The sequence below is a fragment of the Microtus oregoni genome, unplaced genomic scaffold (assembly GCF_018167655.1).
Source record: "Microtus oregoni isolate MIOR12 unplaced genomic scaffold, Mior012 000037F_ref0000500, whole genome shotgun sequence".
Lineage (NCBI taxonomy): Eukaryota > Metazoa > Chordata > Mammalia > Rodentia > Cricetidae > Microtus > Microtus oregoni.
In genome coordinates, this window is record NW_024543096.1 from 16,293,596 (window position 1) to 16,437,774 (window position 144,179).

Sequence of the window (144,179 nt, forward strand, 5' to 3'; positions counted from 1 at the left end):
ATTGAAGAATAAAAGTGATTTTCTCAATACAGTTGAAGAACAGTTAATGTAAAGGCATAAATACAATCCTGCTGCGGTCATGGTCGCAGACAGTTTTTATGTAAACTTAATAAAAAGAATAAGAGCTCTTAGCTTGGAATGTTTTAATGAAATGCCACTCAACCTGAAACAGGTGATTCAGAAGTGTTGTCAGTCACTTTAGACTGAAGAGAAATAACAAGAAATAGCTTTAAGATATCAAGTAATTTGCACTAACACGCTACACTTGAATGCCTCACCTTTGAACAGCTGACAATCTCCTTTGTTTGTTTAAACAAACTATATATGTATGCACTATACTTGATCACTTCACGAACCCGCACAACCTGGTGGTCTTGGCCACCTTGAGTCTTGATTCTCTCTTCCCATGTGAGATCTCTTGCCAAGACAGCTTATGAGAACTTCACAAATTATAATAAAGGAAGCCACCTACATGGACATCAATACTGACAGATCCAGGTCTTCTCATTTTCACCTGAGATATACTCAGGCGCAATTGAAAAGTAAATTAAAGATTGAATCGATTTCCTGAAAGAGAAGTTTGGCTTTATTTTACACATATGTTATGAGAACAGACGTATGAACGCCGTTTAAAAAACTCATTATCTAATGGTAATGTTTGATTATACAAATAGTTAATGTGCAAAGAATTGACATTTTCACAAGTTTCAGCCCCAGTACCATCTAAACTCATCTTCCATGCTCTATTTCATGTTCTCTTGAACAACCTTGAGGTTTCAGGAATTCATGCCTATAAGCACTGGCTTTTAGTTTTAGAGGTTGTTCTTCAAATCTTTCTTGTAACTTTACAAATGTTTTGGAATGTCCGTGAGTCTACAGACATTCTATTCAATCCTAGAATTTTCTTTGCTTATCTGTTTCCTAATTTCATCACTTTTCTTAACTACTACTTCCTATGTTTCTTCTGCTGGTAGAAAATAAATATAAAGTTGGTCTTTTGAAACTCAAAGGCCTTTGACTTTTTTTTCTGGAAAGCACCTAAGAAAAGTACAGAGGAGGTATTATTTTTATTTTATTTTACTTATTATTTTAGGTAGGGTCTTATCATGTAGCCCTGGTTGACCTGGAACTTGCTATGCAGACCAGGCTGGTCTTGAACTCACTAATGGTCAGCCTGCCTCTGCCTTCTGAGTACTAGGACTAAAGCTGTGTGGAAGTTTGAAAAGTTGCAGCAATGGCCCAGTTCTACATCTCTAACAGTGAGGGATGTTTTAAAAGTTCTACAATTGGATGGCTATGGAGAATAGACAATAGTGAAAATGGCTAAAACAATAAATCTTGTAAGCAGTGTATATTTTACCACCATAAAAATAAAGATTAGTTTAAATAAGAAATCTGGGACCTGATATAAGAAGTTGCTTCACCCCACAAAGAAAGCAGGTTCAGCACAGAAAGGGTGCAAGTATATATGGCTGAGCAAGGAAGAAAACCGGGCATTTTCTCCAGTTCATTGGAACAAATGCTTCCGTTGTTACTTGCCACTGGGATTCATTCAAGTACCAATTATCAAAGGAAGTCACAAAAGACAATTTTAAAGTCAGATATAATCAATTAACTGTTCTTTCCCACAGACCCCAGTCTCTCCTCTCTCTCTCTCTCTCTCTCTCTCTCTTTCTCTCTCTCTCTCCCTCCTTCCCTCCCTCCTTCCTTCTCTCCCTCCCTCCCTCCCTCCCTCCCCCTCTCTTCTCTCTCTCTCCCCTAACCAAACATCTTTTCCCCAGGTTACATTGTTTGAACTACACACGCATGAGCATGTCATTTATCTGCATGAGTGTTGGTAAAGATGGGACTGAGAAAGAAGTGAAAATAACACCATCTTAAGCACTAATGAATTTTAAGCAGTTGAATTTTTAAAAGTAAACTCTAAGTCATACTTTGGGGCCTACTTTCCCACTTTTTAATAGCTTTCTAAAAAAACCCCAACCTTGAAATGCATGCAATTAGAAACATGCAACAGGGAGGCTAGGCTTAGTCACAGAACTATTTCAATGCAAGCTGCTTCTATTTTTGGTGTCCTACAGAGAAATAGAATCAGAATGTTCTAACCTCTGCTCATTCTGTAGGTGAGAATATTAAACTGACTGTTTGAAGAAAAAAAACTGGGAAAGTCAGCTCTGTATCATGTTTTAGTTACTGGGTGATTATTCTACTATGATGCAGGTGCTGTAGAACATAAGGATATACAATTCATTTTACGCTCATAATTGGATCCACATCTTGCTCTACAGAGTGCCATGGGTGTGGCCTATCTGTCTCATCTGGACATGGTTTCCTCACGTTGTCATTTCAGCTGTGACTGGCTTTGTGTCCCATCTGCATGAGCCTTAAAGCTCTCCAGGATCTGTTACAGCAGTGCTGCATGAAGTTAGGAATTATCAGAACTAAATGATAATTCTCCCATCCGATGCCTGAATTCCTTTAAGAAGATATGCATCCTCAAAATCAATAGTCACTGTGGTTATTGCTAGATCATATAGCATTAGGAATAAGAAAACTAATAAGTCAGGGCTAAATTACTGCTTCTTTATCTGTGAAAGACTTATAAGATGGAGAGTTAAATGAATTGACCTATATAAACACGCCTAGCAGGGTGCTAGAAAAATAAAGAGCACTCAAAATGGTTATATTTAAATCCACTTGTATCATAGTCTTGCTTGAGTATCTAGCCCCACTTCATGTCACAGGATATTTGCATCTTCGTTGTCACAAAGTTAAAGTTGGGGTGGCTAAAGTGTCCTTGTTCTAATAGCATCATGAAGAACCAATCGACAACTTCTTAAATGAAGGAAAAATGATGATACTTCTGTCGTATACTAGAGTCCTGTGGTGATAGGGCTGTAGCTATGTCAAGATGAGTTTACATAAATATCTACCTGTTCATTTTATGCCCACACTCACTCTGTTGCTTAATGTTCAATTCCAATCTACAAACAGAACAAGAATTCTAGACTCTTTGGATAGCATGAATAAGTTACCTTCACAAATCCAATCTAGACTCTTTGGATAGCCTGGAAACATTACCTTCAGAAACCCAAGTTTCTTCCGCTCCACTCACACCTTTTGACTGACTAGTCGCCAAAGAGAAGGAAAAACAACAAACACTGACATCTACATTAGCCCACGTGCCTATTTCATAATTCATAAATAGAAAAACTCCACTTTTCTCTGGTGAGGTTGCATTATACTAGGCATTACAATCTTTGGGGCTATGTTTGCAAAAGTTCTTAAAGATTTCTAATTCTCTGGTTATGATTATCTTTAAAGCAATCTGGCTATACGCAGTTTTGTTGAAGATAAATTAATTCAGTTTATGAATACGTGACCTAAATTTCTTTAAGGTAATTAGCAGCTCTGGTCTACCTGAAAGATACAGTTATCAGGAGCGGGTAACTTAGTATCAGCGTGTTTCTAATATCGATGTTATTTAAAGCCATATATTAAGAGTCATAAGCATCTGTAGTGACAGAAGAGACATGCAGCAAAGTACTGGAAAACTGGAATAGAATTAATTGGTTTTGGTCTACCCACTTCAAATTAGAAATAGCAACAGAAAAAAAATTAAACACTAAATGTATTCGTTAGGCAGGATCAGCAATCATGCTGCCCACACATGATCTGCAAGTAATTTGTAAATAAGAAAATTCATCACCTGGAGAATAATAAACCCTAGTTTTATGGCCCCAAAGACTAGACAAGTAAAAACCACTAATGATTGCACAGCATAAACACAGGGGCAAAAATGGACATTGGTGACCAAGTAAGGGTAACAAGGAGCCTCTTTTTTGTTATTATTAAAGTGGAGTAAAGACGCGCAGCGCGCATCTGCAGGTTTTCCTGAAGTGTTAGCACTGTTCAAAACAGGGTCACTTAAAGGCATGGGAAAGTGTTACTACCAAGTACGGAGGGCAAAAGTCGTTGTCTAGAAAGAGTCAGCATTTTGCCAAAGGATTGGTGTAAAAAAGAAAACCTCCCTACCATAGCTACCTTGATATTAATTAATTTTTCTAATTGTATACTAGAAACAATTACTAATAAATGACAATCTGAAGCAATTTTAGCTTGTCATCATCAGATGATATGACTTGATCTATGAAGAGATTCCCCAACACATTATTTATTGAGAGAATAAATATTAAATGGTACTTTAAGTTTTGCTCTATTTTGGAGGGACCTTTGATGTGGAACACTACATTTTTACTTGTAAACTGTGGTTATGTAACACACTTTAATGCTGAAATCAAGCAAAGGCACTCAACTCTACTCCATCCAGTTGAGAATTTCCTTTTTATTGCCAGCTAAAAATTCAAAAGTAAAAGGTTTAAAATTCTGTTGGGCTGTTTCTTTAAAATACAGAGATTCATCTGCCTGGTTTAAGAAGGGGAAACATACAGCCAATTTTGCAAAGAGCTTAAAGAACTAGGAAATCTAAGTTTCTCTATTTGATTGTGTCTATAGGGTGGGGTGTTTGTGCACCTAAGTGTGCAGATGTCTGAGGAGTTCGGAGGCATTGGTGCCTCTGGAGCTGGAGTCACAGGTAGTGAGCTGCTGCATATGAGTTCTAGAGACAAATCCCAGTCCTCCAAAAAACAGTACTCTTGTAATATGAGGAGCAGGCCTGCTTTTTGTCCCCACCATCCAGCTAGCTTACACCCAAAATAACCACAAAGAAATTGTATTAATTCAAATTACTGCCTGGCCCATTAGCTCTAGCCTCTTATTGGCTAACTCTCACATCTTGATTAAACCATTTCTATTAAATCTGTGTATCACCACATGACTGTGGCTTACCGGCAAGATTCTAACCTACGTCCAACTCAGGCCTGAGATGCATGGCGTCAGCCACACTGCCCTTCTTCCCAGCATTCTGTTGTGTCTACTCCGCCTATCTAAGGGCTGCCCTATCAAAAGGCCAAGGCAGTCTCTTTATTCAACCAATGAAAGCAACACACAAACAAAAGAACCTCCTACACCATACTCTTAACTGTTGAACCATCTCACCAGCCTCAGTTCTTACTTTTGTCATCACCCACTCCCGCCCCAAGACAGGGTTTCTCTGTGTAGTCTTGGCTGTCCTGGAACTCACTCTGTAGCTCAGGCTGGCCTCAAACTCACAGAGACTCCTGCCTCTGCCTCCCAAATGCAGCTGCCAACGTTTAGTTTGGAGAGTATCTGCAAAGTATCTGGGCTGCAGTCTTGTGTACTATCAAGAACACACAATGTCAGCTGTGTGAAACCACACACAGCACGGCATGGCTGTAGTAGAGGTTCACCCAGCTTTAGTTTCTTCATTCACTGACCCCTTCACCAGCTCAAATAAAAAAGGCTAGAAGAAAAAAATCACCCCTGGAGGCAAATATCTTAGATGGGATACGATTAGACAACGGGGGACCCAAGATGTTCTGAGCAGGATCGGAAAAGGAGAGTGACAGATACAAAATGACAGAGAAAGCAAGGAGGCACACCAGCAAGGAGCAGGAAACTGGAGTTAGCATGCAATATTGATGTAGAAGTCAAGGTAGAGAGGAAGAAATAAAAAGAACATGAGAATGGCATTTAGGTTATGTAAGAAATCATCTCTAGAAGATGTATTTTATGATGGACAATAGGGAACCACAGAATTTTCGTGAGGAAAAAAGAACCTCCCAGGTAGGTTAGTTTTCTACCTTAATTTATCATCAGTTTGACTCTGAAAACGTCGTGACGTGAGTCTTTCTTAGGAAGAAAACAAAAGTTAAAGGCTAAAGTTCTTCATGTCTGTATATGACCAGAGAGCTTGAAGGGAAATCTAAAGATCTTTTTTTTTCTTTTTAGACACATGGTTCAATATTTATTCACAGTGTTTTCCTTCACTTTACTCATTTCTTCCAGTTAAAATTTCTATATAAAATGATACAAATCTCCCAATTCATTAGTCATTATGCCTGAATATGGCCCTAGACATAGGAAAATAACAAAACAGAAGAGAAAACCCCATTTTGTGTAAGATTTTTCTAACTGGAAGGCTTCCCGTTAGCAGGGGGCTGTTTCTTATCTTGGTGAATTCCCTGAAGCTTGCCCACACGCCTTAACAAAGTCATCATTAAACTGTCTTCTAATGGCATCTTTTGAATATGTGTGTTTCCTGCTATGATTTTAATTGATACAAGGCCCCTAGTCAGAGTTCTAGGAAGAATTTTATTAAAAAGGAAGCTATCCTAAACAAATAAGAATAGGCATACTTTTTATATAAAATCATATATTTTACTTTTCACAACTCTGAAGTGTTAGAAATTGCTGTATTTAAAATGAAAATAAATTTATTTATAGCTTTTATTTTCTTGAAACAAGATTTACCCATGTTGGTAAGACGGCCTTAAACTGCTGTACTCAAATGATCCTCTTGTTTCCACTCCTCATAGCTGGCACTCTAGGCCTTTTTATAACTATTATTATTATAGTTTTTTATAAAACTATTATGATGATGACATGTCATTAAAATAAATAAAAACCTCCCCTTTGCCTCTCTCCTCACCTATAACGTAAAATCATAAAAGTTTCTAATTAAAAATTAGATGTAATAGAAAGCTGTACTTGATGAGGAAGATGGAGAAAATCTTGAGATGCGAGAAGAGGGAATTCATAGCCACTGTGGTAAGACTGTATGGTCAAGGAGTTCCTCCCTTCCAAAAGAAGTCCTTGTCCTGATCCCAAGAATCTGAACAAATTACCTCTTATTGCAAATGGGACTTTCCAGACTTGACTGAGTTTGAGTTTTTGACCTAATAATATCCTGGATTATGTCAGAGGACGGAGACTGGAGAGAGTGCAGTTTGACAAAGAAGCATATGGGAGTGATATGGCCATAGCCAAAAATGGCTGACCATGTCAAGGGATGAAGCAGTGAAGGAATAGACTGTCTCTTGGGGCATCCAGAGAGAATTAATCCTTCCAATACCTTGATCTTAGCCCAAAGAACTCATTTTAGATGCTATCACTCTTAATAAGAGAAGAAATTTTTGGAGCTTTTAGTCACTGCTTGTGGAAATTTGTTAATGCAGAAGTGAGAAATTAGTACAGATGCCAAGGCTAAAAGGTAAACCAAATAGGACAGGAAATGAGAGTTCTAATTTCCTTGTGGAAATAAAAGACCTGAACCAAACTCTTCCAAAGACAGGAGCAGGAAGTGAAGCCATGCCTTTAAAAAGTGCATCTGAATTGCAATCCCGTCTGAACCATGTATATTTACACAATCTGAATTCACACAAGTGGAGCAGATGCCATAAAGAAATGGCGCTTGCATAGATGTAGGATTAAAAACCAAAGAGAAAATCAGTAAACAAAAGATAGTTATGGTAAAATTAAGAATTGTAGGGGGCTGGAGAGATGACTCAGTGATTAACAGCACTGGCTGCTCTTCCAGAGACCCTGGGTTCAGCTCCCAGCACCCACATAACAATTTACAACTGGCTGTGACTTCATTTTCAGAAGATACACCACTCTCTTCAGGCCTCTGTGGGCATCTAAGTAAAACACCCATACACATAAAATTCAAATGAAAGATTTTAAAAAAGAAGCTTGGGTTTTAAAGAATTTAAACTTTATAATTAGAAGGATGAAAACAGGAGAGCATTGTTTAATTTCCACGTGTTTGTGGGCTTTCTGGAATTAGTGTTGCTGCTGAATTCTAATTTTAAGCAATGGTGATCCTATAAACTACCGGGCGGTGGTGGCATATGCCTTTAATCCCAGCACTCAGGAGGCAGAGGCAGGTGTATCTCTGTGAATTTGAGGCCAGCCTGGTCTATAAGAGCTAGTTCCAGAACAGGCACCAAAGCTACAGAGAAAACTTGTCAAAAAATAAAAAAAAGATACTGGGGTTACTTCAATGTTTTTTGTATTTGTTGAAGGTTGTTTTGTTACCTAGTATGTGGTCAATTTTTGAGAAGGTTCCATGAGGTGCTGAGACATGAGGAGAGTGGGAGGGAGGGGAGCAGAGAAAAATGTATAGCTCAATAAAGTCATTTTTAAAAAGAGGGGGAAAAAGGATAAAAACATGTAATTATAAAAAGGAGATTAAGAAGTTGCTACAGAGCCTGCACAGGTCTGCATGGGGTCTGAGAGGTGAAAGGAGAAGTGGACACATTGCCCCCATCCCAAACACAGAAGCTATCTCCAGTTGATAGCCTCTTGCAAATAAAAATTTAGTTTGCTCCAAGGAAGTCTCACTGGGGAAACAAACTTCTCAAGGGTGGGAGAGATACCCACCCGCAGATGGCCAAAGTAAATGACCTCAACGGCATCCTTGAAGACTCATAATGTTGTATCAGGGTTTTTATTTTTTATCTTATTTTTTATTTTTATTTTATTTTTATAGACTTTAACACAATGCATTGGTTCCATTTAAATTTCAAAGTATCTTTTCATATGGTGTCACCAGAGAAGCAATTACACAATATATACATACATATATATGTATATATATACATTTATATATATAACATAACTAGCATTAAAACACCAGCAAGACCTTTGCATTCTCATCTCATAAGCTTATTTCATAGCCAGGCATGGTGGTGCACACCTTTTATCCCAGCAGTCGGGAAGTAGAGACAGATCAATCCCTGCACTGGAAGCTAGCCTGTTCTACAGAGCAAGTTCTAGGAAAGGCAGGGCTATACAAAGAAACTCTGACTCAAAAATCAAATAAAAAAATTATTTCACTCAAATACGCATGTTTCATTCTGAGTTGTATATTAACACTATCTTAAAACATTTTAATTAGAATGATAAAAGTATAATTGTTCTTATGTAGTATTAATGACCTAATTATGCTCTGAAACATAAAATATAAAGTTATCTATAAGAAAAATGACCTTCCCTTCATTGAGGTTTTTTTTGTTGTTGTTGTTGCTTTTGTAGTCTCAGAATTACTATTGTCAAACATTTTCAGTAAATTACTGGCATTTATTTTAAGATTCATCATAGATCTGCAATGAATTTTTTGTCATTTCTGTGAGCAAACATTAACTTCTCTCCAGAAATAGGCCCAGGTTCCCACAACTCTTAGAACATCTATATATGACACCAATATTTTAATGTGTGAAGTGTTACAGAATATTGGTACACTGTATGAAGATGTGTTGCTGTGTGTGTGATTGGTTCAATAAAAAATTTAATGGCCAATAGCTAGCTAGGCAAGAGTGATAGACAGGACTTCCAGGCAGAGGGAGGAAGATAAGAATTTAGGTGCTTGAATTATGCTAGTTAGACGCCAATGAGACATGGAATGAGGAAGTCAGACATACAGAATGAAAGAAAAGTAAAAAGTGACATGGTAAAATGTAGATTAATAGAAACAGGTTAATTGAAGGTATAAGAGCTGGTGGGGAAAGCCTAAGCAAGGGCAGAGATTTTATAATTAATTCTAGGTCTCCACGTCATTATTTGGGAGCTGGCTGGCAAGACAAAGTCCCCTTATAGTTTAGGTTACTGCTTTGTTTATTAAATTCACAACAATTATACTTAAAAATACAAATAGAGGAAACTAATATGAAGGTTAGAAAAGATTTATGATGAGCTAGTCTAAATACCAAAGAAGTAGAAGCAACTGTGCTCTCATTTTTTAGAACCAATTAATATCACCTGACAAGGACAATTTTGTCTAAAACACCTCGTTAAAGGCTAAGAACACTTTTGGAGTTTTGCTAGAGCACCGTTTTCGGACACTTAGCACATTGTTACTTAACCCTCATGCTGATAAGTTGTAATCAACCTTTCCTTTGTGGGAAATAATAACAAGGAGACATATTATTAATTATGAAAGCTTGGCCTTAGTTTAGACTTTTCCCCAAAGTTTCTTATAACTTAACCTGTTTTTATTAATCTCCATTCTGCCATGTGATTACGTCTCCTTTGTAACACGTCTGACTTCTTCAGTGTATGGCTGTCATCCCTCAAGCTTCTAGATTCATCATGAGTTCCTCCCTCTCTACAGAAATCCTGCCTATTCTCTTCTGTAGGCAAAACAGCTATTGGCCATTCAGCTCTTTATTAAACCAATCACAGTGACATATCTTCACGCAATGTAAATGAATATTCCACACAATAAGTAGATCGAGGTTGTCTTATAAAAGTTCTGAGATTTATGGAAGTCTTGCTTAATGAAACATTAATGTTTTTTACTTCAGATAGGAACTAAATTTCAGTTTGAGGATTTTGTGAAATTAAGAAAAGGACATTTCTATTGCAATTGTTAATAAGGTAAGGTCTGCCGGGTGGTGGTGGCTCACGCCTTTGATCCCAGCACTCTGAGAGGCAGAGACAGGCATAGATCTCTGTGAGTTCGAGGCCATCCTGGTCTACAAGAGCTAATTCTAGGGCAGTCTCCAAAGCCACAGAGAAACCCTGTCTCAAAAAACCAAATAAATAAATAAATATAAAAAATAAAAAAAGAAGGTAAGGTCAAGTGAGCAGTTCTATTCATATGGAAACAAAAAAAGAAAGGGACACAAAAGGGAAATGGGGTTGAATAATATTAAAGCATGCTGTGCACATGGATAAAAAGATCACAAAAAAACCCATTGTTTCACACAAGTTTCATATGGAAATCAAAAATTAGAAAAAGAGAAAAAGAAATGTCAATCACATTTTTTTTTTTTGTATCCTGGAGTAGAAACCAGTTCATGGGCAGCAAAAATGATTCAGTGGTTCGAGCACTGGCCATGAAGATCTGATAACCTCAGTTCAGTCTTCTGAATATAGAAGGTGGGGGGGAGTGAGCCAGCTTCCAAAAATTGTCCTCTGACTTCTACATGCTTGTCATGGCATGTTCTCTCTCTCTCTCTCTCTCTCTCTCTCTCTCTCCCTCCCTCTCTCTCTCTCTCTCTCTCTCTCTCTCTCTCTCAGTTCTTTTAGCCCCTTTTCTTTCTTTCTTTCTTTTTCTTACTTAGAGAAGGTCTCACCATGTAGTCTAGGCTGGCCTTGAACTTGATGTGTAGTGCAGACTGGCCTCAAGCTCAGAATCTTCCTGCTTCAGCTCCTGAACACTGAGATTGCAATTATATTGTGCTAGCATTAAAAAAAAAACTTAAAAGATGATTATTTTGCCAAGATGGCAAGCATATCCCAATACTCAAGAGGCAGAGGCATTAGGGTAATGAGTTCAAGGCCAATGAAAAGAAAATTATATATTACAAGACAGATAGACTTTAAAAACATTGCAGTGAGGAGTACATGCCATACAACACCACTTTAAACTCTAAAACAGACCACACATGCACACAAACATGTTCACATGTATTTCGCTGACGGAATATCAGTTGCCTCGGTGGTTCATAGTGAATTTAAGTACAATTCACTGTGCAGGAGCATAGAAGAATTTTTTGAGTTGTTATTAGTGTTCTATATATTTATTGTGGTAGTGTTTTGTCAAAATTCATCATACGGTATACTGAAAATGGGTTCAGCTTACTTAAATCATGTTTGTTTTTTAATGCTTTTAGAATCTTCAAACATATAACTCTTATTGTCTCTTGTTCTCTCTCTCATTTCTTTCTCTCTCTCTCTCTCTCTCTCTCTCTCTCTCACATTTCTCTCTCCCTCTCTCTCCCTCCCCCCCTCCCCACTCTCTCTTTAGTTTTTCAAGACAGGGTTTCTCTGTGGCTTTTGGAGCCTGTCCTGGAACTAGCTCTTGTAGACCAGGCTGTCCTCGAACTCATAGAGATCTACCTGTCTCTGCCTTCCAAGTGCTGGGATTAAAGGCGTGCGCCACCACCGCCCGGCCTCCCTCTCATTTCTACCCCCACACTGCATCCTACATATTGGAGTGGGGAGGGATCCGTCAATATCAATTGTGTGATCCTATCCTACAACCTTATTGATAAACCTTGGTTTACTTATCTACATTTCATTGAAACTTTAAGTTTTCACAAAGCCGAAAATATGCCCTGACCACAGTAGAAAATAAAATTTAACATCAAATACAAAATGTATTTATCTGACTCCTCCATCCATCCTGCCACAAAGAAGACTTGAGAAGATACAGAACACTTAAAACCAAGAAAAAATTTCACTGAAATAATAAATTCTTTAAAAACATCAGCAAAACCTGGATTGCTACATATCTAATAGGAATACTAGGCACCAGCACCGTCATCTAGCAGGTTACATCCAATGCAGTTTTAAGAACACTGTTGCATAAAGAATTATATTTAATATGCTTCCTAAAACTTATAAGTTGCCAAGAGTTCACATCACTAAATGTGTAGTGTACACTGTGTCTTGGTGGAAAGGAACTTCTGTTTATTTGCTAGTCTCTGAACTCGGTCAGTCTAGTGACTGGATGCATGGATAGGTTATTACCAGCCCTACACTCATGTTCAAAGCCTTCAAATGCAGTGGCACACTGCCTTTATAATAAATCCCTTTCCTCTTTCTAAGAAGCTCAGCAGACAGCTGCTATCAAATACAAGGTCTGATGGTGTGCCTAATAAGTTATAATAGTAAAATTTTCATTAACTCAGCTTTACAATTGGGAATGATAAAAAAGGACTGCTGCCATTTAATTTTTAAGAACTGTTTGGGAATAATTTAAGAAATACTTTCTGTTCAAAATTCAAAATTGGTTTTAATTGTTATACCTAATTATAGGTTTTTTTAGTCATGCAGTTTGTATTATAAATAAATATAGATCCAGCACAAGGAAAAGAAAAAATAGGAAAATATTTACATTTTAAAGTACAGTGAATTAATTTAATGTACAAAGCCAATAGAATAATTGTTACTTTTGCCAGATGGTATTTTACATTTTGATAAAAAGATATATTCTTAATCATATATGTCAAGGAAAAGCGACCATATGTTGCTAAACACTTCCAATTTGTCATTTACTTTAAAAGGCACTTACTGATATTGCCATGATTTTTTGATGATGTGGTATAAGTATTCTTGATGTCAATTAAATTTAATCTTTCCAAGTAATTTTTTTAGTTCTCTTCAACTGTTTGAGCAAACAATTCAATAAAGAATTGTCTTAACATCTTCTAAAAAAAGAGACATTCTATAGGTGACAATTCAAGTTACTAGTGGGTAAGACTTTCTCTGCTTACAAGAGCCTCTGGAACTTTATTTCTTGTGTTCTAGGAAAACAAGCAGAATGTACAGAGTAACTTAAATGATTCATATTTACTTGCCTTACATGGAGGAACCTAGGATAGTCTAAAGATTATTTTTTAAAAGTGGTGATTATATTACAAAATAATTTTCCAACTTATAAAAAGATTTTTATTGAAAAAGGTGTTACAGATGACACAGAAAATAACACTTAACCTACCTGAAGCAGCATTAGGCACCTGGTATTAGGAAATTATTAAAGCAAACCTTATCTGGGCCTTCTTCCCTTGTCATCCTTTTCCCCTGTCTTTTCTCATCCTATAGGACTCTATGTAAAGTTTCTTTGGGGAGTAGGGTATTAGCTACATGTACATGCAAGTTTCTGCTGTCTGTGTATATATAAACTCCAGGAATTTTCATTGTTTTATGGCTCAATCACTGTCTATTTTTCAGTTGATGGATATTTGATTAATTTTCTATTACTTGCTACTATGAGCTTCTGTGGATGCTCTAAGTGTCCGCTATTGCATCTCATCAAAAGGGCTTATGAATACACCTACAATTAAAACTGATAGATTGAAATATATGTATGAATTGTATTATCATAAATATATTAATATTTATTATAAATGTATAAATATATTACGAACATATAAATATATTAATATTTATTGTATATATGCATGTTTATAAACATATAATATTATATAAATATTATATTATACATATAATATAACACATATATATGTGCCAGGCCTCCTTAGCTTTATTCTCCAAGGAAAGGCGAGAGTGCTATCTGTTCATTCCACAGCCCCACAATGCAGGACACTCACAGGCGATAGTGAGTCAAGTCAAAGCAGGAACTCAGTTTATTACTGTGAGTGTCAGCTAATATAGGTTAAGTGACATCGTTTGATGTGGGTGTACCTCCAGCCAATGAGAGACAGTCAAGCCCTCCCTCTGGCTGGAGGGGTGTCTACCTAGATTTTGCTGTCTCATCCTTACTCGGTAGCTTTGAGTCTATCCTTCAAACTCGAGCCACGCTTTTCTCTGTCCTATAGGCCTCGAGGTACAGGCCCTGAGATAATTTTGGCCCAACATATATGTACATATATCTGTGGTGGTCTGAATAAAAATGGTCCTCATAGACCTATAGGCATTGGCACTATTAGGAGGTATGGCATTGTTGAGGTAGTCATGGCCGTATTGGAGGAAATATGTCACTGAAGGCAGGGTTTTGAGGTCCCAGAAGCTTAAGCCAGGTCTAGTGGCTCAATTTTTCCTCCTGATGCCTGTAAATCAAGATATAAAACTCTCATTTCCTTCTCCAGAACCACGTCTGCCTGTGTGCTTCCATGCTTCCCATCATGATGATAATGCACTAAACCTCTGAAACTGTAAGCCAGCCCCATTTAAATGTTTTCTTTTATAAGAGTTGCCATGATCAGCTGGGTGGTGGTGGCACATGCCTTTAATCCCAGCACTCGGTAGGTAGAGGCAGGAGGATCTCTGTGAGTTTGAGGCCAGCCTGGTCTACAAGAGCTAGTTCCAGGGCAGGCAACAAAGTGACACAGAGAAACCCTATCTCAAAACAACAACAATAAAAAAAAAAGAGTTGTGGTCATGTTGTCTCTTTACAACAATAGAAACCCTAACCAAGACAATATATAATATACTAGTATATATTATCAATATATAGTTTTAGCAGATATATCAAATTTATGCTGAGAAAAGCCTGTTATTAAAATATTTTAAATTCCATATTCTGTATGTTTTTGAAGCGCTTGAAGGTTACCTATCTAAAATATAGGTCTGTATTACCTTGAAAACCTAACTAACATGACTATAAGTTTGATAGATATGGGTGACTATTAGTCTGTATTTCTTTATTATCTTAAATAGCTTTTAAGGACTAAAACTTCATATTGCATAATTAAGCAAGCTGTATAGTTATGAGCTGTATAGGTAATACCTTAAGCAAAAATAGAAATAGATGTGCAGTATAAGAACAATAACCTTAAATTTGTATCAATATACAAAAATCCTTTAATCAAGAATAGTAACATACATACAGTGCAACAAAATTAACTTTAAATTTATATCATTATACCAAAATCCATGCCAATGCAAAATATCTGAGATTAATAATTGTCATTTTATCCTATATTCTTATATTTACCTAAATATAACAAACATTTATAACCCACCAAATAACCAAGATCATCCATACCCCTCAACTCTTGGGGATGTAGACACTGTTTTTTTTTTCCAAACTGCTTTCTGTTGGTTGTGGATGAAGCATCTTTAGGTTCCCTGCTAAAATTTTTATTTATTTATTTATTTTTGGTTTTTCGAGACAGGGTTTCTCTGTGGTTTTGGAGCCTGTCCTAGAACTGTCTTGTAGACCAGGCTGGTCTCGAACTCACAGAGATCCGCCTGCCTCTGCCTCTGCCTCCCGAGTGCTGGGATTAAAGGCATGCGCCACCACCGCCCGGCTAAAATTTTTAGATAATGACCAAGTTCTTGGAGGACCAGTGGTAACTTTTGTTGATAGATATCACCTGTCAAGTTTTAGGAGTCTCCCTTGAACAAAGCTGGTCCATCTTAGACTGGAACAAATGCACAACCTCTTGTTTCCTCCATGGCTGCTGGTGTCTCTCTTGACTCTGCCCTTCTTTCCCTGTATTCAGTATGCAGTTTTTTGTCTTACTCCTACCTTTTGGGATCAGGGATATTTAAAACAATTGAAAATTAAACATGGGCAAATTTCAGTACTCACTGGAATTCCCTCCCAATACTATACTATATGTTTTTCTGTTTCATTTTTTTCATTCACATCTTCATATTCTTTACTATATTTCTAAATCCCCATGCATGTACCCTGGCAGGAGGTATTTTTGTCGAGGCTGGTCCCTGACATATATGTTTGGTCAAAAGTGAGACCCTAGCCACCTGACACCCCTATATCCAAGAAGTCTGGGATGTTTGGGTGAAAGCATCAGCCCAGCCCTTGGCATTTGTCCTTGGAGTACCAATGGAGCAGGAATAGAGCAAGAAGCTCCATTTCAAGCCCCCTCCCCTGGGAGTTGTCTTGGTCCGGATTCCACCTCTTGGAAAGCCCACCAAGTGCTGACTCCTCCCCAGGGAGGGTCAGGACGACTCCCAGAGGCTATTTAGGCTGCTGCCCAGAAAAGGAACATGTATTTTCGGGTTCTGCGTGGTCTCCCCCATCTCTTTCTTCCCCTCGCCATGCCTTCCCATGCCATCTGGGAGCACTGCAGTAAACATGGGCATCTTTTATTCAGTCTAATTTGGTCTGATTGGAATTATTTGCGTCGGTGGAGAGACTTGTCTTAAGACTTATTCCTGATATATGGAGGTCTCCACTGAGGGAGTCTGTTTTTTCCATGGGCCCAGCACATGTGCCGGAAAATGCCCTTCTTGCACACTCTCCACCAGGCGAAGACTGGCTTTTGTCTCAGAGTTTCCCTTTTTTTTTTTTTTTTTTTTTTTTTTTTTTTTTTTTTTTGCTTTATGTCCATAGGGCTATAGGACCATTCATGTTTACTTTTGTTGATTAGCTGAGGTGAAAACCGCATGACCAGAGACATATGTCACTCATTTTTTACGACCCCATTTTGACTCAAGAGTTGTCCCAGTGGATGCACTGTGACAGACTTGAGTCCCACAACTGAGACTTTTAAATGAGTTCTTGCAATTCAAAGCTGCTTCCTTAAATGTTCTAGGGCGGCCTTTTGCAAAAATTCCTTTTAAATTGGGACTATCTAACACCTAAAGTACAAGCAAACAAGCAACCAAGGCTCCAAAAGCCCATGGTTTCTAAATGCGTGCCAGGAAAACACAGACACGTGGGTAACCTCCATTTTGACCTCTCCACCATCTTGGGTAAGAGTACCCACATGTGCTAGTATTCTTTGACTTATTAAAATATGCCTTTTAATCTTCTTACATTTACTAGCATTGGTAAACTGTAACTAATTGGATAAAATACAGGTCTAAATTTAGCTTATATGCCCAGTTTAAAATAACAGGTAATGGTACCCAATTCTCAAGTGCCTTCACGGATCAGAGAGTATGGCATTTAACAAAAGAGCGTCTAACACAGAGACACGCCAGCTCCCACAGCATTCTATAGCTCCTCCAAGAAGATGCATGGTTGCAAAAGACCTTCTGCCTCCAGGCTTGCCTTTGGGTTTGGAAAAGCCACCCACACAACAAAAAGCAGTGTTTCACCCCTTCAGCTGGATGCCACCCAGGTATCTATCTTCTCATTCTGCCAAGACAGGTAGACTAAATTCTCACACACACACAGAAAAATCTTTGGGCCTCTTGTACTCAGCAGTTAACGGCAAGCACTGCTTCTAGGCTGATGGCTTCCAAGAACTAAGGAGTGACTAAGGATTGCCTGCATAGCTAAAAAAGCTGTCTCAGTTTTGCTTATTTATCCCTTCCAGAACTGTCTAATGGCATTTGATGACCTAAGGTACTGGTAGCTCATTAATTCATTTATTAAGTTTCCTGCTAAAAAATACAGACAGATGTGTGCCTCTTTCACAGGCTTCATAGTTCAAGATTAACAGGTTTTAGGTGTATCTTAAAAAATCCAGAGTTCCCAGTTCCCTTTAATTGTCTTCTAAAATGTACATAAGTTCTGCTGTTGTATCAAAAATCAGGTCTGGTGAAAAAAAAAAAGAACTAAGAACCTCCAGAGCCTATTTTAACCCCACCTACTTTCAAGCATATTTTACAGGTCACCCCCGCTGTCTGGGCCAAGACCAACTTACAAAACATTCTCCAGACAATGCCAACACCTGCACCAGCTCCTGGGACTTCACCATTGGTAACAACTGTGACGGAGGAGGGTCCCCCAAATTCCTCCCCCCCTTTGTCTAACCACAATAAAAGCCCTCAGTTCATGCTGTTTGAGGTCTGTCCTGCTCAGCTGCTGTTTCAGATGGACAGAGAGGCCAGAGTTAACTTGCAATAAAGACTCTTTGCTTTTGCATCAGATTAGGTTTCTTGGTGGTCTTTTGGGGGTCTGGACTTCGGGCACAACAATTCCCATGGGCATACTTACATACACATAAATAAAAATAATAAAAATAAAAGTTTAAAAACTTTATCGTAGCACTATAGAAGCTTATATATACATAATAGTATGTATATATACACACATAATAATATGTATACATATATATACATATATATATATATATATATATATATATATATATATCAAGAGGTTTAATGGAGTTACCACACAATGGCGGGGCAGTACCCCAATTTGACACCACATGTTAGTAAATAAAAACCCAGAACCAGCAATTTGCTACCTCATTTTGAGTTGTTGGCCAATAGAGTCAACCCCCAAGCTTATAGGTTATTGCTGATACTCTGGGCCATGCCCCAGGACCTGATGGTCTGATACTATTGCTGACTCAAAGAACACAGAGAAACCAAGCTGGTGCTTACCTGGAAGCTCCATCCCTATTGGCTAACTTTCATGGTGTTGGGAGGTGCAATGCATGACACCAGAGGAGAAAAATAATCGTCTGTCTTACCCAGCTCTGAACCTTGCAAACTCCAAATACAATTGGCCCGATAAGACATGCCCACTGACGCAATAGGGGCACAAATGTCATGAGAGTCACCCACACCTTCTGACTGTATCTAAGGTCTGCTCCAGGAGATGGAACCAGTATCTAGCACTGTTAAAGGGGCCAAGACCTGTGGCTAGACAGGCCATAGGCCTTAAGAAAGAACTCAACACTGTTATTCTGCTAAATGGACATCGTATTAAAATTACTCCCAGTAACATTTCTACACCAGTAGATCAGAACATATCTTACCTCTCACCAGAGAATCTTCTTGTGTAGATGCCAGTTAACACAGGTCTCTCAGTGGGTCAATGTGCAGAGAATAGGAGACCGTTGAGTGCTCAGCCCTAAGTCAAACATTCATATCCCACTCCTTCCTCCAAGGCTCAGGGATCTTTTTAGAAGACGTATGAACTAGAGGCGGTGGATAACATCAAGGAAACAGTATTTTCTAGACACAGCTGGGCAGTTGCATGTATGAACTCACAGGGATGAGACAGCATGTAGAAGATCTAAGCAAGCTCAAGCCATACAGACTCCAGCATCGAGGTGAGATGGTAGGTACCAAATCCCACCATTAGCTAAGGAGCTATTAATAGCCGCAGGGAGAGCGGGAAGAGTCAGTTCTCTTTATTCTCTTTAATTATATGATCCTTGTAGGTTCAGCCACAATCTCAGGACTAGTTGGAACAACACCAACTAGACTAGATGGGGAAGAGTGGCTCCAAGTTGGGTCAGAAGAGGGGGAAAGTTTGAGATGGGGATGAGTTGGGCCAGTGAATATATTTCAACTATGTTTAAACATTTTATATGTATGTCAGTATATGCTGTGTGCACAGTGTTCCCTGGTGGACAGAAGAGGTCACTGGGTCCTCTGGAGGTGGAGTTACAAGCAGCTGTGTGTGAGCGGCTCATTGTGGATGCTGGAAAATGAACTAGGATCTTAGCTGCTGAGCCAGTTCTCCAGCCCCTGAAATATCTATTATTTTCAGACAGGGGCTTTCTATGTCGACCAGGTCTTTTAATTTTTTTGTTTTTAGATTTATTTTAAATTGTGTGTGTGTGTGTGTGTGTGTGTGTGTGTGTGTGTGAGAGAGAGAGAGAGAGAGAGAGAGAGAGAGAATATGAATATGTGAATTTGTACCATGGCTGGGGCACTCAAAGGTCAGAGAGGCCAAATCTTTGGAACTGGACTTTCAAGCTGTTCTGGGCAGCCCATCCTGGGTGCTGGAAAACGAACTCGGCTCCTCTTCCGCTGTAGCGCAAACTGTTAATCACTGAGTTATCTCTCCAAGCCCAGTAACTCTTCATTCTTAGTCTTTCTTTCTTGTGAGTTTCACAATTCCGTAATCTGTTCTCTTCCTTCATCCAATAGTTCCCCCGTGATATTTGATTTACGAATACATTGTCTTTTTTGTCGTTGTTATGAATCTCAGGATATTTGAGAAAGTGAGAGCATTCCATATACACGGTGAGAGACCTAAATGGAGATGATGCGCTAGAAACTGTCAATATCTCTTTATCTCTTGGGTAACATTGCTTTTTGAGTATCCAACACAGAGCAAAGTTGAAAAGGTCGTTTATTGTTAATTAGTAATTTTTTTCAATACTGTAAACAGCTGAACTTAAAGAGGCAGGAAGACGGGAAAACGTCAATTTCCTGGAGATCTCTAATCCTTTTTAGGCAGTGAAGGCAAGAAGGGGTAAACTGAGACACGGAATCGGCCTGTTTATCGCAGCCTTGGCTTCTCGAAGTGACCACTGTAAGTTTAATTCAAGTTTTTACTTTTTGAGGAGGGCCGCGATAGCGAAGGACAGAGCCAAGGAGACAACAGCAAAGAGCAGAACCAAGGAGAGGCAGAGCCCCTTAAAGCAAAAGCCACCAAAGTTTCCAAATCCGGGAGAGAGAGGCGTGAAATCAGCTTGGCGCCCTGAGAAAAACAGGAGGGCGGAGCGGCCCGCCCGACTTCCGCCTCCCGGGGCCTGGGCGAGCGGCGGCCGGCGCGTGCGCCGTGCGCCCCCTCCCCCAGCCCGCTCCTCTCCCCGGCGGTCTCCAATTGGCGGTGCGGGAAAGGAAGCCGAAGGGGAGCCGGGAACCCGGAAGTACTCGTCGGCAGAGGCCTGGGCGACTCTTTTGAATGGAATCGGGCTGATTCATCGCCGGTTCTCGGAGCCAGGTCCTTGTTGAGTGTGAGGCGCTGCTCTCGTCGCCGGGTTGCCGCAAAGCCAGGTAGGGTGCAGACCGCGACCTCCCTGCTGGCGGCCTCAGCCGAACCCCGAGGCGGGCCCGGGAAGATCCGGGAGCCAGCCGCGCTAGGCCGCCGCAAGCCCCGGGCTTTCCTGAGTCACGTTGCCCGGCCAGGTTGCCCTTGGAGTCCGGGGCCTGATGGGAAGCACCGGCCTCTTGGTCTTCTCTTCCTATATCTCCGGCTCTCTGGCAGAGTCCGGTTTGGATGTCACCTCCTTGCAAACATTTCTGCGTCTCTCTAGCTTGGGAGCCTTTTCCCCATCAAGTAGCAGAACCCTGTTTATGGCCTGTTTGTGTTCGTCTTCAGCCCTCCCGTGTTGAAAAACTTGTATACAGTCTGAGGAAGCAAAGGAGAGAGGGTGGGCTGAACTGGTTTCAAGAGTGCATATTTTCTTCATCGTTTGTACTTTAGGTTTAAAAACCTTCAGAGAGGAATTGCTTTTAATCCTGAATATTTTTAAAATAAAGTTTGGTTAGTCCTGCTGTGCCATTGCTTGCAGTATTTGCTCCATTTGGGTGCTGGTCTGTGGGTTGGTTACAATTCTTTTTTTTTGAGTAAAGTAGAAACCAACTACCGCTGCTGTGGCTTATTGGAACTCTGTTTTTCTGTGAATCGAGCTCATTGTCAAAAGAATAACTTCAACATTTCAAAAGTCTTAGGAAATTTTGTGATCGTTTGTTTACTTATTAATTTTTTTTGGAGACAAAGTCTCTATATTTCTGTTTGATCTAGAACTAATTACGTACACCACGCTGGCCTGCCTCAGTTTCCCAAATGCTGCAATTACAGGCTTGTAGTCCCTCCCACCTCAGCACAGAGTGAAAAATGATTGGAACTGAAATGACAACCAAGTTCCATTTCGTGGTGAACAGTTTTAATCCCAGCCCTCTGGAAGCAGAGGCAAGTTTATCTTTTTGAGTTCAAGGCCAGCCTGGACAAACTGAGTTCCTGGTCATCAGGGCTGGCTGGATACACAGTGAGGCCCCGTCTCACGACAGAAAAATAAAAACCCAAACATTAATAAACATTTGCCATAAAGGCTTTAGAATTAGCAAAGAAATACAGTTCTAGTGTGATCACCCCCAGCGCTCGGAGGAAAAGGTGGGGGAATGGGGAAGTTTGGGGCATCCTTGTTTGTGTAAACTGGTTACAGGCAGTCCAGGATAAAGGGAAAGACCTTGTTCTGTAACTTCAGATAAAAGTATATGTGGTGTTTTTTTTTTTTTTTTTTTTGTGGTGGTGTTTTGTTGTTGTTGTTTGTTTTTGAAATGGCGTCTCCCCACACAACCCAGGCTAACCTCTAACGGCTGTGATCCCCTGCCTCAGCCTCCCCAGTGCTGACATTGTAGGACTGTGCCTCAACACCGAGCCCTTGTCCTGCTGCAAGCACAGTGTAAGTAAAGCAACAAGACAAGCGCCTCCCTATGTTGACAAGGGAAGGTGCGCCAGTTTCAGGGAAGATAACTACTAAGGGTGGCCTTGCCTGTTAGCTCACAAAGTGGTTCATTTTTAATGTTTGAATTGCACAATTTGGTGCCTAGAGAGATAGCTCAGTGTTAAGAGTATACAGCAGTGCACACATTAATCCCAGCGCTCAGGAGGAGGCAGAGGCAAGTAGATCTCTGAGTTAGAGGCCAGACTGGTCTACAGAACGAGTTCTAAGACAATCAAGGCTACACAGAGAAACCTTCCCTCAACAAAACAAAACAACCCCCAAAAAAGACCACTTACTACAATTGCAGAGGACCCAGGTTATGTTTCCAGCACCATATCCAGTGGCTCACAGCAGATTGTAACTCTAGCTCTGCAGGTGTCTCCAGGCATCTGTCTGTACAGATGTGCAGATACCCACCCACCTACACGGACGGAATTAAAAATAATACAAATAAATTATGTGGCTTAAACAAAGTGCACAGGTCGTGTATGTACAGATATTAAGGTGTACAGTGGTTCATAATTAACTATAGGTATAATTGGTTGAAAACTGAAAGTTGTCTTGAATTTGTCTAAAATAAAATTAAATCTTGTCAAAAGAAAAAATTTTGAAGTCATGATCTTTTATTTTAGTCTCACCTATTGGATTTGTGACATCCATCCCAGCCTCACCTCCTGAGACCTTTGGTAATAATGCATTGCTATTCTAGTTAAAAAGCTGGATTTTGACCACAGTGACTGGATTCATCGTCTTTTTAGACTTGCCATATAACCCTTACATTAGTATAGTACATAGATTCAGAATCACTCATTTGAAAGTCAGAAAGAAGCAGCAGTTGTGCCTTTTTGGTTTTCATATTCCAGCAGTGTTTTGATATTCAGGGTCTGCCTGCGAACGCCATGCCTGCGTAATGAGGTACGCACGCCATGTCTGCTTCTGATACCTTGTTATCCTCATCTGTCAGGTGAAAGCATTGGGTTGAATGATCTTTATCAGTTTTAAGAGAGCTGTGGCGGTGAAAGCATTTATTGGGTTCCCAGGATATTCCTTCCAGGCTCTGTTTTAGACACTTTTGCTCTATTGTGACAGCAGACTTGGCAAGGTTACATATTTTGTAGATGAACTTTAGTCTCTAATTCTAGAAGAAAGTAACTTGTTCTACATAATATAGCAGGTAGATGGTGAGATCTGGATTCAGATGTAAGTTGATTGGTTCTAGAGCCGTTCTTAACTCTGTATTTTCCTATTGCATATTTAAATTTTGAGTGCACAAGGTAGTACTTTGCAAATGTTTTGTTTAAAAGTTTTAATTAGTGATGTTGCAGTAGATAGCTATATTTCTTCTAAGACTAAATTCTTAGTCTTCTCAGTGGGGACTCGAGTGGAATCTTGTTTTCTAACTTTTAAAATGTTCGTTCTCTGAAAGAAAGAGAAAGAGACAGACAGACAGGGCTGGAGGAGGGGAGAAAGAATCTGGACAGCCTGCAGCATTCAGTCCACTGACTGCCAAGAATCCCACGACTGTAGACCATGTGGGTTTGGTGCTCACACTAATCATCAGGCTAGGCAGCTTGCAAGCTCTTTCCTGTAGAGCCACCTTGCTGGTGGCTCCCAATCTTCCTTTAAAGTTTGTAGTTGCAATGAGTACTCAGGGGTAGGATTGCTGCAGGTTTGCCACCAGCTTGGTCTGTAGCAAGGTTCAGACCAGCCAGGGCCACATGTTGAGACCCTGAATTGAAAATCGAAAGGTGGAAAAATTCTATTTAAAGAATTAAATTTAATTCTTACTCTTTCTGATTCTGATTCTACTGGAACAAAGTAAGGAAGAAGTTCCTACTTCCATGGATTGGAGAAAAGAGAATTGAAGCTGTAGAAATCTAGTGAGATCACAGATCTGAAGTAGTTCGAAAGGATTTCCTATTAGTTTGAGAATGTTTGTTTACAGGGAGTGGGAAGTGAAGCAGTGAGGTAGGAGATGACGATAAGCCTGAGTGATGAGACACTGTGGTTTTGTATGAAGGATATGTGTTTTTGGTATGAGTGATGAGACACTGTGGTTTTGTATGAAGGATATGTGTTTTTGGTATGTTAGGGTCCTTAGGAAAAGTTAGGTTGAAAACTCAAAATTAATGCAACTGTGAAGGTCCTGCTTTTTAGATAGTCATTGTTTCTACAGAACCTGTAAGAACTTGAGAACTGATTTAAAGTTAACATGTACATGCTCTAAAATTACTGCATTTTAGTCCTGACACTGCCCCGAGAGCTTAAGTGGTGAGTCACATTTCAAGTAGATGCTTGTTTTGTACACTTTCCTATAAGGGTTCTAGATGTCACTGTGTGTATGTGTGTTATACATGTATGCGAAACACTTCATGTGGTAATAAACGTGTTAAGCAAAGTTATCATTACAGCACTTGTTCTTGTACGGGAGTCAGGTTTGGCCCCCAGCTCCCACATGGCGGCTCACAGCCATTTGTAACTCTAGCTCTAGGGGATCTGGGGCACCAGGCATTTATGTGGTGCACATACATGTGTTCAGGCAAAACACTCACACACATAAAAATAAAGTAAATTGAAGAAAATATCAAAGTGAGTCTCTTATGAGTGGGCTCTTAAATCCTCAGTTTTTTGACATGTGTAAGCTTAGTTTAGATCTATAAACCTTTTACATTGCTTCTATTTCTGAGAATTGAAGGTGTTTTCTTTTAGCCAGGTGTGGTGGTGGCTCACACCTTTAATCCCAGCACTTGGGAGGTAGGTACTGGTGGATCTCTGTCAGTTCGAGACCAGCCCAGTCTTCAGTGTGAGTTCAAGGACAGTTGGGGCTACACAGAGAAACCCCATCTCCAAGACCAAAACAAAACAAAAGAATTCTTTTTTTATGTTATGGTGCATAGTTTATCTTTTGAACCTCTTTGCTGAATTCTGAAAATTTGTTCCTGTCTCCCATGTGATGAATTCATTTCTGAGACATACTTGGTGTTCTGAGGTCCACTAAGTGGCTTCAGAGTGAGAAAGAAGCTGCTCTAGGATGGTGAGTGCTGATGCTAAAGCCATTTTGTGTAGCGGGTAGCATCCCTAGCCTATTACATGCCTGCGATCGTGTTGAATGTGTTTCTGTGTGCACTGACTTCTTCTAAATGGCTCTGAGAACCAGATGTTCTCTTTTTGTGGATGAGGACGTTGCAGAGGAGGGATGCACTGCTAATGAGTATTAGAGCCAGTTTGCGTTTCTGATGCAGGATGATAGCACATAACCCCCATATACTAAGAAAGGTAGTCATCGTTTATCTCATCCTGTGGACTGTTTTATTTCTTGCACTTTTAGATCATCTTGGTAATAACTTAAAGATAGAAAATAAAGGGATGGCGAAAATTATATTCGAGATGTTAATAAGGTGTGATTTAGTGGATATAAGTGATTATTCTGTATTTTTCTGATTTTGAAAGTATAGGTAGCTCAGATGGGCAGCATCCTTTGGATGTACCTAGCCTGTCTGTCTCTGTGAAGATTAGTTTGATAGGAGCTAGGTATAGTTCAGTCATAGAATGCTTGGAAGAAGCTCTAGGTTCAATCCTCAGGGCTGCCAAAAATCCCAAAGTGTAAGTACACGTTTAGTAGGACTGTGAGTGTGACACAGTAAAATTGTGACTTGACTGTTTTTGATGTGTAGTTCTGCAGTGTTTAGTTTATTCTCTTTGTTGAATCATTGTATCACTACCTCCCATTTCCAGAGCTTTTCATTTTCCCATTTGTAATACTTTTAAAAACATTGACAGCTCATGATTTTGTTGAATGGAGGAGAGCCATCATATTTGCCTCAATTGTAAAACATTTTATTTTTAGATTTATAAATACCAATTAGAATTGACAAATGGAATTACATGAAATTAAAAGGCTTCTGTACAGAAAAAAAACTTATCAGCAGAGTGAACAGACAGCCTGCAGAATGGGAGAAAATCTTTGCCAGATATACTTCTGACAGGGGGTTAATATCTAGAATATATAAAGAACCACAAAAATTAAACTCTAAAACTTTAACAACCTCCCACCCCATACCCACAAACATTGTATACACACAAAATAAATCTTTGTGAAGAAAACAGCAGCCAGTCAGTAATAAGTTGAACAGAGTTCTCAAAAGAAGAAACACAAATGAGCAGTAGCTATTTTAAAAGGTTTTCAGCATTTTAGCCACCAGGGAAACAACGAAGTAAAACTACTCTAAAATCCCATCTCATCTCGGGCTGAATGACTATTAGAACCATAGAATCCCTGATGAATGCGGGAGAGGAAGCTCTGCTGACAGTAGCAGGGAAATGGAACTGGTCTCACTGTCCACCAGCACGTGAATGGACCATGGAAAGGTGGTCCATACAGTAGAATTTTATTAAATTGTAAAGAAAAATGAAATTGTGAAATTTGCATGAAAATGAATGAAACTGGAAATTAGGACATTAAATAAGGTCACTCACCCACGTTCATAAAGACAAATACCACACGTTCTGTCTCATATGTTGATCCTAGTCTAATTTTTATAAATGTGTATTTGTGGGAGATTGGATAAAGATCAGGAAGGTAGATGAAGTCTATCCAATGGGGGAAATGGAGCTTTAAGAAAGGAACAGGGAAGGCAATAGGACAAATGTAACGGGAGGGTGGGAAGGGAGTGCTGGGACAGGAATGGTGTCTGTGGGGAGGGGCTGGAGACTGGAAAGGTGTGATGGGAGTGGTGGGGGAACCAGCAAAGTCAAGCATGATGAAAATGCTTATGTTTCAGTTTTCTTGATTTCCTCTAATAAACTTACTGTATTTTTCATATAAGTGGAATCACATGATGTCCCTATTGCTGTTATAACTTCCCTCCCCGTTAAAAAAATTTAGGGGAGAAAGGAATTATTTTTAATTTTCAAATTCAGATTGTAGTCCATCATCACTTTGGAGAAGTCAGGGTTGGAGTTTGAAGCACGTAGTCCCTTGACACCAACAGTTAGTAACAGAAATGAGTGTGTACCTAGTACTCAGCTAGCTTTCTCTATTTTTGCCCAGTCTAGGACCCCAAACCAGAGAATGGTATTGCCCGGTTTCTGGCTATGTTTTTCCATATAAATTAAGGCAATTAAGACAGGCTAAACGGTCCCCCCCCCCATATGTGCCCTTAGGCCAACCTGATCTAGGTAATCTTTTATTGAGACTCTTCTCAGCTCAGAGCCATTCTAGGTTATGTCAGCTGGAAGTTAAAACCATTACTCATGTTAGGCCTGGTTCACCCCTCTCTCCCTTTTCTCCTCCCTCCCTCCCTCCCTCCCTCCTTCCTCCCTTCCTCCTCTCCCCCTTCATTCATTTCTTCTTGTGCTAGGGATTGAGCGCAGCTTTTACACCAAGGCAAGCACTCAGTGGCTGGGCTTGTTGTAGGAGCTGTGGGCTGCGTTCCTGCTGCCCCAGCTCCTGGTCGCCTGGCTAGCTTATGCCCCGAAATAACAACACACAAACTGTATTCTTTTAAACACCGCTTGGCCCATTAACTCTAGCCCTTACTGGCTAATTCTCATATCCCGGTCAACCCATCTCTAATAATCTGTGTAGCATCAGTCTTACCTGGAAAGATTCAGCATATCTGACCTGGCAGCTTGCTTCATGGCGTCCGCCCGGGAGAGGGGAGCATGGCCTCTGAGCTCCTTCCTCTTGCTCCCAGCATTCTGTTCTGTTTACTCCTCCCACCTATGTTTTAATCTATGAGGCCAAGCAGTTTGTTTATTACTTAACCAATGACCTTCCTCCATCATTTCCCCTTTTTCTGTTTAAACAAAAAGGAAAGGCTTTAACTTTAACATAGCAAAATTACATATAACAAAACAATTATCAAATAAAAATTACAATAATCTTTATCATAACTAAGGAAAACTATAACTATAACTAACTATTCTTCAACTCCATCAAAGACTCCAGAAAGATACAATATTACCTAAGCAAACAAGAAATAAGCAACTTCCAAACGTGTTTTTAGGTTCAGCCAGGTAGTAAAATGTGTCTACTTTGTTTCTTTTAATAGCCAAGTAGTATTTCATGCATTCTATTGTATATGTATATGATAGAATTTGTTTATTCACTGTGTGATAGGCATGTGGACTACTGCCACATTTTTTGGTATCATGAATAGTAATGCTGTACACATGAATGTACGTGTCTTATTTTAAAGATATGTTTTAAATTTTTGTGGCATATATCTAGGAATAGAATTGGTGGGCTGTATGGTAAATAATTCTGTGTTTAAATTTTTGAACAACTGCCACATTGTTTACAGAACTCCTTGGTTTTTAAGTTTGAAAAAATTTACTTAGGATAGTGTTATCTCAAAATTCATAACTTCAGATTTTGTTTATAGCAGTGCTTTTCAATTGTGAGTGATTTTGCCCTACTGAGGGACATTTAACAGTGTTTGGAGATTTTTTTATTGTCAATGTGTTAGTCATTTCTGCTAACATATAATGTGTAGGGGTCAAGGATAATTCTAACACTCTGTAATACATTAGACAGCCCCCACGGCAAAATTCAAGGTTTTGGATGTTATTAGTACCAAAGTTAATACTCTGATTTTTGACTGAGTTTTACTGTCAGCAGAGATAAGAGTGCCTGCTGCTTTGCATTCACTTGGGATCTGCAAAAAGAATGAAACTTTTGCCAGGCAGTGGTGGCACACACATTTAATTCATTCCAACACTTGGGAGTCAGAGGCAGGCAGATCTCTGTGAGGTCAAGGCCAGCCGGGTCTACAGAGTTAGTTCCAGAACAGCCAGGACTGTTACAGAGAGAAACCTGGTTTTGGAAAACCAACCAACCAAACAAACAAAAACAGTGAAACATTTCTCTCTCAGTGTTTATCCCTTGATTGTGGGTGGAAAATGTAAACTTGTAAATTTTGAAGTGTGTTCAGAGAGGGAAGTAAATATATATTTAGTGTTTCTGGCCTTTTGTTTTCTTGTGGTTTTTGACAGGGTCTTATTGTGGAACTTGGACTGGTTTCAAACTCAGGGTCTTCTGCATATTTTTGAAAGCAAAATCAATGCTTTTGTCAACATGGTAGGAATTAAAGGATAATATTGTTGCTATAATTTATTTCCCTCTGCATTTTATACAGTTCTTAATGCTTTACATTTTTTTATTTTATCATAGTTGTGAATAATTAACGGGTGAACTAATTGCAAGAATTGTGGAAGTCGTTTTCAAGATAAATAATACTAGTAGAGTCTTTTATGAACAAGATTCAAAATTTGTATTGAACCTCTATGCAGATTATATAATAAAGTGATTCTTACTCTTTTTAAAATTATAAGTAAATACTATTTTTTGAGAGACCTCAAGGAATACTGAGAGCTATAAAATACCAGTCCTCAGAGTCAGTGGCAAAAGTAGAATACATACACACAATGTAACAGTGATCTCTATGCCCAGCAACTGCATGGGTGGTAAATATATCTGTGCTCTCTAGAAATAATTGTTAAAAATCAGTGTTAGAGCTATGATGTGCGAGTGTTTGTCTAGCATGGGTGAGGTCCTGTCCAGTCCCTAGCACTGGGGGGATGTTGACTTCTTTTTTTTTTTTTTTTTTTTTTTTTGGTTTTTCGAGACAGGGTTTCTCTGTGGCTTTGGAGCCTGTCCTGGAACTCGCTCTGTAGACCAGGCTGGTCTCGAACTCATAGAGATCCCCCTGCCTCTGCCTCCCGAGTGCTGGGATTAAAGGCGTGCGCCACCACCGCCCGGCGGGTTGTTGACTTCTATTTCATTTGCAGAACTTTGCTTATTTTAAAGATTCTTTTAGGGGAGATAAAAAAAAAAATAGCCTCAGTTCTCAATTCAGTACCTTTCTTTTTTAGGAGAGAGAGAGAGAGAAAAAAAACTACTTGTGAAAAATTATACCTGCCAAAATTCGCAAGAATTGGAGTTAATAAGGAACTTGCCAAATTCAACCAATTGAAGCCCAACACTGTAAGAGTGATAGTCACTGAACAGGTAAGGTTTAAGAGTGTATTTTACCTTGAACTGTTGTTTTAGGATCTGATAGATGCTATGTAAATGTATTATCTTTAACAGAAATCAAATTATGAATATGTGTGATAACCAGATTTTAGGAAGTTGTATGATTTAGAATATTTATCAATATATTTCATTTCCAAATGTTATTATTTTTGTAAAATGTGTTCATCTTAAGTGTTTTAATTTGTTAAATATCTTTTCTTGTTTGCTGAGACATCTAGTTTTGTGAAAAACACAAATTTGACCTGCCAGATTTTTCTTTCCCTCTGCTCCCCACATCGCTCATGTATATTCACAGCATCTGGAGTCTGTGTAATATCATTAGAAACAGCACAGCGAAAGTAGATAAACTAACACAGCTGGGAATCGACTTTGGCCTAGAGTGAATCAATGTGTATGTACTCTGAAATGTATGTTGCCACCCCCATTGGTTCTTTAGCTTTGTGAGATTGAAGTGGTCCAAAAATTTTTTTTCTTTAGAATTAGATTGTAGAGAAAATATCCTTATTATTTTAAGATACACAAGACTGTTTAAAAAGGATTGTACTGAATCACTATTTGAGTTGAGGAACTTGATAGAGATGATATTTGTAATTATAATTAGGCAGATAAGTATGGTTGTGAAGATTAGATTTTGCCTGAAATACCAAATTTTCTTGTCTTTTCATTTATACAGATGAATTTATCTGTTGTGAATCTCACAGACATGTGTGAAAGAAAAAGACAAAAAAATCTGCGGTTCTGTTTTTATACCATTTTAAAGTAGTAGAACTGTTCTGTACTGTTAGCAGCCAGAATCCCATTTGCCTGGAGTCGTAGAGACTGGAATGGGGCTACCAGGCATTGCATGTGGCTTTTTAATGTAGGTGATGGTCTCATCAGCCAGTGTCCCGGCGTTGTCGTTTGTGTGCCTTTCTGTGTGCAGATTTGACCAAGTTTATGTTGTTGTGATTGTTAAATATTAGCAGGACTGAATTGTTACCAACTGGTTCAACAAACATAATTGGGCAGAATTGTGATGATTTAAGTATGTTATTGGGGTTTAGTTTGCAATAGTTCTAATTGATAAAGCTTGAACAAAAACTAATCTCTTTAACACTTAGTTTATATTATAATTTGTGTTAATCTAAGTATGCACTTAGTAAGAAGATGAATATAAGGCACAGTTGTAGTTTTTAAGTAAAAATACAGTTGCTTTGTTTTCATTTTTGGACTTAGTTACCTTCCTATCCTTGAATAATTTGGTTCTTTATTCTGTATGCAAGGCCATGTAAGTACAACTACCATTTCTTTCCTCTTTCTTTTGTGAGCTTCTTGTGCTTTTGAGTATTTTCTTTAGTTATTCCAGATGCTGAAGATAAACTCATATCCCAAAGTTGTAATAATTAACTCAGAAATTGGGATTGAGAATAGCAGCCATGAAGGAATGTGTATCTCTACATCTGAAATAAGTGTATCTGCGTGGGTTCTAGAACACTATCTTAATGCATTTAATGTTTACTCTCTAGTATTTTCTTTTAATATAATGAGTTCACTTTTAAAAAGCCTTTGATGCTAATTCAGAGATCCATACTCTACTCACAGTGTCTTTCACATGTAGTTTGATGATAACTGACAAGCTGTAAGTTAATTAGCGCAGCACTTACTAATGAGGATGTTAAAATTTAATTTAAAAGTGTAGATTTTTATTTGTACACTCCAAGCAAATTGAAGGAAATTCAATCATACATATGATAAGTATTCCAGGCACTTCCCCCCCATCCAGGTACTTTATTAGATAACAATAAGAAAATATAATTAACTTAAGGATAGCAAAGTTTTGAAAGTATGCTAAGATTGCTTGTCTTTAAAACTGGGGATAACCCAAAACCAAAGCAGTGAAATAAGGTCTGTTAATTAGCATGGAAGACAGCTTCTTGAATTAATATGTGGTGTTAATTAACAGGAAGTCTGATGTTGTGTTGTAATTACCACCAATATTTTTGACATACTGAGTGACTGAAGGTGAATTGTATAGATAGCAATTGAGTAAACACTTTTTTGCTTAGGAACGTTTTCCTTTGTTTCTGTTTTCTAGAAATATGGACAGACTTCTTAGACTTGGAGGAGGTATGCCTGGACTGGGCCAGGTTAGTATGCAAGACTGTTTCTTAGTGTGTAAGCCACAAGCCTTTATGTACTTGTCCAACAGAGCACCTTGACTGAATCGCAGCACCAAGTAACACTTGAAACATTTTTATCCTTTTCTCCTGGTAATGCGAATTTTGTTCTTGTTCAGTTGTTTGGTTTAAAATGTTGGGATATGTGAGCTTATAAAGTTGTCTTTTCAAAAAATAAAAGCTTAAAACATGTTATTTTTAAGTTTATAACACAAATTTTTTAATGTTACACATGAAAATATAGCATGGCTTACTTTTTAGTGGATCAGAAAATGAATCCATTGACTCAGTCTGTAGTCTTAACTTTAGACTTAACTTTAGTAGTTATATACATGGGTGAGCTGATAATAGCTACTTTTTACCATTAGTGTTTCCTTTGATGTTTTTATGCTTTCTTTTATACTGTTAATTAAAATTAAATGCTCTTTCAGTTGTTTTTGTATCGTTTATTTTGTTGAGGATACTGGGTGGCTGGTTTCTGGAAGGGTCTCTGTTGGAAGGTCTTCTGTTTGCCTCCAGCTAAAGAGGTATTCTCTTTTGTTGCATCGAGGCTCACTCAACGCCCAGGCCTCACATGTGCTCAGCAAGTGCTCTGCCTCTGCTCGCCGCCCAGCACTTTCCCTCTAGGTTCTGATTATATTTCTCGTTATCTGTTCCCTTAATTAACAAAAGGTTATTAGATATCATTTTCTTTCGCAACTTTAGTCTCTTAGTTCCCAGTTTTCTCTCATTTCTATTCATACTATTAGTATGCTGTCTTCTTTCATTCAAATAAAGAAGAAACACAGTTTTGAGACTTAATAAATTATTTGTGTGTGTTTTTTAAAAGCACCTTACATAATCTTGATTAGGCCTGTCATGGTTTGTTATTGATAAATACTTTAAAAAGTGCCATATTTTGTGATTCTCTTATTGTATGCTGAAGCAGACTAAAATTTCATTTGTTTTTGTTAGTTTTGAACATTTTTTATACTTTATTGTTAGCCAGTTTCATTATGAGACTTCGTTTTCTTTATCTATGTAAATTCACTCTCTGTCATGGAGATACTACAAATTTATGTGCAAATTATAAGGCATTGCCTTAGCAGAATTCTTAACTGAAGTTGAATCATATCTGGTTACCAAAATAACTTTCCTTAATTATTAGATGTGTTATTTATTCATATTATAAATCTGCTCTGAAAATTGCTATACATGAAATAATGGCCACAGCTTGAGTTAATATTGTTTCACAGTCATCTCTGTAAACCTTTGGAGAATGTGTGTGCTCTCTTTTGTTTCTGATTTTATTAGCTAACCTCAGGGTCCTCAGTTTGTAAATTTGTTGGAACTTCAATATGTCTTACTTAGCAACCTACTATTTCATGTATTTCCTCTCTCTGGTTAGGGGGCAGGCTCTCAGAAGAATAATGTGGAGGAATTCTTCTTGTGGTATCTCTTTTTTTTCAAATACTAGGTGATCTATTTTTTTCTCTCTTAAATTTTATTTTACTCTTGTTTACTTCCTCTTGGGAATGTTGCAGAACAGTTCAAAGTAAAACCAGGAGTTACCATCAGATTACAAGTTCTGGGCTTTTTTTCCTTAACCATATTGCCATGACTTTAGAGGCTGGCTGCAGTGCAGATGTTTCCAAGTTTGACCCACTAACTATGGATTTATAGTCCTCTGGACCCTCTCAGCTTTGATAATTTCTACTGTTCTTATTAGAGTTTTGTTGTCAAGGGTACAGATGAAGAAAATAAGACAACAAAATGCAGGACTTCTGTGTCTTATGTAATCAGCATGTGTTACTGCTCCACGTGCTTCAATGGGCCCGAAGTAAAGTATTTTTTGAAATCTCAGTATCTGTGCTGGTTGATTAAGCCATTGACCAAAACTGAGCCTAATCTTCAGCTCCTTTCTCTTCATCAAAATGGGTCACCCTTAGTGTTCTAGTTAGGGTTTCCATTGCTGTGGAGAGAAACAGCGCCTATGGCAACTCCTCACTTACAGTCAGAGATTTAGTCCATTATCGTCATGGCAGCAAGCAAGGCAGAGTGTGCAGGCAGATATTGTGCTGGAAGGAGCTAAGAGTTCTTACATCTTGCTCCCGCAGGCAACAGGAAGCGATCTTTCTCACTGGATGTAGCTTGAGCACTTATGAGACCTCAGAGCCTCCACAGTGATACATTTTCTCCAACAAGACCACACCTACTCTATAAAGCCACACCTTCAAAGAGTGCCTCTCCCTTTTGGGGGCCATTTTCTTTCAAAACACCACAGGCTCTTAAAGTCTTTCTGACTCCCTGTCTACATAACTCACTCCCTGACCCTTGAGGGAGGGGTTTGATCAAAACATCCCATTTAGGAGTGAGTACTCCAAAACCTCCTTCTTTTTCTGTGTTAATTCCCATCTACTGCAAGAAGCTTCTCTGGTGTGGGTTGAGTAGTGCATAGATTTATGCATGTAGCAGTATGTCACTAGGAGTCATTTTATTGCTATTTTCCTTTCATATAGGCTTATGACCTATATCTAGTCTCAGGTTCTTGACTCAGGTTTAGCGTTGTTAGTTATGAAATCTGTCTCATGACCTGGTTTAAGTCCAAGCAATAAGTGGTTGGTTATTCCTGTACATTTGTGCCACTATTGCACCAGTATATCCTGCAGGACCGTCATTGTTGTAGAATGCAGAGTTGATACCTGGATGACTCCCTATGTCTTCCAGTAGTATACAGACTCCTAGTACCATGAATGCTAGTCAGTGGGGTGAAGCTTCTGGTTAGGCACCAAGCTCTCTTTCTTTAATTGTATAAGTATTGTCTGCAGTAGGACCTTACCTTCAGATTGCAGAGAGCAACCAATAGACTTGACAGTAGCTTGTGATGTTTGGGGGTTTCCATGACCCTCTGAGTTTTACTCAGTTGCATACAATGTCTTGGTGGGACATTATTGCCTTTATTATTTGGTGACTCCATTTAGATTTTTCTCATATGTGTATATGAGTAAGCTTCTACAGTAATAGGTGTTTCAGATGGCCTTTAGTATTAATTGTCCCTCCCCAATATCTCATGAGTTTCTCAGATTCTCCTCCCTGTTTAATTCTCCTGTTCTAGTTTTCCCTTTGTCTTGGCATAACAATCTGCTAGTCCTTTATATATAACCTCTGTGGTTATTAGGACTGTAATACAAATGTTGAAAGTTAGCATCCACATATAAGAGAAAACCTTCAATATTTGTCCTTTTGGGTCTGGGTTACCTCACTCAGGATGATTGTGTCTCCCTGCAACCATTTACGTGCAACTTTTGTCATTCATTTTCATTATCTGTTCATTAGTTGCTGAATGTCTATGCTGCTTCCAATTTGTGGTTATTATGAATAGAGCAGCAGTGAGCATGGATGAGCAAGTGTCTCTGTGACAGCATATAGAGTCCTTTGGGCATATGCCCAAAGGGTGTAGCTGGATCTTAAGGTATATTGATTCGCAGCTTCCTGAGGAGCTACCACACTGACTTCCATATTAGCTGTACAAATTTGCACTCCCACCAGCAATGAGTAAGTGTTCCCCTTTCCCTGCGGTCTCACCACCATGTACTGTCATTTATTTTATTGATTTTGGCCGTTCTAACTGCAGTTAGATGAAATCTCAAAGTAGTTTTAATTTGCATTTCCCTGATGGCTGAAGAAGTCGAGAATTTAAAAAAGTGTTTCTCAGTCATCTGTGTTTCATCATATGAGAATTTTCTGTTCTCTATTCTATTTTTAACGGAGTTATTTGTTTTCTTGATGTTCATTTTCCTTTATGTATTCTAGATATAGAATTGATGAAGATCTTTTCTCATTCTGTAGGCTGCTGCTTTGCCTGAATGTTGGTATCCTTTCCTGTAAAGAAGCTTCTCAGCTTCATGAGGTCCCATTTATTAGTTATTGTTCTTAGTGCCTGAGCTGTTAGTTTCTTTCCTCTGGCAGTGAGTTCAATACTATTTCTCACATTCTGTTCTAAACATAATCAGCTTCAGGAATATTGTTGTTATATTGAGGTCCTTGATCTATTTGGAGTTTTTTGCAGGGTGAGAGATAATGGATTATTTTCTTTCTTCTGCATAAACCAGTTTGACTTACACCATTTGTTGAAGGTGCTGTCCAGAAATAGACCCATGTGTTCTGAGAACTTGGTTTATAATATAGGTGGCATTACTGGTGAAGCGGAAGGCCTAGTCAGTAAATGCTGTTGAATTAAGTGGCTTTCAGTATTTGGGAAAATGAAAATTGTATCCCATCCTTATGTACGCACAAAATATTTATCAGATAGGTTGAATCATCTACGTAGGAAATCAAACTTTATAGTTTTGGACAGTGTCCTTTTTGGGTGGCTATTGTCATTCCAAACCAAAGTAGACATTATTAGGCATCGGGAATTGGAACATTTGCACCTTGACAAAGAACATGAAATGGTGTAGCTATCATGGAAAACAGTGTGGTAAGTTTTTGGAAGATTAAAGATAGAATTTATTATGATACAGCAGTCCTATTTCTGAGTGTAGGACCAAAGAGTTGACAGCAAGACTACAACATATTTGAATATCAGTATTTAAAGCAAACATATATAGCAACCAAAAGTTGGAAACAACCCAAACGTCCTCTAACAGTTGAATGGGGTGTGGCGTATATTCATTTGTACCACGGAATCTAATTCAGCCTGAAAGGAATGCACTTCTGCCATATGCTATAAGGTTAGTATACTTAGAACTGGCCTGGAACTTCTTGTCATGTAGACCAGTTGTGCCTCAGATTTATGTAAATCCACCTTCCTCTGCCTTCTGAGCACTGGGATCAAAGATGTGTGCCACCATGGCTGCTAAACACATTTTAAATGAAGAAAGGCCAGACCCAAAAGGCCATTTTTTTTTTTAAAGAAAGTTTTGTATCCTTACACTGTTAGGATAGAGCGGCACAACTTAAGAGATTACAAGTTGACTGCTCCAGGATAGTATTCCTGATTTTTTACTTACTTACTTACTTTTTTATTTTTAAGGCAGGGTTTCTCTTTGTATCATTGATTGTCCTGGAACTTAATATAGACCAGGGAGGCCTGCTTCCTGTGTGCTGTGACTAAAAATGTGCGCCACCAGAACTAGAGTCAGCCTTATTACTCATTTTTTTTGGGAAAGACAGACTTAACACTTAATTCTAGCAGTAGAGGAAAAAGAAAAAAAATTACTGCACATTTAGTGGAATGGCATCATTAAGACAAACAAATGAGAAAAAGAACTCATTTAATAAGGTGCTTGTAATGGCCGACAAGAACATGAAAAAATACTTAGCATTACTAAATCAGAGAAATGACAAAAACCACATTAGTTTTGTGGTTTTCTTAAATGAAATCGGTGACTCAGGTTGGTCTGGAACTCATTATCCTCCTGCTTCTGTGTCTTTTGTCCTGGGATTTCAATCATATATCATCATCTATGGTGGTTTGAATGAGACTTATAAGCTCATAAGTTTGAATGCTTGGTCCCCAGTTGGTGAAACTGCTTGGGGAAGATAAGGAGGTGTGGCCTTGTTTGAGGAGGTGTGCCACAGAGGAAGTTTCAAAAACCCATGCCATTTCTAGTTAGCGCTCGTTTTCTGTCTGTCTGGCTGTCTTTTTCTCTACTAGTGGTTGTCTTCATGTAAGCTCTCAGTTACTGCTCCATTGCCCATCCTGCCGGCCCTCTTCCATGCCTACATTCATGATGATCATGGACACTAACCCTCTGGAGTCATGAGCCTTCAAATTAAATGTTTTCTTTTATAAACTGTTTGAGTCATGGTGTTTTGTCACAGCAATAGAAAAAGTAACCACAATATCCCTAGCAGCTGGGAGACAGAGGCAGACAGGTTTCTGAGTTTGATGTTAGCCTAGTTTATAGAGCAAGTTCCAGGACAACCAAGGACAGCTAAGGCTATACAGAGAAACCCTGTCTTGAGAGGAGAAAATACCAAAAACAAACAAACAAACAAACAAACAAAAAAACAAACCAAAAACAACCCTAAGACAAAATAAATATAACAACACTAAAATGTTAAATCACATTAAATGGCCTCTTTTTTATTTCCTTTTTTAAATTATTTGTTTGTTTGTTTGTTTATTTTTGAGGCAGGATCTCACCATGTGACTCTGATTGGCTTGGTACTTATTATGTAGACACCAGCGTGGCCTCAAATCTGAGATCTGCCTGCCTCTGCCTTTCCATGTAACTATGATGCCTGACTAGAGTTAGTGTTCTGAAAGAGCTGTGGAGATGGAATGTAGGTGAGTAAGGGTGGAGGTAGAGGCAGGTCCTGTGGGGTTGTTAGCTGTTGTCTTCTCCTTTGTCGGCTAGATGTGCTGTGACACAGCGGCCTGCGCCAGCATAGTTTAGTGAGTAAGGTTAATGTTTGTAGCTGTCACATTTGAACCCAAAGTTTTAATTCTGCTCTCAGGACTAGTGTAGCATCCTGAGATAGACATTTCTAAAGGCTTTCTATGAGTTTCTTTTGTTTATATTGTTTCTACTGATTGATAGGTTTTCATCCAGATAAGGGCCTCTGTTTACCTTTTTTGAAAACTTTGATTTTAGTATCTGATGTGATTCCCCCATACACTTACAAAGGGCTTTATCAGATTAGGTACATTCAGGATTTTATGTCTATAGACTAAAAAGAACCTTACTAAATACTGTTAGATTAACTTGCCTTTTTCCTTCCCGATAAGCAGAAAAAAGTCAAGCTATTTTGATAGTTTTACTTCTTTGCCTGACTACAAATAATAGTGATTTTACTACAGAAACAAAGCAAAAATATGTGATGCCTTTGTTGTTTTCAAAACTAATTCCTGGGCTGGAGAGATGGCTCAGAGGTTAAGAGCACTGACTGTTCTTCCAGAGGTCCTGAGTTCAATTCCCAGCAACCACATGGTGGCTCACAGCCATCTATAATGAGATCTGGTGCCCTCTTCTGGCATGCAAGCATACATGGAAGGAATGTTGTATACATAATAAATAAAATTTAAAAAAAAACTAATTCCTTAGTTTCCAGTAATTCCCCTGATTGGATGTAGTGTGGAAGGAGAAAGGTCCGGTCAGAGGGGAACTCCAGGAGCATTGTCTTTCTAGTTACCGCAGTGTGACTCTGAAGACACCAAACTATGGAAATGGGCTGCTCTTGAGGGTGCTCAAAAATAATTGTAGTTAATTTGTTTCATTTGGTTTGGTTTGGTTTGGTTTCAGTTTTTTTGTTTTGTTTTGTTTTTGTTTTAAGACAGGGTTTTTCTGTGTAACAGCTTTGGCTATCCTGGAACTAGCTCTTGCAGATCAGGTTGCCCAGAACTCAAAGAGATCCGCCTGCCTCTGCATCCGAGTGCACCACCACCTGGCCAATCTGTGCTGTTTTTTATGAATGTTCTAGATGTGAGGTTTTTGAATTGTGGATACTAAATTTCAGTTTTGACATGAAGTTATAACAGTCGATTTGTTTGAGTTCTTTGGAATGTAAGAGAAGTGGTGATATATTTTTATTTATACTGAAACTGTTCTCAAGATTATCAGATTCTGATGAGATAAAATTATAATTATGAGGAAGAGTGAAATGATGGATCTGTATATCTGGTTATCTTTTTATGAGATGGAAGACAAAAGATACCTATGTTTGATACAGGAATCTCAGACATTGTGGTATAATCTTAATAGTCCACATTTTTGGGAGGTGTTATGATCTTAAAAATCCAAGTTGTGTTTCCTTCCTCTTCTTCCATATTGTTTTATTTATGTTTATTTATGTTTATGCTACATGGGTCTCATCATGTAGCGTAGGCTGTACAAAAGTCTCCCCCTAAGCCTTTTAAGTGCTGTGATTACAGGCACCTACTACCATGTTTTTCCATGTGTTTTGCTGTTGAACCTATTACTGGCACACATTGGGCTTTCTATCTTAAATTAGCATATTGAATTTATACATTTTTATTTCTTTTTATCATTAAGATTGTTCTGTATTCGTCATACCCACCTAAAAGTTGGTCATGCAGGATTGGAATTGTCCTTCACCTCACACCTTCATGTTCATGTGGGATATCGTCTAGGTTGAGTGCTCCGAAAGCATGCCATCCAGCAGAGCATTGGTCTTCACAGGCTCCTTTCAGCATTACATTGTTAAACGCTACCAGTGATTTCACAAGCTTTTCCTTCTACAAGAGAGAATGCTTGTAGAAAGAGTGAGCTGAGCCATTAGGGACAGTAAGGAGTAAATGAATGCTTATGATAACCTTCCTTTTCTCTCATTCTTGTCTTTATATTTACCCCTAAGAACATGCTTGCCTAGGGTGCACCCTTCCCCTCCCCCCATTAATTAGTTCTTTATGTATTGGAAGCATTAGAGCTTGAATAGTTGAAAGGAAAATGCATATATAAAAGAAATCTGACAGGAAGATTGGAGAGAATGTTTGGTGGTAAGGGTTTTTCCTGCTTCAGGAGGACCCCAGTTTTACCAGCACTCTTACTAGGTATGATTGACTTCTGTTCCAAGGGACCCCACACTCTCCTAGCCCTCTTGCTCACCTGAGCATACCTCGAGAGTACGTGAACTTGCTCAAATAGGAAAAGAAGCATGGTAGGGTTAGGGTGTAGCTCAGTGATGGAGCACTTCCCAGACAGCGGAGTTCCCTGGGCTTGACCACTGGCACTGCCGAAAGACTAGATAGTAAGGCGACAAAATCCAGTTGCTGATAGGGGCCTCTTTCTATTTGAAGACAAGCAAATTTTTTGTTTCTGCTCCCATTATGTAACTGTCACTCTTGGGAGTTGGATTTGCTTTAGTATGAGCCTCTTGCCCGTTTCTGATCACCATTACTTCCCTCCTTGCAGATTCTGCCTACTGTATACATTTCCTATTTCCTACTTCCTATTTTAGCAGGGGCCTTTGAATATTTTATTGCTGCTTTGCTGCAGTACTCTAATTAGAGGCTCTCAGTTTGATCTACTATAAAAATGGTAGTCACATAGGAAGACTATCAGGTACTTGGAATTGTGAGTCATTGCTCATGGAATTTAGAGCAAGTGTGTGGGTCCTGAAAGAGAATCTGCTTAAATGTTGAACATTGTGTCAAGATTCCTATCTCTGTTGAACACTGTGTCAAGATTCCTATCTAGTACTTAATAGAAATGGGTCAGGTGAATACAGGGCTAGTAGGTGTTCTGATGTGAGATTTTTATATGCTCAGTCTTCCCACTCATTTGTCATAATAACCTTGCAAGGGTAGGGATAATTATTCCCATACTATGGTTTGAGTCATATATGAATAGGAAATGTAACTAGAGGTCTTTCAGATGCCATAGCCTGTATAGTTAATATTTCCTCAGGTAGATAAACTATATTGTTATTACTGCCTATATGCTTCAAAAGTTAATAAAATCAAAGCACTCATAATGTGGGTGAAGAGTGATATACTTGTTTTTTTTTTTATATAACTTTTAGAAAACACAGAGAGTTTGAAAGGGTTGTTCTTGGACTCAGTGGTTAAGAGCAACTGCTCTTATAGTTTAGTTCCCCATACCCACATCAGATTGCTTGAAACCACCTGTAACTCCAGTTTAGGGGGTTCCATTGCCTCCGGCCTTCCCGGGCACTTCAACTCACATGTACATACCCTCACACGTACACATAACTAAAATAATGCACATAAGTCCTAAGAATAGAAAAGAGAGGTTGTTCGTCATTCTGATATGAAATACTTGATCCATGTATTGGAAATTTAAGCAATGAGAATATTTTTTAGTTTATTTCCTGTGATAATGTGTATCTGGGCTTGTTGATACAGGTTGAGGTTACAAATAGTACAACTTCTATAATAAGGTTTGCATTTCTGATTCTTATACAACCTTTTTTTTTTGTTACTCACAAATGGGTTATTACTCTAAACTAATTGTCAAATTATGTTGTTTTCCTAAAAAATTCTTCTGGGAAAGAAGCCTCTCATGTTAGTACAATGACCGTTAGGTTATACCTTGACTTGTACAGTGGAAAAAAGGCACCGGGAGCTGGTTTATTTGAATAATAGACTTGCCAATTAGCCATCAAGTGCCTCCATCTGTGAAACTGCTGATCAGATGGGTTGGCTGGGCTGTTTCCAGACTAGGGCATCATAAATGGCACTTGAAAACTGTCACTTTCATGACGAGGTTTCAAGTATTGCATGGCTTGGTGCTGTGGAACCTTTTTTCCTTTTGCAGCACCATGTTTTTTTAGAACATACTGATCCCACTTACGAATTCTGTGGCATCCAGAGAACTTGGGAGACCTGCCACCGATGTAAAGTTCTACTTAATCTGTTGCTCTGGCCTGTGCTGTTTTTAAACCACAGTGCTAACAGCTTCTTTCGTGGCCTTCACAGTCATGGTGGTTGGTGATCTGACTGGCGCAGTCAGGCAGTGCTCACTGCCTGTTGGCCATGGAGCTGGCACACTGGCAAGACTCTTTGTACTTTCCCATCAATAAAAGCTCATTTTCAAATGTCTCCTTTATAGAAGTGTATAGTAGCCTAAGGCCACATAAGTGTTGAGATTTCTCATGTAGTACTTGTGTGAAATGACTTACTTTGGCATTTGTTCTTTACATTTTGTAAGGATTTAAATCACTTATTGGTAACTTACATCTTAAAATTTATTCAATAACTTAGAAACATAATTTCTATAAATAAAAAATTCCTTTCTCACTGTTGTGTATCTCTATGACTTGGCCTTCTACATTGTAGGATGCTTTCCTTGGGTTGATTCTTTAGGTGCCTGTGAAATGTTTAGACATTAGAGTCTGAGTGACAGTCCTGTGTGGAGTGCGGCTTGTGCTGCTAGGCTTTGCTTTTCCTAAGAAGGCCACATCTCTAGATATTGAGTAAGCTTCCTGGTCTCTAGTTTGTGTAGGAAAGAGAGAGTATATTTATGTGGGAACAGTTGAAGGTCTCTGGAGCTGGGTAAGTTCTAAATAAGTACTAAAATCCATAGAGGCAAGAGCTGGAGAATGTAGTGTCAGCTTGTAGGTGATTTGGGTTTAATTTTTTTTTATTCTCCCAAAGTAGATTTTTCATATATTGCATCATCTCCAGGCCTTTAACTCCTGCGTGCAGACAGTTTCCAGGAGAGAAAATTAGCTCTTGTATAAGTACTGCGTGCTAACCGATTGCGCCACTGGAGCATCAGTGAACTCCTGTAGTGTGGTGTCTTGGGTTGCGTTTTCTTTTTTGTTTTGGAAAGTTTGGGTGGTATTCCTTCTCCTCTGTAAAAAAAAAAAAAAAAAAAAATGCTTAGTACTAAATAGATAAACATTAACTGGCTAGTAGATTTCTCTTAGTAGGTGAAGAAATCAAGACATTGTAACAAGTAACTTTAGTATAACTTTGAAAAAATAGTACATTTGAAAAAATGGCTTTTAACTGAAAGACTGTTGCTTTTCTGTGCACTTCTGTAGTGAATAAATCAAAGTATAGAAAAGGAGAAGAGAATTAGATGCAGTTGTGTGACCTGTGATTTTCTTTGCCGGGTAGCATGTTGCCATGTGCCTTTGAACTCTGTCACTGCAGCACTTCCTGAGCATTTTCTTCTGCACTCCTCAGAAGTAGGAACTCTGTGATATTTTCATCACATCCCAAGCAATAGTTTGAATAAATGTATGTTTAATGATATGCAGGTAATGGCTGACAATATTTCTAGAAGTACCAAGAAGGTGGTTTTTGTTTCTTAATTTCTGTTAAGCCTGAGAACTTCTCAGCCTTTTGTGCTTCTACTTAGCATAAATCAGGAAGTTTGTGTTGTATGAGAAACAAGCAAGGTGTTTTTATATAGGCAAATAATTAAATTTTAAATATATCTATATTAAATATATATTTTGCAGAATGCAGAAGTTATATTTTTTTAATTCTGCATGTCCCTACCACCCTGCTCCCTTCTCTAGAAACAGTTGTTACCTTCAAGATCCTGCCTGTCAATTGTGTCTGATGGCGTTTTCTTCAGGTGTATGAAATGGAAAAGAAGGTAGAAATATATAGAAATAATGTGTTGTAGCTTTTAGCCACATATGGCTAGCAAGTCTTTGAAGTATAACTGATAATGACTAAAAATTAAATATTTATTTAACTTTAATATATTTAAATAGCTTCTTGAGACAATGGTTACTGTATTGGACAGTGTATTACACATTTATAGTCAACCCTGAGGATTATTCCATTCCTTTTCTGTCTCTAAAGCTCCCTACCTGATGCTGGTGAATGGACTCAGGGCTTTGTGAATGTTAGGCACGCACTGAACCCGGAGCTAGGTCTTCAGCTCTACAGCTTGTTTTTAACTCAGCCTTGCTCTTTTGGAGTGTGAGGTGTTTAGCCAGGCCTCTCTTGGTAAACTCTTGTTTCCTATCTCATTTCAGGTGTTTCTGTCCTTTGTTTTACAGACGGATTTGTAATAAGCTCCTCTTTGAGGTACACATGCATTCCTCCAGAAGCTAAATTTCTAGGATGGATGGTTGTGTTTACTCAGAATAAGTTAGCGTGGTCTGGTAAACATAGCACAAGCTTTGGATCTGAGATGAGGCTTTACATGAACTAACTTTGAGTCTAAACTTCTTTTATCACAGGTATTGTTAGCTGCTTTTCTGTTGCTGTGTTAAGGCACTATGAGCAAGGCAATTTATGAAAGGAAGGTTTTTGTTTGTGCCTGTGAGTCCTAGGGATAAGCAGCATAGCACATACGATATCTGGAGCAGAGCATCTCAAACAGGAAGCAAAGAGAACAAACTGGGGACGGTACCAGGCTCAAAGCCTGCCCCGAGTGACCATAACTCCTGCAACACAGTCACACCTCCCAAGCTCCCAAAATACTGCCACCAACTGGATCCTAAATATTCAAGTGCCCACCACATCAGGCCATCTCATTAAAATGACCACAGATGCAGTAAGTCGCATCTGCCTTGCAGTATGTAATGGACCACAGATGCAGTAAGTTGTATCTGCTTCGCAGTATGTAATGGACCACAGATGCAGTAAGTCGTATCTGCTTTGCAGTATGTAATGGACCACAGATGCAGTAAGTCGTATCTGCTTTTCAGTATGTAATGGACCACAGATGCAGTAAGTCGTATCTGCTTTGCAGTGTGTAATGGACCTGTCAGATGGTGCTAGAGGTTCAAGTGAGAGGTGGTAATGATCACATTGCTGTTACTCTATTGACAACAGGAACATAAAACAAGCCCAGAGGCCTGTGAGAAGGTTGAATGTGCTGGAACCTTTGGGATGGGTTTAGTTAACTCACTAGATTGTAAATGTGGCCTGTCACTCCACCCTTTACTTACTTGAGCTCCCTGAATTTCGTGTGGCCTCTTGTAAACTATGCTCATGTTGCAGTTTGTGTATCAGCTGGCAGAACTGTTCATATCATGTTGTCAGTGGTGCTGTGTCAGTCAGTAGATAATTTAGGCAGAGTCACTGTCTGAATGCAGAATTGAATGGATTTGAATAGCATTTGGTTTATCAGTAGAACACAAAACGATGAAAAAGTTTTTGGTTTGTGCTGGCACACGCTGGAAGACAAAAGCAGGCCAATCTATGAGTTCAAGGACAGCCCTGTTTTGGGGGGCGGGGGAGGAAAGGAAAGGCTTATGATATTTAGACTAAGCAGTTTTTGGTTCTAAAATTTCTATGAGTTTGGATATAGTTTGTCTCTTTAGTATTTACAACGACTTTTGCTTATTTGAAACAAAACCCTTAGAATTATATTTGAGCCAGGCAGCAGAGGCAAGTGGGTATTAGTGAGTTTGAGGCCAGCCTGGTCTATGGAGTGAGTTCCAGGACAGCCAGGACTGTTACACAGAGAAATCCTGTCTCGAAAAACCAAATAAATAAATAAATAAATGTGTGTGTATACATGTATATACATATATATATATATATTAAAAATTTATAACTTGGTGCCTTGGTCACAGGAGAGCTTATAGTAAAAGTATCTTGTCAACGTTTAGCACTGTCATTTGAATGTTTAAGCTTTAGAAATAACTTATTCAGGGTGGTGAGTGACTCATCGGATAAAGGCATTTGCTGCCCAGTCTGCTGGCCTGAGTTTGGTCACTGAGATCATATGATAAGAGAGAACCTGTTCCCACATGTGTCCTCTGACTGCGTGTATGTCATGACATGTGTATCTGTGAAGAAATAAAGAGCTAGAACGTATTCAAATTACATTTTTATTGAAATGTTTGTTTGAAATCAGTAACCTAAAGTTTTCCAAGAATCCACATTAAGAATCAGTTTCAGATATGCTCTGTATTTGTATGAGCAAGAGGGAAATGTGTTCTGTTTGTTTTCCTATCTTTTTTAGCCTCTACCTAAAAAGCATATTTGTGTATTAAACTCAGTTCAGAGAAAAACAAAGTATCGAACTTTTATATCTGAATTTAGTACATATTTCTTAAGTGTACATGTTATATTGAAATTAGATTTGCTATTTTTTGGTAGACGCCAGTAATCTTAAGTATTAAAGGTTTATTGTTAGAAGTAGTAGGAGGAATAGCACTTATGTGCCAGGCTCTATACCAAATGTATTCCATATGTTATCCCATTTAATCCTTACATTAACCAGTACCATGTGGTATGATTAGCACCATTCACAAAAAAAGTGAGTCTTAGTTTTAAGCAATAAAGATGCAACCTCAGATGTAGGCTTTCTGATTCTAAAATACTTACACACTATTGGTATCTCGTTGATATTTTAGTTTGGGAAGAAATTTTTCAGATTGCTGCCAGGTGTTGTTGTCTTCTGTACTATACCTGAGTGTTAGGTAGGGTTAGCAGTGTAAATTGTCATTCACAGATGCCACTGCAGTTGACTTTGAACCACAGTAATGTGCTTTTCAGAGTGAATTTGCTGGTTATTAGGGTGCACACATTTAGATCAAGCACGTGACAGGCAAAGGCAGAAAGATCTCTGAGTTTGAGACCAGCCTGGTCTAGTATCTCTAGACCTGTAGCTTATACAAGTTATTTGTCTGCCTTTATTTCCTCATATTTGCATTTGATTTAGTTAAAAGGCTAAGAAGTAGTATTTCCTGTGTTTAAAACAAAGGATAATCAGTACTCTTCAGGGACATGTATGGGTCTCTGGAGAATAAATTAAATCTCCTGAGAGTGGATTAGTTAACCACCAAACTGAGTTGTTTTAAATAAGCCAGCATAGGACCTCCTCTGGGCATCTTTAATGCGTGGATTCTCCACACATTAGCTTGTTGGCTGCTCTTGCACACCCTGCCATCATGTAAATGCCACTTACTATAAGGTATTCACCAAACCAGAGCAGATACTGGTGCCCTGTGCTTAGAGCTCTACAGCTTATGTTAAATACATCTGTTTTCTTTATAAGCCTCCTAACTTCAAGTATTTGTTACAGCAAGGGGATGGGGACGGGAGATGGGGGGGGCACAATATAATCAAAATGACTGTTGAACAGTGGCTGACAATTTAAAAAATGTGATGTATGTACATAATGTAGCATCATCCAATAGTAGGAAAAGCTGGAACAGTAGGGTAGACCTAGAGAACATTGTTATGTGAAATAAACCTGGCACAGAAACACAAATAACGTGATTTTACATACATGTAGATAATAGTGGTTCCCAGAATCCAGTAAGTGGAGGGGGATCAATATGTAAAACGTTAGCAGTCTGGAAGAAAGGTTTGGATTCTCTTAACTACAGTGAATAATGTACTATATGATAAATATGCCTAGAAAGGAGAATGTGTTCAACACACGCACACTTCTATATGTTATCACAAACTGATCATATCAGTGGAGCCACTCCAAGTCAGGGACCCTCTTTAAAGTAATAAAAGCCAAATAAAGGGTATGCACAGTCTGATTCCCTTATTACCACCATAGAGGAAAAACTAGTGTTTGATGACAGCACAGCAGAAAGTTGTCTGTCTGTAAAAGGATCACGAGTAGATTGCTGAGGAGCATAAGCACAGTGAGTAACGGATGTTCAGCATCTTGATTGTTATGAGTCTTTCGCAATGTGTAGTTTTCCTAGATATCCATGGGAGACAAGTATTAGAATCATCCACAGGTAAATCTCTGGCGCATAAGTACCTTATCAAAGGTCACAGTATTTTTACTAGTATTTATGCATAGACCCCTGTGTAATTTACATTCTTTCTAGATTATGTGTGACATCTGCTGCAATGGAAGTGCTAGGAAAGTAGTCGTCATACTATATTGTCCAGGGTGGGAAAGGTCAGTATAGACACACGTCCGCCCGCTAATGACTCTAGCTTGTGCCAAATTGAATAAAACTAGACAGCTCAGTCAAATTGCATCACAACTAATCACCATGGAGCTTCTCTGGACCTTTTTTATCTTCTTAAACTGTAACTCTGTGCTCATTAAACAAGGATTACCTTTTTCTGCGTTAGTTCTTTTGCTAGGGCAAAAATGCCTGAATAGAAGCAACTTGGGAAAGAGGATTTATTTCAGTTCACAGTTTCTTGCTTGGGAAGGCTGATAGTGATGGTGGCTCCTACCTTGGTGGCAAACGCAAGGACAAAGCTCGTTACATCTAATGTGATCAGGAAACTGAGTCTTCGGACGAGAATAAGGACTTCTTATCATCTTCTAGCCCTACCATATGTCCCTTTGCCTGACAAAAGGGGTCCACAGCTTTCCAAGCAGAATGACTGACTGGGGACCAAATGTCCATATCCATGTGGGAGACACTTTACATTCAGGAACAGGAAGCACAATGGAAACTGACAGAGAGCAGAGGCAGTTTCCATTGTGCTTCCTGTTCCTGAATGTGACTGGGACATATGTCTTGCGTGTATTGTAGATTTCAGAATTTTCATTCCCTTTTAGGGCAGAATAATAATTCATTATATGCTGTCACCACACTAGGCGTGGTAGAACCTGGGAGAATTGAGCCGATAAATGAGTCAGCCTAAAGTCTCACGCAATAGGCCGGGCCGTGGTGGCGCACGCCTTTAATCCCAGCACTCGGGAGGCAGAGGCAGGCGGATCTCTGTGAGTTCGAGACCAGCCTGGTCTACAAGAGCTAGTTCCAGGACAGGCTCCAAAGCCACAGAAAAACCCTGTCTCGAAAAACCAAAAAAAAAAAAAAAAAAAAGTCTCACGCAGTAGTCAACTCTGGGGGGTAAGAAAGATCACCCAAATAAAGTTCTTGTGAGTGAAGCTTTATACAATCACAAGGACAAGCCACATGTGGCAAAAACATGTTTTTCCATAGAGGCATATAAAGGATAGTTTAAACATTTAATTGAGTAACACCAACAAACAGTAATGAACAACCTGAAGAAAACTCATTCCTATCTGCTACACTTGCTATGAAAACACATTCTAGGAACAGTTCTGTGTCTTGAAGATACTAGGGTCACAAAACTCTTGTTTTCTTGGAGTGTTCTCACAGACACTAGGAGTTCTCCTTTGGCTCCAGTCCTGGACCGTGTTCTGACATTATGTGTGTATTTCTATTACTTTCTGTTTATTCATTTGTCTTCTGTGGATAGTTGGGCTATCTGCTCTTGGCTAGTGTGAATAGCACTGCTATGAACATTGAAGACATACGTGTTGGAGTCAGGATTTTTTTTTTTAATGTAATCAAAGGTGAGTGACTTGTTTTTGTAAAACAGCTGTGCCATTTTTCCCCAGTAGTCCATTACCCATGCAAAGATTTAAGGAAGGAAAAGATTTTGTCCATGTAGTTTCACTTCTAGTTGCTCTTTCCTTTGTGAAGATCCATATTTCTCTTGCATCATTTTCTTTCTGCCTAAAGAACGAAATATTTTGAGATCCACAGATGTTGCCCATCTTAACCATTAGCCAATATTCCCACACTTCCTAACAGCTAAGCTTTTGTTTTTAATTTCTGAAAGTCTTTTACTGTTTTTTAAAAAAGATTTTTGATAAATGAAACTCTTGGCTGGGCGGTGGTGGCACACCTTTAATCCCAGCACTCGGGAGGCAGAGACAGGTGAGTCTCTGTGAGTTCCAGGCCAGCCTGGTCTACAAGAGCTAGTTCCAGGACAGGCTCCAAAGCTACTGAGAAACCTTGTCTCGAAAAAACAAAGCAAAACAACAACAACAAAAAGGATGAAATTGTTGAATTTAGGAGTCTTTATTGTAGGAACAACCACCTTACATAATTTCAGATATTTTATCCCAGTCTTTCTCTTTTTTTCTCCATCTTGGTGGTGACCTTTGATGAATAAAAGCTTTAATTTTGATGAAGTTCAATATGTAAACTTTGTCGATTTCTGGTTTTGATATTTTATTAGTTACTTTCCTATTGCTGTGATAAAACATTATGACCTAGGTAACTTGTACAAGAATGCATTTGATTGGACTTACAGTTTCAGAGGGTTAGAGTCCATGCTGGCAGAGTGAAGACTGAGAGCTCACACCTTGATCCACAGCCAGAAGGCAAAGGCGGGGAGGGAGAGCGAGCATTGGAAATCACAGTCTTTTTGAAACTTCAGAGTTTACCTACAATTGTACATCTTCAATAAAATCATATCTCCTAATCCTCTCTAAATAGGTTCACCAATTGGGGACCAAGTAGTCAAACATGAGCCTATGGGGGCATTCTTATACAAAACTGCCACAGACATCAAACCTTGTTAAAAAGCATCGTTTAAACCATATTCATATTTACTTATTGGTGTTTCTTAGTAGTGTAATTTTTCTGTTCCCCATCCCACCCCCAGTCCTAGGCTTTGAACCTAGGACCTCATACATACTAGGCAAGTGTTTGATTACCAGACTTCATGCCCAGCTCCAACGTTGTGGCTTTAATATTTGGTTCTGTGAACTATTTTTGCTTAAAACAAGATGGGAGTCCAATTGTATGCTTTTTCGTGCAAATATATTTGTTTGTCTCAGAAACCAAATTTATAGCAAAGACTACTCTTCCCCCATTGAATTGTCTTACAGCTGTTGACAGATTGTCAGCTGTGTCAGGACTTGTCACTGAACTTTCTGTTCTGTTGTGCAGTGACTTGTCTAGGGCTCACTCTTTTCTCCTTTTGGAGCAATGCCCTTCTATTTTGTGAATTTAAGTATTTTCCCCTGGTATATTAGTGAAAGAACGCTTGTTTCCAGTGCCCTGGGAGTTTTGCCTTTCCCCCTGATCCTTTGGGGGTGATTCTGTAGGTTCTGTTGCTTCTTCATACACATGTATTGATTGGTATATAGCTGAATTCTCAAAATCTAATGACCCCTAGAGCTTTAAGATGACGCAGCTGTTTCAGTCTCCCAGTAATCTTGGCTATCTTACTTCATCTCACAGACCCCATAAGATTGCCTCGATTCCCTACCCTGCACTTCATCTTGGAAAATGTCTGAGATAGTAAACGGGTGGCTGTGGGTAGGGCTCATCTCGTTTGTTTCCCATTTGTTACCTTGCCTTGTCCCATTTCTTTGTCATAATTTGTTGTTTCACATGGCTTTGTCCTTTGCAGGGTAGGATAGAAATCTAAACTCAGTTCTTGGTATTCCTTTTTTTTTTTTTTTTTGGTCTTTTGTTAGAAGGTAGTGCCACTGAACAGTTGTGTGGCTTAGGTGGTCCTTGAACAGTTGGTTTACTCGCCTCAGGCCTGATGACTAACAATCACTGCCCCTCTCATTTACTTTTTAGTGGGAAAGACTGATGTTGGAATAGATGTTCTAGAACAATGTTTCTCAACCCTTCTTAAGCTACAATCCTTCAGTACAGTTCCTCATGTTGTGGTGACACCAACCATGACATTTTTTGTTGCTACTTCGTAACTGTAACTTTACTGTTGTTGTGAAATGTAATGCAAATATCTTGTGTTTTCTGAAGGTCTTAGGCGACTCCAGTGAAAGGGGCATTCAATCTGTAAAGGAGTAGTGATCCATGACTTGAGAATTATTACTGTTCTAGGAGTCTTTTGTTTGAACTTTAGAGAAATGGGCATTAGACTACTGTGTAGTTTATAAGAGAATCCACCTAAATTGAACAGTTAATTGAATCCAGCTTAACAGAAAATGCTGATTTTTTTCCTTAGAGGTAGGAATAAACAAAGTGAGATTGAGGCATATATGTTTATGTGTAATTAAAATTTGAAATACAGGGCAAGATTTTAATGTGTGATAGATAGTACTAATAGAAACAGATTGATCCATTCCCATTGACATTTGAAACCTATTTTCCTCGGAATAACATTTAGAGTTTCCTTTAGGTAGAGTTTGTGGAACACTTAATATAAGTATTATGATTAATAAGTCATTGATATGTTTCCAATTGTTCAGTTGTGCATTAGTTGTTGTAATCTTAATTTTTCACATGCATAGGTGAGATCCTATATCAATCAATCCCCAGCGCATTTTAAAATAATGAAAAATTCAGGAGTTGGCCCCGATGGCACATACGTGTAATCTATGTACTCTGGAGAAAGAAACAGGAGTCTAGCAAATTCGAAGCGTACCTGGACTGAACTGTGAACTGTAATAGAGAAGGGAAGAATGGGAAAAAGAAAACCAAATAGCTAGTTTGTCCCACAGTTTGTAGTTTGCTGAGCCATTTTTAATCATAGTAAACAAAGACATGAACAAACTGAACCTAATTGTCTTAGCAGCAGCAGAAGGTATACATGGTTGTGTTTAATAGTAGGATTATTGTGTAGTAAAAATGCATGAATGATTTTCACATATTAGTGTGATTAATTTATACTGATATAATAAAGGAAAAACAAGTTGAGAAATTATGTATTCTAAATGAATGATGAAGTAAATAATTTTAATGCTGTATCACCTGTATACAATAAAGAAGTACATGATAAAGCCAGAAAAATTGGGGCATGCCTGTAATTCCAGCACTTGTGAAGTTGAGGCAGGAGGATAAAGAGTTTGAGGCCAGCCTGGACATGTCATTGATGGCCAAAGAAAACAAAATAAGGAACCCTCCCCCCAATTTTTTTTTAAGTTCGCTAATCAGCAAATTAGAATAATTGCTACATCTGGGTGTGCAGTGGCTGCTGATAGTCAAGGGAGAAGAATACAGCTGCTGTAGTGATTTGTTTTGTAAGCTGGATAATGATTTATTACAGAAGTAATATTTTTTAATTCCTTGTATTTTATAATAAATTTTACAAGAAACAAAGGAAAGAAATTGGCTAAATCTGCATGTGTGTGTGTTGTTCACAGTGAGGATGGATGTTGTCACTTAGCCCCCTTTCTTTCTACTGCCACCTTGTTGGCTGCTTTCCTAGAGGCGGCTTTCTACTTGGGCCTACGAAAGATCACATTATCTTAGGTAAATGACCTCTATGCTCAGTCTTGCTGCCTCTTTGGTTCGCTGTGTAGTACTTTTCTCTCTAGTTTCTTATTTATCTTATTTTTTAATCTACTCATTCTTTTGTGTGGACCTGAAATTCTGAATGGAGAGCACACAAGCTAAGGATTGTCTTCTCATGTGTGCCTGGCTCACAAGAGCATCCGGATGTTTGGATGAGAGAGTGCATCAAAATAAAAGCTAAAGTGTATTTACTCACAGACTTTAAAGAATTATTTACTGAACATCATTTGAGGTGTGTGTTTAATAATTTTCCTTCAGTGTGGAATTCTCCCAGTTTATCTAGCTTCTCTGAAATTGTTGACTCGATCAATAGAAGCATGTAAAGCACTCTCAGATCTGTGTAAAGTTACAGGTGAGTGTTTGGTGTCATGGAGAATTCATGATGTGTACCTACATTGTAGAAAGGGGGAAGAAACCTTGCACAGGTAAAGTACAAAAGTTGGCCAGGCTACAGTTGGGATCTGAGAGCCCAGCAGGCTATATTGGGGGCATGCTCTGAAATATGAACATTTCTTCCTTAATATAAAAGATGTAAGGCCAGGTGGTGGTGGCGCACGCCTTTAATCCCAGCACTCTGGAGGCAGAGGCAGGCGGATCTCTGGGAGTTCGAGGCCAGCCTGGTCTACAAGAGCTACTTCCAGGACAGGCACCAAAGCTACCGAGAAACCCTGCCGAAAAACCAAAATAAATAAATAAATAAATAAATAAATAAATAAATAGTAAAAGATGTATTTGCAGTTAGTGAATGTTTTTTGTTTGTTTGTTCATTTTTAATGTTTAGAGAGATGCTATTTCAATGTAAATACTGGTTTATAACAAGTGGAAATTTTACCAGTGAAATATAAATTAATGTGAATTATGGGTGTGAACCTGAGCCTTGTGAAGTTGCTTTAATGTTAAAGCTGTTGTTTCCTATTTCTATCTCTCTCTCTCTATCTCTCTATCTCTCTATCTCTATCTCTCTATCTCATCTCTCTATCTCTCATCTGTGTCTGTCTGTCTGTCCTTGAGATAGAGTCTCTCTACAGACCCAAGTGTCCTGGAACTCATTACATAGACCAGGCTGGCCTTGAACTCACAGAGACCCACTTGCCTCTAGAGGGCTGAGATTAAAGGTGTGTTTCTTCTTTCAAGACAAAGAATTAACAAATTTTGAGAAAGGTGTTGGTATGTGTGCTAATATAAAGTTGCCTCTGGCTTAAACTAGGGAAAACAAGAGCCTTAGAACAAAGTACTTAGAGTTACTTGGGGATAAACTTGCTAAATTTAGCAAATAAAAATACTAGGTTCCCGGTTAACTGTGATTTTCAAGTAATAATTAATTTGAGACAGGGTCTCTCTCACTGTGTTATTCTTGCCCTGGAACTCACTGTTAAACTAGACTGGCCTCTGACTCAGAGATCTGCCTGCCTCTGCCTACTCCGCTCCTCCAGGTGTTGGGGTTAAAGGCATATATTGTTACTCTTCATCTAACTTTTTTTTTAAAATACGGGTGTGTTCTAATTGCTGCATAGGGTATACTTATTAAAAATATTTATCAGAAATTAAAATGGAATTCATTATCATGCATTTTAATATGGTCATTCTATTATAGTAGATGCTATGATGTTTAATTTTTAGGAAATATTGATTGCTTTTTATATTTTTGAACAGTCTTGTATTTTCCTTTTTGGTCAGGGTCTAAACAGCCTCTTGAAGATTAGATACCATGTTACTGTTACAAGCTTTGTTAATGTCAGATTTTAGCACAAGTTGGGGATCTTAGGTAATTTCTGGTAAGGGTGAACAAAAATTCTTAGGAGATAAAAATGGGCTTCATGTCTACATGAATATGTTTGTGGTAAGTTGCATGTTTGGCAAGTACTCAGATTCTTGAGTTTTGAGGTCCAGCCTACAGGTATTTCATGCCTTTCATAATAGATTTTGGTATTTCCTAACTGGTCAGTCCCCACCTGCAACCATATTTTACCTCTCCATTTTTTTTTTTTTTTTTGTCCCAGACAAGCAATCCTCCAGTGTGCTCAAACTGTTTTGATGCACTTCTTCCTAGTGCAGCCATTGTTCATTTGGAAGGCTAGCTGTTATCTGTGGTTCTCACCACCAGTCTATGTCAGCAAACCTCCTACCATCAGAAACGCAAGAACCCTTTAAATCAGTGTGCAGCTGACTTCTCTCCTGGGTTTAAACATTAGTTGTGTTTAAACCTTGTTTTGTCTTTGCTGTGTCATTTGTCTTCAGTGTTGAATAAAAGTAATACCACTCTGGCTAAGATACAGTGATTCTCGTGCATGGAGAAAGGTCTGGGAGTCCTTTGTTGTCGGGGGTAGGGGGTGATGGGGGAGTGGTGTGTGACCAGAATCCTTCTGGGGCTTAATAAGATGATGAGCAGTGGAGAGCCACTGTGAGGCCGAGTGCTCTTTTCCCTTAACTAGGCATACTAGGATGGAAAGGACTGTTTACTTATTTGACTCATGAGGTTTTTTGTTTTTTACAGTTCGAGCTCTCTTTGCAAGTGCCTTATATTTTAAAGTAGCCATTTTATGCTACGCTATTTAAATTACTTTAGTGCCCCATGCTATTTTGGTCATCCCTTGTTGGCCTGTGAGCTGTGAGATACTTTCTAAATCTCCCTTTTCTTTTTTTTTTTTTTGCTTTCATTATTAATATTTGCTCCTTATTTTTCTCCTAGTTTTTTAAAATAACCTTTTTTTCGCTTCCTCCAGAAGTTAGTTGTTATTTCAGTGTGCCAGGTCATGAGTTAGAAACAACTAAATCTTAGGGACTCAGCATGAATAAGTTTTCTTTTAGCCACACTGTGTGTGATGGTTCAGCTGGATTCTCTGTTCTGGTATTCTCATTATTCTAAGATGCCAGGTAACAAACAGCATTATCACTGTTTGAAAGTTTTCTTTGAGCACAATACAGGTCAGGTCATTTTTGCTTCTCTTTCTGTGGTTAAAGCCAGTTACTTGTTTACAGCTAACTACAAGAGGTCAGAGGAGTCTGATACTTTTATGTGCCCAAGAGACCTAGGAGTATTTTATACATAGCAAGAATTGCCACATGTAATTCATCCTACTTTGTACTTCTGTGATATTTTGTAAACTATGTCTCACTGAGTTAAAGTTACAATAAATCTACAACAATATAGAATTTGATATGCTTGGAAATTGGCTGTAAACCTCTGAAATTTCACGACAGCTACCTGGGCAAACTTGCTCCAATGGTTTTATTAACCGGGTAGTGTAGTCCTTAGCTTTGTAAGTTTAGGTCAGTGGTCTTTTACCAGGAATCTCTTGGGGTCTTTAAAACAACAACACCAACAATAAAACTTGCTGGGTACGGTGTAGTGGTACAAACCTTTAAGCCCAGCACTTGCAAATAACCTCAGCACTTGCTAAACAGAGGCAGATGGATCTATGTGAATTCTAGGTTGGTCTGGTCTACTTAGTAAGTTCCAGGCCAGCCAGGGCTACATACCCTGTCTCAGAAAAAGGAAAAAAAAAAAAATGCCTGAATCCCACACGTGAACAGTTACATCAGAACTTCAGGCTGGGCCCAGGCATCAGAGTTATTTTAAGTGACATGCAATTTTGAAATATTAGCAGGCTAAGAACTCCTAACGTGTTCAGTACTTGTTTCTGGAGAGGCTCTTTGAACACCAGGCCTTGCTTTGCTTTTATTATTCCTAAAGCTTACCATGTTTCCTGTCATTTTGGCCCCAAACCTGTGTTATATATTCATTTTTATATTTGTGTATAAATATAATATGTAGTTTTGGAGACACTACATTTTAAGAATTAGCACTACATCTAATTAGTTTATCATATACATATCTAATGCTTGTCATACTGTCTGTCACACAGGTTTTCTAAGTCTGTATGTGTGTATATGTATATATATATATATTCTGATGTCCATGCCCACATTCACTTGTTTCTTACATGTTGTTCTTTTGTCTTTTTCTTTCATTAGATGAGATAAATAACATTTGTAAAGAAAGAAACATGAGGATAACATTTTTTAAAATAGAAAGCAAAAACTGCACACAGACAGGCAAGGTTCCGTATTGTTTAAACACCTTCAGGGCCTGGCTCTTGTGGCTGCTGTTTCTAACAGCTGATCACAGTAGCATCCTCTTAACCTTCAGCTCCTTTGATCAGTGATGCAACTAATCCTGTCTTGAACTCTGCCTCCTCTTCCAGTGGTGCCCATTGCTTGGATGTTTGATAATCAGCTTCTTATAGTATGTGCTGAAAGAATATTACTTCTGGGGATAGCATGTTAAAGGAAAACCCAGACTTGAGACAAAACAGGTGTAATCTTTATACACATTCCATACACATTAATTTCACAATATGTTCTAAGACATAGTTTTTGTATGGGAAAACATATCCTTTGAGTAAGAAACTATTTCTTTCGTGGGTGTCAGCTAATTTTACATTATTTGATCTATATTAATAAATAACTTAATAACTTAAATAACTTTTCTCATAAATGCAATGCACTAGTACGTTTACCTTAATTTTTGTCTTTTTTATGTGTGTGTGTGTGTGTGTGTGTGTGTGTGTGTATGTGTGTGTGTGCGTGCACGTGCATACTTGTACCATGGCACATCTATGGAGATCAGAGGAAAGTTTGCAGGAGTTGATTCTTTTTCTCCAAATAGGTTCCAGAGACTAAGCTCAGGTACTTACTGAGCCATCTCTCCAGCCCAAAAGGTCTCCCTGTGTGTGCATGTGTGAGTGAAGGCAAGGGGGTAACTTTGGGTGTTCTTCTCAGAATTGCCATTCACTTTTTTGAAATAGTCTTGCATTCTGGCCTGGAGCTCACCAATTTGGCTCTACTGACTGGTCAGTGAGCCCTAAGGATCCTCTATCTCTGCTTCCTGGGTGCTGGGATTACACTCTCCACCATACCCTACCATGCCTAGCTTTTTACATGGGTGCTGGGGATCACAGAGTTTTTGTGCTCTTGTGTACACAGAGCAAGCACTGTGTTGACTGAGCCATACTGCCAGTCCCCAAAGGTCTCCCCTTTTTAAACGTTCTTTAGAAAAACATCCATTCAAATTGAAGCAGAATTATGTTTGACATCTAAGTTTCTGCAGTTTGGTCAGCTCATACTGTTGTTTGGACCTCTCTGAACTCTAATGCATAGGATAGTCTCTGTTACGTGTCTGTGCCTGTTAGTGTATTGCTTGCTTTTGCTTTGTTCCCTTCTGTTCCTTCCCCACTTGGGAAAGGCTTGCATATTCACTTCTTAGCACAAGGGAAGATGTATCAAATTGGTTATTATGATTTAGGTATTCTCTTTTATTTTTGTTCTTGTTCTACTGTGCTACAGTTTTAATTTATTTTTCTTGGGTGCCTTCTCCTCTGTAAACTTTTTAAAGGCGTAGAATTGCCTACCTTTTCGTAGTCACACATGACAGAAGGCTTCCTAAGCTTGTGATTATTGAATGAATAAATAAGAGCAAGCAGTCTGTGTGTGTGTGTGTGTGTGTGTGTGTGTGTGTGTGTGTATCCATGCATAGATGTGTGCATAAGTGATAAGATCGCCAAGAGTGACTAGGAGTTGAACTAATGAGTTTTAAATGCTTCACAAAATGATCATTTGCAACTAACTTTGTAATTCATTTTGTAATTGAAACACTTAAAATAAGCAGTACTAGTTGAATAGTACTTTTTAAATGGAACCCAACCAACAAAATGGCTCAGCTCATAGCTTGACTATGAATTTGATCCTTGAAGCCTGTGGTGGAAGGAGAGAACTTATTACTGAAAGTTGTCCTCTGAGTTCTGTATGTGCAGGCTTGCTCTCTCTCTCTCTCTCTCTCTCTCTCTCTCTCTCTCTCTCACACACACACACACACACACACACACACACACAAATAAATGAAAAGAAAAATTTAAATGTGAGTGTGGAGACCTGTTAACTAGTTGCAGTGTCTGTTATGGAACAGTTTGATGTTTCAGTATTTGTGTTGTAGGGAATTCCAGATTCTGCCTTTCCTGATCCCCTATTTGAGTTATAAAAGACAGCATAATTTGCTGTTCCCAAATGCTTACAGTTATTTTTAGGTTCAAAAGTTTGAACTTTTAAAAGTAGTCAGTTGTTGTACTGGTTTTTTCCTGTCCTATGGCTGTTAGTAGTAGTTACACAGAATGAAGGGCATTTAGTCTGTTCTGGTAAGATAGAGTTTATAGATGTCTATTCTGACTGATATTCATGACATATTTTACACACATACACACACATTTTTAAGTAGGTGAAAATTGTTTTAAAGTGACTGTCAAAGGGTGGTCTTGGAAAGAAATGTCAGAATTGTGCACCAGACACTGGGCCACCAGTTCTTATGCTACTTTGATCAAATCTCTTTATTACTGGGGCATGGTGTTGTCTCTGTGTCTCTCCTGCTAACATATTACTTTCACCTCAGTGCCTGTTCCCACTGAAATTTTTATATTTTTAAATTACTGGCTCTTAAGGTGCCACTTAGTTTGTTGTGTTGGAGAAGCTCAGTAGGCTTAGATTGGGAAAGTTTTCTAAGCGGAACTGGGTTTGTCAGATAATTAGAGGGCTTGAGAGGAGGTGCAAAGGGAGAAAAGAATATTGTATAGGAATATGCTGGATTCCCTAGCTTGTGCATCCTTGAACCATTGCATTTTCTATCATTTTTAGCTTCTAATGAATAAGCACATTTTTTAGTATAGTTCCTCAGGAGTCCAGTGGTATTTCAACAGTGAGTAAAATTATATCTCCATCATCATATTGGTAATTATTTATCGATTTATCACAGATATTTAGTGTCAGATATAAGGTATAAGTTTCAAATGTTTACTTCTCGACTTATAATATTTTTATTAAAGTCAGTGCTTTCAAGATTATTCAGATTCAAGATATAGCATGGGTACATTAATCTTTATCGTATTTAGTATCTTGTCTATATAGTTTTTATTCCTGAAGTAAAATATAGGGAATATTAGTATTTATAAATGTGGCATTTGAAAAGCGATGCATCATTATTTTGACATTTCCATTCTTATTTTCTTCCCTTTTTTGTTTCTCTCTCTTTTTTTTAAAAAAGAATTAATGTGCCATCTGGAAACCTGAGATCATGCCATAAAAGGAATTTTGGCTTTTTTTGGCAACCAGTCATCAGGATATGCTGTGACTGCACCTTATCAGAATAATGAAACATAATTAGAAAGGTGTATTAACTCCTATGCTTCAAAGCATTTTTATATTGAGAATTTTGTATGCACATTAAAACTAAAAAAAAAATGCTGTCAGTTTATCTTAATGTTAAGGTGATAAATTTTATACTTGTTGGATTCTTAAGCCTGAAATGTTAAATGAAATTTCTTGTGACTAAAATGGTTCTGAGCTATTTCTAAACACTGTATGCTAGATTTTTGTTCTGGTGTTAAAATAAGCAAATACAATTAGTTTGTATGTTTATCTGGAGAGAGTTGCAGTATTACATTGCAATTAACTTGCTGTGTTCTTTTCTGAATAATGCAGTCACTGGAACTGTCAGCCAAAGGACTCCTCCCCCCTCTTTTGGAACAATTTTAACTCTAAAAAGTAACAAGTTTTTAAAAAATTAATTGAGAGAAAGCAGCTGAAACCATGTAGTGAAAGGGTTAAGTCCACATGAAAGAATTCATTTCCACTTTAATGACCTAGCCTTGCTGGGTTAGGACGGTGGGGAACAGGCTTCTGACTTGCTCTCCTATTGCCAATTAACACCTCCCAGATCAGGGTGCTCCACTAGTCAGGGAAGCTGGGCCGCGGAGGTAGCTTCCATGCAGCTTGTTTTCACACTCGTTGTTTAATACGCAAAGATTAAAGTAGTAAAAGGTTCTCTCTTACCTTGCTTGGTAAGAAGAGATAAACAATACAGTGGTAGTTAATTGTATAGGTTTTGATTCATTTATTATTTTATAATTTTGTGTTTAAGACGGTTTAATTGACAAAACTGATGGTGGTAGTTTCACTAAATTTATGGATTTTATAATAGAATTGAGGCCTATAAATGTTAAAGATATTTTCTGTCAACCGCTTAGCATATTGTACATTTGTTTTGTATTAAAATACAATCACCTTCATTTGTTAATAAAGTCTCCTTTCTCTTTTTAAAAAAAAACATACATTTTAACAGATTTAAAGATAATTCTAAAATTCAAGACCAAGTATACACCTTAAACAGTTATAGTAAAACATAAGTCTGTAACATTTTAATACTAAAAATGTTTCATGTCATTTCCCAAAGTAAATTTATATTCTTAGATATTAGGGGAATGTTTCAATTCACTGATACTATTTATTTTAGATTTCTTTTATGGGCCACTTTGGTTCATGATTAATCAGCAGGTATTTTAATAACTTAATAAAATTGGCTAAATAATTGATACCAGTTCACACTAAGAGAAAGGTGGAGTAATATAACTAATAGTGTTAACAAATTGTTAAAAGGCCTGAGTAGGTAACACTTCGAGGCTATGGTTTTTATGCTGTTATAACGGCAAATGCCTTTTTAAAATTTTTTTTAGCACTTCGTCAACAAGGGCTATCCAAGTAATAGTCACAGCTTTTTTTTTTTTTTTTTTTATGCTGGATCAGATTTTTAACCTTCTAAATGAGGAGAACACCAGACAAAACAGAAAACCCACCTTTCATTTAATTTAACTATATTTAATATTTTTAGACGTGTGACTTTTTCTGTTTTACTTGTACAAAGGTGAGCTTCGTGCTGTTGTAGAGTGCATTGTTTTACATCATTGGTGGGTAGTTGCTGATGTCTGAATGAGGCTAGCTCCGTTGCCTGTGGATCAGTTATTCTACTGTTTAGATTGTTGACACATATATTTCTTTCAGCTTAAGATGTATATCTCTTGCCTCCACTTTTAAAACAAACTTTAAACACTCAGATTTAAGTAATTTCAAAGTGCCCAGAAGGAATTGAGTACTGCAGATTTAGTAACAAAAGCTTTTCAGTTTCTGATCTTTGTGAGGGATATACACATCTAATTCATGGAGTACCAGAATTATATAACTGTAAGTCATATTCTGATTTATTTGTTTGTTTGTCTGCTTTAAGACGTGGTCTTGCTATGTACCCCCATGGTACCTCCCGTGTAGCCAGGTTGGCCTCAGATGTGCATCAGTCCTCCTGCCTCAGCTTCTTGAGCTCTGGGACTGTAGGTGTGTGCTGCTATGCCTGGCAGGTTCTGGGGTTAGATAGGAGCATCCCTTTAAGTTTTAACACTTATCCTTAGAAAACATTTAGATGTTCTTACTTTACGGACCTGCTAGATAGGTGTGTGTTTATTTTGAGTGGAATTGTGTGAAATACAGGCTGGTCTTTGTTAGCGCTGTTTTGTTGTTGTTGTTGTTGTTGTTTTTTGTTTTTTAGTTTTTAGCTTGCTTAGATTATCTCTTTACTAAATTCTAGTGCTTTCAGTTTTGGCAGAAGTTGTTAAAGAACCTTGACGTTGACGTTTAACTTCTAAAACATGCTTTGCATTCTGAATGTGCTGGTGAAGTAGTTGTCCCAGAGAGCACAGGAAGAGTTGGCACAGTGTAGAAGCTGATAATTTTGAGGTTGTGTTGATGAAGCACCAGAAAGAAGATCCTTTTGTTATTGTATGTTGTTTAGTGTACATTTACCCTAATAATAGTTAGAGAATTTACTGCATTGTTAGATCTATTCAGCCATCAAATGTTTAATCTGAATAGTCATACTTGATTAACTCTAGTTACAGAAAGAAAATCCATTTTCCATGTATCTTGGGCTATCACAAGATTTTTCTCATGGTGAACCCCAGTCTACTAGCTTGGATAATGTTTCCCGTTGACTTGTAGGTCTGTACACATGTAGTCTAAAGTCAGTGGTCCTCAAGCTTCATCAGCACTTAGCTTCCTTAGAACCCTAATTTCTGGGCCGTGTAAGAAATGTGTGTTGTTGACAAGCTTCCAAGTGATACAGGCAGGACCAGTTCAGAGTTTGTGTGTTCAGAACTATTAGTCTAACAGTTGTATTCTGTCAGGTTTTTTTTTTTTCTTCAGGTATTTAAAGGGTGTTTTGTTTTTACTAAATGTCCTCACAGTTTTCATAGTTTGTCATGACTTTTCTCATGCTCCTGTCCTGTGATGCTGTAGATTTTGAGAGTAAATTATTTTTTAATTATGGAATCTCTTACTTAAAAGTCAAGAACTGGCCAAAAATCTCCATCCTTTAGTGCTTAAAAATACTTTGCACTAGTAAACACTTAAGCCTACCTGTTCGCTTTGTGGACTAGATTGATGGCTAGTTAGCTTTCCCTTCCATCAAAGCCCTGGAGAATCGGCCTTCATGCCAGTGTGTTTGGTGGCTACACTCCTTGTAGCTTTCCTTTTTGTTACCTCATATTTATTGAGCTATAGTTGACAAAATTGTATGGTTTTGAATTATATGTGATGATTTGATATGTTTATATTTTGTGGAGTGATTCTCACAATCATGGTAGTTTCATACGCATTACCCTTTTCTCCTGTTGCCTGCCTCTCTCCCTCCCTCTCTTCCTTCCACTTTAAGGGAGGCTTCTTTCAGGATTCTTAATTAAAATATCTCTGATAGTTGGACTTGATGTCACATTCCTTTAAGCCACAGCACTCCGGGGGCAGAGGCAGGGGGATCTCTGTGATTGCGAGGCTAGCCTGGTCTATGTAATGAGTTCCAAGACTGGTAGAGCTACATAGAAAAACCCTGTTCCTATAGCACAGATTGAGATACTTGCTTTAAGTGTGTGCTTATTGCTTTTTAAGATGACTAAAGCTACCAGAGGATAAGGCTTCAACTATGGTCTTTAATTGTAGGTTAAGTTCTTGGGTTTATTTGCATTATTTAAAGACAGCTATGAACATTCTAGTTCCTGCAAACATCTTTGTTTATTTACTCAAATAATTTCTAGGAGTGAAGAAATAGGTCACAAAGTTTGTACAACCCTAATGCTGTTGCTATACATTGTTCAGCTGCTTTTGATGGATTACACCAGTTCATATCACCACCAGTGCAGCTCAGTGTTTCCTTCATTACCCTTTCCAAAAGTGGACACTGTAAAACTTGTCTTGTTGGGAAAAAAGTCGTAATGTGTTAATTGGTATTGCTTTAATTAAAGAAGGTCAGGTAGGAGGTTGAACACTTTTCATGTTTATATCATTTTGTGTTTCTTAAATAATTAGCTTTTATATTCTTTGCTTGTGTTTCTGCTGAGAGCTTAGTAATTTTAAAAATTTGTTTCTGTAATGACTTTTTTTTGACATAACTAGTAGGAGGCAACTAATCTTCAGACTATTTTCCTTTTTAACTTTTTAGTATTCAGAAATTTTTGATTTTTTTTTTTTTTTGGTTTTTCAAGACAGGGTTTCTCTGTGTAGCCTTAGGTTATATTTTAAATTGTGTATTCTTTCATCGATTGCTTTTTACCTGTCAGATATGTTACTGCTCATATAGACATTCATCGTTAGAAAAGTTTTTGCAGGGGTTGGAGAGATGGTGTAGTGGTTAAGAGCACTGATTGCTCTTCCAGAGGACCTGTGTTCAATTCCTAGCACCCACATGGAAGCTCACAGCTGTCTGTTACTGCAAGATCTGACACCCGCACATAGACATACATGCAGGCACAACAAACACTGTTGCACATAAAATTAAAAAAAAGTTTTAAAAAGCCTTTGCCATGCTTTTTCTTTTTTAATGTAGCTCTTTAATACTCTTGGTTAATACTGTAGCATGATGTAGAGAAGCAAATTTAGTTTTTATTGCTTCTATTAAGCAATATAAAAAGAAAAATAAAATATGTTCAGTTCTATGATGGCAACTTGGAAAACTAATTAAGTGAAATGTTCAAAATAGCATAGAAGTCTATTTAGGTTCAAGATGGAGATAACCTGTATTTATCAATGCATTGACTGAAAGATTTACAGCAGCTAGCTCTAAAAGTTGCTGCAGAGCCAAATGTTTTAATAGTGAACTCACTGAATTTTAAATACTTGATAATTTAATGTACGTACAGAGCAGATATATAAATGGAAAGCTTTGTAACTAGAAAACTTCTAAAAGTTTCCAGATTATTTTATAAATGATATCAAGACCTAATAATCTTAACAAAGAAGAATGGGCCAATGTCACTTTTAATCTGAAAAACAAAATGTAAATGCAAACTACTTAATTGATTTTTAGAAGTGCAAAGATGGTTTACTATTATGCAGTGTTATTCTGTTTCAGTGAAGAATCACAAACCATAGTAGCCACTGTGGCTTTCACAGTAACGTGCATTCCAAAAAAAAAAAAAAAAGAGAGCGAGAGAGAAAGAGAGATTTGTAGCAATTTGGATTTTTAAATTCTGGGTGCTTAATTGGTTTAGACTGCAGATGTTCCAAAATCTGAACATGTCTGCTCCTAAATTGTTCAGTTAAGTCAGTTTTTTTGTTCGCTCATTTTCTAAGTCTTTGTATCATTACTTTTTAGCAACATATACATGAATTTCTACTTTAAATCAACTTGGAGGTACATGTATCTTTTTAACACAAGACATTGTTCATCATTGTATTTGTTCATAAACAGTTTATTTCATCTTATAACATTTGGTATTTTTAAATTTTTCTTGTTTTTGGATTGTGTGTGTTAAAAGACTTGAAATTGAATGGCTGCAGGTAAAACTTTTTACTGTTTAGTACACTGACTCTTGTAGCTCTAAACAAACCTGTTTGTAAAAATAGAAAAAGCAAGTCTCTCCACAACGTCCCACAATAGTGTCCACAAAGCTGGAGCGCCCCCAGCACCTGGCTCTTCCATTGCTGTACAGCCAGTCTGTGGTTCATTCCCTTTATCCCCCTGACTTGGTAAGATGCTCATAAACTCTGTTCTAACTTTTAAGCAGTTACTTTCTAGAATAGTCACCACTGAACTCTATCCCTTTCCATTTATAAGAGATAATATTATATTCACTGTATGGAACCTACAATACATTTATGTTATTTTGTCCCTATTCCTTCTTGTGTAACTTCTTAAATCTTGTCTTTAAAACTATATTACAAAGAAAATCGTATTTACTGACAGAGGTTTTTAAAATGTTTGTTATTCCAATTTTTGGATGATTTTTTTTGAATTATCAGTATGCTGGGCTACAGAACTGTTTACCAAAAAACCACTTTGTGTAGATTTCTATAATTCTACCTTTTTTCCCCCTTGAGGCTAAGTCTTTGTTATTTAGCTATTGAAGGTTTTACATCCCTCTCTGAACTCTGTCCAGAGTCTTTAGTGGGGTCGCGTCCTTACTGCCTCACTGCGTTTTATTCCTCACAGGTGAGTGTAGACGGACATGCAGGTGTGCTGCAGCCTAGACGAGACACTCACCGCTCTCCTATTTACCCCAGTTTCTCTTCCCTCTCCTTTTCCTGTCTCACTGTACATTTAACTGCTACCAACTTCTCTCTACTTCTTGCCAGTACCCCATCCCCACGGCAAGTAATTTTATTCTCTGGCTAACATGATTAAGAGATAAAATAGATGGCCCACACCTGAGAGAGAGGTCAGGAGGCTGAAGCCTTTGAAGCCAACCTGGTTCAATTAGCAAGACTTTGGAGGAAGGGAAGCAAGAGGGAAAGGAGGGCAGGTAGAGATCCTTTTGGGATAGGGAGGAGTTCTGGAGAGGTAGGTGGAGCAAACAGTAAACATCCTAGCACTCATACAGTAAACATCTCTGATAGTCCTACAGACAGTGCTCATACAGTAAACATCTCTGATAGTCCTACAGACAGCGCTCATACAGTAAACATCTCTGATAGTCCTACAGACAGCACTCATACCAAAAGGGCCGTGGTTTTTCCTAACACAAGGTTTCTGTTAGTATGATTCTGAACCTTAAGAAAATAGGTTGTAAGAGAAGTAAACTCTCTCCCTTTGCATGTGCTTGCTTCCTCTCAGATAACTGCTGGAAAGTCTTTAGTTCTATCGATTTCCTATTCCATTTTTATTGATTCATTTCTTCAGGAAGTATTACTGAGTTCTTGCTGTGTGCCAGATACTTTGCTACATACAAACAAAAAACATACAGTGAAGGCAGTTTTCTTACACTGATGACCGAAATAGTTTCTGGATTCTGTTAGTGATATATTTAGGTGAAAATGTGGTCACTTTTTTCTTCTTAATAATTATTTTCTGGCAAGTTGAAAAAGACCATTTTAACTAGAGAGATGGCTCAGGGGCTAGTTAAGAGCACTGATGGCTCTTCCAGAGGACCAGGGATCAATTCCCACCACCCACATGGCAGTTCACAACTGTCTGTAACTCCAGTTCCGGGGGACCTGACACCCATGTAAAAACACCAACGCACATGAAATAAAAACTAAAAAAAAAAAAAAAGCCCCACTTTTGTTGACATTACCAAATTGGGTTAAAAGAAGGACACATACAATTTTTAAAGTTGTTCTATGTCCAAGAAATAACTTGAATATGGTATTTATCATATTAAGGCTAACTTCCACAAATGTATCATCACCTCTGACTTGATACAGTCTTCCACTTTTTCTTCATGTCTTTAAATTTTTTTATTAATTTATTTATATGTTATGTATAGAGATGTTTTGCCTATACATATGTTTGTGCACCGCATATGTGCAGGGCCTGTGGAGGCCAGAGGAGATGTAATGTTCTCATTTGTGAGCTATCACAGGCTTGCTGGAATTCAAGCCTGGGTCCTCTGAAAGAGCAGGTAGTGTTCTTAACACTGAGCCATCTCTCCAGCCCCAGTTCTTAATCTTCCTTAAGTTTCTTATCTAAGTGAGTGGAATTAAATTATTAAAACTTTTATAACTTCAGCATAAAGTGCTTTGGCTTCCCAGCTGGTTTTCATTTTGAAAATCTAGTTGAAAGAATCAGCAAAGCTGCATTCAGTGACGATAAATGGAGAGTTTGACTTGGGAACCATCTATAGTTCTAGTTAATGGTTCCAGCAAATATTGTGAGATTTTTAAATGCCCCTGATAGAAATCGATAGAAAACACGTAGACTGTTGGTGGAGTATGCGTAAAGCAGTTGTTTAATTTCAGCAAGTAAAAGCATGAACGCAAACGAGGATGAGCGGTTAGCATCTCTGACCTGGTAGAAGGGTGAAAAGGTCACAGCAGTTAGGAACTGTCTTCTGCACATCCCAATATTAAAGAAAGAAAGGCAGACTTTTTTTTAATTTTTTAATGATGTGTACTGCTTGGCATGGAATTGTATTTATTGGCTGCTGAGGTGAAGGTACCTTAAGTGCAGAGACCCCCAAGTTGCTCTATGAGTCTCATTTTGACAACCTACAGAGATTTTTTTCTTTCTGGGAGAAGCTTACTTGGATCATTAGCCTGTTATAGTATGAAAGGCAGTTGTTAGTTACTGGGGGTATTTTCCTGCTGCCCACCTGACCTTACCTGGTTGTTTTAGATTTGTGTAGGAAGGGAACAACATTAGGCCAGTGCAGAGTGTGTTCACTCACAGCTCTTCCCCTAGGGATCAGAAGTCTTCTCCCGCCTTCCCTCCCACTCTGTGAACTGCAAAGTGAGCCCATATCCATAAGCTGCATATTGTCCGCAGCTGAAGCTGAGGATTTGCTGTTTTTATGATCCTTCAGTTTATCAAGCTAGTCCAGTAGGATTTGGCATTCATATTAATATTATATTGTAATATAGTGGTAACAAATGTTGCAGTAATTGACAATAATTATTTTATAGCCAAGGTAGATGAGCACTGTGAAAATAAACTTTATGCCTATTGGAAAGTCAGGGTACTGAGTTTTGACTGTTACCTTTATGTTTAAGAATTGTAAATGTCTTCATGATTATTTGTATTGTAATTGGATTAAAAAATACTTGATTTTTTCTAGAATGTTTATTAAAATAATCAAGTTTATTTCACATGTACATGTAACTTTAATTCTTACTTCACTATTCTGTGTGTTATAGTAACTGATGAACTTGTTCCTAGGGTCCACCTACAGATGCTCCTGCCGTGGACACCGCAGAACAAGTCTATATCTCTTCCTTGGCATTGCTAAAGGTAAGGAAGGAATAGAGTTACTTGCTTCTTTTGCAGTCTCTCTTTTACTTCGGCATATTTATCACCTTAATTCCCTCAGGCATCAGTATTATTTAGGGTACATCCATAAAATTGGCTTTTATTTTCACAGAAGCGAACTAGGTTATTCGTCAGCATGGGTGTGTGTGAGTCAAGATCTCAAATAAATGTGCTTTGTGTCTGTACCTCTTCCTCTTTACAGATGCTAAAACATGGCCGTGCTGGAGTTCCTATGGAAGTTATGGGTCTCATGCTTGGCGAATTTGTTGACGATTACACCGTCAGAGTGATTGATGTGTTTGCTATGCCACAGTCAGGAACTGTGAGTAGTTCTTTATGTTGGCTGCTTCTTGTTTCATTTTTCTTTTCTTTTTTTTTAAATTCAAAATGATGTTCATCCCTTTATGTTTTTTCTTTGCAGTAGAAAACAGCAATCATAAGACTAATAGTATGAATTTTATCTTGTGTTGAATTAAATCAGTCTTTTAACTGTACTATGGACTCAATGATGCTAGTACTAACTTCCTTATTCTTTCCTTTAGTGAGCCAAACAAGCTGGGTTTAAAGTTAGTTGTTATAAAAGTAGGGTATTATATTAATTACTCTCAATATCTGCTCAAAAATTTTTAGAAACTATTATATAAAATTGGAATGGGTGTAAATTAATCCTGTGAGGTTTCCAATGCTTTGAAGTCTATGATTTTTTTTTAGTGTGCTATGTATGAAAGTGAATGATTTTTACATGTTAAATGGTAAAATGTAGATTTTTTAAAGCAATCTACACGATTTAAAATGTTTTCTTTATAGAGGTAATTTTGCTCCTCCTTTTATTTACTGAAGGCGATTTTTATAGAAAGTGGTGCATTTAGGCTGTTTTGGTTTGTTTTGAAATAGGGGTCTCAGCGTATAGTCCTTGCTAGCCTGGAATTCTTTATGTAGTATAGGCCATCCTTGAACTGACAGAGATCTTCCTGCCTCTGCACTGGAGTGCTGAGATTAAAGGTGTGTGCCTCTGTGCCCTGTTGAATTTAAAGAAAATATGAAAAAAAAAAAACCCCAGTAATAAAAGGCAACGTAGTGGCTTAATGCTTTGAGTCCCAGCAGTGAAAGGAGATGAGGAATTCAGGGTCATTCTTGTCTTGAGTATTCACTTTGAAGCTGTCCCATCCTACATTACACCGTCTCAGATAGAAATTGTCAGTGTTAGTTCTACCAATTCTCAAACCATGACACTTAGCAGTCTCACTTGTGTGTTCTCTCTGTGTTTTGGATGGAGGCTTCCCTCTGCTGTGGCAGTGTTCTAGTTAAGGCTGGCAAGGCGTGTCAGGTGAAGATGCTTGCTCTGTTTGAGGATCCTTATATACTTGAAACAAATTATACACATTTAAATGATGCCATGCATACATACACACATGAAACAAGTATTTCTATGGACTAGTTGCTATAGTATGCAAAAGATTTGAAAATAATACAAAACAATAGGAAAATCTATACTATATCTTGTTTTTTTTTTGTTGGAATTTTTGCTTGGTAACTTGATTTAGAATTCTTTTTTCTTTCTAGGTAATCATTAAACTTTTTGTTCTTTTGGATATAGAAGCACTTAATACCCACAATTTACATTGAAATCTTACTATTATATCTTTTTCTATGAAAATATGTAAAAAGACATAACAATGAACTTATTTCTGTTTTATATAGTCCCTGTGTAGATAATCAGGAAAATAAATGATTCCAATGTATTATTATCACATTTCCATGTAAATGTTTGTCTGACAGTATAAAATAGGCGATTTTGATGCTTATATTCACCCTCTGTAATAGAGTCAGAAAGTATTTCATTGGTTCAGGAGTCAGTAGACTCTTCTGTAGAGGCTTGTGTCTTCATTTCATCCCCCTCTCTCATCTCCCCCCATCCCTGCCTTCCTTTACTTCTCTTCATCTTCTCCTCTTTATAATAATGAAAACAAAACCCCAGAAAGATAATCTTAGCCCAGCATCAAAGTGTGTATTCTTGTTTTCCAGTATGCTTTCTCTATTGGAATTCAGTGTGATTTTTGCTTTGGTTGGTGGAAGTGCTTATGATAAACTGGCTTGTTTAGCTAGATTAGATTTAAATTCTGATGCTGGGATGGTATTAGGAGGTATGTTTGCCATAGGTAGTTATAACTAAAAAAAAAATCATAATTTGTTAGCTATTTGGTACTTCTGATGATACATATATATAATCAGAAATATATATGACAATAGCTATAAACTTTTAGCACCCTAAATGTTGTCTAATTATTAGCTAATAACAATTCAATACTTGGCAGATTTAGAAATTTTGTTGCTATAAATCTTTGGGTTCAATGATTTGATTAGCTTTCAAATACATGTATCAAAACCTATAAATTTCTTTGTCTATCCCCCCCCTCCATAATCTAGGGTGTCAGTGTAGAAGCAGTTGATCCAGTGTTCCAAGCCAAAATGTTGGATATGCTGAAACAAACAGGAAGGTAAGTGTTATACACTAGCATTTTTTTGTAAATGAAAATACTTTTGGAAATGTACCTTAAAGTTAATGGGTATTTATGGGCATCATTCCAAGGGGAAGAATCAGTGTGGTTGACCCGCCAATGAAAATCTCGCAACCAGAAAACTGCCTTGTATTAAGATTCTCAGCTGTCATGTGGTAGGCTTGAGCTATAATGTCCCTCTCTTTAGCATCTAGAGTTACTTTGTATTGACTTGTAACCAAAAGACCTAGTAGGTTCTGTCTGTATATTTGAGAATTGCAGTCGAATGCAGTTCGGAATAGATGTTTGTTGATATGAGTTTTAAAGACAGTGTAATCCAAGTATTTCCTCCCTCAGACTAAGTCTCCCAATGGTTGTCATTCTCTTGCTCAGATTCTTCTACTGTGGAAAAAAACTTCAAAATTAATGTTAGCAAAAGGCTCAGCAGCTGAGCAGAGCAGTGCAAATTGGTTTTTGACTGAGTTCCTAGTTCTACTGCTGGTTTAATTGATATTTAATCCTTTCACAACAGTGGATCCTGGTGTCCATTGTTAAAAAATGTACTCTGTGCCTGAAAAATCCAGCTCCCAGAGCTAAGGAGTTAAAGAGTAGATATTTACTTGAATGCTGAAAGGCTAAAAACTGGCTCTGAGAAAGTGTGGTAACAAGGTGAAAAGCTGAAAGCCTTATCTACCACTGCTAATGTGCATCTCTTAATGATAGCAACTCCTTTGTCACACTTGCTCACTGCCATGTTTTCTGGATAATATGGTGCCCGATTTCAGAGTTTCTAATGGTGCTTTTTCACACCTGTGTGTTTTCATCTTTTCTTAATTTATACCCTGTTAGTGTGTTGTTTCTTCTCATATCATCAGTGTATTACTTGTTGTGTTCTAAGTGTCTGAATGCCCTCTTTGTTTCAGGCCTGAGATGGTTGTTGGTTGGTATCACAGTCACCCTGGCTTTGGCTGTTGGCTTTCTGGTGTGGATATCAACACTCAGCAGAGCTTTGAAGCCTTGTCGGAGAGAGCTGTGGCAGTGGTTGTGGATCCCATTCAGAGTGTGAAAGGAAAGGTAGAGTCTTTTAAAAGTATGCAAGTCATAAATATGGCATGATATTAGCAATTTAACACATTATGTAGGGATTTTAAGTTTGCTGTTATCATGAATGAATGTTTATTCTTAATTTAAAAAAAATTCATGAATTTGAATGTTAAACCATACTGAAAGCTTTATACCTCATTTTCTTACTTTATACATCCTATACATATGTATACGTTATATGTATAAGATTGCTTACATATAATATGTATATTTGCTGCTTTATATATTCTATTAATATTTTAATAAATATCAGTGCATTCTAAAACTGTTCATTTAAAGGGCTCTATTTTTTCAGACGTTATGCAAAATGTATTCTGGAGTTGTATTTTCCAAATATTTTAGACAATGAAAACTTGCCCAAAGACTTGGTAATCAGCCATTCATGTATTTGCTATGAGGACACAGATGAATGATTAAATATGCTGACTGATTCTGAAAAGAGGTTAACTTGCAGAACACATTGGGTTATATTGTTCTTTGTTGAAATCTCTTTTGTTCTTGTTTAGTTCTCTCTCTTTTTTTTTGTTCGTTCTTTCGTTCTTTCCCCTTATTTCTTTCTTTCTAGCCCCATATGCCATTTTCCTATTTCCTGCCTCATGACAGCAGGGTGCAGCTCTATTATCACCTTCACAGAGCTGTCTGCAAATGTGAGAGGCAATTCGATTTTGCTCAACCACAGGGAGAGTGGATTAGAAAAACTACAGAACATACAGAAATTGGCTAGGTGGTTACTGCTTTAAAATACTGCTGAGGTGTCTTGTTTGAGCATGTACTTCCATTGTAGTGCAGAATAATTGTTAAAGTAAAATCACAATACATTCATGGAATCCTTTTTATTCAGGTTTTACGAATAATTTTTAAAGCACTTAGAAATAAATATTAGCTTGATATCTATTAGACCTAGAGTTTGATAGTGGTGTGGGTTACATTTACATCTATTCAGCAGCTGAAACAAACTAAATGTGATTGTTAAAATATAGATTCTTTGTGTTGCAAATTTGAAATTGAATGGTTTTTGATACCACATTGTTAGGATGCATAAAAATTGAGGTCTTCTTTAAAGCATGATCCTATGAGATGTAATGTAGCTTTTCAACAGCAGAACTGTCCCCCAAACATAGACTAGCAATTTAAGTTAACTTCTAGTGTTTACTGTATCCCTGAATTTCAATTTATTTGCCTTCTCTTTTACTAAGAATGTTGTAACTTAATACTGACAAAGGAATTGAAAATCCTTATTGCTTACTAACTTTATAATTTAAAGTACAGTATAATTTTCTGATGTTTAAGGTGTCTTTTCAGCAACTTAATTTAATAATAATTATTATTCTAGAAATACAAAATTAAAACTTGTGAAGCTCCCACCACAGTGATTACAAACAATAATTAGGGCTTATCAAGTATAGTTCTAAATAACAGCTTTAAATTCAAAACTTAATTCAAGTGTTGTGTAATACTGAATACTCATTAGGTCTGGTCAGTTGCAATTCATATTTCAATAAAAGTTATAGCTAAAACTATACCTAAAGCATAGGTTTTGACAGTTTTGTCTAATTTTTTAAAATATGGAAAATTACTTTATGTTAGCCGAAATGATCAAGTTTTGTCAGTATATAGTGCACCTTTTTGACACCTTTGCTTGGTTTTAACTTAAGACTCAACAGTCAAGAGCTTTTGACAGTATAAATCAATTTAAATGTTAGTAAATCTATGATGGAATATTTTAGTTAAATCATAAAATTTAAGAATATTCATTTATAAAGATGAAGAATAACATTGTCCTTTCCCTTCCTTGCTATGTGATTTATCAAAACTGTCAAAATATTTAGCAAAGCAGTGATTAGATCAAGAGTTAAGATGACAGTTTGTAGATAAAGGTGGAACTCTGTTCATACTTTTAAAACCTTTTTCTGTAGATTTTCATTTTTATAAATTCCAAGATTACCTATTTTTTTTTAGCAATTTAGATGATTAAGGATTGTTTCCTTGTCATCTTAATTCATTCCCAGTAAGCTCAATTTTTGCTTAGGGTGACTTGACTAGTTTATTGAATAATACCTATATTAGAGTAATAACCATTTGGACTCAATCCTAGAGATAGACACTACTTCTGTTACTGTTGCTATTTTTATTACTCATAAAAATAAACAAAGAAATCCAACTCTAAAATTATATAATCCTTAAGCTTTTTTATTTGCTCTTTAATATTAAATTTTAGGGGTTATTTATAACCAGAGTGGAAAGTGAGCACCAGAGGTCATTGCATAGCCTTTTAAGTTAGGATGACAAGGTTGTCACTTCCTTCAGCTTCCTGTAGTTTATGTCGTGGGAGAGAACTTCAGGTTTCTCTGAATTCTAAATAGTAGTTCCTATCATTTGTAGTAGGTACTATGTATGAATTGATTTTTTTCCCCCATTTGATGGATGTTCTATTAATTTGTATAAGATGGGTTTATTCCCTGGGACCAAGCAGTAAGACCACCACAAATAATAAAGTCACTATATGATGAATTCATGTCTCTCAGTGAAATGGTTTTAAATGATACGAGAGAAAATTTTTGCTATGAATTCATAATGTAGGTGGAGAGTAAATGCATAGAGATTACCAGTAAGCTCTTGAACCCAACTATTTAGTGAAGTAGTTCCAAGATTCTGTTGTTTAGTTTTCAGTTTATTTGTAAAGTACACATAACCAGAGCTTCCAATGGCACAGTGGTAACCTCTTGCCTAGTTTGCTTTGCAGTCTTCCTGCAGTGGGGCTTGATCCAGCTCAGTAGCTTCAGAAGTGGACTCAGCCTATCACATTCCTACACGTCTTTCATGTGCTCACTGCGGGCTTATTGCTTTGAGCAGCATCTGAAAGCTACTATACAACTCACATATGCACCTATGTGTTATTTCTTTAAAACATTATTGATTTAGAAGCTTGACTTTGCCTGACTAGGTTGCTGTTAGTGAGATGCTGTAATTGTAGTGCCTGTTTTCTGCTGACAACTTAAGGGAAACTAATGACCAGTTAGTCTAAGTAGTGTCTTCAAACATGTTTATTTAACCTAATGAGAAATATTCTATAAACTTTTGAAAATGGGATATTTATCTGACTGCAGATCGGAATCCCATATTTGCCCCTATATAAAAGCATACTTTGATAGCATACTTGGTAAGTTCAGAGTAAATCAGAAAACAGTATGCCCTGAGCAAGCAGGTTCAACTGTGGCTAAGCATTGAAGGGCGGATGATAAAGACATCACTAAGAGAAGCTCTTCTGCCATGTGGGAAGACTGCAGAAGGAATGCTGTTCATTCTTTTGCAGAAACTAGAGTTTAAAACAGGGATCTTCTACTAAACGTGGAGCGCTGGAAAATAAATCCAAGCACAGGAAAAATGAATTAGAGAATGAATATTCTAAGGGCTTACTCCCCCTACCACATATTTAGGGATTGGGGAAAATGTTTTCACAACATTTCATGTTAATTTTAAGATGGTGGTAGTTTTGAATTTCTCAAAAGATAGTTCTACTTTTTCTCATTAAAAAAACAAGTATGTAAAGAGATAAAATTCATAGCATTTATACAGATGATAAAATTTTTAACAGGATTTGAATGGCATGTAAGGGAATAAATGCTATGTGTAGAGGTAGCGTTTATTTTAAGCTAAAGCTCCTGTGTTAGTAATACAGTCACTAAGCTAATTGATTTTGCTTTAGTACTTGCTATTCATTTCCAGTGGTGTGATTATATTTAAAATTAATTTGATGTAGCTGTATTAGTTTAGAAATATAGAGATTAAAACCATGAATGTCCCATTGCCCGTAAGAATATTACTGACTTTTGGTTTATTGAATGCTTTTACTTCCCTAGCCATCCAGTTATCTCTAGCCATTCCCACTGTGTACTGGGTGTGTACTAGAGACACAGAAAAAAGGAAGAGTTGTCTCTGACCTGTAGTAAAAGTTTTGTGTGGGGAACAGTGGCTCAGAAATCTTTTCCTGCAATATCACGTTAGTTTTTAAGGTGATATGGTAGGGTGATTTGATATTAGCTCTTTTGTCAGTTTTAGGGGGACTTTTCTAAACCCAGGCCTTAGTTTTGAGTTTTAATGTGTTAACTATAATTTCCTAAGAAGAATTTATAATAGTGGTAAATTTTCTTCAAAGACATGGTGGCGGAGTTCCTCAGTTGTTACGCTACTAGTTATTAGAGTACTAGGTGTTTATTGTCATGTTTTACATCCTGTTGTTGTACAGATTTCTTTCTAAATGAAACAGTGTTCTGTGAGACTTCCAGTGTAGTCTGCCTCTGCTCCATGACTGAAACTAAACAGTGGGAAGGGAATGAGAGGATATTGTCAAACCTAATGATAAGGGCTTTTAAATAGGGAATTGATAGCTTTTTTTTCACACATAAAATAGTACACAAAAATACTTTCTTGAGTTTTTCATCTTGTTATGTATGTATTCTATTCTGGTGGTCTTTATTGTTCTTCTGTTGCTACTGTTATGTAGTAGATACCCAGTAGTGAGTCTTTAAACCCTGCTTTTGTGTAAGCGAAATTTAGTCTCTTCTAGTGTTTGTGTTAGTGTAGTCATTGTATCAAATAGCTTGCTAATGACTAGTCTTAGTGTCCATATAGGTACAAATCATAGTTCTATCTCTTATACATGTAACATCTCATTTAATGTACTTGAGTTATATAAACCTTAGTTTCCTTATTTATAAACATGTTATTTTGGTTATTATCCAGTACAGTTTACTTCTTGATTATTGAGATGGTTTGGAAAGACTGTTTCTACCTATTAATAAGCAAAATTTAAAAGTTAAGTTATGTAGGAATTTATTTGATATTTTTATGCTAAATACATTTATCTTTTGAGAAATGCTAGCATGGCAGTGGGCAAGGAAGGTATCTACATCTTTCTTGCACCAACACCATCCTCTTTAAAGAAAATCAAAGTATGTCCTTCCTTGCCCACTGCCGTGCTAACACTTGTAGGGACTTTGCATCCTTTATGTGAACTCTTGTTACCACAGCGTGTACACTAGAACAGGATTTGAAATCACGGGTTTGTTTTGTGTAGGCTGGCTGTAGGTACCAGAGACACCTGGCACTCTGAGTTAATTTCAGACCAGCAACCTGTAAGTGATAGGCTCTTGAAGCTTATTAGAAGTCCCCTAAGGATCTCAGTATTCAGTGTGCTGTTTGTCACCTGTGAGTAGAAAAGTATTTATCATGCATGGGTAAAGATTCTAGACATTTTTCATTATATACATACCTACATATGTGTGTGTGTGTGTGTGTGTGTGTGTGTGTGTGTGTAGCAACAATTAAAGAAAAAGACCATTCATTTGAAAGGGAGCAAAAGACTTAGGGTGTTCATGGGAGGGTTTGGTGGGAGGAAAAGGAAAACAGACAATGTAATTATATTATAATCACAAAAACATTTTTAAAGGATAGTGTTGTTTAACCACATTTTCTTTCTATTTTTAACCAAAACTTTTTCTAAGGAAAAAAAAATCTTAAAATTTATCTCCTTAATTTCCTCATTTTTTTTTCATGTACCGAGTGTCTTAGGACAACAAATCAATGATTTGAATTTTAGGGCAAATTTCCATCTTGCTTGCTCTCGCAGTACTATTTTATTAATTGTGTCAGGTTAGATGCTGCAGGGATCTTATGCCAAACTGAAATTAGACATGTAACACATTCATTTGGAGAAAACACTCATACTGGATAAAGGCATGAACTTCCAGACAGATGTTAAATTTGACCGTGGGATGGGACAAAAGGAACCTGGCCTGAGGTGGGAAAAGCCTCACCATAGGCTGATGAGAGTTGAAGAGTCACAGTTACTTTTCAAAGGCGTCTTTATTTTGGCAGTGATAGCTAGATTCTTGTACAGTGGTTATTTTTAGTCCTTGGCTGGGAGTAGCCCAGGAGATGCATTGCCTGGTGCGACTGCCCAGTGGATTAAAAGGTGCATCAGCTGGAGTTTAGAAGTCAGCTGTGCTGTCCACAGCAGGTTCTAGTAAAAAGAGACAGATCTGAAGGGAAGAGCTTTGTGAGGACCACAGTTAACAAGAGATGTATTATTTAATCTTATCACCAACTCTGTGAAGTATCATTCTTGAGTAAACAAGGAGATTGAGACATAAGTAACTTGTCGTAGGCCACTTGACTAGCAGGTGATAGACATAGAATTTTACCTTCTGACTCACGCATAGGCACTCAAACTTTAACTAAATGCATACACTAAAAAGTTCTGCCAGACTTTTTTTTATGACTTATATTTTTTTTCTCACAGTTTTATGGGTCTAGAAATGTCTAATTACCTTTACCATACTAGTTTCTATAAATTGATTTGCTTTCCTTAAGGGTTATATGCTCAAAACTTGTAGGTTTAACTCTTTGAATTTTGATGCATGTCTTCACTTGTCAGAAAAGTACATTATGCTAGTTCTGCCCCATCCCTATTCTCCCCAGTATATTGAAATCGTAGTACAGATCTGTAGCTACAGTAAGCAATTCTCTGAGGATGAAGAAAGAAACTGTACATTCACATAGGAATTTCTTTTCCAGAGCTAAAATTGACTTTTTATAAATAATTTCCGCGTTGCAAACTTGAGACCAAGAAATCACAGCAATCCAGTGATATGCGTTTGGCATGAGTCAGTTTTAGTTCTTAGTGCTTTTCATTGGAAATGGCATAAAAAGTAAGATATCTCTGAATTTTTTATGCTCTGGGCTTAGAAGAGACAGAAAATGTTTTTATCTTATAGACGTGTGGCAGTGCATAGCAGCAGAAGTAATGAAATGGTCACAAATCTCCACAGTATTTCAGTATTTGCCAGGTCACACTCATTCTTAGTTTTTAAAGAATCTAGAAGCAAACTAAGAAGTTGATAATCGGCCGTTTCCAGGCAGCAGTGCTTGGTGTGGTGCTGCCCTTCCCATGCTCTCATCTTCATAGTGATTTAGAGATGGGGCCTGGGCGTCACTGTGTTGTCTAGCTCCTTTTTATTTTATAAGTATTTAGCTTTGATTTTGGTCTTAATTTTTATTTATCTATTTATTTATTTCTACCTATAGGTCTTAGGCCTACCATTATAGGTATGGAAGATTCTGATCCTCCCTTTTAGCTCAAGAAAGTGAATGCATTATAAATTTTAGCATCAGTTCTTTCTTTTGTTGTGTGGTTTTGGAACACTTGCCTTGGTCATTGACGTCAGTGAGAGCACAGTTGGAAATGCCCCTGGAAGCTACACTGAGGGTGAGGAGAGGCATGAGCAGGAACCACTGCTGGAAGTACATGCAATAAATGCTTTTTATTTTCATAAATTATGGTGAGCATTGCTTAAAGAAAAAATAGCTTCCTCTGAATGTAAAAATTGGGATTGCAATTTGATGCTTTAGAAATTTAGTCTGCTCTTTTAGTGACCTAGGAAAACATGGGTTGAAAAATAGCATATTGAATGAACTGTAGTATACTCATGGAAGAAGTAAAAATATGGATTAAAATAAATTTGAAAATAATTAGAGCTTAAATACTAAGCCAGATTCGTCATTAAAATGAAATGATAGGTCCTTGACCCTTGGATGTGCTTGGAATAAACATGGAGCTCAGTATTGTTTTCAAAACTATTTTGCTTTTGTAAGCTAAGACAGATGTACAACAAAGATGCAGTTTTTATTTTGTATTGGCAGCTTCCAAATATTTAGTATCTATTTCCAAGAGTTGCAATTAGTAAAGCAACCATGGTACTGAAGTCTGCACATCCCACAGCTAATTATATTTGCAGGGTCAGAGTGAATACATATTTTCAGAAAAATAAAGGGTTATATAAATATGTGTCTTCTACTTGGCTGTTATATCACAGTTTGTTGATCTGGAGTATAATGTGTACAATTCACAAATTTGTCTGATAACAGAAAGTGGTGTGTGATTGTGTTTATTTTACTAACCAGTATATTCACAGCAATCACTTCCAAATATCTCTCCAGTAAAGATGTGTTAATTACAAAACAGACAAGGTCTTCTATTATATTAAAGCTACTAACAAGAAGACAGCAGGAATCACACATGTAAATAGCATCATCAACCCCTATTTTAGTCCTCTGTTTTGATCTGTGAGTTGCGCATAGACCAAAGGTGCTATTAAAGACTGAGTGTATGAAATAGGCAGCATTATATGAACAAAATTTATTCAACAAGAAAACAGACCTTTAACATGAATTTAACAAGCCTGAGAAATTATAAACTATCATATGCTGCAGATTCATGCAGTGATAATAAACAAAAAAAGGAAAGTAAGAGGTTTCCCTAAGCTAGCCAAACTGCTAATGGTTTTGTTATAAGCTGTCTACTGTTGCGGTGACCTCTGAAAAGTCTCAAGGCACTTGTACCAGAAGAAATTAACTGGTCAGGCTGGGAAATAGAGATTCATTGGCTTCACAGGGCTTCAACATGGACAGGATTTTTTATTTTTCATACTCCTGTGTGAAGGTTATTGTTGCTGTGAGGAGGTGGTTTTGATGCTATGTCTCTTTGTTTCTTTTTTTTTTAATTTTGAGGTTCACAAGACAGACTGGTTTCATGTATACATATTTCAAGTGAGCCATAAAAAAAAGCAGAATGGCTTACAAATGGATTATTTTTTCTTCTCCTCCCTTCAGTGCCTAAATTCTTGAAGGTTCTTTGTTTAGTATGCTGCATCCTGGTTTATTTTCCTGACTATGGAGTGACCACTTTGCTGTCTTTCTGTTGCATCATTCTGTAAATACACAAACATGAAGAAACGCCCTGAGCTTACACAAGCCTCCAAGTTCTCACTGGGGCTTTTTCTTGAGTCTTACTGTGGCATAATTAACACCTTCTTCACCCATTGCTCATTAGTGTACTGGACATTAATGAGTCTATTTTGATAGGTTGTTCTAAAAGAAAAATCCACTTCTCACAGCAGAAAAGGCAATTATAAAATTGTATAGAAATTAAAATGTAGAATATATTGCCTTTTTTTTTTTTTTTTTTTTTTTTTAATATTTATTTGTTTATTATGTATACAATATTTGTCTGTGTGTATGTCTGCAGGCCAGAAGAGGGCACCAGACCTCATTACAGATGGTTGTGAGCCACCATGTGGTTGCCGGGAATTGAACTCAGGAACTTTGGAAGAGCAGGCAATGCTCTTAACCACTGAGCCATCTCTCCAGCCCCCTATTGCCTTTTTTTATTGCATGCTAAATCTAATTTTGGTCTGCAGGTTTTTGAACATGTTAGTTTCCTTAAGACAGTTGCTATAGTGATTCCAGAAAATTCCTTTAATATTAGTGTAATCATTTCTATTATTGCTCAGGAAGTATCGATCTGAACATATCATTTCATATGGGTCATAGTTTACTAATTGAACAACATATTAAAATCTTACAGCATTGTTGGATAAAGTACCTTTTTATATTAATTTCGGGTTAAAAATAGATCATGGTATCCACCTAACTATGCCCTAACCCACATTTTCATTTTTTTAATGATGTTTCACACCCACTTATAATATCCATAGAAGTGAAACATCTTGCATGAAAATTGTTGTCTAATGTTTTAGTTTGAAAGCAGTTGGTATTAAAAAAGTATTTAAGCATTTCATTGGGATGTAATATGAAATTTCCGTAGTTGGTGGAATTTTTTCCTAGAAATGATTTTTACTGAACTCTTAAGAATGGAATCATAAAGAAGTTGAAACAAAACCAATGGTTTGCTGTCTTAATTTACCATTAATAATTAAAAACAATTGTGTAGGGTTACGATTAAGTACTTGGCTTTGAAACAAAAGGAATTTTGGGGAAAATTGAGACCACAAAAATTAAAAGCAACATTAAAAACATTATTAGGACAATTGAAGAATACAGAGACCTTAGACTGTATTGTAATGTTTTGGTGTAATTTTATGTTTGCTGTAATTATAGCCTTTAGACTCCTCAGTGTATAGAAACACTTCTTTGTGTGAGATAGGGTCTCACCATGTAACTCAGGCTGGCCTCAACCTCACAGAGATCTGCCTGTCTCTGCCTGCTCCAGAATGCTGGGATTAAACGTGTGCACTATCAGGCTTGGCTAAGAAGTCCTCAAGATATATTTTTAGACCTAATTATATTACAGTTGCTTAACTTGAAAATAATAATTTTTAATATTTCCGTGTACTTACACAAGTTGTCTAACTAAAAAACAAATGCAGATAGCAGTGACTTTTATAATCTGATAATCTCCTTTGTTAATACTTTTGAAGGAAAATGAAGAAATTTTCAAGTCTTGTTTCAAGATTATCTTGGAAAGAGACAGTTTGTCTTAATATTGCCTAAAGTGACACGTTTTTAAGAGCTTTATGTTCTTTCAAATTCAAATGACTATAAGCATGTCAGCAATTATAGTGGAAAATAGGTGATTCTTATTAATCTCTTGATACGTAAGGGCTAATTAGCATGATGCTGGGTTATGAAGGAATTGAATCTATAATATACAAAAGACACATATACACATAGATATTTCTTTCCATGACCTTATAACCATGTTGTATTGTTTCTATCTGAAAGCATGGTGACCTTGGTTTTCTCTGTTGTGCCTCCTAGTCTTGGTGGCTTGGATGTTGAAAGCCATCAGACAAGATATAAAGTCTTTCTGAGTCAGAAGAAGTAAAGAGTATCTGACTAGCAGAGAACACATAGGCAAGTGACGTGCTGGCTGCAAGTTTGTTGTCATGTCAAGTACTGTGATGGCATAATTGATGTGGCAGGGCTGGGTCTTAGATGGAGTCCCTTAGCTTGTGCTCACTTTCAGTTTTACTCTTCCCGTCATTCGTTTTGACTGTGAAAATTTTAGGTAACAAATAAGCACAACAATGAAGGTTATTTGATGTATGCTTAGTAATGACATATTTTAATAATAAAAACGCTAAGTTAATATTTTGCTGCTTCATGGAAATTGCAATAATTGGTGTCACCTTACATTACAAGATAGAGGGTGGTACACTGATGGCACTATCAGCAGGAGGTTCATTTTATTAATATTATAATTAAATGATTTTCTGGAAATAGGCCAGAAACAGATGCAAGTTGATCTTGCCTTGTCCACTGTTGCTTGGCACCGTCACTTGTTTTTAAAAAGAATTGATTTGACACCTTGTTTTACAGGTTGTTATTGATGCCTTCAGATTGATCAATGCTAATATGATGGTCTTAGGACATGAACCAAGACAAACAACTTCAAATCTGGGTCACTTAAACAAGCCATCTATCCAGGTAATGACTATATTTAATAATGTGTTAAAACTGTTTTATAATGTTTAAATATGCTGTCATCATTATAAGATCCAATTCTTAATCATTTTAATTTTCTTATAAGCAGTCTTTTATTGTTATTGTTTAAAAAGAGATTCCCAGCTTCTTTTGAGGCTACAGGTTTCAACTCAGTCTGTGCAACAGAACAAAACATATATATATAAAGAAAAGATGAACCAGGTGATGGTGGCATATACCTTTAATCCTAGCACTCAGGAGGCAGAGGCTGGCAGATCTCTGAGTTCGAGGTCAGCCTCTACATTTTTATCTAGTTAGTATCTAAGAGTAGGACTAATAAAAGTTTCAGGTGGGAGCAATTAGCTAACCTATATTGGTTTCTGAACAGTCTTCAAAACAAAACAAACAAAACCCAAAAAGTAAGAGAAAATCAGGCAATGTCTTTTAGGAGGTCCCAAGAAACAGTTCTTAGGTAGTACTTAAATCTTTCTACCTTTTTTTTGTTTTATCCCTACCTTTGATTAAAATTTTATAAAAACACATATAAAATTTACTTTTGGTAAGTTTATATTTTGTCATATTGTGATATCCACCACTGTTGCAGTAGTTGGGTGTGCAAGCACTTAATACCCTTTGAGTGATTAGTGCTCTTCTGTTCCATTTACATGCCTCATTGTTTAAACACAAGTCTTTAGTGCTGTAAGAAATCGTGGTAAATGTGTTTTTAAATGCACAGTCTGTGTCTGTGTAGGTAATTATTTCTCTAAAGATTAATTAATAGGACAAAAATACCATGTTTGATTACATAGCACACTCAGGACAAAGAGTTTATAGTAGCTACTGCTATTCTCCCTCGAAACCTTGTTTTGCCTTAAGATTGTCTTTGGGGAGTTGTGGTATTAACAGTTCACCATGGTCCAGCCTTGCTTAGCCTTGGCCACTTTGTGTTTTAAGCACTTTCGCTGTTGTCATTCATTTTCGCTGTTCGTTATAGTGAAATATTTTGTCTTTAAGAACTGAGGTATGTTGCTTTTGAAAATTTTTTTTTAATAAGTTAGGGGAAACTACAGAGAATAATGAGTATGAAATAAGCTACCAGTGATTTTGATTGGGCACAGACAAGCCCATACTTGCATGCTCCAAGAGAATATATTATTGGGTCTGTTTAGCCCATGATAATGACCTTTCTCACACACCCCCTTAGCATCATCCTGCTTCATTATTTCTACAGAAGGTTCAATAGTGTCTCACAACCTAGAGTCCTGTGTTCGCTACATGGTGGATTTCTGCAAGTCACGAGTTACCTGTTGCATATTGCCTTTTTAAAATTAAAATGCTGCCTTTTAACTTCACAGGCAGAATTGATACTGAAATCTGTTTTTTCTGTACTAATCCCCTTGGTAGTGTGTAGCCCTGCCTTCCACCTGGAATTAAAAATGGACCTTTTGAAACAGTTTTCAAGCTTAAGTTAAAAAGTGGCATTATTTTCCTATCATTTTAAATTTGTCTTGTCTCCCAATTAGAATATGTAAATATGTTTATTTCACAGTTTGTGTAGTGCCCATCAGAACGGCATCTATTTGGATGCTTTACAGTTTAGACGATTTCAACACTAAGACACTCCATTGGGATCAAGCCAAAGAGGGGCGCACCTTTAAAATAACTTGCTTTTGTAGGACAAGCTAGATAGAAAGTTTATAATAGAATTTAAATGTCTGTATGTCAAATTTTTAGGTTGCTGATAGAAACCTTTCAGAAACACCAAACCCTTTATCTTAAGGGAAAGTTAGCTGTGTTAAGAGGGAACTTGTTCCCCAGACAACTTAGAAGTAAGTGGTAGAAGCCTGGCAGCAGTCACTAGTGTGTTCTTTAGCACTGGTGTCTCTAATGTACTTAAAGATGTGGGAGAATATTGTGATCACATTGTAAACTGGTTAACAGTTACAGGAAAATTTAAATGGGATATACATGTGGATATACATGTTCTCCATTTAGTAAGTACATGTTTTAGAACCTATGTATTTATACCAAGATGTTGGATTTGATTATCTCTAGGTAGTAGAATAATGGGATTTTCCTCCCTTATTTTCTTTATTCATATTTTAAAAACTTTCTACAGTAAAACAATATCTTTCCAAAGTAATATTTTATGAATTTTATGTGTGAGTATTTTGCCTGTATGTATGTTTGTCACCACTTGTATGCTTGGTGCCCATGGAAATTGGGAGAGGGCATCAGATCCCTTGGAACTAGAGTTCTGTATGGTTGCAAACTACCATATGAGTGCTGGGAATTGAACCCGGTCCTCTGCAAAAACAACAAGTACTCTTAACCTCAGCCATTGTAAGTGTTCATGGCAATATTGAAGTAAACTTTATTTTCACTTTCAGAGAAGCCTTTGTTCTAAGGGAATACAAAGTGTAATACTTAAAACTGTGCTATTGGCTTCTATATTATACAGAAAACTATTATTTTGTACCTGGAACATTTGATTATTACTGTCAATGCTTAGAAGTGGCAGTATTTATTTTAATGATTTTTTTTAAGGATTCCATTAAAAACTTGGGCTTTTTGGTATTTTAGTGATGAATCACACTAAATTTTGGAGTCGTGATCCTTTTGGACATTAACAAACATTGGTTCCCCAATGCATGCACTGAGCTTTGAGTCTCTAAGTGTAGCCCTGAGTGCGCCTACATTGTGCAATAGAGAGAAAGTATTTTCAATACTTATAATTATTGAAAATAGTTAATAAAACACAGAGTTGTAAAGAACAGCAGTGAAACTATTATAATGGCCCTGAAACATTTTCTAGATGAGGCAGCTGAGGCCCAGAGAACGGAGCTGCTTGAGTTACTGTAAATTTGCAAGAACTGCTAGATCATCTCATTCTTTTATATTATAGTTGAGAATTTAATTAAATAAATTTTTGGCCTATTTTATATGTTGCCTGTGTGATGCTTTGTTTTGTTTTGAGACAGTCTTACTATGTGTCCAGGCTGACCTGGCTCCGTGTACCCCAGGGTAGCCTCAAATCCAGAATTCTGCTTTAATCGCCTGGGAGCTGGGATTACAAGTATGTGCTGTAATGTCCAGCAAGCTGATTTATAAAACACCTGCTGTGTTTACCATAAGTACACGGATCTACTGGTTCTCAAATAGTGGGTCACCATTTTTTGAGCATCAAACGGCCCCTTCATAGCTGTCACCTAAGACTATCTGAAAACACAGATGTTAACATTACGATTCATAACAGTAGCAAAATTATAGTTAGGAAGTAACACAGAAAATAATTTTATGGTTGAAGGGGGTCACTGCAACATGAGGGACAAGATCAAAGGATTAAAGGCCCAGCATTAGGGAGTTGAGAACCACCGGTCTTACAGTCCTACTGCATGAGGTTATACTCTGGAATGAATATCCTGGGGATGTGCGTGCAGTGGGTGAGAAAGTGAAGTTGGAAGACTGTTGGCTATCTTTGTTTGATACTTGCTAATCTGTCACGGTGTTTGTGTTTTTACTACATTTGTCTGCATAATAAAATTGAAAACCAAATAGTGCCACCAAATGCCAGAAAGAGAGAGAGAGCCCCTATGTGGGCTGGCAGTTTTCTCTAGGTACCAAAAGGTCACTCCCTAACCTGGTCCAACCTCTTAAAGGTCATTGGTTGATATCAGTGGTACCCCCCTTTTTTTTGGTCAGTAAATCTTCAAATTAAGACTGTTCTTAAAAATATGTAGACTTAATCTTACCAGGGATTGCATTGTAGCACAGTACATCAGAACGGACATAGATTGTAGTCAGTGATCTGGCTTCGAATCCTCTGTGCTACCTTTTATTAGCTAGTAATTAGGATAAATTAAGAGTTAGTGTCATGTCCATGGGATGAACCTACTAGACTCTTGCGTTAGAATGTGTGGGATGCACAGCACATGCTAGGCAGTCATTAGATACTCACTTCCCCACTCTTCTACTCTGGCTTAGAACACTTAAAACTTAGACAGCACAAACCCTAATTAGAAAGTGGTGGTTATTGGTTAGCTCTGTCTTTATTTCCAGGCAGTTAACCCAAGTCCTTTTTTGTTTTTACAATTGTTGAAAAATTATAAATTATAATTCTAATCCTTTTGTCTTTGGAGGCTAATTTTTTTTTGTAGGTTTCTCGAATACTGCTAGGAACCACAGTTGAACTTCATGTTGCTAGAGAGATACTTAGGCAGTATATAACATCGTTATTTTTCAGTTCTTTCAATTGAAAATAATTTCTTTCTCCTACACTATATTCTAATCACTCTTTCTCTTCTTCCATCTGCTTCCAGATCTCCCTACTTCCTCTCCCAACTCCAAGTCCTCTCTAGAAAACAGACAGAAAATAAGTAAAATAACAACAACAGAAAATTAGAAAAGAAAATGCATAAGAACCACACACTCACACAAACAAAACACATTGGAAACCATTATGTACAAGTAAAAGACATAAGATTTTAAAGAAAAATTTTCCAAACAAAGCAATTTGAGACCAAAAGAATCTACAAAATGCCATCATGTTCATTTTGTGTATGTTATTTACTGCTGGGCATGGAGCCTGCGTTATTTATGTGTGATTTGTATGCCCAGTGAGCCTTCATTGGAGAAAACTAATTTTTCATTTGTAAGTGGTTGTCGGCTGGAGTAGCTTCTGGGTTAGGTCGGGAGCCTGTGCACACTTACTTCTGTCAGTGCTGGGACCCTGTCTGTCTTGGATCTGTCTGGGTCTTGTGTGTGCTGCCACAGTCTGAGACACACGCAGTATGTGTGCCAGTCCTGTTGTGTCTGGAAGACATTACTTCCTTGGTGTCATCCATCCCTCTAGCTTTTACAAACCTTCTGCCTTCCCACATACATTGCTTCCTGAGCACCGAGGAGATATTTGGGATTGAGTGTTCCAAATTTGTCACTCTGCTCCTTGTCCATTTGTCCAGTTGTGAGTATTAGTTCCTTCTTTGATGATAGCTGAGATACTGACCTTTGGATATAGTAGAGCATTCTTAGGAATGATTTTGTTGTACATTCAGAACAATAGTATTTGGTTCCCCCCTATAGTTACCTTTTTTTAAAAAAAAATAGCTTAAGTTTTTGTTGTGATTGGCCTGTTTATCTTGGAGATTGAATACAATGAAAATAAATTCTGATTAATGAGATTTTGATTTCTTGTCATTGAATTTAGAGCATGAGTGAGGTGGACATGGTAAAGAACAAGCGTCTGGGTTGTAACAGGTGGCTCAGGTGGTGGGTGTGTGCTGCTGACACTTGACAGACATGAGATGTCCCCAGCACTGAGTTAGGGTGAGCAGATCCCAGAAGCCCATTCACCAGCCAGCAGAGCAGAATCTGTAAGCTCCAAATTCAGTGAATAGACCTTGTCTTAGAAACTGAGGTGGAGAGCAATCAAAGAAGACTCCTGCAGTTGACCTTAGGTCTCTCCATGCGGGGACACAAAAATCCATGTGCACACATTTGAATTAGCACACACATACCTACCTAGCTTCCTCATTGATAGTTTAAAGACTTGCCTGGACATAAATCTTTAAATTAGTGAAGATTGAGTGAACCAAAAGAGAAACCCCAGATTAATGTGGATGCAGAGACATGTGGACTATTTCAGGATTTTAGACTTTCCTTCTGAAATAGCAAACTCCCTCCCAAACACCATAAAAATCAGACAATAAAATATGGATAGTTGGTTTGTAACTGCTTATGAGTTGAGACTTTTTTCAAGGCTGTGGAAAGTTTGAATTTGTGAAGTACCTAAACTGCTTTGAAGAATTAACTAATTAAATTCCCAATCCTTTAAACTTGTAGCTGAGAAAAATAATTTGTATTTATAATAAGATCCCTTTCAATTTTATTTAAAAATGTATTACATTTTACATATTTTGTGTTGTGGGGAGGGGACTTGTAGGTGTTGATTCTCTCTTTCTACCCTGTGGGTCCTGGAGAAGGAACTTAGACTGACAGGCTTGGCCGCAAGGGCTTTTACCATGGTGGACACTCAGACCCTTATCCCAGATCTCTGAGTTCAAAATCAGCCTGGTGTACATAGTGAGTTTCAGGCCAGACAGAGGTACATTATCTTAAAATAAATAAAGATGAGGTGGGTGTGTCATGCTTAAGATATGTCAACAGTTTCAAACATTTGTATTAGATTAGGTGAAAGATTAATTTATCATTTAAAATTGTTTTTATAGGCATTAATTCATGGATTAAACAGACATTATTACTCCATCACTATTAATTATCGAAAAAATGAACTGGAACAGAAGGTAAGTCAATGAAAAATGTTTTTCTTTTTAAAGAAAATTAGTTTTTATAATTATGTTCATGAGATTTGCCTACATGTATATCTGTGGGCCACTTGCATACCTGGTGCCCTCAGGTCAGAAGAGGTTGTTGGATCCCCTGGAACTGGAGTCTCCTGTGGTTGTGAGCCTCCAGATGTGTGTGCTGGGAACTGAACTTGAGTCCTCTGCAAGAGTAGCATATACTCTTAGCTGCAGAACCATCTCTCCAAACCCTTACATTTATATTATTAATTCTTTAGTTCATCTACTCTCTCAGAACAAAAGCCCTTATCCAGCTAACCTGGATAATCAACCTCAAGTCTTTTCTGAGCATTCCAGTGGAATCCTGTCCAGGCATGGTAGGGATGTCTTGGCACTTGTAGTGACTATGTTGGTAAAATCCCATTCTCAGCATTCAGTTATGGGCCAGTGTAGAGCATGGGTGATTGCACCATTAGTACAAATCTGGGACATAGAGAAGATGGGAATAAGCAAAGAAATAGGAATTACTTGGGCATAATATTCCCTGGTCAGTTTTGTTTTCTTTTGTTTGTTTTGTTCTTTTTTTTCTTTTTCTGATTAACATATGTTGTTCTTGCCCCTGATGACCAGAGTAGTTCCTGGCACCCATGTGGTTTTCACATGTATGGTGTGGTACGTGTGCTCACTCCCCAAAATAATCGTAGTAAAAGAAAACCGTCAATTTGTAGGCAGGTGAGGGGTCGTAGCCTTTGGGGAGCCTGTGAGTCTGAAGCCACCCTGGGCTCCAGAATGCGGTCCGCCCGCCCCTTGCCCCAGAGTCTGCACGTGCACACAAATGCATTTTTGATGAAGTCTTTGAACTTGAGTCCAGTTTGGGGATCTAAGTTGTTCAGATTCTCAGCTGGTACCCTAATCCCAGTTTATTGATGTGTTTGAAAAGTAAACATATCTGTGATGGTTTTCCTGGTTTTATTTTTCAGTCCTGTCAACAAGTAAATATTAAGTTTTTATAACAAACCCGTGTGTAATTTAAGAGTCTAGCTAGACCCTGAGGATATTAAATGTTAACTGAATAAAGAAGAAAATGTTCATAGACACTATAAAATTAACATAGTAAGTCAAGGAAAGAAAGACCTTTGTTCCAACAATGTGAGACGGTTTTTTTCAGGTAGTGTAGTTAGGAAGGGCATCTGTCTCTGCTAAGTATAGGACAAGTGAATGTAACTATTTGAGATGGAGTAACCAAGGTCAGTACAGAGGCAAAGGGCGTGGATTTGGAGCACCTGGGTATAGTGGTGTAAATTTAGGATATTTCCAATTGGTGCTTATTTGATTGGATAAAATTAAGTTTAAATTCATTAATTTTTGTGAAGTTTTGTGAAGGAAATGTTTTTAAGGCAACAAAATAATTTCCTTTTCTTTTATGTTTAGATGCTGTTAAATTTGCATAAGAAGAGTTGGATGGAAGGATTGACACTTCAGGACTACAGCGAACATTGTAAACACAATGAATCAGTCGTAAAAGAGATGTTGGAATTAGCCAAGAATTATAATAAGGTAAAAATCATTTGTTTTCTTCGTAACTGTTAAAATGTGTATAATTAGGTACCAAGTGGTTTTATAAAATAAATAATGAAAAATAGACATATTTTGTAGGTTAGAAAATAAATACTTAATGTATAGGCAATCTAGACTCTTCCCCAAACCTTGCACCATTTTGCAAATGTAGCCATAGAAAATATGTGAACAAAGGCACCTGGGTTTTTTTTTCAAATGGGCAGCTGGGGGCTAGAGAGACATCTTAGTAGTCAAGAGCATCTTGTTGCGCTCAGCTCAGTTCCCAGCACCCATGTTAGGCAGCTGACTGCTGCCTATAACATCAGCTCCAGAGGATTTGGCACATGGCATACACATGTAAATACTTATAAATAAAATATAAGCCAGGCATGGTAATGTACACCTTTAATCCCAGCATTCTGGAAGCACAGGTTGGCAGATGTCTGGCATACACATGTAAATACTTATAAATAAAATATAAGCCAGGCATGGTAATGTACACCTTTAATCCCAGCATTCTGGAAGCACAGGTTGGCAGATGTCTGAATTTGCGGCCAGCCTACCTCATCTACCAGGTGAGTTCCATGACAGCCAGGGCTACACAGAGAAACCCTGTCTCCAAAAATTTAAATAATAATTTTTTTTGCTATATCTAATTTATTTTGTGACCTTTTACATTTTTCACTTAATCAGTATTTACTGAAAACTTACTATGTGCCATGCACTGGGGCATGCCTAAAAAAAAAAAAAAAAAGATAAGACATTAAAAATCCCTGTTGCCCAGAGAGCTTACTTTCTATAAGAGAACATAAACAAGGACAGCGTAGTATATCATAGTTAATGTTACGGAAAGAGAGCAGTGACTAGGGTCTGACTTATGTGGGCCATTAAAAATCATGTGAAAAGATCATTATGCACACTCCCCTGAAAATATTTACATGTAGGTTTTGGGTTGGGGAGATGGTGCAGTCTTTAAAGGCCTGAGTTGCATTCCCAGCCCATGCGGAGAAGCTTGGTGTGGGGACAGCGCAGCCTAGGTTGCTGCACAGGGAACAGTGCTGTGTAGGTAGAGGCAGGTTTGCTGACCAGTATTCAAAATTGCCAAGGCACAGAGTCTCCTAGTGTCCAGTAACAAATGAATGTGCAGTTTTCTCTCTCTCTCTCTCTCTCTCTTTCCTTCTCTCCTTGTGTGTGTGTGTTCACAATATAATGCTGATAAGTCTTTAAGAAGAAAGAAGTCCTGTCATTGCAACATGATAAACCTGGAAGACATGGCGAAGTGGAACAAACTAGACACATAAAGACAATTCCTAACAAGTATGTGGAGCCTAAAAAGCCCAAATTCAGGAGTAGGCAGGATGAAATCATAGCTTTCAGAGTCTTGAAGCTGGTGATAGGAGAGGTTGGGAAAAAGAAAAGGTGTGGGATAAACTGAGAAAACGGTATGTGTGCCTGGAGTGAGTGTGAGGTGGAATAGGAGGCAGTTAAAGAGTTTGTTTTGATCAGAGGCACAGCATACCCAGAGCCTGACTTTAGGAGTTACACTAAATGGTTATGTTGTTGTAGTGGCAGTGGGGATGGAGGCCTCACCGGTTGAATTCTGTGAAAAGAGGAAAATTGAAGACGAATTTAACATTTCCTGCCTATGTGACTAGTAGTGTGTTGGTAGCAGTAGCCTTTTCACTGTAGATAGAAAGGAATGAAGAAAGATATTTTTCAAAAACTGGACATTCAAAATAACAGGTCTCCTTGTGGTATTTTTACATGCTCTGTTTTGGTTGATTCTCCCCTTTCTGTCCCCATTCCTTCTCCACTCTGATGTCACATGTGTTCTGTTGCTTCTCCCTGCCCCACTTCCTGTTGTTTCCCCTCTCACTGCTTCCTTTCTAGTTCTGTGACCTTTACCAAGATACACACATAAATATCCAAAGTTACATTTCTTCAACAGTTTAGAATGTAGGATTGAAAATTAATAATGCTGGGCAGTGGTGGCCGCGCCTTCAGTCCTAGCACTCAGGAGGCAGAGGCAGGTGGATCTCTGAGTTTGAGGCCAGCCTGGTCTATATAATGAGTTCCAGGCAGGACAGCCAGGGCTGCACAGAGAAACACTGTCTCAAAAAACAAACAAAACAAAACAAAAAAAAAAAAGGAAAAAAAATTAATAAAAAGTAAAGGCTGAAATTCAAGATTTGGGAGTTGTAGTTAAGACTGATTATTGTAACCCGGTCAGTGGTGGTGTACACCTTTAATCGCAGCACTTGGGAGGCACAGAGGCAGGGGATCTCTCTCTGAGTTCCAGGACAGCTAAGGCTACACAGAGAAACCCTGTCTCAAAAAGCCAGAACAAAACAAAAGACTGGTTATTGTTATACCAGAAAGTAAAACTTTGTTTTTAAATACTATAGTATACATAAAAAAATTACTGTACAAGAAACAGAATATAAGATTCAACAAATGTAATAGCAGGTCATTGAAAGAACTAAGGTTTGCCATAAAGCCAGTGGGGTCTTCAAAACTCCATTCCAGCAGTTAGGTTAGGTTTGGACAAGTGTGTCCTAGAGCAGAATTTCAGCTGGAAACCCTGGTAAGCGAGTTCTTCTAGTGGTGCTTTCATACTGTGGGGATGATGAAGACAGAAAATAGTAGTTTATCATTTAAAGTAGTTAACCTTTTATTGTAAAAAGAAAGAACAAGTGTTATTCAGCAGACTGTAGGAATGATTTTTATTTCTCTGTAACATTACATTTAAGTAAATTCATATTTCCTTCTGCCAGGAAATAACCTATTTATGGTTACTGCTGCCCATCCATAGAAGTTTTTTTCCTATATTACAGTTTTAAAAATCTCTGTAGCACTAAAAATCTTGTAAGGTTTAGTTAAAAAATGAAAACAGTGTGTAAGCTGTGATATGAAGAGTCCAAATTTGGGAATGTAATTCCCTCTGTGATTGAAAGAAAACGGTGAAGTTTTTATAGTAACACTTAAAATACACAAGGAAGGCCCATACTACCAGTTTTTCATGGCATTCTTTTTAATTGGCTGGGTTTTAAAAACTAAGGTAATTATTGTTAGATGCCAGTCAGGTCCTAAAGTAAAATGAGTTTGGAGATAATTAAATTCTTCTGGTCTGAATTCTATACAGGAGTTCTGCTTGATTATTATTGTAATAATTCACATGGTTGTTCTAATGACTAGGCTGTAACTCCCGCAGCACTGTGTTCCAAACCCCTCATCTATGGAGACTAAAATGCTGCTGCTAGATTTTAAAACTCTAATGTTTCATTACATATTTGTAAATGAATGTATAGGTCAAAAGATGGATTACAAAAGATCATTTTAAGAATAACATAGAAGCCAGGCATTGTGGTATACACCTTTAATCACAGCAGTCTGGAAGAAGAGGCAGGTGGCTGTCTGTGAGTTCAAGGTCAACCTGGTCTACTGAGAGAGTTCCAGGACAGCCAGAGCTATTACACAAAGAAACCCTGTCTCCAGGAAAACAAACAAACCCCCACAGAAACAAAAATCTTGCCTGATAGCTTACTTTTTGGATAAATGAGATAATTTTATATTAATTCATATAAACTAAGTATAATTATTAGGTAGAAAATTTTTGTGCTCATGTACTTAGATAAGAAAAACTAGATTAAATATTGAGGAAAATGCGTCAAATCATCATTATTTGAATGTAATGTGATAGATTATTTACAATGAAACAGAAATCCAAGAGAATAAGGAGATAACTTTCAGAACTGTTTTGTCAGGAATGTTATAGGTGGTTAGAATGCTTTTTAAAACAAATGATCAAAAGAATTAGAAAAAAATGGTATTTAGCATGAAAAAGTTTCTACCTTATTAAAGGAAAAAACCAAACAAGTAAACAAAACTTAAAATATTAAAAGCTTATGAAACATGCTGCCAGTGGGAGTATTCTATAATATTTTACAGGTTGTATTTATTTTGTGTGTATGAATATGTATGTATGTGTGTATGCATGTTTACTATGGCATGGGAGGCCAGAAGAGGACATTTGATCTTCTGGAACTAGAGTTACAGAAGGTTGTGAACTGCCATATTGGTGCTAGGAACTGAATGAATTCTCTGGAAGAATACTAAGGGTGTTTAACAGCTGAGCCATCTTTCCAGTCTCTTGAAAATGATATTTATTTTAAATATATGTCATAAGTCAACATTGTTTTAGTAACATTGTCATCTTTAAGATAGGAGATAGAAAATTCTATACTTATGTAACTCCTGATGTTCTGTTTTTTAAATTTCTAATGTCATGTTAACTCAAAATAGCAATTGCTTAAATATAATTAAAGTTCTCTCTTACACTTTAAGGCCAGTTTGAAACTTCAGAGTCAGATTCTGATTCCTTCTGTTTTTCTGTTCTTCTTTCACTATTGACATCCATCTCTTAATCATAAGGTTCAGTGCCGCTGCTAATCCTAAGTTTACAACTGGGGAAAAGGAAAACCAAAGGGATGAATCCTTTTCAGGAACTTTTGTATAGTCCAGCCAGAAGCCTGACTATCTCTTATTGGCGGAACAGGGCCCAGTGAGCACCCCTGGCAGCAAGAAAGTTTATATAATGTAGTCTTGTAGCTGAGAACATTGATTCCTGTAGGAAAATCAGACAAAATAAAAAGAAAGCAAGATGGATATTGGCAACTAGCAGATACTACCAGAAACTTCTCTTCCTCCCTTTCTTCTCTTTTGACAGAATCTCTCACAGAACCCTGACTGGGACTTAATATTTATACTGAGCTGGCCTCAAACTCTCAGATCCCCCTGCCTCTTCCTTCTGAGTACTGAGATCAGAGGTGTGCGCCAATATGCTAGCTTACCAAAACCCCTTTTGTTTTTCAAAAGACTGGGTTACAAATTGCTGTTATATATGCAAATGTTTACATACTCATGGGATCTTTATTTTATATCCCCTATTTGATTTTATTATGCTTTAAAATTGGATTTCCTGTTAAGATTTTTGCAAAGGGCCGGGCGGTGGTGGGAGTTCGAGGCCAGCCTGGTCTACAAGAGCTAGTTCCAGGACAGGCTCCAAAACCACAGAGAAACCCTGTCTCGAAAAACCAAAAAAAAAAAAAAAAGAAAAGATTTTAGCAAAGGATCTGTGTGAGGTTGTCTGGTAAATCATGTATTTGGCTTTATTACTATTCATGATTCACCATCTAAAGAAATGAGGTTTCCTCCTTACAAATGTTACTGTGAGTCTGGGCAGTGGTGACGCACACCTTTAATCCCAGCGCTCAGAGGCAGAGACAGGTGGATCTATGAATTTGAGGCCAGCCTGGTCATAGTGAGTTTCAGGACAGCCAGAGCTACATGGTGAGACCCTGTCTCAAGAACATACATACATATATACATAGACACATTTATACATGCATACATATGCTGCAATTTAGTGTTGGTAGTCGTCAAAAGTTTTGTTGTCCTTTATATCCATGTTTCTTCTATCTTAGGAAGTTTACATATTGCTTCATGTTTGTTCACTTTGCTTTCCAAAATATATCTTGTAAAAGCCTTTTATTTAGACTTTCTGCCTCTCTAATCAATATTAGTTTTATTCATAGTCACTATGAGATATAAAATTTAAAGTTACAAAAGAAATAAACATTTAGCAGTTACACAGAGATTGTTTACTGGTTAAAAACATAATATATGCCATTCTAGCTTTTTTGTCCTTTGTTACATGAAAAATAAATTGCTCTATTGATGCTGTTTAAGAGTGTGTACTTCAATGAAATTTCAACATGTTGTAGAATGAAGAAAGAATGCCAGTAAAGAAAAAAGGGGCTTTTCAGAGGTATATGTGGAAAAAGACATGTTAAAAAGCAGTGGTTAAGGGACAGGAGAGAAACAGGTGTTGGATAATTAATTGTACAGGTGTTCAGGAAAGTGGAGTTGCTCTGTGTCTGTCTGTCAGGAATGCTAGTGACATGCCAAGGGTCCAGTTTCTATTAAAAGATAAATAATGATGAAATTTGAGATATTGTTCATTTGAAAATTTTGATCATTAGTAGGAAAAAAAAGAGTGGTGTTAATGGTTTTAGTAAAAGTCTCTTTAAGATAGAGGGTACATTTGAGGGGATTATGATCACATAGCAGACCAAATTCCAAGAATTTCTTAGAACTGTGCAGACCGTGCATGATGGGATAGCCATCTGGGGGTCTTTGTTGATAAACTGTTAAAAGCGTTTCTAGTGTGAATAGCCACAAACATTTTCAGTGCTTTTTTGTTGGTTGAGTAAACCGAAGAGCACGAATGCAAAAGCAAATTCTGAAGCCAAATCACAGAAGTTGCCATAAACACAGAAGTTCCCTAGTGAGGACACTGCCTGTGCCTGAATTTCATTTGTTTCTGCTGCTACCATTTCTTAATTTTTCCTGGGGACTAGCCAGATTAGAGCTGTGAGTGAAGACAGACTGGGCTTGCCCAGATGGTAGATAGATCTAGGTAACTTAGGTAGGGAGACAATACTGAGGACTTGGATGGCGTGACCACGTCTCTCTTATACTGGAAGGGATGTGCGTACATCTCCTGTCGTGGGGGTTTGCAACCTTAGTGTATGCCTGAATCTGCAGCTGCTCCTCCTCTCCCAGATGGCACCCATGGCTGGGAGTACTTTTTACCATCTGCACTTCTCAAAGAGTTTGTGAACTCTCTTTAATTATTGGGGATGGAAAAACTAATTGCTAAAGTGGTTAAATGTTGTTCAAGATTTTAAAATTTTATCGGTGCTTTTTATATCATTTTTCCTTTCAAATAATATTAAAAGGCTTAAGTGCTTTTGACTTTCATCTTTGTATATTTGCCATCTTTGATACTTACATTAATCCAAAATATTCTCTAATGATTATTTATATGTGAATTGGTATTTTGAGCCAAATTCCAAAACTCTTGCCTCCTTCCAGTACTGCAATGAGTACTGTTGTTGCCATGTGTGTGGAACAGCTAATGCTGAATGGGTACGGAGTACACACTCAGGAGAATTGAGCCATTCATCTAACACGTTTTCAAGGCAGCAAAGTACATTGTCACAATTTTGAAAGTAATTTAGAAAGATAAACTATATTGCCTTTCAGTCATTTTTGTAAAACATTGAAAAGTAGGGAAAGCAATTCCTAGTTAGAAATACTTTCATAACTAGCAGGGACTAACAGAGTGACATCTGACTTGGAAAATGAACATATTCTCTGTCTGGGGAATTCTAGTTGGAGTGTTTGTGCCTTGAATTTTTTCCTGCTTTCAGGTTTGAATGTAATTTCTAATACGTTATAAATAAGCACCCTCTAGTCACCAGCAGACACAAGAGATAGTCACCATCTTTTCTCTTTAGGCAGGTTCTACTGGTGAAAATTCTCTAGATATTTTGTCCATTTATAAAATTAGACACTTGCCATCTTTGCTCATTTTCAAGTTCTCTGTTTACAAAACTATTAAGAAGGTGTGAAATACAGCCAAACTTCCCAGTTTATGGGAAATGTCTGATGATTGCATTTCCTACATGTTCATTGTTCACACATGAAGAAATTTGGCAGCTGTGAGATTATTAAGTTTAGAGTGTCCAAATCTAACCCTCACTGGGATTTGGGTTTCCTGCTTTCTGACACACTATTTTACCCCTTTTCTACCGTCTGTGGTAAATGCTGTGGTAGCATTATGGAGGTGGTGATCTTTAAGTCTCTTCATCTTCTCTTTATCGGATGCCATGAATAAATCATAGACCATGAGTTCAGCAGATACAGGCTCTGTCTTTAGGCCTAATATACCCACTGTCCAAATGCAGACCTGGTCAGGTTGAAACTCTCTGTGAGAGGCTCATGGGATGGTTTCGAAAGGGCAAGGCTGCAGTTCTAGTCTAGATGTTCTAATTAGTATGAGGGATTTTTACTAGAAAGCATACTGTAACTCACAAAGAATTTGTAGTTAACTCTGAAGTAGTAGATGGTTTTCATGTGCTGTTAATCAGATTTTTAATTTCTGGAATTAATTTGATGCTAAAAACTTGAAATTATTTCTTTAGGCTTACTTCATGTGGAATTGTGAGTTTTTTCTTAATGTGTATTGTAGAAATTTAAAGATGTATAGTGATCAACTTACGATGGCATATGTTAGATCAAAACTCAGCAGATCTTTTCCTCCTTACTGATACCAAATAGATACACACAGGCTAGACGGGCAAAAGAAATGAAGGAGAAATGGGAACTTGAAGGGGGAAGTTAGGGGAGGAGGGCAGAAAAAGAGGAATTTAGTAGCAAAGACGCTACCCCATACTCCCAGCTCCCCATCTCTCCGGTGCCATTCAGTGATCCAGTGTGATATTTTCTGGTATTGTTTATATATTTCTTAAGTGTTTCTAAATGTTGGTAGTAATAGTGTTCATTACCCCAAAGATTGTTTTGGATTAACAAAATTGCTTTTTTCAACAAATTGTTTTAATAAAAGATGCTTTGAATGGGAGTTCTGATCCCCTTCGCTTTGGTGGTTATCCGTCAGTGGGAAAATAAACACAGAATTCAGAACTCTCCTTTGTGTTCACTCACAGGCTGTAGAAGAAGAAGATAAGATGACACCTGAACAGCTGGCAATAAAGAATGTTGGCAAGCAGGTGAGGAGACTGTAATAGGTTATACAGTCACGTGCTAACATGCTCTTGTAGCGTTAAGACTATTTTAGGGACTATCATTTTTTCTTGCCTATTTATACTACATCTTTCTTCTGTCATTTAAACATAGTAAAATTTTAAAGGCCACTATATTTATTAGATATCAGATTCTCTTTGTTATCTGTAGAGAATAAATGATAAATCTCTACTGTGACACACTGTCTATTCTTAGTGAAAATAGTATACTAAAAATAAATGACACTTGATTCCTGAGTTAAGTTTACTGTAGATGAGGTAAAATAAAAAGGATGGTAGGTTTATTTAACTAATAACGATTTTGTTAATGATACATTTATCAGTAGGTAGGTAGTATTGCTATAGATTTACTTCATATGTAACAATTTTTAAAGATACATTTTACTGTATAGCTGACACCCTGAGAAAGTTTAGAATTCTATTGACTACTTGGTGAGAAAGGATTTAAATAGTGATTCTTTTGCCCTTCTAAGATGAAATATATATTTAAACCTGGTTATCAGAGGATGGGGGAACATACCCAGCAATTAAAAGAATCTACAGATTAATTAGACTGTTTTTCTAAAGAATGTTGATTACATTTTTCCCCATTTCATGGAACATGGTTATCATATTGCTGATGTTGGCAGAATCTTGATATTTCAGATGCAAGACACTAAGCTGTCTTTGCTTGCAGCCATCCTACCATATGCTCTGATCCCATCACATCTCACAAGCTATGTAGGTTTGGGCCAGGACCATTCTTGGATGGGAAATCTCTAAGAATCACCCAGCTGCCACAAGTAATGTAGATAACTGATAAATGAGTTACCAATTCACTGTAAAACCAATTAGTCCAGCAGAGTAGTAGGGGCAGAGGTCTGACTTTATCATAAATTATAAATTTGTGATATGTACAAATATGGGTACATTCTAGTTATTACAGTTTAAAAATGAGTACCCTCAAATCAGAATAAAATGAAGTTCATCTTATTTTCCAGTCTGTGAGGTATCAGCCTTGTTTTCATTTTCTTCTGCTTATTTTCATCTAATATATGTTAGATTACCAGTTTGGAACATTACCCTCTCTAGAACTCACTAAATAAATTACTTTCTGAGGCCGTGGTTTCTTGTGTATTTTCTTTAATGGCCCACAGGAAAATGAAAGGACTAAATTAAAACTGAAACTGGAAAATGTATAATTGATGTTTAGAAATCATCAGGGTCACTAGGTGTTGCTGGTGCATGCCTGGTGGCAGAGGCAGGCAGAGCTCTGAGTTTGTGGCTAGTGTGGTCTTTAGAGAGAGTTCCAAGACATCCAGGGCTAAGCAGAGAAACTCTGTCTCAAAAACAAACAAAACAAAACAAAACAAAACAAAAAAAAAAAAAGCAAGAGCAAAAAAAAAATCATCAGAATCATGGTGTTTTGTTTTCTTCGTTTGTTTTGTTTTTTTTTAAGGCAGAGTCTCACTGTGTAGCCCTGGCTGTCCTGGAACTTGCTATATAGATCAGGCTGGCATCAAGAGTCTCAGAAATCCTCCTGCCTCCACTTCCCCAAGTGTGGGATTAAGGCCTGAGAAAGGTGCCCATGTTTTACATGCATGTGTTAACTAGGTCACTGGCCTGCTTTCCTCCTGCTGGTCTTTGTAGGACCTTCATCTGGAATGTGTTCAGGGCCAGCCCTAATAGTACCGTAGTCTAATCATTGAATCCCTTGTAGCGTGTGTTCTTTCAATTGTAAGAAGTTGGTGTGTTGAAATTATGAACAAGAAAAGCAGAGCTAAGAGTTATACAAGCCAGGGAAGAAGACTTGTATAAAGTTATAAATCTTAGGGATTTTAAAACACATATAAGAGAATAATGCTTTAAGATCATTTCTTATTGCTAGTAATATTTATTTTAAGCTTTCAAATTTAGCTGAAATAACTTATTTGTCCTTAAATATAGTAAACATTTAATTTTTTTGTTTTATTATAGTGCAGTTTTAAGTTTCATTTTTAACCTTATTTTAAAATGGATCTGATCAGGTTTCAGTCATGCCTGTTTAAGTTCCAGTGATACAATTTTTCAGAATAGCTGGATGAAGCATTCTTAATATTTTAGAATAAATCCAAATTATATTTAAAAATTTCAATTACATTGGCTTTTGATCCAAGAATATTTCTGAATAATTCTCTTGAAATATTAAGATTTACAGAATTTATTTTTTACTATTTATATTATTCACATTACCTGCTTACCTATACCTTAAATAAACCTTCATCAGACATTAAAATATGTTAATGACAGAATGTACTCATGCATATATAAATGCATAAATGCACCTTTTAAAAAACAGGTGAGTTTTACCTGTTACCCTTTCTGAAAATCTGTGGAACTTATCTATAACTAGCATTGATTGCATAAATCTGTCTTTCATTGGGTAATTCTTTTAGTTTCCGTTTAACAAATTTAGAAGCCTCAATCAAGAATGTAACAATGTGTTGGAAAAGCTGAGTGGTAAAATATGTGTAAATTTAGGCTTCATTACTAATTTAATCTGCTCTTGGGAAAAAAATTAGTTTACCAGTAACACAGCTATCTTTTTCTTCTTTTACTTTTTTCCTTTTAGGATCCCAAACGTCATTTGGAAGAACATGTGGATGTGCTTATGACTTCAAATATTGTCCAGTGTTTGGCAGCAATGTTGGATACTGTTGTATTTAAATAAAGCAACCTAGAGAGCTGTCAGTGACACTCTCAGTGTCCTTCCTTCATTGTCCTACTGCTCACAGTGGAGCTCTGCAGGTGATGTGGTGGCATGGAGTCACCTGTACCACCTCCATCCCCGTTGTGCAGCTGCTTCTGGTTATTTAGTCAGGGTTTGCAGATTCCAAAGTTGTTCAGGAATACATCAAAGTGGACAAATTTTGTTAAGACCCCATTTACTATTTGAAAAAATCAGTAGCACAAATATATTTTGATTGTTGCTTACAAAATAAAATACATTTACAATCCATGTCTCCCGAGGTCTTTTTGGCACTGGGTGGAAGTGACAGAATAACATTTGACAGTACTTTGGAAATCTCACACAAAGCTATGTTTCTCATCGCGTTTTGAAATCTTATAACACATGAAGCATCACTGTGATAACAAAACTTCACAAATTAGTGATCGCCATTAGTGAGTGGCTTCCTCATTAGTGAGTAACCCAGATAAATATTGTTTTTTTTTAAAAGCCTTTTTCTCAAACCAGCATTATTTATTCATATCTTAACATATTACACTTTCAGGATTTCAGAAAAGTTCATTTAAAAGGTGGGCAATTTTAAACTCACAATTTGAAGAGTATATTCTACAAACAATTTTGAAACTGTCTAGAAGTTGACTGCTGGGAACACCAGTAGATTTTCATGTAGCCCAGGCATAGAAAATAAATAAATAAATAAATAAATAAATAAATAAATAAATGCTGGTGTGAATTGAATGTCATGAGTGTATAAACAATAGTTGTTTCCCGAATTAACGTTGAAGTACTCAGTGTTAGGTATAATAGTATGGCTTATTGGCAGTTCTCATAGCTTCTCACATAAAGAAAATACATAGTCATATCCCCTTATATAATAAATACTTACTGAAAAGCAATTTACTGAATACCCCCAGTAGTAGCTAACAGTATGGAGACAGATTTAATTCTAGGTTGTACCCTTGTGCAAATATGGTGAAAGTTTTTCTAACTCTGTGAAAGGAGGGTTGTACTTACTGGTTAACGTTAGGCTTCACTAGGGGTAGCATGCATGTCATGCATAGTATACCCAAATACCAGATATTTCCACAGTTGTGTTTATACTCTTCCCCTCTGATGACTGTCAGAAACCGAAGGTAGAATTGTCTTACGTTCCCAGCATCTTTCAGTCAGTCAGTCTGTCTGTCTGTCTCTTGTGGAATGATATGTTCTGGTTATTTCTTGTCTTATAGTTTCTTTTAGATATAGTATTTTGTTAACTGCAACATTAAGTTATTGGCATTGCATCTAATTATTTAAAATTAAAATAAATGGGTAGAATTTTCTCTTGACTAATCCACACTTAAGGGCATGATTTTTTTAGATACAGAGTTTTCACTATAATTAGGTTCAATGACAATTTTCACAGATATTGGAGAACTAGGGTGTGTGTGTGTGTGTGTGTGTGTGTGTGTGTTAAATAGAGTGGCCTCGGGGGGAAAAAGCTTCAGTATTTCTAGGGCTGGACTCGGCATTCAGGTTGAGTTTCCTGAGAATCCCTGAATCACTAAATTCTGTGACTAGGAAGGCTTACATTGCCCTCCCTGCCTTGCTCTTATTTGACCTTGTGGACTTCCTTGGTTTCAAATAGCCACAGACCACTTCTTCCTGCCTGCTTTATGTTGGAAACACTATCAGTTTCAGTACCTTGGCACAATCTTTTAATTTGGTAATCATGTCTTTTTAAAAATATTTTTAAGTTGATCAAAATCAGGTCGTCCTAATAGACACTTAGCAAATACCTTTGTCTAGCAATATATTACCATTTTACCAGCAGCCTGATACCCTAGGCACATTAGGCGTTGAACCAACTTGTTAAACACGAGCTAGATACACCCTACCCCCAACAGAGGTGATGAGGAGCTAAAGATAGTCTAGTAACAAACCCCCGTGTTATTAGTGCAGAGATAAAACTGCACACTATTGAAACTGATTTGCCTGGACCAGTGCTACAGTCCAAGTCCCACCCAGTCTTCTGTCGAGAGTCCCCATTTCCTTGTGAATATACACAAAGTTCAAGGCAAAACGTATATACAAGGAACCACTGAATTTTGGGCTGATTATTGAAAGTGGGTCACAGTTCCTGTTCACCTCCAAATTCAATTTCTAGGGAAGGCACATACCTTTTCAATCTTCACACTTTGTTGGTCACTTTGGCATTCCTTATGTTTTTAAGAGCCAGTATTTTTTAAGGTGTCCAAAGCTTATTTGATATCTCCCATTCATGTGAACTTAAGACTCTGTGTCATGCTCAGGGGGCAAGATGATGTAAGAATCAGGAGAGAGAGAGGCACCTGGTGAAAGAAGCGAGGGATTCAAAGACAGAACACACAAGCAACTTAAATGGGGCGAAAGTGGCAGCAAAAATTAAGGGAAGAAAACATCAAATACCATCCTAGCTTTTCATCACCACCACTAACCCGGTGCTCCAATGCCTGAACAGCTAAAATCCTGCCTGTTTAAGAAGCTTTCTGGCCAGGACCTGAGGTTTGCTTTCAAAGGGAAAACGGGTCTGGCGTTATTTTTTTCTCCCAGAAAATTGCTTCTTGATTCTGAGACATCTGATCATCAACTTGTCCTGCCTATGGCCACCAGTGCTGGGCCTTGCTCCTGCACCCTTAGGAGGCCAAAACTGGTACCTTCTTGCAGCCAGTGGCAGCACAGCACAGGCTCAGCACTGGCCGACTGGCTGTTTACTAAACTCCACCACATCCCGAATCTGTTAACTCTTCTCTGACCATACCCAAGTCCCACCCCACGTTTCCAGCCTTGAACGCTGCTGCTCTGGCCAGGGATACTCGGGCGGCTGGATTGAAGACAGATGCTCCACCTGTGTGCCTTATGGGTGGAGTTTGAGCCTTTGTGGTCCCAGCCTGACATGATCGCCTGGCGCTCCCTAAGTGTCCGGGAGCCCGTCGCCTCTTGACCACCTTGCTGGCCCGAGTTGAGCTAAGCCCGGTGTTGACTCCGCATTCCTGTGCCTACCGCCTTCAGGGAGGAAAGCTACAGAGCAGATTGGCAATGCCTGGCCCCACGCAGCAGGTCTGGGGTCGTTGATCTCAGGTGCTCTAGGCTTGAGGCTGGCCTCCTGTGGAGTAGGTACTGGGAGATCTTTTTTTCCCTACACCTCGGAGTTGCTTGGTGTTATTGTGCAAAATCTCTTTAAACCGGTTCTTTTCTCTAATCCAAAATTACTGGCATGGATTCTTTTTCTCTCCCTCTGGATTATGTAAACATTACACACACACACACACACACACACACACACACACACACACACACACACACACGAGTTCAGTAAGATCACTGCGTTGACACCACTTCCACTCTGTCTCCCCAGATCAACGCTTCTAGTGAACCCATTTGCACTGGGGATTCAGCCCTCTCTTTTTCCTGGCGAGGCTTATGAACCTGTCACCAAGCCAGGGCCTCCTTCGAAAGGAGGAAGTGCGGTGGGACTCAAAGGATACATGGCGCCCGCCCCCAGCTAGCTGCTCTTCAGATGATCTGCAACCAAGTTGGCTGATAAAATATTTAGTAACGACCCAGTAAACATGACTGCAAATACATTAAGGCACTTCGGTGCGGCGGCTTATGATTATTTCAAAACTTAAAAAGGAGATCATAGATTGTCACTGTTTCTGTACCCCAGCCGGAAACCGAACCTTCCCGAGGTGGGTTGATGGGTGGGTGAGCTGCTTCGCCTCCACTTCTCCTCTCTCCAGCTTAGGGCTGAAGCTTTCAGCACCGGAGGTTTGTTTATTTATTTATTTAGTCCTGCGGTTTAAAGGTGGGGGAGGGGGCGTCAAGGACACGCAGTACCTACACACAAAGCACAGACTCAGGTGTATGTGCTTCTGTGTATTAACTGGAAAAGACAGACTCTGGAAGTTTTACAGGGCGAGAAGAGGCCACCGGCTCGCGCTTTGTATACTTTGCACTTGAAATCGTTACATTCAACTGAATATTTGGCTCATTCAGATCCGAAAAGTCTCCTAGCATCATCGAATTCCCTCCTCCGCCCCTCCTCTCTAAAGAGAGAAAGGGGGGGGGGGTTAGGAAATGTTTAGTAAATTGCACATCTTTGAATCTTCCTAAAGCAGTGGTCACAAAGCTTAAAGGTGACATAACAGAGCTCACGTAAACCAACACACTTTCCCCTCCCCACCCCCAAGCCAACAATAAAATCATCCCCTTCAATTTGCCATGATCGTCGCGACCAGGAGCCAGGTGATTATCCTAATTAATGTCTATCTAATTAAATTACTGTCAGCAGCTAACCAATGGCAGGAGCCGTTTCATCGGCTGCATAAGCAGCAAGATCAAAAGTGAGCCTTTTCTGATTGCTGCATAGTGTCAATTGGCCAATCTCTTCTCCCAGGGGAAAAAAAAAGTAAATCAAACCTTTGAGAAGCATTTGCTGGTTGAAGTGCTTTCTGTCTAGTGAGGGGTCTGTGGATTCCTAGTTTATGATAAACAGGACTTTAAAACCCAGGGACGGGAGGGCGAGCGTTCAGGTTCTAGAGCTATGCAGCTGGAGCACTGCCTCTCTCCGTCTATCATGCTCTCCAAGAAATTTCTCAATGTGAGCAGCAGCTACCCACATTCGGGCGGATCTGAGCTTGTCTTGCACGATCATCCCATTATCTCGACCACTGACAACCTGGAGAGAAGTTCACCTTTGAAAAAAATTACCAGGGGGATGACGAATCAGTCAGATCCAGACAATTTTCCTGACTCCAAGGACTCACCAGGGGACGTCCAGAGAAGTAAACTCTCTCCTGTCTTGGACGGGGTCTCTGAGCTTCGTCACAGTTTCGATGGCTCTGCTGCCGATCGTTACCTCCTCTCTCAGTCCAGCCAGCCACAGTCTGCGGCCACTGCTCCCAGTGCCATGTTCCCGTACCCCGGCCAGCACGGACCGGCGCATCCCGCCTTCTCCATCGGCAGCCCTAGCCGCTACATGGCCCACCACCCGGTTATCACCAACGGAGCTTACAACAGCCTGCTGTCCAACTCCTCGCCGCAGGGCTATCCTACGGCCGGCTACCCCTACCCACAGCAGTACGGCCACTCCTACCAAGGAGCTCCGTTCTACCAGTTCTCTTCCACCCAGCCCGGGTTGGTGCCGGGCAAGGCGCAGGTATACCTGTGCAACAGGCCACTTTGGCTGAAATTTCATCGGCATCAAACGGAGATGATCATCACTAAACAGGGAAGGTAATGCTACTTTTTTTTCGCTGCCGTTGTTCCAGGCGTGACCCTGGGCGAGAGCACCCAAGTTGTGACCGCCGGGCAGCGACGATGTGGGGTCGGGGAGCGGAGTGGAAAGGCGATCGGGTGCGCCCTGGAGTTGGCTGGTTTTGGAAAAGGGGAAAGTGGAAGGGATAAAAACCGCCATGGTGATGTTGGTGGCGGGGAGTCTGCTGTACTAGTGCGGTCGGAGAGTCAGTCAGTGGACAGAGCCAGACGAAGAGCCGCGGCTGCAGCCAGGCATTAGAGCAGCTCTTCAAGGTGGAGAAGCAGGTCAACCCCGCTCTTCACCCTAGCACTGATACCTGCCGGCCCCCCCAACCGCAGAGCACTCTGCTCTGTCCTCGGCTTCGGCACTACGTCTTCCCCTCTCCCATTACCCCTTTTCTATAGCAGCAAATATTCGTTCAAACACACTGCGAGGACAAGTTTTGCTTGGCTATCTGGCGCCCCGCTTCTTGCATTTAATCTCTAACATTTATTTTCTTTTTTCCTTGTTTTCTCGCCCTTTTTCATTTAAACAGGCGCATGTTTCCCTTTTTGAGTTTTAACATTTCTGGTCTCGATCCCACCGCTCATTACAATATTTTTGTGGATGTGATTTTGGCGGATCCCAATCACTGGAGGTTTCAAGGAGGCAAATGGGTTCCTTGTGGCAAAGCGGACACCAATGTGCAAGGCAAGTCCTTCCAATTAACACGTTTTCTTGACACTTATTTAGGTGAGAATGATTAATTAAAGCCTTTGTGGACTGGCTCGAGCGACTTTTAAAACGGTCAGCCAATGACTTCCCAAAGAAGAGAGGGATGGGGACAGACTGAGCGCTAGAAAGGGGAGGATTATGCAAAAGCTATTTTAATCATTCCCACTTAATGGGAAGAAATAGCGATTTAAAAAAAAAAAGCCCAGCTAATGGTCCTCAGTGTGAAGGTGTGTGTGTGTGTGTGTGTGTGTGTGTGTGTGTGTGTGTGTGTGGTATGTGGTATAGAGTTGGGGCCTGGACAGTAAACCTATTTTAATAATATCCGGTTAATAGAAGAAAGTATGCCCTCCCCCCCCCCAAACAGCTAATGGGCTTTATTGTGTAGTAAGGTGTGTGTGTGTGTGTGTGTATCATGTACTAAGGACTTGGAACTGGGCAGTGCCCAGAACATATGTAAACAAACTATTTCTTTATCAAGGAAACCGGGTCTATATGCATCCGGATTCCCCCAACACTGGGGCTCACTGGATGCGGCAAGAAATCTCTTTTGGAAAACTAAAGCTGACCAACAACAAGGGAGCATCAAACAACAACGGGCAGGTCAGTGTCTCTCTCTCTCTCTCTCTCTCTCTCTCTCTCTCTCTCTTACACACACACACCCTCTCTCTCTCATCCTTCTTTAGTTTCTAGCATCACGGAAAACTGGATAGGATTTGCTTCCATCTGTGACGATTTCGAGAATAATTTCTTCCTCCCCAGATTATATTTAATTCATTAAGTTGCTGTTTTTACCTTCCACCCGACCTCATTCTGGAATTCACCTTTCCAAACACAAATACTGATAGAATTGTATTGGAAAATAAACGCACGAGATTTGAGATTTGTAGGTTGTGAAAAATCTTTGTTCCTCTTCTAAGGAGGACTAGGGCAAAGGGGCTGATGATTGGCATAAGGGCTTCGTTTTCCCAGTGCCCAGAGAGGAGCCTGGATCCCAGAGATCCGGGTCAGTGTGTCTAGGCCACCCGTCACCGGGAGAGTCCCACAGCCAGTCTGGTGCAAGGGCCTCCAGTTGGCTCAACCCGGCCCACAGCGAGCCCCCGGGCTGGTGCGAACAGGCACGCATTAAAAGGCGCTCTCTTTTCTCTTCGCGGACAGATGGTGGTTTTACAGTCCCTGCACAAGTACCAACCCCGTCTGCACGTGGTAGAAGTGAACGAGGATGGCACAGAGGACACCAGCCAGCCTGGCCGCGTCCAGACGTTCACTTTCCCGGAGACTCAGTTTATCGCTGTCACCGCCTACCAGAACACCGATGTAAGGAGGCTCAGGGCTGGGCGCGGGCACGTGGCACCCCCTTATCCCCTGGTCTTCCTTCACCCTGCGCAGATTAGCTTTGGCCACAAATGGCCCTACAGCACGGCTTAGGACAGTGCTAGGCACCTGTCAGACCCTCCCCCAAATACCTAGCCGGTGGGGGAAGCTCTGCCTGTGTACTTCCAACCCCGTGACGGCCCCACCCCTACCCCCAGCTGTGCGGTGGACACGACTTCTAGGACCGATTTTTTTCCGAGCTTGAGTTTGGTCCTTAAACTAGAACACTTCAAAACGTGCATTTTCTTCCTTTGAGAAATCTCGCTTTCAGGAAATAGGCAGAACTACCCGGTGCATTTTATTAGCAAGTTAGAAAATCTAAAACAAAACGTTTCTAAAATCTCATAGCCGGTGTCTAAAATGAATAGATATTACTGTTTTGGGAGTTCAGAGCAGGAAAGAGAGTACATACACATTCGTAGATACGCTATGTGAAATCTCCAATAAAATCAAGTTACTGGGACTAATGGAGTTTGCTAGCACTAGAACTTTCGCAGTTTTTGCATGTTTGCAAAAACTGAGGTGACTCTCTAGAACTATAAAAGTTTTGTGTTTGGTCATATAAGTCAATATATCAGAAATGGGAATAATTATTTCAAATCAACCCAATTTTAAGATGCAGTTTACAGTCTTATTTTTTTTAATCGAGAACCAGAATTGGCCCATTTAAAAAATATCTGTGGTTAAACGCTTGAAAACAGTACAGAGTTAAAGATATTAAGGATTTTTGTCTAGGTGCATCGCACGCAGTCAGTATTTTTTAATGACTATTTGAGTCAACTTATAGCACACAGGAGAGCTAACTGAAATGCTATTGGGTCTTATTAATCTAAACCCGGCTCCACACCACAACTTTCCCAATACTTATTGCTGTTCTTCTCCTGCTGTGCTCTTAAAGTTTTGCTAGAGAACCTTTGCTGTTTAATGACTCAGTAGGCCCAAGCCCCTGTCAATGGCAGATGATATATTCTCAAACACACAACCTTCCCATGCAGAAGGTGAGATCACAATCACCCTTTCTTCTCTTTCTCCAGATTACACAACTAAAAATAGATCACAACCCCTTTGCAAAAGGATTTCGAGATAATTATGACACGTAAGTAATTTTACATGTTCCTTCGCAGATAACTGTTGAACTGGCCACTAGCTTAAGGGTCGGTCGTTGTGTTTAAGGATTCTGAAAGTCAAATGTGTGAGAAAATTGGTTGGGATTTCCCCTCCCTTATCATGTTGGTTCCCTCTCTGGTAACCTTGTGGCCTGGTATTTGTGTGATTTCGGTTAGAAGGTTTTTTTTTTTTTCCTACTTATTCTTAGCTTTCTTTCAAATCCAAAGATGTTGGCCACCCCTGGGGTTGGCTGACTGGCTGAGGAAGCTGCCCTGGTTCTTCCCAGCGTTTGTTGTGCATGTGGCTGCAGATGCTCAGTTCAGATGGGCTGTGTCTGAAATGGGGCTATTCTGCCTGAAAGTGCATGTAGCCCTGGCAGTTGTTATGGTTTCCTTGGCATATGTGACTTTTAGTTACCCATTTCCAAGTTTTGCATGGTAGCATTTCCTGTGCAGTTTACTATGGACCAAGTGAAGATGTGCTCTCCCCAGGCGAATTTGTGAACAGAGCCTAACTCAGTCTCTGCAGGCTTTGGGCAGCACTGAGGTGTGGTTGCATCTTATTCGTAAGCTTCAGAAGAAACATGGCTCCTCTTACTTTTTGCATACATGGTTTAATTAAATGTGTGGGTTCCCTTACTTTGCCCCCCCCCACCTATCTCTAGGCCCTTCTTAGAGCAAGACTGTCGTTTGGGGCAGCAGTAGATGCAAACTGAATTTTTTTTCTAGATTTGGTCTGGGATTCTCACGCAAGGACTATAGTCCCTAAGAGTTTTCAGATAGTGTTATATAGCAAATTGTAAAGTGCGATTATGTGATTTGCCTACTCTTTTTTTCTGTCTATTAAAGATAAAGAGAAATATGCACTTTAATTTCCTGGCCTTGGGATAGAGCTAAAGTGTTGACTAGGTCTTTGACTAGGAATAGATTAAATGTGTGGAGGAAGAGACAAGGAGCTCCTGTGCCCCAATCTCTAGACACCATCTCCCCTCTCAATATTTTTTATAGTAAGTGGGAGAGTAACTGGTATCTACTGACTCCAACTTTCTTACGTGTGCCCCCCAAAAGCATTTCAAAGCAGCCCCCTTCAAAATTACGAATGTGATTCTCTAGAATAAAACTTTGCTACTTCAGGGCTCAAAATATGAAAAAAGATGGACCCAAAACAGTGGAAAGAATGTGGCCCAAGAGACTAGGGATGTTGGAAGAGAGCTGTACAGATTTTTAGCTTTTAATTCTGCTAACATCTGTTCAAAAGCATTTATTTTGCACAGATCAATTCAGTAATCCCAAGTGTTTTGAGAGCTGGATGGGCATCTAAACTGTATCTTTTTCAGACTGCTTTTTTTTCTTTTAAAGAATATTGTGGTGGCAAACAGAGAAGATATTTGTACATTGCTAATTATGTTCCCTTTCTGCTTCCCTCCACTTAAAAAATTGAAGCAGGAATTAAATTTCAGGAGGGAATATTTCATTTATTTATTTGTAAGCAGAATGCCCCTGGGCAGCCATTGTAAGTCTCATCTGCCCCTGTCCTCTGGCTGCCTTCTGTTCGATAAGCCCCTCCCTTTCTTAAACCAGTGGAAGTTTGTTGTAAAGATTTTGTCTATACAAAAGGAATCCCTGGTTTTGCAGGGGGGGGGGTGAGAGGGAGTTGAGTAGTTTTAACACACTCTCTCCTCTTTAAGGTTAGTAATCTGGGCCTGGTTTGATTAGAGGGCATCCATGGGTGGGGGGCATGAGAGTTCAAGGGGTCCTAGAAGATTGCTTGGCTACACCCTGGGAAGTGGTCTCTCTTTAGGATTAAGATCTGACAATTCTAAGGCACTACTTTAAAACCTGTGTGCTGAGTAAAGACGCAAACACTCATGTGTGAGCTAAATGAGGTATGTTTGCATGTCTATGAGGAAACACATCATTGACCAACTTCAATTCTAATGGGATCACCCAGGCCCAGGGCCTAAAGTGAATATTTTATCTAAGGTTATCCCCCCCACTCCCGCCAAACACAACCTCTCTTGATTACTGGGCAAGTTCTATAACTTTCCTTTGCCTTAGTTTCCCTATCAGTACCTAAGAGAGTTGTGAGCTAAAGAAATCTACCTGAGCTTATGTAAACAGCTCCCATGTGCCCAGCCCTGCGCCTCCAAGCTCTGTAAAGAAGGGTTAGTTATTAGTGGTGGGCTGCTTGGAGGAAGGGGCTAACTCTAAGTTCCCCCCAAAAGGGCCTTTTTCCTCCTCTTTTTCTTTTAGTAATGGATCAAAAGCTGGGTAGAGAAGACTAAAGTACACTTTTTCTTCTAAAGAATTTTACTGATTATTAAGTGTTGCTTCCAAGTAGTAGCTTCTACTTTTTTGCAATGGTAGAGATGGGAACTAAAGGGCGTTCATAGGCGGCAGACAAAAGTACCTAGAGGATTCCAGCAGCAATCCTCTGGGCCTCTGGCCAGTGAAAGTCAGCCTTTGACGCTATTACCTGGACAAGTCTGTCCTCACACTTCCCTTGCGGTTTCTTCCCTGGGGATTTCTTAAACTACCTAGAAAAAGAAAAGGAATTCTCTCAACTACTCAATAAACATAGGAGGTCTTAAAAGGGTGGAGAGAGTGGGCCACTTGTTTAGAAATTTCACTCGGAGATTCCCCAGAGAGGAAAGGCCCAACGGGCAAAGAGCACCTCGGTGCTTGGATAACTCTGCCACAATTTGAGTACGATTCTGGATCAGTGGATGGAGGCCCTCATCTTGTTCCCTGTGCACTTAGCGGTAACGGGAAGATGGAAGACCTCTACTCAGCGCTTTGTGTCCGGCTCAGGGTCTTGCAGCTAAACTGGTATCCCTCCAGTTTGGGCTAGAGGGTGCGGGTCTGTGATCTTCTGCCGTCTGCACCTTGTATGGCAAACGCAACTTCCAGATGGACGGTGTGCGGGTGGGCAACACTAGAGGTGGCTTTCCCTCCAGGACCCTCAAGGGAACTCCGCGCCATCCCTCGGTTCTCTCTTTCTCCCTTCCCCTCAGGATCTACACGGGCTGCGACATGGACCGCCTGACCCCTTCGCCCAACGACTCTCCGCGCTCGCAGATCGTGCCCGGCGCCCGCTACGCCATGGCCGGCTCTTTCCTGCAGGACCAGTTCGTGAGCAACTACGCCAAGGCCCGCTTCCACCCGGGCGCCGGCGCGGGTCCCGGGCCGGGGACGGACCGCAGCGTGCCGCACACCAACGGGCTGCTGTCGCCGCAGCAGGCCGAGGACCCTGGCGCGCCGTCGCCGCAGCGCTGGTTCGTGACGCCGGCCAACAACCGGCTGGACTTCGCGGCCTCGGCCTACGACACGGCCACGGACTTCGCGGGCAACGCGGCCACGCTGCTGTCGTACGCGGCCGCCGGGGTGAAGGCGCTGCCGCTGCAGGCCGCGGGCTGCACGGGCCGCCCGCTCGGCTACTACGCCGACCCCTCGGGCTGGGGCGCTCGCAGCCCCCCGCAGTACTGCGGCGCCAAGTCGGGCTCCGTGCTGCCCTGCTGGCCCAACAGCGCCGCGGCGGCCGCGCGCATGGCCGGCGCCAACCCCTACCTGGGCGAGGAGGCCGAGGGCCTGGCGGCCGAGCGCTCGCCCCTGGCGCCCGCCGCCGCCGACGACGCCAAGCCCAAGGACCTGTCCGACTCCAGCTGGATCGAGACGCCCTCGTCCATCAAGTCCATCGACTCGAGCGACTCGGGCATTTACGAGCAGGCCAAGCGGAGGCGGATCTCGCCCGCCGACACGCCGGTGTCCGAGAGCTCGTCCCCGCTCAAGAGCGAGGTGCTGGCCCAGCGGGACTGCGAGAAGAACTGCGCCAAGGACATAGGCGGCTACTACGGCTTCTACTCGCACAGCTAGGCCGCCCGGCCCGCGCTCGCCCGCGCCCTCCCCGGCCCCTCTGCTCTGCCCCACGTCCTCCTTCCCCAGGCCCGCTCTTGCGCACTCGCTCTTTCACTTGACCCTCGATGACCGTCTGCGGGGGATAAGTGCAGGTCTCCCATTATCATTACCATTTTTGTTTTTGTTTTTTTTTTAAAAAACAAACCTCTTCTCTTTCTTTCTGCACAGCCGTCTCCGCAGTTAGCGCACCGACCTTGAACCTGGCTGTGAACCTTGTGGTTTTCCAACTTTTCTTCTGTGAAGTTATTATTATGATCCTTCCCGTCTTTTTTTTCTCCTTTTTTTTCTCACCTTCTCCTTCTTTCTCTTGGAATGAAAATTCTTCAACTTTAGGAGACCTGGGCAGTCCTGTCAGACAGCAGCGATCCCGACCCGCCTTGTCTTGGCCTCCCTATTAACCATAGGATGTTGACTCTAGAACCTGCACCCACCCAGCGCGTCCTTTCTTATACCCGAGTGGATGGATGGATGGATGGATGGTAGGGATGTTCATAATTTTAGTGGAACAAAGCCTGTGAAATGATTGTATATAGTGTTAATTTATTGTAACGAATGGCTAGTTTCTATTCTCATCGTCAAGGCACAAAACCAGTTCATGCTTAACTTTTTATCCCCCTCTTTCTTTTCTTTTTCTCCTCTCTTTCTTTCTTGCTCTTCCCACCCCCTTTGTTTTCTTGTGAGATATTAAAGATACTCTAAGAGGCTCTGGAAACATGAAACACTCCCTAAATGACCGCTCTCTCTCACTTCTCAGTTCCTCGCACGGTGTAACCACTGTGTGCCCTAGGGCACACGCAGTAGCTAAGGGGACGCCACAGGAACACCTGTAAAAGCTAGTTCGTTGTCTGTTCCTAGGCAAGCCCGTTAAGTGGCATGAAGCCCTCAAAGCAGAGTCAACTGGAGTTGTCTGTCCCCCTCTTCCTCTAAATGGAGTAGCTCCACATCAGCAATATTATTTTGCCTTATTTGTTTTTCCCCAAAGTGCCAAATCCATTACTGGTCTGTGCAGGTGCCAAATATGCTGACAAACTGTTTCTGACTCTCTTCTCAGTCCCCACACCACCTTTCTATGCTGTAAATCTTTGTAATGAATAATCTACTGATATAGATGACTGGATTGTTGGTAACTATAGTGTAGTCTAGTGAAGATGAATTGTGTGAGTTGTATATTTTACTGCATTTTAGTTTTGAAAACGATTCCCCACCACCACTTAGAGACAGCTGAAATTTGACTTCCTTGGGAAAACACTAGCATTATTGCAAGTAAGACTGATTCCCCCCAAGTCTTGTTATATTTGATAAGGAGCATTTAATCCCCCTGGAAATAGACTAGTAGGATTTCTAATGTTGTGTAGCAAACTTATACTTTTTTTGTACTTTAAAATCAATGTGAAATATGCATCATACACAATATTCAATCTAGATTCCAGTCCATGGGGGATTTTTCCTAATAGGAATTCAGGGTCTAAACGTGTGTATACTTTGGCTCTTCTGTAAATCAAATGTTGTGATTTTTATATTTGTTTTGTTTTGTCTGTGAATCGAATAATTTATACAAGTACACACTCCACTGAGAATCGTTTTGTTTTCTGCTCGTTTGTATCGTCTGTGTATAACAAGTAAAATAAACCTGGTAAAACGCTAACCATGGTGTTTGAGAGCAGTCTGCAAATGATTCCTATAGGTTATGGCTTTGAAGAGTTCAGCAAGGCTAGCCCCTTCCTTCCCTCTGCCCTGGGAGCCTCATAGTAACCACTTCCTACGCCCCCTTAGTTTTATTTTGTGGCACCACTAAGGACTATTTTCTTCTTATTTACAATTATTTCATTCTCTATGAGTGTAGTTCTCTTTACTGTTGTGGTTTTGTTTTTGTTTTTCTAGGAAAATACATGCACCTTCTTTCTCCCAACTCTGATTCTCTCTGAAGTTGAAGCAACAGGAAAAGGAGTATCTTTAGATGAGCTAAGGATCTCTTTAGATTTCACACAGCAATCTGTCAGGCATTAGGTGAGAGAGCGGGGTGCAATTTAAAGCAAGTCAAGCCAAACTGTTGCTGTTGCAGGTGCTGAGAAAGGGGGTTTTACAAAGAGGCCTTGGAGGTGATGGGCAAATGGTTATAGATACAAACACTCGAAGGCCGACGTCTCTAGAGAGGGTGGTTTCAGGTACTGTTGTTCTCAGTGGGGTGGAGAAAGACCCGCAGGACCAACACGTGGAAGGGTGGTTTTTAAGGACTGAGTTAAAACTTGCTTTGGAGAGGGGCTGGCGAGTGAGGGGTGATGCCTGCGGGCAGCTACTCTTTCTTCTGTAATGGAATCCTTGCCGCGGTTTTACCCAGGTCAGGTCCTCACCCCTGAGAACAAATGGCGGTGAGGAATTTCATGCTCAATTCTGTCTTTACCTCAGAGAGGCGACTTCTCGACTTTAGTCTCCAAAGAGAGGGTGAAGTCAGGAAGGGGCAGGGACTAGTTCAACCTTCTTCTTTAGTGTGAGTTGGCCTGGGGTGACAGAACTATATTTACCAACAACCTGAGTTTGCCCTGTGTCCCCTTTGTGGTGTGATAGCTGTAAAGAGGCTTCAGAATTCCAATTAAAATGAAAGGTCGAGGGAGAGATTGCAGTGATTTGCCTTCCCTGGATAATCCCGCCGCTAGACGGCGTTCCGTGGATTCTTGTGTGCCACAGAGAAGAGAGAGGGAGGAAAAAAAAACGATGACTGATTTTCTTTGTTTTTCCTTTCCCCTCTCCTCACCTACGAAGTAAAGACGACGACAAAAAGTACAAAACACGGTGTGTGTGTGTGTGTGTGTGTGTTGGGCAAGCCATGGAGCAGTGCGTGCCCGGGACCATGCACCCACCCAGCCGGGGCTGCGCTCGGAGCCCGGCCGCCCGCTCGCCCGGGGCCCAGAAGCAAGCAGCACGTGCAGCCCCGGGGCCGCGTGGAGGCCGCGCGCGCGCTCACGGGGGGCCAGGGCTCCGGGGGCGCGTGGCCGCGGGCTGTCCGAGCGCGCTCGCCCCCGAGGCCCGCTCTCGGGAGCGCGCCGCCCGCCTCCCAGGCCCCGGTCCCGGGGAGCCCGGGAGCGGTGTCAAGTGCGTCAGCGAAGCCCTTAGACTCCGAGGCGAGTTCTTTTCACAGGAACGGGGCGCCTCGTGCCGAAAGACGCGCGCTCGCTGCTCTTAGCAAAGCTTAAAAAACACCGGGGAGGTCGTTTGCCTCGCAGCTCCGCCATCTGCTGTGTGGACTGAGTCAGCGTGAGGTAAATTCGCAGCCACGCGCTCCCGCTCGGAGGCTGTGTGCGTTCTGCTCCCCTGGCAGCACGAGCGCGCGCGGCTCCCCCTCGCGGGGAGGAGGCTGCGTGTCCGCGGGGCGGAGGACTTGGCCCTCCGGGGCCCCGGGGCCGTCCAGGTTCACGCCCCGGGCCGCCCTCCGCGGGCACCTAGAGAGACGGCCAAGCCTCCCCGCGAACTCAGTCCCCTGGGCTTTCGAAGGCGCGCTGTCACAGACAGGGAGGAAGGAAGGGGTGAGGGGAGCGCGCCACCCTTGGCGTCCTCCGCCCGCTTCCCGCCCTTGGCCACCCGCGAGTCATCTTGCTGGTCGCTCCCCGGTCCCCGCGCTGTCCGTCCGTCCGTCCGTCGAGTGCTGCGCAGCTGCTGCTGGGCCCTGGAGGCCTAAGCCCGCCTGGTGCAGGCTGATGCCGCCCCTTGGCTGCCAGTGTGGCAGGCCTGAGTGAGGCCTGGTGCGAGCCCTCAGCCTGGGCCTCGACGTGCAGGACGGTGTCAGGTGTCAGGCCTGGGGTCCCGCTGCAGGGCCAGGCCTTCGGGGTCTCAGCCTGCTGCAAAGCCAGGCCTCCGCCTCAGTAGCCTTCAGGACCCCTCACAGGGGTTATTTAGTTAGTTTTTAAGTTATCAGCGGGGGAGCTTACTGACCCATTTATGTCACAAATCATATTGTTCCTGATTTTTAAAACTGAAATAAAGGGAGCTGTTAGCAATTAGGAACTTAGAGCCTATGGAGAACTTAAGATCGTGATATCCGGAAGTTATATTGTCTTGCAAATCCAACTGTTAATAGTTCTTTTGGGACTCACCTTTTTGGGAGTGATATTTATCCCTTCAGCAGTGAAGTTTCGAAGGATTTTCGGTTTAGAATAAAGGTTAGGAACGGAGCTTTATTAAATGGAGACCATATACATTCTTTAAAAAGTTTAAGGCAAGTGGTAGACAATGTATGTTCATAAGCAATTTTATGAAAATATTCAGCTTGGTCTCAAGGGCAGCACGTTGTTTGCATGTGTCTGATTAGTCTGTCACAGGCGTTTTGGACAAGGCATAAAAAAAAGTGGAACCTATGATCCTATGTTTAAAAAAAAGCGTGGTGTCTAGGTTTCCTCGAAAGAAACAGCAGCAATAGATAAGCTTAGGTATGAAGCTCCTTCAACTCAATTTTTAAAATATCTAATTTAGTATGGCAGCAACTGTGTATTTAAGCAGTTCAAATCTTTGTGAACTACTAAAGTCATTGAAGTTAGATTTTCTTTTTCCAGATCAAGAGGATGTGAGTGTCTCTGAGAGGTCAGACAAAACAGGCAACGGTTTGGCCATTGCACTACACTTAGTTTAGATCAACGGTTTTGAAAGTTGCATGTCTTTTTGTTTTCCCTCTTTGGCTTGTGTATTAGGTTATCACACTTAGAAACATATTCCCTTGAAAGAAACCCCACTGCTTTCACAGCGAAGTAAACTTGATGGTGTAGAAGTCACTGGTCTCATCTGAGCTGATTATGTCGGCCTTGCGTGTATTTTACACCCACAGTATGGTTTGCAGTGGTGTTCAAGGCATGGCGTGAAACGTTTGATTTGAATAGTTCCATTAATCCAATGGGGGGGCATAGCTTAATAGACCTACTGATAGCTCCCCTTCTTACTATGCTAACTCTGAAATAAATATATAATCTAGTATTAGGAACATGGCATTTAAAAGACCCTTGCTGGTAATATTTAATTTAATAAATATACTAACTGTGACATTATTAGTACAATGAAGCTGTACCACAAGCTGATTCTTCCCAGTTGTTGGACCTACTGCTTGTCACTAGAATCCTTATAAACACAGCCTGCAATTTCTCCTTCGATTTTGTTTTAAAATGGTTTTGAATTTCAAGTCTTTAAAAGTGTGTGCACGATAGAACTCTCATTGTGTATACAGAGAAGCATCTGTCCTTTGTATCATGGTCCACTTTTATATGAGGAGGCTGATGGAAATTAGGATGGAAAGGCATCTCTAAAGAGGTGCTTCTGATTGTTGTAGCCAGTATAGTTAACGTCATTAGGAAAACAAAACACAGGATTAAGTTTCAAGGTAGCAGTTGGATCTCTGCTTTGATGGTTAGATACTAAATTTCAAGAAATGGTAAATTTATTAAAATTTCTGGTTGGAAAATAAAACAAATCTGCTTATATCAGACTTATTATTTATATTAGGTTAATTTAGGTTTATGTTTAGTATACTTATTTTGCTAGAGAAAGTGTACTATATGGGTGGAAGAGCTGTTTCAGTCCAATCTTATCATTTAGGTGTCTAAAAAGGAAAAAAGCCAACCGTGTTGTTCTAAAACTACAGGACCTTCCTAACACACGTCTGAACTTTCAGGATGTATTTGTCATTTATTTTGCCATTCCTACCACGAAAGAAAGGCATTTTCAATCTTAGAAAATTTCAGAAGCAATTTTTTGGTTCTCAGTTAATTCAGTTTCATCTTAAAAGTTCAAATTTAGCAAAGCACATGTTCCCTTGTTCATGCCAAGTGTGATAAAAACTAGTCGAAAAATAAAACCATTGCAAACAAGTAGAACACTGCACTCCACTGCACACTGTATAGGCCACATCGTTGGTGGGCACATGTAAATCTGCCTTTGAAAGTTTGTAGAAAACCCCATTATCTCAGATAGATTCGAATTGTGCTTTTTAAACTTGTTTCACTATGATAAGCACACGCATGAACATTCAGACATTTGCAATCTTCTATCAACAAAAGTTATTCTCTCTAGACTTCCAGAAGAGCTTGCTATGCACAGGAGATAACTCTTTTCTTGATTGTATCTGCAGTATGAATTAGTAGTCACTTGTCCCTCTCTGTAGTGCAGCCAGTTACAGGCTACCTCTTGGAATTCCAAATTTAATCTCTCTGTTTATAATATGAATATATATGGTACCTTAATATTTGTGAACTTCAATGACTAAAGTATACATGGACTTTATGTAGATTAAGTTTAGGCCACCTGTAATTAGCACAATTGTTTTGGAGAATGTTCAGTTATCATATATATTTCTGTTATTTCAAATGACTTGCTTGATTGGGAATTTATAGAAGACAAAGTAGTATTTCTAATTAAAGTGTTTCCAAAGTGGCTAGTGTTTTTATAACTTCTTGTCGTTTTGAATAAAAAAATAAAAGTTTGGATATAGTTTACCAAATAATAACAATGTTTACTACTCAGAAACTTCCTTTTGAGAAAACAAACTATCATGAGAATTTATCCTTTCATGGTTTACTTAACATGAAATGCACTTTGTTTTAGTTAGATGAAATCCTTTTCTACTTCTGTCTTAATTTACTATTTCTTAAAATGACTATATTGTTAATAATGGTTACAGCTCATTCACCTTTGGCATTCATTCCCTTAATTTATGCTTACATTCTGCTTTGATGCTGTGGAGAAAGTCAAAGAAACATACTGACTTCTTCCTCAACAAATGTGTCCCTCCCTCCTCCATCTCTGCTCTCTCTCTCTGACACTCATTCTGCCCTTGTTGCAGCTCTTGCCAATAACTGTTTTTGGAACCTACTCTTTTTTTTTCTTTTGCTACCACCCTCAACCTGAATCTTTATAAACTCTATCCTGACTCATCAGTTTGCTTATTTAAGGTTAGAACTTTTACACTTTCCCCCAAAGAAATTTTAAAGTATGGGGGACAAATATTAGATGCTTTGTGTTCTTTTATTTAATCCTTCCTATCCTTAAAAATTCTGCCTTTTCGCCGGGCAGTGGTGGCGCACGCCTTTAATCCCAGCACTCGGGAGGCAGAGGCAGGCGGATCTCTGTGAGTTCGAGACCAGCCTGGTCTACAAGAGCTAGTTCCAGGACAGGCTCCAAAACCACAGAGAAACCCTGTCTCAAAAAACCAAAAAAAAAAAAAAAATTCTGCCTTTTCTCTACATACTTGTATATTCATTTTATTCATATATTCACTTTTCTATGATCTGGTTTCTTTTCATATTTGTGAAAGAACTGTCTAATATTTTTATCTATTACTGGTTTGGATTCTTTTCATATAGAACCTCCTTAGCTATGTGCACCACTGCATTTATCCCTGATCTCTTTTGTGTTTAAGATCCATCTGTCAATGCTTTCTTTGATCTTTTTCAATGCAGCTTCCTCATTTGTGTGGACACTACTACACTCTTTCTTACGTGTTCACCAGGGCACTTGCAATTAAAGGCAATGGCCTCGTTACCATATAGTCTTATTCTTTTAGCTGTTTTAAGTCATAATTAGCCCTTTTGTAACTTGATATCATAGAATTTGTAACTCCTTTCCTTTTTTTTTTTTTTTTTTTTGCTAGCTTTTCTTTTCTGGCTTTCTTTGCTCTGCTTGCTTGCCCGTTCATCCATTCATTAAAAAAAGTTTCTAAAAAGTATGCTTTTCTGTATGTTTGGCCTCATGTATGTCTGTCCTGAGTGGTGTGGAAGCATAGCTCTGAAAAAGACTATCTGGCCGCGCTCTTGTTTTATTTAAGCAGTCCTTGTTATTTATTTTACAGCTATGCTTAGGACACGGGGTGGTAATGGGCCCCAGAGGCTTCTAGGAAAGGGCAATTTAAAATCTTATGCAGAATTCCTTAACTCCCATCCTCAATGTCCTTCTTTGGTTTCTAAGTGATGAAAAATGGCGACTTTCATTTTTAAAGTGTTATTCTTCATGTACTTCTTCAACTCATTGTCTTTACCTACTGGATGGCTTTTCTTTTGGTCTGATATTTTAATTTATAGTCTACATGTTTCTTATTTGGCCTCCTTTGAAACTTCTCATATAAAGGCAATGTTCTCTTTATTCTTAACTCAAGCTTAACATGATTAAAATGAATTTTTTAAAAGTTAATTTTCTTTGTGCTAATTTAACCCCTCTAAGGAAATGATCTGAAGAATATGAGCCATCCAAAAGGGAGAGATTTCATGACTATACAATTATATATACTATATGTATCTTTTAAAACAAGCACACTATTATTAGTCCTTTTTCTATGTAGTCTTAAAAAGGTGTGTGTGTATGCATGTGCATGCATGCAATAGCATGATAACAAAAAATCAAAAGCAAATGAAGATTTTGGTATTACATGCATTTTTTTTTTGCCTTAGAAACTATGCCCTCCTACCAGAACCTACAGTACCTTTTAACAATCAACAATCTCTTCTTTGTGTAAATAATTATACCCCCAAATTAGGATAAGAAGCCTTTAAATTTATTATTACTTAGTTTGCACACAGTTTAATCTCCATTTGAGTAAGAAGTTGGTGAAAACTTACCATGTTAAAGAAATATTTATATAATATAACTGAAAATTTATAGTTGATGTCATGGAAATTTACTTACATTATATTGGTTTCAACAATATAGAATTCAAGGAAATTTGTCTCTTCGTGGGTTATAGAAACAGTGAACACAAAGTAAGACATCCTATTGTTATTGTTTGTTGTTGTTTTGAGATAGTGTCTCACTATGTAGCACTGGCTGGCCTGGCATTCACTCTGTAGATCAGGATGGTCTTGAACTCACAAAAATCTGCCTACCTTTTCTTCTCAAGTTCTTAGGGTTGGAGCTGTGCACCACTATGCCTGGCTAAAAAAAAAAAAAAAGACACTTTATAATGACCTACACTATTTTTATTTGTAAAATGAAACCTTTCAAATGCATTTCAGCTGCAATAAATTGGTCTATTTGTGGATTTCTGACTTTTTTTTTTTTTGAGACAGGGTTTCTTCTCTGCCCTTAGAACTTGCTCTGTAGATCAGACTGGTGTCGAACTCAGAGATCCTCTTGCCTCTGCCTCCTAAGTGCTGGGTTTAAAGGCGTGTGCCATCACTGCCCAGAAATTTCTGACTTCTTAATGGAGATTAAATTCAAATGTTATGAGCGAGGATAGAGTTACTGCTGCAGAGTGGCTTTCAAAGTTTTAACAACTGAAACACACAGGCAAAATTTCACAAAATGTTGTTTGTCTTTATTACATAAATTTCCTTTGATGTTTAAAAATTACTTTTAATGTTATTGAAAAGAAAATTTTAGATATGACCTAGAAAATATATTTCATGATTCTCTTGAACAGTGACTCTACATTTGAAAAACAAAGCAATACTGCTAATTTGACTAGTCAAGCATGTCTCCACGTCTCTCTTGTATCATATCTTTCTACATAAATTTTATAATTTTTTTCTAGAACGATGGGCTATGTAAGAAAAATTGAGTGAATGACTTATTGATCAGTCTACCTGAGTACAGGAAGGCATAAAGGATGATAATATGTAATGATAAATTCTTTTTTATCTTTTCCATCATTAGGATCTTCAACCTTTAAAAATGTTTCTTAAGGGTTTTTGCTATGAGATAGGGGCCCAGGCTGGCCTGAGACTCACAGAGGTCTGCCTGCCTCTGTTCCTGAGTGCTAGGGTTAAACTGTGCCCTACATGTCCCAGGCCTTACTGTTCTTTATAATTAGAGAAGGGTTGATTGCTTTGTTCTGACTTGTCAGGTGGCAGGACATCTGTCCTTTACAATCTCATACCTAAGGATTACTGTAATAGTAAATAAACAGTAAAAATAATCAGATTGAAGAATGGTCATTTACTCTAAACCTTTTCTTTCTATATGGTGTGATTATTGAATTCAGAGCCTCTCAGATGCTAGCCAATTGCTCTGTCATAGAAATATATTCCCCAGCCCTTAAAAATAATTATTTTCTTTTTTAAAAATGACATTTTTTAGATTTTCATATTATTTTATGTGCATAACTGTTTGGCTGCATATATGTGCATCATGGGAGTGCCTGGTGCCCTTGGAGTTCAGAAAAGGGAGGTTGAACACCCTGGGACTGTACTTACAGAGGATCATGAACCACTATGGATGCTGGGAATCGAACCCAAGTCTCTGGTGAGAGCAATAAGTGCTTTTCCACTGACCCAGATCTCCAGCCCCTAAATAACTATTTTCAAATAATTTTTTTCTTTTTTTTTAAAATCATGTATCAGTATGAACATATTTTAGAAGAAGCAGCTTAGCTTCTTGAGAAAAGTGATCTAAAGTACGGTGTCTTCTCGCTTTCTGCATAGAAATATTTGTTCTTCAGTTCTATATGAGAAAACAGAATGTCAAGTGCTGCCTCTGGAAACTCTACAGTCAGTTGCACAGTAGCTTTTATCTGGGAAAAATGAAATCAGAGAGCTTCTGGAAGCACTTTCTATTTGGCATCTGATGTCATTCTCTAAATAAGAAAAATCACATTATCCAAAACAATCCTATTGTGTGGGACAAATACAGAAATCTAAGGGTGGGAATTCCATTTAGGCAATGCGTGCTATAAAAGAGACTTTAATTCAGTTATAGAGGGAGTACCTCTAAATATGTCAGGTAGAAAATTCCTTCTCATAAGTACAGGGCAGATGCAAGCTGGCTTCATAGTTCATAGCATGTTCCCAAGTCACTTAATTGTCACATCCATATGAGACCCATCACCCAGCAAACAGAGTCAATACTTACATATGTGAGAAATTTATACTATATATATATAAATTTATATAATTTGTATTTTATTATACAAATATCATAGAAACTTACATTTTTTAAATGACCTAAAGTGTAAGGAATATTTGATATTATTTCCCTAGGAAAAAGTTTGCATTATGTGTGTTTGTGTTTTGTATACTGTTTATATATGGGAGAATTAGAATTATAAGGATGAAATAAGACCTTTCTATTTGTTGAGAAATATAATGTACATTATAAAGCTTTGCCACCAACTTTAGGATTTAAAATGCCTATATGCAAAGGCTAAAAGAAAAAGCTTGGTTAAGTGTGTGTGTGTGTGTGTGTGTGAGAGAGAGAGAGAGAGAGAGAGAGAGAGAGAGAGAGAGAGACTTCTTTTTCCTAGATCATGTTATGTAGCCCAAGATGGCCTAGAGCCCCCATTCATTTGCTTCTGGTTGCCAAGTACTAGGTCCAGGAGTGTACCATTGTACCCCCAAGTGCTAGGATTATATTAGTATACCACTGTACCCCCAGTCCTAGTAGGATTACAGGAGTCTACTACTGTACCCCCAAATGCTAGGATTATATTAGTATACCACTGTACTCCCAATCCTAGTAGTATTACAGGAATGTACCACTATACCCCCAAGTGCTAGGATTACAGGAGTATACCACTGTACCCACAAGTGCTAGGATTATAGGAGTATACCACTGAACTCAAAAGGGCTAGGATTACAGGAGTGTACCACTGTACCCCCAAGTTCTAGGATTACATTAGTATACCACTGTACCCCCAATCCTAGTAGGATTACAGAAGTGTACCACTGTACCCCCAAGTGCTAGTGGTCCAGGAGTCTACCACTGTACCCCCAAGTGCTAGTGGTCCAGGAGTCTACCACTGTACCCCCAAGTGCTAGTGGTCCAGGAGTGTACCACTGTACCCCCAAGTGCTAGGGTTCCAGGAGTGTACCACTATACCCACAGTGCTAGTGGTCCAGGAGTGTACCACTGTACCCCCAAGTGCTAGTGGTCCAGGAGTGTACCACTGTACCCCCAAGTGCTAGTGGTCCAGGAGTGTACCACTGTACCCCAAGTGCTAGTGGTCCAGGAGTGTACCACTGTACCCCCAAGTGCTAGTGGTTCAGGAGTGTACCACTGTACCCCAAGTGCTAGTAGTCCAGGAGTGTACCACTGTACCCCAAGTGCTAGTGGTCCAGGAGTGTACCACTGTACCCCAAGTGCTAGTGGTTCAGGAGTGTACCACTGTACCCCCAAGTGCTAGTAGTCCAGAAGTGTACCACTGTGCCCCCAAGTGCTAGTGGTCCAGGAGTCTACCACTGTACCCCCAAGTGCTAGTGGTCCGGGAGTGTACCACTGTACCCCCAAGTGCTAGTGGTCCAGGAGTGTACCACTGTACCCACAAGTGCTAGTGGTCCAGGAGTGTACCATTGCTGTACCCTGCTTAATTTTTATATTCAACTAAGCTTCTGCAGTGTTCACAAATCTGCAGCTTCTAGAATTTAAAAATAAGAGAGTGAACAGGAAGAAAAATTAAAGTTATTGATCCTTGTTTCTTAGATTCTTATTTCTACTACTTGCTTTTCTGAAATGCAGTATGTCATCTGTGCTGGAATTAAGTATTTATTAATGCTCAAGAAACTAGGCAGTCATGTGACTATGGCTTATTATAGCTCACTCCTAAATTTAGAAGTGTTCCCAGATTGAAAAATGGTAAAAGGATTAGAGAACAAATGTACAGTTTTTAGTTTATTTCTTATTTTGGGTTTTAGTTTTTAAAGCTAGATTTCATCATTCTAATCACATTATTTCAATCTTTTAAAAATGATGTATGTGGGAATATTTTGGGGCCCTTGGACTTTGTCTAAATTATACTTCTTTTGTTGTGTACTTAGCATTATTCCTAGAAATTATATATAGTCAAGTTTTTATTACTGAGACATTTCCTGTTTTTCAATTATTCGTATACATTGCTTCTCACTTGTTTCCATCTGCCAATCTTTTGATTATTTTATTTCTTAGTTTCACTTGTTAATAAAAAAGGGGAAATTATGGTAAAAATGAAATCTGTTTATTAGTGAATGCAATTTGGCAAGAGAGAAGATACAAATATTTCTAAAATAAAATCTTTGGACTAATGGGTTTTATTTATGCTTGCTCTTTTTGCAGTTTAAACTATAATTAAATGAAAAGGTTTTAGTTTGTTTTTGGCAAATCAAAAGCAACACTGTGATAGTTTCCTTAGATACCCTAATAAGTATATCTCACCAAGGTGTGCTGTTTAATATGCAAATATTTGAACCAAACCTCAGGATTTCTCTGTTGTTATGCAAAGGCTTTCCTGGCTAGACTTCAAACTAAGAAATGTCCCCCACCCACTTTCCCCGCACGGGTTACTCATGGAGGGAGGCGGAAGAATGGGCAGCATCACACCCATTTTTCCCCCTTGCATGCAGGTGATTGTAGATTGTGTTGGTGTGGTGCTCTAGTGAGGTTCGTATAGCTGAGATGAACTTCTTCCTCTCCTTGTAAGACTGGTGTTTTCACAACGTAAAGAAATGAAATGTAGCTTCTCTTTAGAGAAAGATAAAAAGCTGGAGATTCTCCTTTCAGTACAAACTGAAACAGCAAGAACTTCTCTTGTAGGCAGGATTATTATTTAATTTAGTGAATCTTGCTAATTGCTATGGTTGAGGCATGGCTAAGAAACCATGGAGACTGTAAGATAGATTGAGTGCATTGTTCTCTGTGATTTTTGAGAACATTGTTGTATATGATGGAAAATGGCTAAGTGATGAATTATGGAAGACCATAGGAGAAAACCTTTGAGTGTGTAGGACCTGTATGACAATGTTCAGGTGAGGGAATCATGATGACTTTGAATAAAAAAAAAAAGCTTTAAGTGAGGTGTGGAAAATGGAGAAGACACAGCTGACTTAAGAAATCAGTAGTGAGAGGCTAGAGAGATGGCTCAGCCGTTAAAAGGACTGACAGCTCTTCGTGAGGACCTGGATTCAGTTCCCACACCCACTTTGTGACTCATAACTACTCGTGACTCCTGTTCCAGGGAGTCAGATGCTCGCCCTGGCCTCCATGGGCACAGCTCATACCCCTACATATAAGCATATAATTAAGAATAAAAGCAAAAAGAAATATTGAAGCTTGGGAAACAAAATGTGTCAGGAGACAAAAAAAGGGCTTGGGACCTCCATACTCTCATTTAGGGTTAACAAGGACCTGGGCTCTGTTCCAATATGGAAAAATGGGACTCTGATCAATAGAAATATCTGTGATTAAGCTGAAATGACTTTTAGTATATTCTCTAAGAAACAGCGTGTGTTATTATACAACTTACATTTTTTTTTTACTTAATATATTTGGCTCCATTTCCAACCAATACACACTATTTCATTCTTTTTAATATCTTTACCATTATGTTGTGTGGACAAATCATACCTACATAACTAGTTCTCTATGTACTTGTAGTTATTGCTAGGGTTTTGCTACTGTGAAAACAATTCTTTGTATATTTATTCACATTTTCTTGTATTAGATATCAATAGGATAAGTCTCTAAAAGTATAATTTCTGGTATATAAGCTGTACAAATTTGCAGCTACTTTGTAAGTATATGAAGATTTGCTTCTACATTTTCTTATCAGCTCCAGTTATGTCAGTCTTGACATAATTAAAATTTTTATAGTATTGATAAATTTAGAAATTGGCATCTAAAATTGGGAGGTATCTACTAACTAGGGAACATGTAACTGGGAATTTGTAATCTTGGGATGGGATAGCATAAGGAAAAACATGAAGGAATAATGTGAGATGCCTTTCTAGACTATCAGTTTTTCTGGAGAATTTGAGAGGAATAGGGCCGGAAAGATGACTCAGCAGTTAAGAGCACTTGTTGCTCTTTTTTGTAGGAACCCAGGTTTAGTGCCCATTAGCCACATGGCAGCTCACAACTGTCTGTAACTGCAGTTCCCAGGGGAACCCATGACCTCTTATAGCCTCTGTGTGTACCAGGCATGTTCCATACACATTAAAAAAAGAATTTGGAAATAATAATTATTATTTTCAGTTTAAAACAAATAAAAATTTGAAGGTAGAATATAGGAACAATGAAATTTTTATTAATAAATTAAGAATTTATTATATTAGTTTGGTTAATGTATGAAACCATTTTGCATATTGCAAATATACTAATGTTCAACTGGGCATGGTAGTACACACCTTTATTTCCACCCAACAGAGGCAGAGGCAGGCGGTTTGAGGCCAGCCTGGTGTGTTGAGTTCCAGGACAGACAGCCACAGAACCACAGAGTGAGACCCTATCTCAAAACAAACAAACAAACAAACAAACAAACAACAAAAAGATAAAACTAAACTCAAACTGAAAAACCCAAATGCTATTATGTTATCTAACAACTTATTAGAGATATAAAATTTCTTACACTCTTTGATCATGCTACCAATGTATAAGAAAAAGGAATGACAAATCATTTATCTATTTTTTTAAAAATGTTTATTTATTTATTATGTATACAATATTCTGTCTGTGTGTATGTCTGCAGGCCAGAAGAGGGCACCAGACCTCATTACAGATGGTTGTGAGCCACCATGTGGTTGCTGGGAATTGAACTCAGGACCTTTGAAAGAGCAGGCAGTGCTCTTAACCACTGAGCCATCTCTCCAGCCCCATTTATCTATTTTTTGATAGAATTATAATGTACTGATCAAAGGCATCATATTGTTGACTCATTTCTGGCCTTTCAGTTTGTAAGCAACTGTTACATTATCATAAATAACATAATTATGACCTGTTAATTACACATTTTGTTTTTATTTTTTATTTTGTGTGACAGTATATATATATGATCCAGGCCAGCCTTGGTCTTGCAGTTCTCTTGCCATGGCCTGTTGAATGCTAGGTTTATAGGCTTGCATTTCTCGCTATACTCCCTCACATTTTGCTTTTAATAAAAATGTTACTTTTTAACATTTAAGATAGCAGTCATTTTCTGTTACTATATACTGTATTATTTTTTGTTGGCCAATGAACACAGATGAAATTATTTCAAAGATAAACTACACAGGAAAGAGTCACTAGTAACATGTTCATGAATTTTTTGTGTAGCATTCCCAACGAAGACAGTATTCTTCAGACTTGGGAAATTTTTCACAGTGTTACTATTTCAGAATGCACTGGTATGCAGATATGAAACAAATATGAACATATTCTGTTGAAGCCAGGGTGAGACCCTGGTTTTCTGTACACTGAACTTCTTCCCCTGTTTTTCCAATGATTTTTTTATATTGGTCTACCTACATTTATACTACTGGCAGTACAGAAACATATTCTTTAGCTTCATGCCTTAGAAGACACCAGATGAAAACATCTGTACTGCCTAATCCATGTTCAGTCCTTTTATCCTAGGAAGAGAGTAAGGTCTGAATTTAATGTACAAGATTCAAAAGGTGCAAGGTTTTCCTTTCCAGGGTTGTTTGCTGTCTTAAGAGTACAGAACTTTACCTTCTGTTGCCCATTTACATACACTTTATTACTTTGTATGAGCTGGGAAAGCATAATAGTAAATTCAGCTACCTGTGTGGCTTGTCAAAAAAATCAACTTGTGATTCATGAATACTTTGTCTGTATAAAAAATTGGAGATAGGGTCTTAAGTCACCCACTTAAGCTTGGTATGTAACCAAAGCTGGCCTTGAGCTCCTGATCCTTCTGCCTCTACCTTCCAAGTGCTGGGATTATGGGCGTGTGTAATCATGCCTGGCTTCTATGGATGAAAAAGGTATGTGACTTCAAAGAAATTTTACACTTGCTAGAAACTTTGGGCTCTATTACTGACTTTTAGGTTTTCCTGAACCAAAGTATTCATTCCGATAGAAGGGACAGATAGTACTTCTAAGATGTTCTGTTTTAATTAGTCTGTTTTTATAATACCACTCCTAATGCCACTAATGTTAGTTCTACGCACTAAATAGTACTTTTGAGGGTCTGGCTGTTCGTCCAAAGGAATGGAGTACTCCTTAACAACTAAATCAAGTTACCCACAAACTCTTGTGACTCCAGCTCCAGGAACACTGTCCTGACTTTTGTAGGCATCCACACACATGGCAGGCCTGCACATACACACACACAGAGACATGTGTGTATGCTCACACACACAAAAATAAATTTTTGATGCCCAAATCTTTGAAGTATAAGCCTAGATACAAAAAGATAGAAACTTAAAAGAGATTTAATTTAATATTCTTATTTTGTTGATATTTACTACCTCAAATTATAGTACTAGTTGTAAACAATAGGGTTCTCTATAACTGTGATTGTTCTGGGTGATGTTCAATATAAGTATGTATGTCATTAAGCTATAACTTTCTTCTACCTTCTCTTCTTTTTTTCTTTGTTTTTTTTCCTTCTTCTTTTTTTTTTTTGAGACAGGGTCTCTCCATATAGCCTTGACTGGCCTGGAACTCAGAGATTATGCTTGCATATGCATCCTCAGTGCTAGAATTAAAGGCTGGCCATCATGCTGTGCTCTAATTAGCTTTATAATGGGGAATCTCACAAATCTCACAAAGGTATTAACTCTTTTGAGTCCACTTTATTTTCAATGTTCTTCTTCATTTAACTAATTAGACAAAAAGATGGATTTTTTTTATTTTTTAGGGATTTTCATAATTTAATATGATTCTCATTAGCAACATATGAATTTTGTGACTATTCAAATAATATTTTTCTTAAAGAAAATATTTATGAGATGCTAATAAACTATTAAGTGAACAAGTAATACAATATGTGACGATTTTTACACCCTTTCTGTGGTGTGTAAAATTTTAATACAAACTTGGTGTATACATGATAACAATTTACATGTTTATTTTACCATCTGGTAAATGTGTAAATGATATTTTGAGAAGCACATTTCATATTCACTTTGACAACTTATTCTCGACAATATGCGCCTTATCTTATGTATCGACTGGAAAGATCTTAGAAATTTCAAAAAGAAGAACCCTGGAAAAAGATTCATGTGTTAGATTGTTTGTTTAAAAAATATGAGGAAAATTAAGATTTGGTTTTTGTACCAAGCTGAGGAATTGTTTGCTGGCTTTTATCAGACATCTCACTGTATAGGGTAGAATAATCAGAACATTTCCAAATATTATATCATGTACATCAAACAAAATTTTGTACTAATGATATAGGCCACATAGGTAGCAATAATAAAATAGATTTGTGTGTTATATAGTAGTATCGTATCTTTTCCAGAAAGGGCTTGGCTTGCCACCACTTGTGTCTAAATATGGGAGGATCATGCTTTTCCAGTGTGTTGCAATGAACCTTAAGTGGATAGTTTTTTATCAGATACTTTAACAGCATTTATGACACTGTGGCCTTCTCCCTTTTCAATTTCATTCTTTTTGCTTAGCGGTTTCACTGGAATAAATCTCAGGTATTTACACAAAAGCAAACAGATAACTTCAATTTTAGTTTTGTCATAATGCATTCTTTCTTAGCTGGTAATAATATGAGAACTTTTGTGAAATTTTATGGACTACCTCTACATACTAATTACATACTAATTACCATCTGCCCATCTGTAATGAAGGGGTTTGATAAGAAAATTGTTAATGTTAACCTTAAGAAATTAATTCTTCACCACAAAATCTTTATAATGAAAGCAAACTACAACTCAGAACAATATTTTTATGTAGTAAATTTAGAGATCAGAATACAAGAGTATCAAGAACATTTTAAATGAATTACTCATCTGTTATTTTCAGATTCTAAATAACTATTCAAATTCCTTAGTTTAGTTTTCCCTATTATTTTTTCCTCATGAATTTCTGCTTCAATGCTATGATTATGTGACATAATTCTGAGGCATATTATCTGTGCATATCTATCTCTACAGCTGTGGTTTGACTTACATTATTACTGATGCTTTACAAAGTAACCCACTCTTCTCTAACAACCATGTGTGATGAGCAGCAGCTGCATTTTCCAGTTGAGATACAAAAGTTCAAACTGAGCCAACCTTCAAGTAGTTAAGCAGCTGAAGAGTGAAAGTGTGACTTGCACTCCATGATGCCATACTCTTTCCTCTGCGCTTCTGGCTCTAGAGTTTGCTGTGGAGGAGAAATCTGTAAGCGTGTATACATCTAGAAATGGTCTTTCCGTAGAGATCAGGCTGACTTGAATCGGGATCCTTCTGTCTCAGTCTTTTAAATATTGGAATTACAGGGTTGCATCACTGTGCCTACCTGGAACCTGCTATGATTGAAGTGTTTCAAAGTTTGATAAAGAATCATTTTGTCTTGGAAGGATAAGGCATCCAGATACAGGCATGTGCTGGTGTAGAGAGGGAACAAATGGAGATGCCCTTTTAGAACTAGAATAGCACTTTGAATTTTCTAAAATCTTACTTTTTTTGAACTGTTATTGTTATACATTCAAATCTTTCCTTCAGTTAATTCATAGGTTTATTGATCAAGCAATGAATTTGAAGCTAGGCACGATGGCATATGCCTTCAATTCTAGAACGTGGGAGGCAGAGTCAGGCAGATCTCTGTGAGTTTAAGGCCAGCCTGGTCTACAGAGCAACATTCAAAACAGCTAGGGCTGTTAGAGAAATCCTGTCTCAAAAAACCAAACTGAACCAAACCAAAATAAAAAAGTGGATTTGAAATTCAAATAAAGTAAATATAAATAAACTAATATGCATTTAAAAATAAATAAAAATGGTATCAAAGAAATTATGGAAGTTTTAGAAATCAACTGAGTTTAAGATGCTAAAAGTATTATAGTGATAATATAAATACTCATTGAATGCTTTTGTATGACACTGGTCTAATTTCTTAAGTGTATATCAACTTATTTGAACATCAGCAATCTTGTATGGTCCATATTATTTCTGTTTCATTGGCATTTGAAGGAACTGAGGCACAGGTAGGTGAGCAAGTTTCCTAAAAAATCAGTAAGCAGTAGATGGGCCAGGGTTTGAAGTTTGGAAGTCTGTTTGTAAAGTGATGACTCTTAGTAGCAGTTACATGGAGATAAATGACACAGGGGCTGGAGACGGGGCTCAGTGGTTCAAAAACCTTGCTGCTCTTCCAGAACCATAAGGTCTTATCCCCAGCACCCACATAGTGGGTTACAAACATTTGTAACTTCTGATTCAGAGTATCTGATACCCTCCTTCCTCTGGCCTCTGATGTGGGAGTGTCATATATCAATCTGTTGATTTCATTGGTTAAGCAATAAAGAAACTGCTTGGCCCTCATAGGTTAAAACATAGGTGGGAGGAGTAAACAGAACAGAATGCTGGAAGGAAGAGGAAGTGAGCTCAGACTCGACAGCTCTGCTCTCTGGAGAGAGACGCAATGCTCCCCCCTCCCGGACACGCGATGAGGCTCCGACCCAGGATGGACGTAGGCTATAGAATCTTCCCGGTAAGCCACCTTGTGGGCTACACAGATAATTGGAAATGGGCTAGTCCAGGTGCGAGAGTTAGCCGAGAAGAGGCTAGATAGAAATGGGCCAAGCAGTGTTTAAATGAATACAGTTTGTGTGTTGTTATTTTGGGCATAAGCTAGCCAGGCGGCCCGGGTGCTGGGGACGCAGCCCCGCCGCTCCTATTACTACAAATGGTGCCCGACGTGGTAGCAACAATTTCTTGGGTCTACTCTGCTTGCTAGAAGCAAGCAAGTGCTCTCATCTAAGAGAGGCTTCCTGACTCAGTTTTAGCTGCAAAACCCTGCAGCTCATTAAGAGGTCCTGCCACGAAACACTTAAACGGTGTTGACGAAAAGCTGAACGCATGCTTTTCGGTTTTCAGCCATAGCAGGAAAAAAGCTGCGCAGTTTAAAAATGCCGGCTTTCTGGGCTGTCCTGCCAGGGCAAATTCTTACTCTTTTATGCAGGCAGTTAGTGCGGTTTGCAAGCACAGGTTGCTGAAGCTCGCTTGCTGGCAGGGACCTTGAAATGCCATAGAGCTGTGGCAGTAAACATGACTAGCCAGTACCTCAGCCATGAGGCTGGAAAGCTAAGGAATGGGCTGGATCTAGCTGCCAAAACCACAGCTTTAATCCCACCCATATTGCTCAGTAATTTAAAGGCTCGTGTGGTCAGAAAAAGAGAGATATATAGTAAAGAGAGATTCAAAGACAAAGAAAATTTCTAAATGGTTTATTGTGTGTTAAAAATATATGCAGGCTAAAAGTTGAAGTTCTTAAAGTAAAAAAAAAAAGGAAGAGAGTTTTTGTGTGTGGTAGTATACACCTTTAATCCCAACACTTGGGAGGCAGAGTGAGATTGACCTCTGTGACTTCAAGGTGTGGTAGCACACGCCTTTAATCCCAGTGCCTAGAAGGCAGAGACAAACAGATCTCTGTGAGTTCAAGGTGTAGTAGTGTACACCTTTAATCCCAATGCCTGGGAGGCAGAGAGAGGCTGATCTCTGAGAGTTCAAGGACAGCCTGGTCTACAGAGTTATTCCAGGTCAAAGACACAGAACCTGTCTCAAAAAGCAAAAAATAAAAATAAACAAAATAGAGGTTAAAATAAAACGCACATGGGCTAGAGAGATGGCTCAGTGGTTAAGAGCATTGTCTGCTCTTCCAAAGGTCCTGAGTTCAATTCCCGGCAACCACATGGTGGCTCACAACCATCTGTAAAGAGGTCTGGCGCCCTCTTCTGGCCTTCAGGCATACAGACAGAATATTGTATACATAATAAATAAATAAACTTAAAAAAAATAAAATGCACAAAGATGGAAAATACACAGAGAATTTTGATACTGTATGCTATTATGCTCTGTTTGAATTGTTTGAATGCTGAGAAAAGAGCAATAGCTGCTAAAAGATATTTATTTATTTATTTATTTATTTATTTTTTTGTTTTTCGAGACAGGGTTTCTCTGTGGTTTTGGAGCCTGTCCTGGAACTAGCTCTTGTAGACCAGGCTGGTCTCGAACTCACAGAGATCCGCCTGCCTCTGCCTCCCAAGTGCTGGAATTAAAGGCGTGCGCCACCACCGCCCGGCTAAAAGATATTTATTTATAAATGCTGCCGAACTAATCCAACATAGATATTTTGAAAATGCCTTGACTTTGAAATTTGGATCTAAGGACACGATGCTTTGGAAAGGAGTTTCTTATTTTGTTTTCACAGAGGATGAGGCCCTGTTCATTTCTTCTATTTCGATATGGTATGATGGACCACGCCCTCCTGAAGGGTTGCTGTGAACATCTTCAGAAAATTGCTTCGCTCAACTGCCAACTGAGATGAAACTAGCACACAGGTTATTCCATGAAAGACCTAATTAACGACGCCCCCATTCAGCAGGAAGCAGTTTGGAGAGAAAAAACTGCACCCATGTTCCCAAATATGGTTTATAAACGTTCTTTTACATTTAAAGGGGGATATGATATAGATATGAATAATTTGTATTAGTATAGATTTTGCTTTATTGATAGAGATTTAAGGTCAATTTTGTTATATGTATATGTATTTCTGCTATTGATTAAGATATTGTGATTGTGTAGTTCATTAAAAAATGTAATGTATAATTAAGAAATATAGGTTAATGAATAATCATCAGTAATAGTCAAGCTTATAGTAATGTTAGTTAGATTTTCTAGATATATTGAGATACATTTCAGTTAGATAGACATTCTTCATATCTTTCAAAGACTGCAGAATATGGCATTTAATGTTTTAATAACTTAGGATTTTTCATGACAATGAGACACTCTGCTCCTGGCAGCACCAATCTACTTCAAGAAGAAGATGGGCATCAAAGAGGAGGATCCTTATGGAGTTTGATAGCCATTTGGGCAAGAAACTGCTCTTGCCTGGACTATTACATAAACTGGACACAGAGAACCCACAGAGAGAGGACTACTAAACTTGCCTAAAGGTGAGATGGTCTTTTGGGGTTCCTGATTCATGAAAGAGTCTGCAAGACATTCTTCAGGACAAGCAGATAGTGACTGCCTTTGAAACTTCCTGCTTTGTGGAAATGTCTGCTGGAAACTATGGGCCTGTAGGCCGAAGATGGATGCCCCAACGGTACAGAGGAACTTTGGGTGACTGTCCAGGCAGCGAGATGTCTCTGTCATTTCTAGAGTTTGGAAGTTGCTTCTTTCTTGTTTGCTTAGGTAATATTGTATCTTTCTGGAGTCTTTGATGGAGTTAAAGAATAGTTAGTTATAGTTATAGTTTTCCTTAGTTATGATAAAGATTATTGTAATTTTTTACTTGATAACTGTTTTGTTACATGTAATTTTGCTATGTTAAAGTTAAAGCCTTCCTTTTTTTTTGTTTAAACAGAAAAAGGGGAAGTGATGTGGGAGTGTCATATATCAATCTGTTGATTTCATTGGTTAAGCAATAAAGAAACTGCTTGGCCCTCATAGGTTTAAACATAGGTGGGAGGAGTAAACAGAACAGAATGCTGGGAGGAAGAGGAAGTGAGCTCAGACTCGACAGCTCTGCTCTCTGGAGCAGAGACGCCATGCCCTGCTCCTGGGCAGACACATGTGATGAAGCTCCGACCCAGGATGGACGTAGCCTAGAATCTTCCTGGTAAGACCGGTGCTCACAGATTATTAGAGATGGGTTGATCGGGATATCAGAATTAGCCAGTAAGGGCTAGAGCTAAAGGGCCAAGCAGTGTTTAAATGAATACAATTTGTGTGTTGTTATTTCGGGGCATAAGCTAGCAGGCGGCCGGTGTGCTGGGGATGCAGCCCCGCCACTCATATTACTACAGGCCTCCAAGGGCATCAGGCATGAATGTGGTGCAGGTATACATTCAGTTAAAACACTACTCAATTTTTTCCTTCATTCTAATCTCTTTGGATTGTAAGCACAAAAATCATAATGAAGGAAAAAATGTAGTCATATTGGGATTAAGAATTCAAGTAGGTCTTCAGGGTGTGTGTTTAATTCTTTTAGGCAGAAAAAAGAATTCGATGAAAGTCAGGTGTTTATAGGTGTGTGGATTGATATCTGGATCTTTGATTTGGTTCCATTGGTCTTCTTGTCTGTTTTTATGCCCATACCAGGCTGTTTTCAGTACTGTAGCTCTGTAGTAGAGTTTGAAGTCAAGTATTGTGACATCCACGCTAAACTGGTAATCTTTGGAGAAGAAGGCAGGATATTAGTGATTTTTGGAAGTACTCCCAGATAATTCTAAACATTAGCCAGTGTTAAGGTAGGAAGAAGAGATTTTTGGGCTTGGGGCCATCTGGTATTTCTAAACTTATATTGAATAGACAGCTTATTCATAGGGCTAGTATTGCTAGTGACCCATCAAGAAGGGGCTACCAAAAGGCATCTATTAAAAGACTCTAAGATTTGTTTCATTCTTGTTTATAATATCCTAGTAGCTGTCACTAAAGAAACAGTATATCAGATTTATATGTCTTCTCTCCCAAAAACCTGCATTGCTAGGTTTCTCAACATTTGATATTTAAAATGCCCTTAATTAGTCTATTTCTGAAAATTTTGTTATATCTTGCTATTGGAATTGATGCTGATTTTAATAAAAGCTTGTCTATTATTGAAGTACCAATATAGAAAGTAAAAGCCACCTTTTCTCCTTTTAGTTAAATCAATAAATAATAGCTAGAGCTTGATAAAATCCAGTCACTAGCTCTGGCATTTAGATTAGGTGTTATCTGAAACCCGACTGACTAATCGACTCTTTTAAAGATCTTACACTGAATTGCACCATAGTGGATCAAATACTTCTAATTAACTCAAATGAAAGCAATATCCAGCACCAACCTCTGGCTTCTGAAATTGTTTTGCTGTTTGGTTGAACTAAAATCATTCAGATCATTTGGTAGAAGTTGTTCAAACTGAGTTGAGAAACTAGGGTAGTTTTAGGAGTCCTAAAGCCTATGCTATTTTGGATTAAGTAAGATTTCTATAAAATTGATTTTGTTTTGGAGAAAACAAAATATGACACTGATAGTAACTTTTTTGTCTTTGTAAATAATTCAGTTTAATTCTATCAACAATTTGAGTATAATGATGCATGCTGTGTACTTATCATAGTGGGATTTGGGGAAGGAAGACCCTACTATACATGAAATATTACTGAGTCTTCAGTAATTTTTGTTGAAGTATTTTATTTTATTTTTAAAATTGTATACTTGTGTTTTACCTGCATGCATGTCTGTGTCCTACCTGTGTGCTGAGTGCCCACAGAGTACAGAGGAGGACATCAGATCCCCTGGAACTGGAGTTACAGATTGTTGTGAGCTGCCCTGTGGTACTGGGAGTTGAACCCAGGCTCTCTGGAAGAACAGCTAATGCTGTTAGTCAATCTAGCTTCTTGTTAAAGAATTTTTTAGTTGTTTTTAATGAGCTATATATTTTTCTCTGCTCCCCTCCCTTCCTCTCCCCTCCCCTACTACCCTCTCTCATGGTCCCCAAGCTCCCAATTTACTCAGGAGATCCTGTCTTTTTATCCTTCCCGTGTAGTTTAGATCCATGTATGTCTCTCTTAGGGTCTTCTTTGTTCTCTAGGTTCTTTGGGATTGTGAATTGTAGGCTGGTCTTCTTTGCTTTATGTCTAAAAGCCACTTCTGAGAGAGTACATATGATAATTGTCTTTCTGGGTCTTGGTTACCTGACTCAATATGATGTTTTCTAGGGCTATCTATCCATTTGCCTGAAAATTTCAAGATGTCATTTTTTTTTTTTTTGCTGTGTAGTACTCCATTGTGTAAATTTACCACATTTTCCTTATCCATTCTTAAGTCGAGGGGCATTTAGGTTGTTTCCAGGTTCTGGCTATGACAAATAATGCTGCTATGAACATAGTTGAGCACATGTCCTTGTGGTGTGATTGATCATCCTTTGGGTATCTTGTTAAATAATTTTGATAAAATGTTTGAAAGATGAATTAGAAAAGTAAAAATTGTTAATATAAGAATTCTTCAGTGAGAAAAGGTGTCATGTGCCCCACATTTTGAGTGCTTCTTTTTTCTGTATCATGTATGAGGCCATATCCTATTTATTTATTTATTTGTTTGTTTGTTTGTTTTTCGAGACATGGTTTCTCTGAGTAACAGTCCTGGCTGTTCTGGAACTTGCTTTGTAGACAAAGCTGGCCTCGAACTCACTAAGATCCACCCGCTTCTGCCTCCCAAGTGCTGGGATTAAAGATATGTACCACTACCACTAGACACAGACTGTATCTTTTTTTTTTTTTTTGCATGTCTGGGGATGGTGCTTGTGTGACAAGGTTTTTCTGTGTAGTCCTGACTTACCTCAGAATTACTCTTTAGATCAGGCTAGCCTTGAATCCAGAAATCTGCTGCCTCTCCCTCCTAGTTCTGGGATTAAAGGTGTGTGCACCACTGCCCAGCCAGACTGTATTTTAATGATTTGCTCATGTCTATTTCTCCTACTAGATTTTATTCACTTCTGTAGCAGGAACTATTTGTCTTCATATAGACTTTAGTATATATTTCTTGGCACGTGATTAATTTAATAGCTATTTACTCAATTGCTTTTGTTTTTCTTTATTCTTGAGAATTTCATACTTGTATACAATGAAGTATGTTCATGTATACTCCTCGTTTCACCTCTTTGTCTTCCCCCATATCTCCAAACATTTCATCCTCCTAACTTCCTTAACCCACTAAGTCCAGTTAGTACTTCTCATTATGTATGGGCATGGGGCCATCCACTGGAGTATGGAATCCTATCTGTGGTCACATCCCCTAAAATGGTTCTTCTTTTCCACAAAACTCAACTGCTAGTAGCTCCTCATTAAGGAGTGAGGTCTGGAGATCACTTATCTCATCTGTGCCTGAATTTTAGCTGGTGTGATCTCAATCAGCTCTGTGCTGGCAACCATGACTGCTGTGAGTTCATGGGTGTGACAGGCATGCTCAGATGACATTTCACAGCACTCGTCTCCACCCTTGGGCTCTTACACTTCCCTTTTGCCTCATCTTCCACCATGTTTTCTCAACTGTGATTGTGGTTAGGAGTGTTGATACAGGTATTTACTTAGGCTGATCATTCAGTGTCTTATTCCCAGACTGGTTATGCATTTCTCTAAAGACTGTTGTTCAGTGCAAAAAGAAGCTTCTCTGATGAAGGTCTAGTGTGGCCCAGGTCTATGGGGTATAAACTTAGATATTCAGATGGCAGCTTGACAGCATGCCTACTTAGTTAAATAACAATATTCTGCTCAAGGAAGGTCTTCAAACCAACACAGACTATTGTCATTGTCCTTGAGTACCCACCATAACTAAATGGGTGTTCTTTATTTTCTTGAATAAAAATAATCAATTGTTTTATAAAATAATTCTCTTACTTTTTTTCTTTTTTGGAAAGGATACTATTTGGAAACATTTTCCTGTGTCTGAAACTATGCAAATTTAAGTTTATTAAGATCATTGTTTTTGAAATGTGTATTGGATTGAGATATGAATTATATTGTTAAAATTATCCAGTAGAGGATCAAGGTTGCCATTTAATAGTAGGGAGTGACATGCCCAGGAAAGATCGTGGACTTGGAGATTAGATGGATCTCAATCTTAATTTGTCACTTTTCAAACAGTGATTCAGGGGAACATTTTTTAATCTTTAGTTATAATGTGCTCATCTGTGAAATAGGAAAAATGCTTCACACTAATTGTCATTATTAAGTTGAATGTTAGAAAGCATCTGCTATAATGTCTGGATACAATAATGGCTATGATTAAATAAGTTA

The 144,179-nt window shown here is 38.6% G+C and overlaps 2 protein-coding genes across 2 annotated transcripts; both read left to right on the forward strand.

The window, feature by feature from the left end:
- The first annotated feature begins 20,825 nt into the window (after positions 1-20,825).
- Psmd14 (proteasome 26S subunit, non-ATPase 14) lies at positions 20,826-104,482 on the forward strand. Its single transcript, XM_041631670.1, has 12 exons — positions 20,826-20,997; positions 30,327-30,462; positions 32,564-32,615; positions 70,006-70,077; positions 70,298-70,417; positions 72,523-72,593; positions 73,517-73,667; positions 84,876-84,983; positions 91,208-91,282; positions 92,714-92,839; positions 101,410-101,472; positions 104,096-104,482. Exons 3-12 carry the CDS (start codon positions 32,568-32,570, stop codon positions 104,192-104,194), a joined length of 933 nt encoding a protein of 310 aa, XP_041487604.1. The 5' UTR covers positions 20,826-20,997; positions 30,327-30,462; positions 32,564-32,567; the 3' UTR covers positions 104,195-104,482.
- A 4,159-nt stretch (positions 104,483-108,641) lies between these two features.
- Positions 108,642-118,235, forward strand: Tbr1 (T-box brain transcription factor 1). Its single transcript, XM_041631681.1, has 6 exons — positions 108,642-109,468; positions 110,026-110,180; positions 110,683-110,804; positions 111,360-111,518; positions 112,610-112,671; positions 115,696-118,235. The coding sequence occupies exons 1-6, from the start codon at positions 108,777-108,779 to the stop codon at positions 116,552-116,554; spliced, it is 2,049 nt and encodes a 682-aa protein (XP_041487615.1). The 5' UTR covers positions 108,642-108,776; the 3' UTR covers positions 116,555-118,235.
- The last annotated feature ends 25,944 nt before the right edge of the window (positions 118,236-144,179 follow it).

Coding starts and splice junctions, on each gene's coding strand:
- Psmd14 (XM_041631670.1), top strand. CDS start 32,568: ATGGACAGACTTCTTAGACTTGGAGGAGGTATGCCTGGACTGGGCCAG. Junction 73,668..84,875: donor TTCAGAGTGTGAAAGGAAAG/GTAGAGTCTTTT, acceptor CTTGTTTTACAG/GTTGTTATTGATGCCTTCAG. Junction 91,283..92,713: donor AAAATGAACTGGAACAGAAG/GTAAGTCAATGA, acceptor TTTTATGTTTAG/ATGCTGTTAAATTTGCATAA.
- Tbr1 (XM_041631681.1), top strand. CDS start 108,777: ATGCAGCTGGAGCACTGCCTCTCTCCGTCTATCATGCTCTCCAAGAAA. Junction 110,805..111,359: donor CATCAAACAACAACGGGCAG/GTCAGTGTCTCT, acceptor CTTCGCGGACAG/ATGGTGGTTTTACAGTCCCT. Junction 112,672..115,695: donor TTTCGAGATAATTATGACAC/GTAAGTAATTTT, acceptor CCTTCCCCTCAG/GATCTACACGGGCTGCGACA.